Genomic DNA, 136,955 nt, shown 5'->3' on the forward strand with positions numbered 1-136,955 from the left:
AGCAGTCTGTCGGGCTTAGGAAGAAGCTGTGAGTACGCCTGGTGTAACTGTCAACAAGGGAGGATGGTGAGCCCGGCTCGTTTTGTGGCCCTGCCAGAGACAATCTTCTCCTGCCCAGATCTCTTGCCTATGAGTGCCGGCTCTCCGGAGAAGCCTCTGAGCAGCCGAGCCCTCTTAAGAGTAAGTATGGTGTAATTGTTGATGGGGGAGGATGGCGAAATGTGACTTCCTGTGGGGATGCCAAAGACAAGCTTGTTGTGCCAAGAACGCTCGCCTGTGAGTAATGACAGCGGAGAAAGGCATTTGAGCAGTGTGCCACTCCTAGCAGCAGGTTGGAATCGGCGCGCTGTAACTGTCAGCAGGCGAAGAAAGCAAGTCATGAACGTGTTGTGGAGCTGCCCTAAGCATGCAGTGCAAGCTTGCTGGGGCAACCCTTTTGCCTGTGAGCTCTGGCTGTTCGGACAGTCGTCTGAGCAGTCTGGCATTCTTAGGCAGAAGCTGTGAGTACGCCTGGTGTAATTGTCGATGGGAGGAGGATGGCGAGACGGGCTCATTTTGCTGTGCTCCCAGAGACAAGCTTGTCGTGCCCAGCGCTCTTGCCCGTGAGCTTTCTAAAGCGTAAGCCTGGTGTAATTGGTGACAGGTCTCACAGGCAAGAGTGGTGGACTCTCCCCCCCCCCCCCGTCCCAGGATTGCTCTGCATGCTTAGGGCAGCCCGACAACACATTCACGGCTCGCCTTCTCTGCCGGTCGACTCTTACGAGCTTTCTTAAGAGTAAGCATGGTAGTCGGCAGGGGGCACAGGCAGGAAAGCTAGCCAACCAAGCTTCCTTTTCATGCTTAGGGCAGCCCCGCAACACATTCACAGCTGCCTTCCTCGCCGGTCAACACTTACAGCAGGGGTATTCCTCCTGAATGCCTAGGCGTGCCACACCGCTCAAGCGCCACCGACAGTCAGGGCTCACAGGCGGGAGCTAGTCCCAGCCAAGCTTGCCCTGCATGCCTAAGGCAGTCCCACAACAGGATAACGGCTTGCATTCTTCTCCTGTTGACATTAAAAGCACGTCGGCTCCCACCTTCCTCCTAGCAATGCCACATTGCTCAAATGCCTGTCCAACGAGCAAGGGCTGCTGGGCATGCCAAACTTCCCTTTGGTAGCCCACAAAATATTCCCTTGCTCTCTTCCTAACTGCGCGCCTTTTGGCCCTTTACACCACAGCTACTCACAAGCCTTATTCCCGAGAATGCCGGCTGGCTCCGACACCCGTCGTGGCAGAAGTGGTTTCAGAGGGAGAGCTCTGGGCGCTACAGGCTTGCCTCGGGCAGCCTCACAAAAAAAAGTCCAGGTCTCGCTTTCCTTCCCTGTGGCCATTACAGCAGGACTCTTTCAAGCTCACTCCTGAGATAGGCACAGGTATCACATGCTTCTCCCACTTGTCAGCACTCACAGGGAAGAGTTCTTGAGTTCTTCTGCGTCCACGTCTCGCCTTCTTTGCCTCTCAACACTTACAGCAGGCCTACTCCCACCTTACTGCTCGGAGTGCCACACTGCTCCAATGCTTCTCTCCGCGTCAGTACGCACAAGGAAGAATTCTGGACACCAGCTGGAAAAGAGCTTCTGGCAGCTCCAGAAGACATACCATCGCACCAATCCTCCCCAGTCAACAATTACACAAGGCTTTCTCCTAAGAATGCCAGCCTGCTCAGACGCCTGTCCAAAGAGCAGAAATGGGTTCAGAGGCGAATGTGCTGGCACGACAGGCTTGCTTCGGGCAGCCTCAGAAAAAAAAACAGGTCTCGCTTTCCTTCCTGTGGACATTACAGCAGGACTCTTCCCACCTCACTCCTAGGCGTGTCACAAGTATCACCCGCCTCTCCCACTTGTCAGCACTCACAGGCAAGAGCTCTGGGCACACCAAACTGGCTTCCGGCAGTCTCGCAAAAAGCCCCCCTCTCGCCATCCTCCCCTTGATAAGAAGACCAGGCCAACTCAAAGCTTCCTCCTAAGAATGCCAGAAGACTCAGATACAGCCAGGGCTCACAGGCAAGAGCTCTTCCCAAGCAAGCTGGCCCTTCATCCCTAAGTCCACTGCAAAGCATGTTCACGAGCCGGGGGTGGCCTTCGTATGCTGGCGACACATACAGCGGGGTTTGCTTGCTCTGTGGCGAGGAGAGAAGAGGTAGGCAAAGTGCGAAACTGTTGTAGAGCCGCCTTAGATATGCAGATCAGGTCTGTGAGCTCTGGCTATTCGGAAAGGTGTCAGAGCAGTCTGGCACTCTCAGGAGAAAGTTGTGACTACGCCTGGTGTAATTGTCGACGGGGAGGATGGCGAGACGGGCTCATCTGATGGTGCTGTGCAAGACAAGCTTGTCATGCCCAGATCTCATGCCTGTGCATTCTGACAGGTGGAGAGGCGTTTAAGCAGTGTAGCACAAATAGGCTTAAGGTGGGAAAAGGCCTTGTGTTATCGTCGACAGGCGAATAAGGCGAGACTGGGAATTTTGGCGAAACTGCCCAAAGAAAGCTGTCCTTGCCCAGAGCGCTTGCCTGTGAGCCTTTGCTTTTCAGACAGGTGTCTGAGTATTTTAGCATTCTTCAGAATAAGGTGCGAGCAGAAGTGGTGTGTCGACCAGGTCGTTGTGGGGGGGGTGGTAGTCAAGGGCACGTTCCGCAGGGCTGCCTGAGGAAAGCTTGGCATGCCCAGAGCTCTTTCCTATGAAAGCTTGCTGGTCTCAGACCCCTGTCCCAGCAGCCAGGGCTCACAAGGCAAGAGCTCTTCCCAAGCAGCTTGACTTTCATCCCTAAGGCAGCCGCACAACACAACCAGGCGTGGCCGTCCTCTCCTGGCGACACTTACAGAGGGACTTGCTTGCTCTGTGCTGGGAGAAGAGGCAGGCAAACTGCGAAACTGTTGGAGAGCTGGCTTAGATGTGCAGCTCGGGTCTGTGCGCTCTGGCTGTTTGGACAGGCAGATGAGCAGTCTGGCATTCTAAGGAGGAAGCTATGAGGACACCTGGTGTAATTGTCGATGGGGAGGATGGCGAGGCGGGCTCGTCTTGTGGAGCGTCGCGATACAAGCTTGTCATTTCCAGAGCGCTCGCCTGTGAGCACTGACGAGGAGAGAAGCGTTTGAGCAGTGTGGCACTCCTAGCAGTAAGGCGGGAATAGGCTGCTGCATGTGTTGACGGGCAAAGAAGGGGAGCCGGGAATGTGTTGTTGGGCTGCCCTGAGCATGAGAAGCAAGCTTGGAGGGAGGGGCAGCTCTTTTGCCTGTGAGCGCAGTCGACAGTTACACCAGGCTGACTCCTAAGAAAGTAAGCTTGCTGGGACGCCTGTCCGGAGAGCCGGCACTCATGGGCAAGAGCTCTGGACACAACAAGCTTGTCTCGGGACGGCCCATGGGCAAGCCTGATTCTCCATCTTCCCTCGTCGACAATTGCACCAGGCGATCTCACAGCTGCCTCCTAAGAATGCCAGCCTGCTCAGCTGCCTGTCTGAACAGCCAGAGCTCACAGGCTTGAGTTGCATATCTAAGGCGGCTCTACAACAGTTTCGCTCTTTGCCTACCTCCACACAGCGTAAGCAAGCCCCGCTGTAAGTGTCGCCAGGAGAGGAAAGGCCCCCCCCCGTGAAGGGCTGTGCGGCTGCCTTAGGGCTAAAAGTCAAGCGTGCTTGGGAAGAGCTCTTGCCTGTGAACGCTGGCTGTTCGGGCAGGCGTCTGAGCATTTTGGCATTCATAGGAGGAAGCTTTGAGTTGGCCTGGTGTTACAATCGAGGGGAGGATGGCGAGAAAGGGGCGTTTCGCAAGGCTGCCGGAAGCACAATTGGCTTGCCCAGAGCTCTTGCCTCTGAACCCCTTCCAGATGGAAGCTTGTCCTGCCCAGAGGTCTTGCCTGTGAGCGCTGGCTGTTCGTACAGGCAGCAGAGCAGGCGGGCATTCTTTGGAGGAAGCTGTGAGTGGATGCGGTGTAAGTGTCCACGGGGAGGATGGCGAGATGGGCAGAGCCTCGAGAGACAAGCTTGTCGTGCCCAGAGCGCTTGACTGTGAGTACTGACAGGGGCGAGATACACGTTTGAGCAGAGTTGCACTCCCAGCAGTACGATGCAACTGCAGTGTCGACAGCGCCTGCGAGGCCTGGGTGTTCGGACAGTTGTCTGAGAAGTCTGGCATTCTTAGGAGGAGGCTTTGAATACGCCTGCTGTAAGTGTCGACGGAGAGCCGGGTCATCTCGCAGGGCTACCAGAGACAAGCTTGGCGTGCCCAGACCTCTTGCCCATGAGTGGCGGCTCTCTGGACAGGTGTCCGAGCAGGATGGCTTTCTTAGGAATCAGCCTGTTGTAGTTGTCGACTGCACTCACAGGCAAGAGAGCTGCCCCACCAAGCTTGCTCCTCATGCTTAGCCCAGCCCAACAACACGTTCCCGGCTCGCGTTCTTTGCCCATCGACACATACAGCAGGCCTATTCCCGCCTTACTGCTAGGAGTGCCACACTGCTCAAACACCTCTCTCCTCACCAGTACACACAGGCAAGCGCTCTAGGCACGAAAAGGTTGTCCCTTGAAGTCCCCATCTCGCCCGTCGACAATTGCAACAGTGCACGCACAGCTTCTGCCTAAGAATGCCAGGCTGCTCTGATGCCTCTTGGACCAGCAGGAGTTCACAGGCAAGTGCTCTGGGCACGGCCAGCTTGCTTCGAGCAGTCTCGCAAAAAGTTCCCCGTCTCGCCTTTCTCCTGTGTTGGCAATGTTCTCCTGTGTGGGCTATGCCCACCTTACTGCTAGGAGTGTCACATTGTTTAAACGTCTCTCCCTTGTCTTTTCCCACAGGCATGAGCTCTGGGCATGCCAAGCTTGTCTCGGGCAGCCCTACAAGACAAGTCCTTCTCGCCATCCTCCCCATCGATAATAAGACCAGGCATACTCAAAGCTTCCGCCTAAGAATGCCAGACGGCTCTCCGAACAACCAGAGCTCACGACGTTGCTCTGCGGCTCTCCAACAGGTTGGCAGTTTGCCTACCTCTTCTCGCCACACTTAGAACAAGCAAGCCCCGCTTTACGTGCTGCCAGGAGAGAACGGCCACTCGGGAACGTGCTGTGCGGTGGCCAGAGCCAAGGCTGTTCGGACAGGTGTCTGAGCAGTCTGGCATTTTTAGGAGGAAGCTCTGAGTATGCCTGGTGTAATTGCCGACGGGGAGGAAGGCGAGATGTGGACTTCTAGTGGGACTGCCAGAAAGAAGCTTGATGTGTCCAGAGCGCTTGCCTGTGACTGCCGCCTGTCCAGAGAGGCATCTGAGCAGGCTTGCTTTCTGAAGATTCAGCCTGCTGTAATTGTCGACTGCGCTCACAAGCAAGAGCACTGCCCCAGCAAGCTTGCTCCGCATGCTCAGGGCAGCCCAACAACACGTTCCCGGCTCCCTTCCTTTGCCTGTCGGCACGTACAGCAGGCCTATTCCACCTTACTGCTAGGAGTGCCACACTGCTCAAACGGCTCTCTCCTCGTCAGTACGCAAGGCAAGCGCACCGGACATGACAAGCTTGTCTCTCGAAGCTCACAAGAAACCTCATCTCGCCCTCCTCCCCTTCGACAATTGCAACAGACATACTCACAACTTCCTCCTTAGAATGCCAGACTGCTCTGACACCTTCCCGAATAGCCAGAGCTGACAGCCCTGAGCTGCATATCTAAGGCGGCTCTACAACAGATGTGCACTTTGCCTACCTCTTCTCGCCACACTTAGAGCAAACAAGCCCCGCTGTAAGTGGCTCCAGGAGAGGAAGGCCACTTGCGAACGTGCTGTGCAGTGGCCTTTGGGATGAAGGGCCAGCTTGCTTGGGAAGAGCTCTTGCCTGTGAGCCTTGGCTGTATCTGAGTCTTCTGGCATTCTTAGGAGGAAGCTTTGAGTTGGCCTGGTCTTCTTATCAAGGGAGAGGATGGCGAGAGGGGGGCTTTTTGCGAGACTGCCGGAAGCCAGTTTGGTGTGACTAGAACTCTTGCCTGTGAGTGCTGACAAGTGGGAGAGGCATGTGATACCTGTGCCTCTCCCAGGAGTGAGGTGGGAAGAGTCCAGCAGTAAGTGTCCACAGGAAGGAAAGCGAGCCATGGATTTTTTTGTGAGGCTGCCCGAGGCAAGCCTGTAGTGCCCAGAGCTCTCCCTCTGAATCCACTTCTGCCACGACGGGTGTCGGAGCCGGCCGGCATTCTCAGGAGTAAGGCTTGTGAGTAGCCGTGGTGTAAAGGGCCAAAAGGCGCGCAGTTAGGAAGAGAGCAAGGGAATATTTTGTGGGCTGCCAAAGGGAAGCTTGGCATGCCCAGAGCTATTACCGCTCTGCACTTGTCGTTCGCTCAGGCATCTGAGCACTCTGGCATTCTTAGCAGGAAGCTGTCAGTATGCATGGTGTGTTTGTTGACAGGGGAGGAAAGTGAGACGGATACGTCTTGTGGGGCTGCCCGAGGCAAGCTTGGCATGCCCAGCAGCCCTTGCTCGTTGGACAGGCATTTGAGCAGTGTGGCATTGCTAGGAGGAAGGTGGGAGCCGACGTGCTTTTAATGTCGACAGGAGAAGAAGGCAAGCCGTTATCCTGTTGTGGGACTGCCGTAGGCATGCAGGGCAAGCTTGGCTGGGACTAGCTCCTGCCTGTGAGCCCTGACTGTCAGTGGAGGCGTTGGAGCAGTGTGGCACTCCTAGGCGTTCGGGGGGAATAGCCCTGCTGTAAGTGTCAACTGGCGAGGAAGGCAGCTGTGAAAGTGCTGTGGGGCTGCCCTAAGCATGCAGAGCAATCCTGGGGCAGGGGGGGAGTCCATCACTCTTGCCTGTGAGACCTGTCGACAATTACATCAGGCTTATGTATGTGTCCACAGGGACAGAAAGCGAGACCTGTTTTTTTTTCTGAGGCTGCCCGAACCAAGCCTGTCGTGCCAGCACATTCGCCTCTGAACCCATTTCTGCTCTTTGGACAGGCGTCTGAGCAGGCTGGCATTCTTAGGAGAAAGCCTTGTGTAATTGTTGACTGGGGAGGATTGGTGCGATGGTATGTCTTCTGGAGCTGCCAGAAGCTCTTTTCCAGCTGGTGTCCAGAATTCTTCCTTGTGCGTACTGACGCGGAGAGAAGCATTGGAGCAGTGTGGCACTCCGAGCAGTAAGGTGGGAGTAGGCCTGCTGTAAGTGTTGAGAGGCAAAGAAGGCGAGACGTGGACGCAGAAGAACTCAAGAACTCTTCCCTGTGAGTGCTGACAAGTGGGAGAAGCATGTGATACCTGTGCCTATCTCAGGAGTGAGCTTGAAAGAGTCCTGCTGTAATGGCCACAGGGAAGGAAAGCGAGACCTGGACTTTTTTTGTGAGGCTGCCCGAGGCAAGCCTGTAGCGCCCAGAGCTCTCCCTCTGAAACCACTTCTGCCACGACGGGTGTCGGAGCCAGCCGGCATTCTCGGGAATAAGGCTTGTGAGTAGCTGTGGTGTAAAGGGCCAAAAGGCGCGTACTTAGGAAGAGAGCAAGGGAATATTTTGTGGGCTACCAAAGGGAAGTTTGGCATGCCCAGCAGCCCTTGCTCTTTGGACAGGCATTTGAGCAATGTGGCATTGCTAGGAGGAAGGTGGGAGCTGACGTGCTTTTAATGTCAACAGGAGAAGAAGGCAAGCCGTTATCCTGTTGTGGGACTGCCTTAGGCATGCAGGGCAAGCTTGGCTGGGACTAGCTCCCGCCTGTGAGCCCTGACTGTCGGTGGCGCTTGAGCGGTGTGGCACGCCTAGGCATTCAGGAGGAATAGCCCTGCTGTAAGTGTTGACCGGCGAGGAAGGCAGCTGTGAATGTGTTGCGGGGCTGCCCTAAGCATGAAAAGGAAGCTTGGTTGGCTAGCTTTCCTGCCTGTGCCCCCTGCCGACTACCATGCTTACTCTTAAGAAAGCTCGTAAGAGTCGACCGGCAGAGAAGGCGAGCCGTGAATGTGTTGTCGGGCTGCCCTAAGCATGCAGAGCAATCCTGGGGCGGGGGGGAGTCCATCACTCTTGCCTGTGAGACCTGTCGACAATTACACCAGGCTTACGCTTTAGAAAGCTCACGGGCAAGAGCGCTGGGCACGACAAGCTTGTCTCTGGGAGCACAGCAAAATGAGCCGGTCTCGCCATCCTCCCCCCCATCGACAATTACACCAGGCATACTCACACCTTCTGCCTAAGCCCGACAGACTGCTCCGACGGCTGTCCGAACAGCCAGCGCTCACAGGCTTGAGCTGCATAGCTAAGGCAGCTCTACAACAGGTTCGCAGCTTGCCCACCTCTTCCCTCCACACTTAGAGCGAGCAAGCCCCTCTGTTTTGCCAGGCGAGGATGGCCACTCAGGAACATACTGTGCGGTGGCCTCAGGGATGAAGGCTCTTGCCTGTGAGCCCTGGCTGCTCGGACGCGCCACTGACTATTCTGGCATTCATTGGAGGAAGCGCTGAATATGCCTGGTGTGATCGGCAACACAAGTGAACGGTGAGCTGCACATATCTTGTGCAGCTGCCAGAAGCTCTTTTCCAACTTGTGTCCAGAATTCTTGCCTGTGAGGACTGACAAAGGAGAGAGAGGCGTTTGCGCAATGTGGCACTCCTCGGAGTAAGGCGTGAGTACGCAGCCTTTAAGTGTGGCCAGGAGAGGAAGGCAACTGTGAAGGTGTACTGGGCCTGCTGTGGCTTAGCAGGTCTTGTGTGGTGGGGACGAGCTCTTGCTTTTGAGCCCTGCTTGCTCACAAAGGCATCTGAGCATTTTGGCATTCTTAGGACTAAGTTGGGAGTAGCCAGGGGGTAAAGGCCAAAAGGCCCTCACCTAGAAAGAGAGCAGGGAATATGCTGTGGGCTGCCCGAGGCAAGCTTGGCATGCCCAGAGCTCTTGCCTAGCGGCCCTTGCTGTTCGGACAGGCGTCTGAGCAGCTGGGCATTCTTAGGAGGAAGCTGTGAGTACACCTGCTGTAATTGTTGACGGGGGAGGAAGGCGAGATGGATACCTCTTGTGGGGCTGCCCAAGGCTAGTTTCGCATACCCGCGCTCTTGCCTAGCAGCCCTTGCTCGTCGGACAGGCATTTGAGCAACGTGGCATTGCTAGGAGGAAGGCAGGAGTAGCGGTGCTATTAATGTCAATGGGAAAGGAAGGCAAGCCGTTATCCTGTTGTGGGACTGCCTTAGGCATGCAGGGCAAGCTTGGCTGGGACTAGCTCCCGCCTGTGAGCCCTGACTGTCAGTGGAGGCGTTGGAGCAGTGTGGCACTCCTAGGCGTTCGGGGGGAATAGCCCTGCTGTAAGTGTCAACCGGCGAGGAAGGCAGCTGTGAAAGTGCTGTGGGGCTGCCCTACGCATGCAGGTCAAGCTTGCTTGGCAACAGCTCTTGCCTGTCAGCGTGGGCTGTTCAGACAGGCAGCTGAGCAGGCGGGCAGTCTTAGGAGGCAGCTGTGAGTGGACGTGGTGTAAGTGAGGCACGGGAGGCAATGTCATGGGGCTGCCCGGGCCTGACTCTGATTAACTCTAGATGGTGGCAGTCCAAGATTCCTTAATATTGAACTCCTTTGGAAGGAGTCCTGCTTTGCGAATTTCACTGGGTAGGAGCCCTTTCTCACCTGCCCGAGTTGTTGCAACTGGTCCCGATTGTGTCCATTTGGCTTGGATACAATGGACCACCAAAGAAACATTAGTTTCAGCTCCTCCTGATGCAACTAAGGAAGCTGATGAGCTTTCCTTCTTTGAGCTCCCACTGAGGTAGAAATCTGAGAGGACCACCGTTGATTACGTCCAAGAGGTAACAGAGATGATCGTAATGGCTTGGCTTTGCTAATGTAGCCACATCTCTGTTTGTGGCACTTACTTATTCACTAATGCCTCAGCATCGATGCTATTTAGAACTCCTAATCCTGGCCCTGTAACACCACTGACATCCTTTCTTTCTCGCCATTTGGCGCTTCAGGTCCGCTTGCGTAACCATTCCAGCCATGCGGTGTAAGCTATATTTAAAAATGGCAGACAGGATGGTTTAATCATAGACATGTTCTCTTGCCTGAGTAACGCTACAGGTTTTAGAGACCACAAAGGGTTCAACAGTAACTTTTGTGTTCCGGTTGATTTAACTGCGTGGGAGCTCTGCGGAGATGGTCGAGCTGTTCCTGCAGTGACTGCAGGGAAAGTTAAAATGGAGAGCATTGGGGAAGTGGTTAAAGCAGGAGAGAGTGTTGAAAGCCCCTTCCTGAGAGTGCAGGGTAGAACTAATGGAGTAGACTTACAAGTTACACTCCCATTACAAGAGCATTCGTTAGAACACATCACCGGGGCCTGCCGGGACCCGGGCAATGGAAGGCGGAAGTTCTCAGTGCAATCGTCTCTCCGGCACCAGGCGAGACTCACTACAATTTGTAGTTAGTGACACACTGGACTTCTCAGTTTGGGTAATGTCTTGGTCCCATTTCTATCCGTATGGGATGCTCCTCCAGGGCTTTTGCCTCACCTTCAACGTGGCAGGCCAGTACTGCAACATGCTGTCAACTCTGTGGATGCGCTATTTGATACAAGTAGGAACAATAGCATTCCTCATTTGCTTCCCAAACTGCTTCTCCTCGATTTTGGCTACAACACATTTTACTCGCAGCTTGGTTTTTTGCTAGGGCGGTTAAACAATACTCCAGTGCAAGCACAAAGGTCACAACAACAACTAACAGCACAAGCGTTACACGCCACACTTTGTAACATTTAATGTCCCGGACGGCTTAGCTCATGTGGTGCTTCCAAGAGCTTCCGGTCCACTCAGCCGCTTTACATCTGACTGATTGGAGCCAATTTTCTTTCCCTGGAAGTTTAACAGTGAAATAAGAACTCCACAGTACAGTGTAGGGGCCTCCCGCGATTTGGTTGCACTTCGGACTTTCAGGTGACTATCTGTACCAACCCCTTACGTCCAGGCTGGATAGCGTGTGCTTGCACGCCACCTGGTACTGAGTGGGCCCACTGAGCTTTTCCCCTGCCTTTTGTAAGTGTAATTCGCTCATCTCCACCCAAGCGGTTGCTTTTAGCCTGAGTTGCCCACTGTGGCTAAAGGTCTCCCCAAAAGAATTTCCACTGGCAATAGTCTTAGAGGCTGTCACGGAGGATTCTGAACCTCCCGTAGCGCTAAGTTTAGGGCTGCTGGTAAAAATGACCTCACTACCTCAGCAAGCAGCCAGTGGCCTGCCACTTGCCAATCAGGCACTGAGGCAGAAGTGAGCTCAGAAGCACAGGCAGGACTCATGGCGCTCTGAGTGCCTCATCAGGCACTTAGGTCAAAGGGACCTCACAAGCACAGCCAGCAGTGAAGGGCCTGCCATGGCGCATCAAGCACGGAGAAAGAAGGGAACACCCAAGCAGACCAGCAGCCATGGGCCTGCCACTGCCCTTTTTGGCATGCAGACACAAGTATCCTCACAAGCCCAGCCAGGAGGCATGGCCCTGCTACTGCCCTATCAAGCACAGAGGCAGAAGCAACCTCACAAGCAGAGCAAGGACTGATGGGCCTGACTGGCCTACCAGGCCGTGAGGCAGAAGTGACATGACTATCTCATCCAGCAGTGGTGGACCTGACAATATCATTTCAGGCAAAGGATAAAGTGATATCACAGAACACTGAAGGACCATAAGAGAAAAAAAGGCACTTGGAGGCATGAGCACTGGGAAAAAAGGGCACTAGGAAGCCATGCACTGCAAAAATATGCCCATGGAGGACACTATACTGGAAAAAAGGGCACTTTGGGAGTCTGCATCACAAAAATAGGCACTTGGAGGCTGCTAGACCGGAAAAAAGGCACTTAGATGCCCCTTCACTGCAAAAAAAGGCACTCAGACAGCAGTGCACCTCAAACAAAGGCACTCGGAGGCCCCTGCACTGCAAAAAAAAGGCACCCGGAGAAGAGTGAACCACAAGAAAAGGCACTCGGAGGCTGCTACACTGCAAAAAAAGGCACTTGGAGGCCTCTATGCTGCAAAAAGAGCACGCGGAGGACCATGCACCGCAAAAAAAGGCACTTGGTGGCCCCTACAGCACAAGAAAAGGCACTCGGGGTCTGCTACAATGCAAAAAAAGGCACTCGGAGGGCTCTTCACCGCAAAAAAAGGCACTTGGTGGCCTCTGAAACACAAGAAAAGGCACTCGGGGCCACCACACTGCAAAGAAAAAGGTACATGGAGGCTACTACCCCAAAATAACAGCACTCGGAGGCCCCTGAACCACAAGCAAAGGCACTCGGTGGCACCTACACTGAAAAAAAGGCACTCGGGGGCTGCTATAATGTGAAACATGGCACGTGGAGGGCCCTGCACTGGAAAAAGAGGCACTTGCAGGCCTGTACACTGCAAATAAAGGCACTCGGAGGCTCCTGCACCACAAAAGAAGGCACTTGGAGGCCCCTACATTACAAAGAAAGGCACTCGGAAGCACCTACATTGCAAAAAATGGCACGTGGAGGCTACTACACTGCAAAAATTGCACCCTGAGGCCCCTGCACCGCAAAAAAAGGCACTCGGTGGCCCCGAACGACAAGAAAAGGCACTCGGGGGCTGCTACAATGTGAAACAAGGCACTCGGAGGGCCATGCACCACCAGAAAACGCACTCGGAGGCTCCTGCAGCACAAAAGAAGGCACTCGGAGGCCCCTACATTGCAAAAAAAGGCACTTGGAGACTACTACACTGCAAAAAAAGGCACCCTGAGGCCCATGCACAGCAAAAAAAGGCACCCTGAGGCACATGCACAGCAAAAAAAGGCACTCGGTGGCCTCTACACCACAAAAAAAAGGCACTCGGCTGCCCCTACACTGGAAAAAAAAAGGTACTTGGAGGCCCGTACAACACAGAAAAAGGCACTCAGGGGCTGCTAGAATGCTAAAAAAGGCACTCGGTGGCCCCTGCACTGCAAAAAAGGCACTCAGAGGCCTCTACACCACAATAAAAGGCACTCGGCTGCCCCTACACTGGAAAAAAAAAAGGTACTTGGAGGCCCGTACAACACAGAAAAAGGCACTCAGGGGCTGCTAGAATGCAAAAAAAGGCACTCGGTGGCCCCTACACTGGAAAGAAAGGCATTCAGAGGCCAGTGCACCACAAAAACAGGCACTTGGAGGCCGCTACATCGCAGAGAAAGGCACTCGGAGGCACCTGCAACGGAAAAAAATGCACTCGGAGGCCCCTACACCACAAAATAAGGCACTCGGAGGCAGCTACAATACAAAGAAAGGTACTCGGAGGCCCCTACACTGGAAAAAAAGGTACTCGGAGGCCAGTGCACCACAAGAAAAGGCATTCGGTGGCCCCTGCACTGCCAAAAAAGTCAATCACAGCCCCCTGAACTGCAAAAAAAGGCACTCGGAGGCCGCTACACCACAAAAAAAAGGCACTTGGAGGACGACACCACAAAAAAAGGTACAGGGTGGCCCCGACAGCACAAACAAATGCACTTGGGGGCTGCTGCAATGTGAAACAAGGCACTCGGAGGGCCCGGCACCACCAAGAAAGGCACTCGGAAGCCCCTACATTGCAAAAAAAGGCACTTGGTGGCCCCTACACCACAAAAAAAGGCACTCAGGGGCTGCTACAATGCGAAAAGAAAGGCACTCGGAGGATGCTGCAACACGAAGAAAGGCACTCGGAGGGCCCTTCACCGCAAAAAAAGGCACTCGGAGGCCAGTGTACTGAAAAACAGGGCACTTGGAGGCCAGTGCACCAGAAAAAAAAAAAAGCACTCAGAGGCCTCCACACCACAGAAAAAGGCACTCAGAGGACCACACCACAAAAGAAAGGCACTTGGCTGCCCCTACACTGAAAAAAAAAGGCACTCGGAGGCCCCTACAGCACAATTTTTTTCCTATTTTTCCCCTATTTTTTTCAATAACTGCTGAAATATTTACTATTGCTTTTTCAAGTTCACTCACTCCCAGTTGTGGAAACAGCCACCTTACGAATGACTGCAACCTAGTAGGTCGATCTATTAAAGGATTATTGACCCTCTTTTGTCTCCTTATGAATGTTCTTAGCCAGGATTTTTGGTATTTATTACTCAATTCTTTTCTTAGAGTAACATTAGGGATTATTGCCCCTAAAGTACATGTCCCTGACCAATTAGGAGGAAGCACTTTTCGTGCCTTGTTTCCACACAACCAATACCATCCACTACCTTTTGGAACACGCCACCCATTTAGTTCCTTACTTGGCCACTTATAAACCTATTCAGCTATCCGAGAGCAATCTTTATAACCTCCTACCTTAATGGCTCCAGTACAGTTGATCGGTTGCTTTCCATGAAGTATAGTTTTCTCCCACCATTTATTACTATTCTTACATCTTTGGATACATTGATAATAATCTCCTGTCACACTCTGGACTTCCCATTCCTGTTTGGTTGTTTCATAGGCACTCCAATTAGTGGGAAGCCCTTGTTGGAATGTTCAGGGAAGTGGGTACACACCCAGCAATCCCTCTGGTTAACTATCTTCATAGATTTCGTAATTACTTCCAAATGGAGATTGTGACTCCAAAATCCTTCCTGATTCCCTTTAATTGTTTGGCTCAGGTAACCTAGAAAAACTAACCACCACATTTCTCCCCTGGTTGTTAAGGAGAACATCATTTTTACACAGATACCATAACAACAATATTAACCCTATTCCTAACAAACAGATTAAAGCATTTTTTTTCCCTGAATACAATCTAAATTTAAAACCGATTCGCTTCTAATACAACTCATATATCTTTATATATTTTTAACTTTAGAGGTTGAACTTGTTCAGCTTTCCACATCTCTCGAGGTACTGCTTTCACTCGGGTGTAACCTAAAAGTATAACTGGATGTACCTACGGAGAGAAGAACCTTTGCAATAGACAAGAGATGATCACTTAAAATTTGATCACCCTTAACGTGCATTTGAATTTCATTTCCAGTTAAATTTACAGTGTAAGGTTTACCATACAGAATCTCAAATGGACTAACTTTCTCCCTAACCCTTGGGGTTATTCTGGTTCTTAATAATGCCAGAGGTAAAACATCAGTCCATTTCATCTGAGTCTCCTGACACAATTTTCCTACCTGTCTCGTCTCTTAATTGTTTGATTCATTCTTTCAACTTTTCCACTGGATTTGTGGCCTCCAGGCGGTATGTAAGTCCCATTTAATTTGTAGTATTTTTGAGATTTGCTGTACTATTTCTGCTATAAAATGAGGTCCCCTATCTGAAGAAAACCCTTCTGGTACCCTAAATCTTGGTAGATTTCTTTTAATGACATTTTCACTACCTCCCTTGCTTTAGTAGTACGACACGGGAAAGCCTCAGGCCATCCTGAAAAGGTGTCAACAATTACCAACAAATATTTATATCCATTACATCTTGGTAATTCAGAAAAATCAATTTGCCAGTAATCCCCAGGCATGAAGCCCCTTTTTACTTCCCCTGGGGGGCTTCTTCTGAATCTTGGGATTATTTCTAAAACAGATTTCACATTTTTGTGTAATACCCTCTGCAATTATTAACATACTAACTCCCACAGCAAATCTTTTAACTGTTTCAACCAGTGCCTCAGCTCCCATGTGGGTACTATCATGTATTTGCTTCATCAGCTTCTTCATTATCAGCAAAGTTACCACACACTGTCCAGTAGATGTCACCCACCATCCTTCAGGAGTTTTTATGCATTTCAGTATTTCTGCTAATTTATTTTCTTTTTCAGTGTATACTGGGATTTCCATTTTTAACATTCTCTCTGGAACTAATGCTGCCACTGACACAGATAATGCTGCCCTTTTTGCAGCCTCATCGGCCTGTTATGGAAATTAAACTTGTCGGCCACCATAACAGAGTTCGACCCTAGGTTCCCCCAAGTAAAGTTCAGAGCCAAATCAAAACAAACTAAATTTTAATCACACGCGTGCCGTAATTACAGCTCGAGCTGGGTGCCTCTAAAGAGGGACCCTAACATAAACAAATCCTGGGTAATTATAGTCTTTTCGACTTCCACTTCCCACCCCTCACGCGATAGTTAGACCAATAGTAATTTTTTGGTCTGGGGGTCTCCTGCTCCTCATTGGGTCTCATCGTCTTTCTGAGGCAAGCTGGTTTTCTCCTTATTCTTGTTTTTTTGCAGTCTCTGATGATGGTTGTACTTCTGTTTTTGTTGGGTCTGGCGGTTGCCTCCCAAGGTCTTATCTTCCCAGTTGTTTTGGCGTCTTCCCTCTCGGAGTCGGTGACACAGGTGCGCCGACTGCGTGTGGCGCCCTTATCTTCCCAGCCTGAACGAGCTCTGAGGCACTATTTTTTATTAAACTAGGTAAAGATTCGTTACTTTTCCCACGCTCGGCCTAAGGCTTCAGCAAATCTAGCCACTCATGCTAAGCAAGTTTTATGTAAGTTGTGCTAAGCAGCCATTTCTAGACAGTTTCAATTCACTATTCTTTAACAGTTTCCCCCCTTTGTTTTTATGAAGCATCCCTGCTAATATTTTAAACAGAGTTCTCGAAGCCTTTCGAGGCGTACTATCACTTTCCCTAATCTTATGTATAATATGATCGTAAGCAATAGGCATAACACAGTTAAACTGAACACAGCTACTACCAGGTGCAATACATGATTATAAATCCCTGTTGCAGTTGGTGACCACCCTACAAGAGTTTCCCAGCCATGATGTTCTCCGTCCCTTTTTACCCTTTCCAAGATATGATGTATCTCTTTTGCATCATGGGGAACAGTGATTAGAGTTTTCTGTCCACTGTTCTGGATGCGCTCTAGCAGTCGATGCAAATCATCATGTTGTAGTAGTTTCCTTACCAGGGTGAGATTCATCCCAATGGGGGTAGGTAGTAAATTTTGAATTAATGTATAAGTAGAGTGTAACAATTGATAAGACGTGATAGGAGCTGAATAATTAAAATCACATCCCATGATTTTGGTAAAGCTACAAATACAAATATTTCAATGATTACTTATATCTACTACAATGCCATCTATAACTACAAGACTACAAAAGGTTCTCATACATACGCATCCTCTCCCAATATATACAAGTATAGTTTCAGGTGTTTCATCAGGGTGTATTTCAAAATGACAAACATTTTGCTCAGCGTCAAGACAAATGTCTTGGGCTTTGATAGTATTACTTTCACAAATTAAACCCTTGCTGTTCCTGTACAATACATGCGCTAACGTCCACAGTTTGCCATTTATTTCCATTTCGTTGGGCCCATACTCTATGTTCCAATGGATAGAGTATAGCTCCATTGTGATTTAATCCTAACGCAATGATTGGATATATTGTATATGTTGAAGCATTACGTATTGTTGAAACAAAGGCTGTGGCCTTAGTGTTGATAGGATCATAAGTAAAATTGACCAGATACCACCAGGATTGGAATTCCTTTTCAAATTCGGTCGCATTATCCCAAATTACCTTTCGAATTTCAGTGGGTAAAGTGCCCTCTTCCCCTTCCCTTATAATCGTTGCTACCATAGATTGCATCCACAGTTGAGCTTGGATGCAACTGAGGGCCAGGGAAATATTAATTTGGGTTTCCCCAAGTGCATCCACTATCAAGTGGTGATCTTTTTCATTCATTTTTTCCCATTGAGGTAATATCTCGGATGAAAGCCATTGGTTAGTTCCTAATGCTAATAAAGAAGCCCTCAATGGATGTTTTAATCTGCATAAGTCACTTGTTGTTGTGCTCAGTTTATTTACGAGTACTTCAGCATCTATACTGTTTAGGACTCCCAATCCTGTTCCTATGATACCGGTCACATCTCTCCTTGTTCGTTTTGGAGAGGTGAGGGTTCGCCTATGTAACCACGCCGTCCATCCCACATAGGACGTACCTAAGAATGGTGAACAGGTCGGTTTGATTGTAGAGATATAATTTTCATTAACAGCTCTACTCGATTGAGAGACCATGATGGATTAAATAACACTCGTTGTTGGCCTGTATTTCTAATCACATACGGTCCAATTTCAAAGATTTGTGGGGATAAGGTTTTCTTACTCTTCATGGTAACAGAGTTATTTATATTGGTGAAAATAATTGTAGTCAGGGTAGGTATTGCTGTACTGGGCTCAATAATGTCTATTTTAAATTTAAATGATAGTCCCACATTGTGGTGAGCCCACAGACAAACTATTAAAACAGGCTGTTCTAAGGTAAAATTGTACCAGCAATCCAGGTTTTCACTGGCACAAATTTTCCTTTCTTTTTCATTTGATTTGATTTTAGTGAGAGAGATTTGAGTCGCCTTCTCGTGGGTGGACCCGCTGATCACTCCACATCCTATCTTTATTTCCTTTCCTGTCCCTCCCAGGAGTTGGGGAAGTTGGTTAGTATTATCCCAGCTCCACTCATTTTCTGAGTATACTTCAGTTCCATGCATGACCAGGGTTGAGAGGTTTAAGTTTTTATCAGAATTTAATCCCATACTTCCGGTATACTTAACACGGGCCTGGGACCATGGCCACTCTAAGGTTCTTTGACCACAGCTTAGGGAAAGTGGCATTGCCAGGGTTTGAAACAGCAACATGAGCACGGCACTTCTGCCTGCCATCCTGCAGGGTGCAGTAAAGGCAAAGAGATTTGTGTTAGTGAGGCGAGTCCCAACAGATTACCCTGGGGAAGTCGTGTATCCCATCGAGCTTTACGTGGTTGTCTTCATTGTTCTGCTGCAAGCTCTGCTGTGTTTGCTTCTTGGACTGTCACTCGTTTCACGTGAGAGTGGTGAATCCAATTCTCTTTTCCTAGAATTTTAACAGCGTAGTAAGAACTTAACAATACAGTGTAGGGTCCTTCCCATTTTGGTTCTAGTTTTGTTTTTCGCGAGAATACCTTTATCAGCACTTTATCTCCAGGCTGTATATCATGTGCCTGAATGTCTGATGGCACCGGCTGAAACCACTGAGCCTGATTTTGCAAGGCCTTAAACTGTTCTTGTAAGGCTAGTACATATTGTGTCACTCATTCATCTCCGTCTAATAGGCTGGTCTTAGCAGGGATATAAGTCCCTGGTATCGCTAAATGTCTCCCAAAAAGAATTTCTGCTGGTGTTAGTCCTATGGGTTGCCGTGGAGAATTTCGAACATCCCATAGAGCTAAGTTTAATGCCTCTGGCCATTTTAGGCTAGCATGTGTGCATATTCTTGCTATTTTCTCTTTTAATGCTCTATTCATTCTTTCTACTTGTCCTGAAGATTGTGGGTGATAAGGAGCATGTAGGTTTCTTTTTATTCCTAACGATTTACATAACTGATTGATTATGCTTGCTGTAAAATGGGCACCCCTGTCTGAATCAATGGCTTCTGGGACCCCATACCTGGGTATGATTTCCTTCAGTAAGGCTTTTACCACTCCCCCTGTGTCAGCCTTTCTTGTTGGGAAAGCTTCTACCCAGCCTGATAACTGATCTACTATCACTAACAAGTGTTTGTATCCATAGACAGATGGCATATCTGCGTAATCTATTTGCAGCTTCTGGAAAGGGAAGAAAGCCCATGGTCGCCCCCCCCAAATCTGAGCTTGGCTTGTTATTTGAAAACTTCAGGCAGGTCGGGCAGCTATTCGTTATTCTTGCAGCAGCTGCATAAATTCCTGGAGCAGCCCATACTTTCTGTACCTGTTTAGCTATTGCCTCGGCTCCCCCATGAGCTTTATCGTGAAACCACCTAGCTATAGTAATTAAATATTTTTTTGGTAGAATTGGTTTTTCCCCAATTGTCCATATTCCATCATCATTTTGTTTTGCTTCCCACTGTTCCCATTGTTTTTTCTCTTCCACTGAGCAGTCTTTTTCATACATAGTTTTGGGGTCTATTAAGTTTGGCCACTCACTCTGGTCCATCCTTGGAACTGCCCCCATACATTCTCTCAGAGGTTGTCGAGCTGCAGCCCTCGCAGCAGCGTTGGCTAGAGCATTTCCTCTGCTAATTTCTGTAGTGTCTTTAGTATGGGCTGGGCAGTGTATTACCGCAATTTCTTTGGGCAGTTGAACTGCTTCCAGCAAATTACGTATTTCTTCTCCATTAGCTAATTTCTTTCCTGATGATGAAAAGAATCCTCGTTCTTTCCATAACATCCCTGTTGCATGACACACTCCAAATGCATATTTAGAGTCGGTATAGATATTTACCCGCAAGCTCTTACCTATATTTTGCTGCTTGGGGCAATGCTATTAATTCTGCTCCTTGAGCACTTACTGATGGAGACAAAGGATTGGCCTCAAGCACCTCAAAGACGTTAGTGACAGCATAGCTGGAGTGACGTCTTCCGTCCAAATAATAGGATGACCCATCTGTAAACAGAACTAAGTCCGGGTTCTCCAAAGGTTCTTCTTTAAGGTCCTCCCGGGGCTTGCTCGAGCTGGCGACCACCTGCTCACAGGAATGATGTGGCTCTCTGTCCTCCGGTTGAGGCAATAGCGTTGCTGGATTCAAAATATTGCATCTTTTGAAAGTCACATTATCTGCATGCAGTATTATCAGTTCATAGCGGTGAGCTCTCTGTGGGGATAGTGCTTGAGTCGCATATTGCTTCATTAACAGTTCTACTTCATGTGGCACATACACAGTCAATGAATGACCCAAAACCACAGGTCGTGTTTTTTTCAATAAGAGCTGCAGTAGCTGCTATTGCTCTGATGCATCCTGGAGTGCCTTTAGCTACCTCATCTAGTTGCGTGGAGTAACAGGCCACTGGTCTACGGTGAGGGCCTAGTTTTTGGGTGAGTACCCCACTTGCTACTCCCTGTCGCTCATGGACAAATAATTCAAATAGTTTGCTATAATCTGGTAACCCGAGAGCAGGGGCTGAAACCAACGCTTTTTTCACAGATGTAAAAGCTTTCTCCCTTTCCCTGGGGCCTTGGGCCCCAGGCCAAAGGCTCTATCTCCTCCTTTTTTGTTGCCTGTACCAGAGGCTTAGTAAGTTCTGCTAACCCAGGAATCCACGGTTGGCAGAATCCTACAGCTCCTAAAAATCCCCTAAGCTGCTTTTTTGTTACAGTACGAGGCATATCAAGAATTGTCTTTACTCATTCTGGATCAACTAACCTGTGTCCTTCTCTTAAGATAAAACCCAAATATTTTACCTCTCTTTGACACAGCTGGAGTTTAGACAGAGATGCTCGATGCCCTTTTTCTGCAAGAGCGTTACATAGAGAAACAGTATCTTTCAAACATGTCTCATAATCTTTACTTGCTAATAACAAATCATCTACATATTGTATTAATACAGAATGTCCTGGAAGTTCGATATCTGAGAGGTCATTTTTGAGTATACGCGAAAAAATAGTCGGAGACCCAGTAAATCCCTGTGGCAGCCTTGTCCAAGTTAATTGTTGTCTCTTCCAAGTGAAAGCAAAGAGATCTTGGCTATCTTCAGCTATTGGTATACTAAAAAAGGCTGCTGTTAGGTCAATCACAGTAAAATAAGTTGCCCAATGGGGAATCTGTAGTAAAATGGTTGATGGGTCGGGGACTACTGGATGTGGAGCAACTACATGTTCGTTTATAGCCCTTAAGTCTTGTACAAAGCGATACTCTGGATCACCATCAGCATCTTGCCTGTTCTTTTTAGCTGGCAGAATTGGGGTGTTATATGGGGATTCACAGACTCTAAGGATACCCATTTTCAGATAATGATCAATTTGTTTTTGGATACTCTTCTCTGCTTCCTTCGGGATAGGATATTGTTTAACTGCAGGAGGCAATCCCCCCTTTGTTTTTATCGAGACTGGACTGGCTGATTTCAGTAGTCCCACATCCATTCCTGAAGCGCTCCATAATTTTTTAGAAACTGATTCTAAACCTGTTGGAATTTGCAGATTAGTTGGCTCTGGTCCTGGTGTCTTAGCCAGAACACACGAACCCATAATTATTAGCTTTATCCCTTCCGGCTGTAAGCAGATCTGAGTATCCAAGGCTTGCAGGAGATCCCTCCCCAAAAGGCATATAGGTGCGTCTGTGACTGACTCTGACTCCATCTATCTCTCCTAGCTCTTTCACCTCCCCTCCCCCTGGGTCCTCTAAATCCATGTCTTAACACAGCTGCTAACACACTAACTTCCTCTCTTTTTTGCTGTCTCTTTTCTTTTGCCCTCTCCTCCTCTCGACTGTTATACACAAATGTGGCTAAACGTAATATTTCATCCATTCGCTTTCCTGGCCAGTCAGGGACATGTTTGGAAAACTACTTTCTAATGTCCGGGGCTGCTTGGTCTACAAATGTGGAAATCATTAGCGGCCTGTTAGCCTCGGCTTCTGGGTCTAGTCCTCCCCCATACATTCTGACTTGCTTAATTAGCCTAGCAAAGTAAGCTGAGGGGTGTTCCTCTGCCTGTTGCTGACACTCCCTTATTTGCAGTCTTTTGTCCTGCCAAAGGTATAGCTTCTTCTAAGTCCTCTCTGGCTAATTGCAACTGCCTGGAATCTGCATCTACATTATGATTCCATCCGGGGTCCACAGCTGGCCAGGCTGTTTGAGCAGTCCCGACACCCCCCTTTGCTGCCCAACGGCGGTTTGCATCCAAAATTGAGCACCTTTCATCTGGAGTGAACACAGATTCAAGGAGCGTTTGTACATCTCCCCAGGTAGGGTCATACGCCCGCACAATTCCCCTTAATTGGGCACTTTTCTCTCGCTCCCTGGGAACCACACTCACACCACCCGAGTCTTTAACTGCTAGGACTGCTGTCCCTTCGCAGCGGGCGGCTTCTCAGTCGACGGGTGCCCCAGTCGACGGGTGCCCCAATTGGTTCCCAGGCTACACGCACTCACACACAGTACTGTTTAAACTCACACCAGTCACAGTGACTCTAATTTTTGGTCTCAAAGTTTTGCAGTGCGCCTTATGCTGATCAGGCTGCGCACCCCTCCTCCGGCCGGACCGAACTGGGACTTAGACCCACTCTAACCCTGGGGATGGGACTCGCGCCCGTCCCCCTGGTATGCCTTACGGTGGCCAGCCCACGTACCCCCTTCAGTGCACTGTTACCAGACCAGATTTTAGAATTTAGGCGGGAGTTTAAGACTCACCTTCTCGGTGCCTCTCGGTGCCAAAGATCCCAGGTGAACTCACCCGATGGCGCCAGATGATTGTTTGGAGATGAGAGGCCCCAACAGTGGTCGCCTAGGGTCCCATCTGGGGTGCCAAACTGTTATGGAAAATAGGCTTGTCGGCCACCATAACAGGGCTCGACCCTAGGTTCCCGCAAGTAAAGTTCAGAGTCAAATCAAAACAAATTAGATAATTTTAATCACGCGCGTGCAGTAATTACAGCTCGAGCTGGGTGCCTCCGAAGAGGGACCCTAACATAAACAAATCTTGGGTAATTATAGTCTTTTCGACTTCCAGTTCCCACCCTTCACGCGATAGTTAGACCAATAGCAATTTTTTGGTCTGGGGTCTCCTGCTCCTCATTGGGTCTCATCATCTTTCTGAGGCAAGCTGTTTTTCTCCTTATTCTTGTTTGGCTGCTGGCTATACTTGTGATGTCACGGAAGTACCAGTGCGTCAGAGGCCAGTGACAGCTCCATGCCTGCTGGCTGCGTTATGAGGTCACGTTTGTGTCGGGGCCTCAAACGGCAGTTGGATGCCCACGCCTGCTGGCCGTGCTTCTGAGGTCACAGCAGTCCTGTTGCCTGATAGGCCAGTGGCAGGCCGATGCCTGCTGGGTCGGCTTGTGAGGTCAGAGAAGCCTCAGTGCCTCATAGGGCAGTGGCAGGCCCATAGCTGCTGGCTGGGCTTGTGAGATCACAGCAGCCTCCATGCCCTTTAGGGCAGTGGCAATCCACTGACTGTTTACTGTGCTTCTGACTTGACAGCAGCGTCAGCACGTGATCGGGCAGTGGGAGGCTAATGGCTGCTTGCTGTGCTTGTGAGGTCAAATCAGCCTCCGTGCTGTATAGGCCAGTGGCAGGCCCATAGCTGCTGACTGTACTTGTGAGGTCACAGCAGTCCTATGGACCGATAGGCCAGTGGCAGGCCGATAGCTGCTGGCTGTTTTTGTGAGGTGACAGCAGCCTCCGTTCCCTATAGGCCAGTGGCAGGACCCTGGCTGCTGGCTGTGCTTGTGAGGTCACATCAGCCTCTGTTCCCTATAGGCCAGTGACAGCCCCATAGCTGCTGGCTGTGCTTGTCAGATCACAACACTCCTAGAGCCTGATAGGCCAGCAGCAGGGCCCTGGCTGCTGACTGTGCTTGTGAGGTCACAGCAGCCTCAGTGTCTGATAGGCCCGTGGGAGGCCAATGGCTGCTTGGTGTGCTTTTGAGGTCACAGCAGCCTCCGTGCCTCATAGGCCAGTGGAAGGCCCGTAGCTGCTGGCTGTGCTTGTGAGGTCACAGCAGTCCTATTTACTGATAGGCCCGTGGCAGGCCTCTGTCTGCTGGCTGCCTTTTGAGGTCACATTTGTCTCTGTACCTTACAGGGCAGTGGGAGGCGCCTGGCTACTCTTTGTGCTTGTGAGGTCACATCAGCCTCCTCTTGCTGTAGGCCAGAGGGAGGCCAATGGCTGCTTGGTGTGCTGGTGAGGTCACAGCAGCCTCCTTTTACTATAGGCCAGTGGCAGGCCCATAGCTGCTGGCTGTGCTTGTCAGGTCACAGCAGTCGTATTGCCTGATAGGCCTGTGGCAGGCCGTTGGCTGCTGGCTGCGCTTGTGAGGTCACAGCAGCCTCAGTGCTTCACAGGCCAGTGGCAGGCCCCTTGCTGCTGGCTGTGCTTGTGAGGTTAAAGAAGCCTCAGTGCCTGATAGGCCAGTACGAGGCAAATGACTGCTGGGTGGGCTTGTGAGGTCAGAGAAGCCTCAGTGCCCTATAGGGCAGTGGCAGGCCCATAGCTGCTGGCTGTGCTTGTGAGGTCACAGCAGCCTCCATGCCTTGAGGGCCGTGGCAGGCCCCTGACTGTTTACTGTGCTTGTGAGTTGACAGCAGCGTCAGCGCCTCATCGGGCAGTGGTAGGCCAATGGCTGCTGCCTGTGCTTGTGAGGGCACAGCAGCCTCCTTTTCCTGTAGGCCAGAGGGAGGCCAATGGCTGCTTGGTGTGCTGGTGAGGTCAGAGGAGCCTGCATGCCTCTTCGGACAGTGGCAGGCCAATGGCTGCTGGGTGTGCTTGTGAGGTCACAGCAGTCCTATTGCCTGATAGGCTACTGGAAGGCCCTTGGCTGCTACCTGTACTTGTGAGGTCACAGCAGCCTCCGTGCCTCATAGGCCAGTGGCAGGCCCGTAGCTGCTGTTTGTTCTTGTAAGGCCACAGCAGTCCTGTTTCCTGATAGGCCCGTGGCAGGCTTCTGTCTGCTGGCTGGCTTTTGAGGTCACATTTGTCTCTGTACCTTATAGGGCAGTGGGAAGCCGCTGGCTCCTCGCTGTGCTTGTGAGGTCACATCAGCCTCCTTTTGCTGTAGGCCAGAGGGAGGCCAATGGCTGCTTGGTGTGCTGGTGAGGTCAGAGGAGCCTGCGTGCCTCTTCGGACAGTGGCAGGCCAATGGCTGCTGGCTGTGCTTGTGAGGTCACATCAACCTCTGTTCCCTATAGGCCAGTGGCAGGCCCATAGCTGCTGGCTGTGCTTGTGAGGTCACAACACTCCTACAGCGTGATAGGCCAGCAGCAGGCCCCTGGCTGCTGACTGTGCTTGTGAGGTCACAGCAGCCTCAGTGCCTCATAGGCCAGTGGCAGGCCCATAGCTGCTGCCTGTGCTTGTGAAGTCACAGCAGCCTCCTTTTCCTATAGGCCAGTGGCAGGCCCATAGCTGCTTCCTGTGCTTGTCAGGTCACAGCAGTTGTATTGCCTGATAGGCCTGTGGCAGGCCCTTGGCTGCTGACTGTGCTTGTGAGGTCACAGCAGCCTCAGTGCCCTATAGGCCCGTGGGAGGCCAATGGCTGCTTGGTGTGCTGGTGAGGTCAGAGGAGCCTACGTGCCTCTTCGGACAGTGGCAGGCCAATGGCTGCTGGCTGTGCTTGTCAGGTCACCGCACTCCTACAGCCTGACAGGCCAGCAGCAGGCCCCTGGCTGCTGACTGTGCTTGTGAGGTCACAGCAGCCTCAGTGCCTCATAGGCCAGTGGAGACCCGTAGCTGCTGGCTGTGCTTGTGAGGTCACAACACTCCTACAGCCTGATAGGCCAGCAGCAGGCCCCTGGCTGCTGGCTGTGCTTGTGAGGTCACAGCAGCCTCAGTGCTTCACAGGCCTGCGGCACGCCCTTGGCTGCTGGCTGTGCTTGTGAGGTCAGAGCAGCCTCAGTGCCTGACAGGCCCGTGGGCGGCCAATGGCTGTTTGGTGTGCTTGTGAGGTCACAGCAGCCTCCGTGCCTCACAGGCCAGTGGCAGGCCCATAGCTGCTGCCTGGGCTCGTGAGGTCACAGCAGCCTCAGTGCTTCACAGGCCAGTGGCAGGCCCCTTGCTGCTGGCTGTGCTTGTGAGGTTACTGAAGCCTCAGTGCCTGATAGGCCAGTTTGAGGCCAATGACTGCTGGGTGGGCTTGTGAGGTCAGAGGAGCCTCAGTGCCCTATAGGGCAGTGGCAGGCCCATAACTGCTGGCTGTGCTTGTGAGATTAGAGCAGCCTCCATGTCCTTGAGGGCAGTGGCAGGCCCCTGACTGTTTACTGTGCTTCTGAGTTGACAGCAGTGTCAGCGCCTCATCGGGCAGTGGGAGGCTAATGGCTGCTGTCTGTGCTTGTGAGGTCAGAGCAGCCTCAGTGCCTGATAGGCCCGTGGGAGGCCAATGGCTGCTTGGTGTGCTTTTGAGGTCACAGCAGCCTCCGTGCCTCATAGGCCCGTGGCAGGCCTCTGTCTGCTGTCTGCCTTTTGAGGTCACATTTGTCTCTGTACCTTATAGGGCAATGGCAGGCCTCTGGCTCCTCGCTGTGCTTGTGAGGTCACAACACTCCTACAGCCTGATAGGCCAGCAGCAGGCCCCTGGCTGCTGACTGTGCTTGTGACGTCACAGCAGCCTCAGTGCTTCACAGGCCAGTGGCAGGCCCCTTGCTGCTGGCTGTGCTTGTGAGGTTACTGAAGCCTCAGTGCCTGATAGGCCAGTTTGAGGCCAATGACTGCTGGGTGGGCTTGTGAGGTCAGAGGAGCCTCAGTGCCCTATAGGGCAGTGGCAGGCCCATAGCTGCTGGCTGGACTTCTGAGGTCACAGCAGCCTCCATGCCCTTGAGGGCAGTGGCAGGCCCCTGACTGTTTACTGTGCTTCTGAGTTGACAGCAGCGTCAGTGCCTCGTCGGGCAGTGGGAGGCCAATGGCTGCTGCCTGTGCTTGTGAGGTCACAGCAGCCTCAATGCGTGATAGGCCAGTGGAAGGCCCCTAGCTGCTGGCTGTGCTTGTCAGGTGACAACACTCCTAGAGCCTGATAGGCCAGCAGCAGGCCCCTGGCTGCTGGCTGTGCTTGTGAGGTCACAGCAGCCTCAGTGCCTGATATGCCTCTGGGAGGCTAATGGCTGCTTGGTGTGCTTGTGAGGTCACAGCAGCCTCCGTGCCTCATAGGCCAGTGGAAGGCCAATGGCTGCTGGCTGTGCTTGTCAGGTCACCGCACTCCTACAGCCTGACAGGCCAGCAGCAGGCCCCTGGCTGCTGACTGTGCTTGTGAGGTCACAGCAGCTTCAGTGCCTCATAGGCCAGTGGAGACCCGTAGCTGCTGGCTGTGCTTGTGAGGTCACAACACTCCTACAGCCTGATAGGCCAGCAGCAGGCCCCTGGCTGCTGGCTGTGCTTGTGAGGTCACAGCAGCCTCAGTGCTTCACAGGCCTGCGGCACGCCCTTGGCTGCTGGCTGTGCTTGTGAGGTCAGAGCAGCCTCAGTGCCTGACAGGCCCGTGGGCGGCCAATGGCTGTTTGGTGTGCTTGTGAGGTCACAGCAGCCTCCGTGCCTCACAGGCCAGTGGCAGGCCCATAGCTGCTGCCTGGGCTCGTGAGGTCACAGCAGCCTCAGTGCTTCACAGGCCAGTGGCAGGCCCCTTGCTGCTGGCTGTGCTTGTGAGGTTACTGAAGCCTCAGTGCCTGATAGGCCAGTTTGAGGCCAATGACTGCTGGGTGGGCTTGTGAGGTCAGAGGAGCCTCAGTGCCCTATAGGGCAGTGGCAGGCCCATAACTGCTGGCTGTGCTTGTGAGATTAGAGCAGCCTCCATGTCCTTGAGGGCAGTGGCAGGCCCCTGACTGTTTACTGTGCTTCTGAGTTGACAGCAGTGTCAGCGCCTCATCGGGCAGTGGGAGGCTAATGGCTGCTGTCTGTGCTTGTGAGGTCACAGCAGCCTCAGTGCCTGATAGGCCCGTGGGAGGCCAATGGCTGCTTGGTGTGCTTTTGAGGTCACAGCAGCCTCCGTGCCTCATAGGCCCGTGGCAGGCCTCTGTCTGCTGTCTGCCTTTTGAGGTCACATTTGTCTCTGTACCTTATAGGGCAATGGCAGGCCTCTGGCTCCTCGCTGTGCTTGTGAGGTCACAACACTCCTACAGCCTGATAGGCCAGCAGCAGGCCCCTGGCTGCTGACTGTGCTTGTGACGTCACAGCAGCCTCAGTGCTTCACAGGCCAGTGGCAGGCCCCTTGCTGCTGGCTGTGCTTGTGAGGTTACTGAAGCCTCAGTGCCTGATAGGCCAGTTTGAGGCCAATGACTGCTGGGTGGGCTTGTGAGGTCAGAGGAGCCTCAGTGCCCTATAGGGCAGTGGCAGGCCCATAGCTGCTGGCTGGACTTCTGAGGTCAGAGCAGCCTCCATGCCCTTGAGGGCAGTGGCAGGCCCCTGACTGTTTACTGTGCTTCTGAGTTGACAGCAGCGTCAGTGCCTCGTCGGGCAGTGGGAGGCCAATGGCTGCTGCCTGTGCTTGTGAGGTCACAGCAGCCTCAATGCGTGATAGGCCAGTGGAAGGCCCCTAGCTGCTGGCTGTGCTTGTCAGGTGACAACACTCCTAGAGCCTGATAGGCCAGCAGCAGGCCCCTGGCTGCTGGCTGTGCTTGTGAGGTCACAGCAGCCTCAGTGCCTGATATGCCTCTGGGAGGCTAATGGCTGCTTGGTGTGCTTGTGAGGTCACAGCAGCCTCCGTGCCTCATAGGCCAGTGGAAGGCCAATGGCTGCTGGCTGTGCTTGTCAGGTCACTGCACTCCTACAGCCTGACAGGCCAGCAGCAGGCCCCTGGCTGCTGACTGTGCTTGTGAGCTCACAGCAGCCTTAGTGCCTCATAGGCCAGTGGCAGGCCCACAGCTGCTGCCTGTGCTTGTGAAGTCACAGCAGCCTCCTTTTCCTATAGGCCAGTGGCAGGCCCATAGTTGCTGCCTGTGCTTGTCAGGTCACAGCAGTCGTATTGCCTGATAGGCCTGTGGCAGGCCCTTGGCTGCTGGCTGTGCTTGTGAGGTCACAGCAGCCGCAGTGCCTGATAGGCCCCTGGGAGGCCAGTGGCTGCTTGGTGTGCTTTTGAGGTCACAGCAGCCTCCGTGCCTCATAGGCCAGTGGAGGCCCGTAGCTGCTGTTTGTTCTTGCAAGGTCACAGCAGTCGTATTTCCTGATAGGCCCGTGGCAGGCCTCTGTCTGGTGGCTGCCTTTTGAGGTCACATTTGTCTCTGTACCTTACAGGGCAGTGGGAGGCGCCTGGCTACTCTTTGTGCTTGTGAGGTCACATCAGCCTCCTCTTGCTGTAGGCCAGAGGGAGGCCAATGGCTGCTTGGTGTGCTGGTGAGGTCACAGCAGCCTCCTTTTACTATAGGCCAGTGGCAGGCCCATAGCTGCTGGCTGTGCTTGTGAGGTCACAGCAGCCTCCATGCCTTGAGGGCCGTGGCAGGCCCCTGACTGTTTACTGTGCTTGTGAGTTGACAGCAGCGTCAGCGCCTCATCGGGCAGTGGTAGGCCAATGGCTGCTGCCTGTGCTTGTGAGGGCACAGCAGCCTCCTTTTCCTGTAGGCCAGAGGGAGGCCAATGGCTGCTTGGTGTGCTGGTGAGGTCAGAGGAGCCTGCATGCCTCTTCGGACAGTGGCAGGCCAATGGCTGCTGGGTGTGCTTGTGAGGTCACAGCAGTCCTATTGCCTGATAGGCTACTGGAAGGCCCTTGGCTGCTACCTGTACTTGTGAGGTCACAGCAGCCTCCGTGCCTCATAGGCCAGTGGCAGGCCCGTAGCTGCTGTTTGTTCTTGTAAGGCCACAGCAGTCCTGTTTCCTGATAGGCCCGTGGCAGGCTTCTGTCTGCTGGCTGGCTTTTGAGGTCACATTTGTCTCTGTACCTTATAGGGCAGTGGGAAGCCGCTGGCTCCTCGCTGTGCTTGTGAGGTCACATCAGCCTCCTTTTGCTGTAGGCCAGAGGGAGGCCAATGGCTGCTTGGTGTGCTGGTGAGGTCAGAGGAGCCTGCGTGCCTCTTCGGACAGTGGCAGGCCAATGGCTGCTGGCTGTGCTTGTGAGGTCACATCAACCTCTGTTCCCTATAGGCCAGTGGCAGGCCCATAGCTGCTGGCTGTGCTTGTGAGGTCACAACACTCCTACAGCGTGATAGGCCAGCAGCAGGCCCCTGGCTGCTGACTGTGCTTGTGAGGTCACAGCAGCCTCAGTGCCTCATAGGCCAGTGGCAGGCCCATAGCTGCTGCCTGTGCTTGTGAAGTCACAGCAGCCTCCTTTTCCTATAGGCCAGTGGCAGGCCCATAGCTGCTTCCTGTGCTTGTCAGGTCACAGCAGTTGTATTGCCTGATAGGCCTGTGGCAGGCCCTTGGCTGCTGACTGTGCTTGTGAGGTCACAGCAGCCTCAGTGCCCTATAGGCCCGTGGGAGGCCAATGGCTGCTTGGTGTGCTGGTGAGGTCAGAGGAGCCTACGTGCCTCTTCGGACAGTGGCAGGCCAATGGCTGCTGGCTGTGCTTGTCAGGTCACCGCACTCCTACAGCCTGACAGGCCAGCAGCAGGCCCCTGGCTGCTGACTGTGCTTGTGAGGTCACAGCAGCCTCAGTGCCTCATAGGCCAGTGGAGACCCGTAGCTGCTGGCTGTGCTTGTGAGGTCACAACACTCCTACAGCCTGATAGGCCAGCAGCAGGCCCCTGGCTGCTGGCTGTGCTTGTGAGGTCACAGCAGCCTCAGTGCCTGACAGGCCCGTGGGCGGCCAATGGCTGTTTGGTGTGCTTGTGAGGTCACAGCAGCCTCCGTGCCTCACAGGCCAGTGGCAGGCCCATAGCTGCTGCCTGGGCTCGTGAGGTCACAGCAGCCTCAGTGCTTCACAGGCCAGTGGCAGGCCCCTTGCTGCTGGCTGTGCTTGTGAGGTTACTGAAGCCTCAGTGCCTGATAGGCCAGTTTGAGGCCAATGACTGCTGGGTGGGCTTGTGAGGTCAGAGGAGCCTCAGTGCCCTATAGGGCAGTGGCAGGCCCATAACTGCTGGCTGTGCTTGTGAGATTAGAGCAGCCTCCATGTCCTTGAGGGCAGTGGCAGGCCCCTGACTGTTTACTGTGCTTCTGAGTTGACAGCAGTGTCAGCGCCTCATCGGGCAGTGGGAGGCTAATGGCTGCTGTCTGTGCTTGTGAGGTCACAGCAGCCTCAGTGCCTGATAGGCCCGTGGGAGGCCAATGGCTGCTTGGTGTGCTTTTGAGGTCACAGCAGCCTCCGTGCCTCATAGGCCCGTGGCAGGCCTCTGTCTGCTGTCTGCCTTTTGAGGTCACATTTGTCTCTGTACCTTATAGGGCAATGGCAGGCCTCTGGCTCCTCGCTGTGCTTGTGAGGTCACAACACTCCTACAGCCTGATAGGCCAGCAGCAGGCCCCTGGCTGCTGACTGTGCTTGTGACGTCACAGCAGCCTCAGTGCTTCACAGGCCAGTGGCAGGCCCCTTGCTGCTGGCTGTGCTTGTGAGGTTACTGAAGCCTCAGTGCCTGATAGGCCAGTTTGAGGCCAATGACTGCTGGGTGGGCTTGTGAGGTCAGAGGAGCCTCAGTGCCCTATAGGGCAGTGGCAGGCCCATAGCTGCTGGCTGGACTTCTGAGGTCACAGCAGCCTCCATGCCCTTGAGGGCAGTGGCAGGCCCCTGACTGTTTACTGTGCTTCTGAGTTGACAGCAGCGTCAGCGCCTCGTCGGGCAGTGGGAGGCCAATGGCTGCTGCCTGTGCTTGTGAGGTCACAGCAGCCTCAATGCGTGATAGGCCAGTGGAAGGCCCCTAGCTGCTGGCTGTGCTTGTCAGGTGACAACACTCCTAGAGCCTGATAGGCCAGCAGCAGGCCCCTGGCTGCTGGCTGTGCTTGTGAGGTCACAGCAGCCTCAGTGCCTGATATGCCTCTGGGAGGTTAATGGCTGCTTGGTGTGCTTGTGAGGTCACAGCAGCCTCCGTGCCTCATAGGCCAGTGGAAGGCCAATGGCTGCTGGCTGTGCTTGTCAGGTCACTGCACTCCTACAGCCTGACAGGCCAGCAGCAGGCCCCTGGCTGCTGACTGTGCTTGTGAGCTCACAGCAGCCTCAGTGCCTCATAGGCCAGTGGCAGGCCCATAGCTGCTGCCTGTGCTTGTGAAGTCACAGCAGCCTCCTTTTCCTACAATCCAGTGGCAGGCCCATAGCTGCTGCCTGTGCTTGTCAGCTCACAGCAGTCGTATTGCCTGATAGGCCTGTGGCAGGCCGTTGGCTGCTGGCTGTGCTTGTGAGGTCACAGCAGCCTGAGTGCCTCCTAGGCCAGTAGCAGGCCCCTGGCTGCTGGCTGTGCTTGTGAGGTCACAGCAGCCTCAGTGCCTCCTAGGCCAGTGGCAGGCTGATGGCTGCCGGCTGTGCTTGTGAGGTCACAGCAGCCTCAGTGCCTCATAGGTTAGTGTCTAGCGCCCCCTGCTGGCTGTGCTTGTGAGGTCACAGCAGCCTCAGTGCCTCCCAGGTAACTCTACAGCGCCCCCTGCTGGCTGTGCTTGTGAGGTCACAGCAGCCTCAGTGCCTGCTAGGCCAGTGGCAGGCTCCTGGCTGCTACCTGTGTTTGGGAGGTCACAGCAGCCTGAATGCCTCCTAGGCCAGTGGCAGACTCATGGCTGCTGGCTGTGCTTTGGAGGTCACAGCAGCCTCAGTGCCTCCTAGGGCCAGTGGCAGGCTCATGGTGGCTGGCTTTGGTTGTGAGGTCACAGCAGCCTCTGTGCTTCGGAGGCCAGTGACAGGCTCGTGGCTGCTGGCTTTGCTTGTGAGGTCACAGCAGCCTCAGTGCCTCCTAGGGCACTGTCAGACTCATGGGTGCTGGCTGTGCTTGTGAGGTCACTGCAGCCTCAGTGCCTCTGAGGCCAGCCTCAGTGCCTCCCAGGCCAGTGGCAGGCTCCTGGCTGCTGGCTGTGCTTGTGAGGTCACAGCAGCCTCAGTGCCTCCTAGGCCAGTGTTAGACTCATGGCTGCTGGCTGTGCTTGGGAGGTCACTGCAGCCTGAGTGCCTCTGAGGCCAGTGGAAGGCTGATGGCTGCTGTCTGCCCTTGGGAGGTCACAGCAGCCTCAATGCCTCCTGGGTAACTCTGCAGCGCCCCCGGCTGGCTGTGCTTGTGAGATCACAGCAGCCTGAATGCCTGCTAGGCCAGTGGCAGACTAATGGCTGTTGGCTGTGCTTGTGAGGTCACAGCAGCCTCAGTGCCTCTTTTGCCAGGGGCAGGCTCCTGATTGCTGGCTGTGCTTGTGAGGTCACAGCAAACTCAGTGCCTCCGAGGTCAGTGGCATGCTCCTGGCTGCTGGCTGTGCTTGTGAGGTCACAGCAGCCTCAGTGCCTCTTTTGCCAGTGGCAGGCTGCTGGCTGCTGGCTGTGCTTGTGAGGTCACAGCAGCCTCAGTGCCTCATAGGCCAGTGGCAGGCTCATGGCTGCTGGCTGTGCTTGTGAGGTCACAGCAGCCTCAGTGCCTCCTAGACCAGTGGCAGGCTCCTGGTTCCTGGCTGTGCTTGTGAGGTCACAGCAGCCTCAGTGCCTCCTACGTTAGTCTACAGCGCCCACTGCTGCCTCTGCTTGTGAGGTCACAGCTGCCTGAATGCCACCTAGGCCAGTGGCAGGCTCCTGGTTGCTGGCTGTGCTTGGGAGGTCACAGCAGCCTCAGTGCCTCATAGATTAGTGGCAAGCGCCCCTGCAGGTTATGCTTGTGAGATCACCTCAACATCACGGCCTCCTAGGCCAGGGCCAGGCTCCTGGCTGATGGCTGTGCTTGGGAGGTCACAGCAGCGTGCGTGCCTCCTAGGCCAGTGGCAGGCTCATGGCTGCTGGCTGTGGTTGTGAGCTCACAGCAGCCTCAGTGACTCCCACGTTAGTCTACAGCGCCCACTGCTGGCTGTGGTTGTGAGGTCACAGCAGCCTCAGTGCCTCCCACGTTAGTCTACAGCGCCCACTGCTGCCTGTGCTTGTGAGGTCTAAGTAGCGTCAGTGCATCCTAGGCCAGTGGCAGGCCCCTGGCTGATGGCTGTCCTTGTGAGGTCACAGCAGCCTAAGTACATCCTAGGCCACTGGCAAGCTCATGCCTGCTGGTTATGCTTGTGAGCTCACAGCAGCCTCAATGCCTCATAGGTTAGTGGCAAGCGCCCCTTCTGGCTTGGCTTGTGAGGTCATAGCAGCCTGAGTGCCTCCTAGGTCAGTTGCAGACTCCTGGCTGCTGACTGTGCTTGTGAGGTCACAGCAGCCTCAGTGCCTCCTAGACCAGTGGCAGGCTCGTGGTTGCTGGCTCTGCTTGTGAGGTCACAGCAGCCTCAGTGCCTCCTACGTTAGTCTACAGCGCCCACTGCTGCCTCTGCTTGTGAGGTCACAGCTGCTTGAATGCCACCTAGGCCAGTGGCAGGCTCCTGGTTGCTGGCTGTGCTTGGGAGTTCACAGCAGCCTCAGTGCCTCATAGATTAGTGGCAAGCGCCTCTGCAGGCTATGCTTGTGAGATCACATCAACATCACGGCCTCCTAGGCCAGGGGCAGGCTCCCGGCTGATGGCTGTGCTTGGGAGGTCACAGCAGCCTTGGTGCCTCCTAGGGCAGTGGCAGGCTCATGGCTGCTGGCTGTGGTTGTGAGCTCACAGCAGCCTCAGTGACTGCTACGTTAGTCTATAGCGCCCCCTGCTGGCTGTGGTTGTGAGGTCACAGCAGCCTCAGTGCCTCCTAAGCCAGGGGCAGCCTCATAGCTGCTGGCTGTGCTTGTGAGGTCACAGCAGCCTCAGTGCCTCTTAGCTTAGGGGCAATCACCCCACCTGGCTGTCCTTGTGAGGTCACAGGAGCTGGAGTGCCTTCTAGGGCCAGTGGCAGGCTCATGGTTGCTGGCTTTGGTTGTGAGGTCACAGCAGCGTCTGTGCCTCGGAAGCCAGTGACAGGCTCCTGGCTGCTGGCTGTGCGTGTGAGGTCACAGCAGCCTCAGTGCCTACGAGGTCAGTGGCATGCTCATGGCTGTTGGTTGTGCTTGGGAGGTCACAGCAGCCTCAGTGCCTCCTACGGCCAGTTGCAGGCTCCAGGCTGCTGGCTGTGCTTGGGAGGTCACAGCAGCCTCAGTGCCTCCTACGTTAGTCTACAGTACCCACTGCTGCCTCTGCTTGTGAGGTCACAGCTGCTTTAATGCCACCTAGGCCAGTGTCAGGTTCACGGCTGCTGGCTGTGCTTGTGACGTCACAGCAGCCTGAGTACCTCATTTGCCAGGGGCAGGCTCCTGGCTGCTGGCTGTGCTTGTGAGATCACAGCAAACTCAGTGACTCTGGGGTCAGTGGCATGCTCCTGGCTGCTGGCTGTGCTTGGGAGGTCACAGCAGCCTAACTGCCTCCAAGGTCAGTTGCATGCTCATGGCTGCTGGCTGTGCTTGGGAGGTCACAGCAGCCTCAGAGCCTCCTACGTTAGTCTACAGCGCTCTCTGCTGCCTCTGCTTGTGACGTCACAGCTGCTTGTATGCCACCTAGGCCAGTGGCAGGCTCCTGGTTGCTGGCTGTGCTTGGGAGTTCACAGCAGCCTCACTGCCTCATAGGTTAGTGACAAGCACCCCTGCTGGTTATGCTTGTGAGATCACAGCAACATCACGGCCTCCTAGGCCAGGGGCAGGCTCCTGGCTGATGCTTGTTCTTGTGAGGTCACAGCAGCCTCATTGCCACCTAGGCCTGTGGCAGGCGCCTGGCTGCTGGCTGTGCTTGTGAGATCATAGCAGCCTTGGTGTCTTCTAGGTGAGCGTCCAGCGCCCCCTCCTGGCTGTGCTTGTGAGGTCACAGCAACCTCGGTGCCTCCGAGGCCAGTGGCAGGCTCCTGGCTGCTGGCTGTGCTTGTGAGGTCACAGCAGCCTCAGTGCCTCCTAGGCCAGAGGCAGGCTCCTGGCTGCTGGCTGTGTTTGTGAGGTCACAGCAGCCTGAGTACCTCATAGCTTAGTGTCTAGCACCCCCTGCTGGATGTGCTTGTGAGATCACAGCAGCCTCTTGGACTTCAAGGTCAGATTCATGCACATGGCTGCTGGCTGTGCTTGTGAGCTCACAGCAGCCTCAGTGCCTCATTGCTTAGTATCTATCGCCCCCTGCTGGCTGTGCTTGTGAGGTCACAGCAGCCTCAGTGCCTCCTAGGCCAGTGGCAGGCTCCTGGCTGCTGGCTGTGCTTGTGAGGTCACAGCACCCTCAGTGCCTCCTGAGTAACTCTGCAGCGCCCCCGGCTGGCTGTGGTTGTGAGGTCACAGCAGCCTGAATGCCTCCTAGGCCAGTGGCAGGCTCATGGCAGCTGGCTGTGCTTGTGATGTCACAGCAGCCTCAGTGGCTCCTGGGACAGTGACAGGCTCATGGCTGCTGGCTGTGCTTGTGAGGTCACAGCAGCCTCAGTGACTCCTGGGACAGTGACAGGGATAGGCTGCTGGCTGTGCTTGTGACGTCACAGCTGCCTCAGTGCCTCCGAGGCCAGTGGCAGGCTCCTGGCTGCTGACTGTGCTTGTGAGGTCTCAGCGGCCTCAGTGCCTCTGAGGCCAGTGGCAGGCTCCTGGTTACTGGCTGTGGTTGTGAGGTCACAGCAGCCTCTGTGCCTCCTAGGCAGTGGCTCGTTCATTGCTGCTGGCTCTGCTTCTGAGTTCAGAGCAAGCGCAGTGCCAGTGGGGCCAGTGGCAGGCTCCTGGCTGCTGGCTGTGCTTGTGAGGTCATAGCCGCCTCCGTGGCTCCCAGGCCAGTGGCAGGCTCATCGCTGCTGGCTGTGCCTGGGAGTTCACAGCAGACTCAGTGCCGCATAGGTTAGTGGCAAGCGCCCCTACTGGCTATGTTTGTGAGATCACAGCAACATCACGGCCTCCTAGGCCAGTGGCAGGCTCCTGGATGCTGGCTGTGCTTTGGAGGTCACAGCAGCCTCAGTGCCTCCGAGGTCAGTTGCATGCCCATGGCTGCTGGCTGTGCTTGGGAAGTCACAGCAGCCTCAGTGCCTCATAGGGCAGTGGCAGGCTCCTGGCTGCTGGCTGTGCTTGTGAGGTCACAGCAGCCTGAGATCATCTGCGGCCAGTGGCAGGCTCATGGCTGCCGGTGGTGCTTGTAAAGTCACAGCAGCCTCAGTGCCTCCTGGGTAACTCTAAAGCGCCCCCTGCTGGCTGTGCTTGTGAGGTCACAGCAGCCTCAGTGCCTCCTAGGTAAATCTACAGCTCCCCCTGCTCGCTGTGCTTGGGAAGTCACAGCAGCCTCAATGCCTCATAGGTTAGTGGCAAGCGCCCCTTCTGGCTTGGCTTGTGAGGTCATAGCAGCCTGAGTGCCTCCTAGGTCAGTTGCAGACTCCTGGCTGCTGACTGTGCTTGTGAGGTCACAGCAGCCTCAGTGCCTCCTAGACCAGTGGCAGGCTCGTGGTTGCTGGCTCTGCTTGTGAGGTCACAGCAGCCTCAGTGCCTCCTACGTTAGTCTACAGCGCCCACTGCTGCCTCTGCTTGTGAGGTCACAGCTGCTTGAATGCCACCTAGGCCAGTGGCAGGCTCCTGGTTGCTGGCTGTGCTTGGGAGTTCACAGCAGCCTCAGTGCCTCATAGATTAGTGGCAAGCGCCTCTGCAGGCTATGCTTGTGAGATCACATCAACATCACGGCCTCCTAGGCCAGGGGCAGGCTCCCGGCTGATGGCTGTGCTTGGGAGGTCACAGCAGCCTTGGTGCCTCCTAGGGCAGTGGCAGGCTCATGGCTGCTGGCTGTGGTTGTGAGCTCACAGCAGCCTCAGTGACTGCTACGTTAGTCTATAGCGCCCCCTGCTGGCTGTGGTTGTGAGGTCACAGCAGCCTCAGTGCCTCCTAAGCCAGGGGCAGCCTCATAGCTGCTGGCTGTGCTTGTGAGGTCACAGCAGCCTCAGTGCCTCTTAGCTTAGGGGCAATCACCCCACCTGGCTGTCCTTGTGAGGTCACAGGAGCTGGAGTGCCTTCTAGGGCCAGTGGCAGGCTCATGGTTGCTGGCTTTGGTTGTGAGGTCACAGCAGCGTCTGTGCCTCGGAAGCCAGTGACAGGCTCCTGGCTGCTGGCTGTGCGTGTGAGGTCACAGCAGCCTCAGTGCCTACGAGGTCAGTGGCATGCTCATGGCTGTTGGTTGTGCTTGGGAGGTCACAGCAGCCTCAGTGCCTCCTACGGCCAGTTGCAGGCTCCAGGCTGCTGGCTGTGCTTGGGAGGTCACAGCAGCCTCAGTGCCTCCTACGTTAGTCTACAGTACCCACTGCTGCCTCTGCTTGTGAGGTCACAGCTGCTTTAATGCCACCTAGGCCAGTGTCAGGTTCACGGCTGCTGGCTGTGCTTGTGACGTCACAGCAGCCTGAGTACCTCATTTGCCAGGGGCAGGCTCCTGGCTGCTGGCTGTGCTTGTGAGATCACAGCAAACTCAGTGACTCTGGGGTCAGTGGCATGCTCCTGGCTGCTGGCTGTGCTTGGGAGGTCACAGCAGCCTAACTGCCTCCAAGGTCAGTTGCATGCTCATGGCTGCTGGCTGTGCTTGGGAGGTCACAGCAGCCTCAGAGCCTCCTACGTTAGTCTACAGCGCTCTCTGCTGCCTCTGCTTGTGACGTCACAGCTGCTTGTATGCCACCTAGGCCAGTGGCAGGCTCCTGGTTGCTGGCTGTGCTTGGGAGTTCACAGCAGCCTCACTGCCTCATAGGTTAGTGACAAGCACCCCTGCTGGTTATGCTTGTGAGATCACAGCAACATCACGGCCTCCTAGGCCAGGGGCAGGCTCCTGGCTGATGCTTGTTCTTGTGAGGTCACAGCAGCCTCATTGCCACCTAGGCCTGTGGCAGGCGCCTGGCTGCTGGCTGTGCTTGTGAGATCATAGCAGCCTTGGTGTCTTCTAGGTGAGCGTCCAGCGCCCCCTCCTGGCTGTGCTTGTGAGGTCACAGCAACCTCGGTGCCTCCGAGGCCAGTGGCAGGCTCCTGGCTGCTGGCTGTGCTTGTGAGGTCACAGCAGCCTCAGTGCCTCCTAGGCCAGAGGCAGGCTCCTGGCTGCTGGCTGTGTTTGTGAGGTCACAGCAGCCTGAGTACCTCATAGCTTAGTGTCTAGCACCCCCTGCTGGATGTGCTTGTGAGATCACAGCAGCCTCTTGGACTTCAAGGTCAGATTCATGCACATGGCTGCTGGCTGTGCTTGTGAGCTCACAGCAGCCTCAGTGCCTCATTGCTTAGTATCTATCGCCCCCTGCTGGCTGTGCTTGTGAGGTCACAGCAGCCTCAGTGCCTCCTAGGCCAGTGGCAGGCTCCTGGCTGCTGGCTGTGCTTGTGAGGTCACAGCACCCTCAGTGCCTCCTGAGTAACTCTGCAGCGCCCCCGGCTGGCTGTGGTTGTGAGGTCACAGCAGCCTGAATGCCTCCTAGGCCAGTGGCAGGCTCATGGCAGCTGGCTGTGCTTGTGATGTCACAGCAGCCTCAGTGGCTCCTGGGACAGTGACAGGCTCATGGCTGCTGGCTGTGCTTGTGAGGTCACAGCAGCCTCAGTGACTCCTGGGACAGTGACAGGGATAGGCTGCTGGCTGTGCTTGTGACGTCACAGCTGCCTCAGTGCCTCCGAGGCCAGTGGCAGGCTCCTGGCTGCTGACTGTGCTTGTGAGGTCTCAGCGGCCTCAGTGCCTCTGAGGCCAGTGGCAGGCTCCTGGTTACTGGCTGTGGTTGTGAGGTCACAGCAGCCTCTGTGCCTCCTAGGCAGTGGCTCGTTCATTGCTGCTGGCTCTGCTTCTGAGTTCAGAGCAAGCGCAGTGCCAGTGGGGCCAGTGGCAGGCTCCTGGCTGCTGGCTGTGCTTGTGAGGTCATAGCCGCCTCCGTGGCTCCCAGGCCAGTGGCAGGCTCATCGCTGCTGGCTGTGCCTGGGAGTTCACAGCAGACTCAGTGCCGCATAGGTTAGTGGCAAGCGCCCCTACTGGCTATGTTTGTGAGATCACAGCAACATCACGGCCTCCTAGGCCAGTGGCAGGCTCCTGGATGCTGGCTGTGCTTTGGAGGTCACAGCAGCCTCAGTGCCTCCGAGGTCAGTTGCATGCCCATGGCTGCTGGCTGTGCTTGGGAAGTCACAGCAGCCTCAGTGCCTCATAGGGCAGTGGCAGGCTCCTGGCTGCTGGCTGTGCTTGTGAGGTCACAGCAGCCTGAGATCATCTGCGGCCAGTGGCAGGCTCATGGCTGCCGGTGGTGCTTGTAAAGTCACAGCAGCCTCAGTGCCTCCTGGGTAACTCTAAAGCGCCCCCTGCTGGCTGTGCTTGTGAGGTCACAGCAGCCTCAGTGCCTCCTAGGTAAATCTACAGCTCCCCCTGCTCGCTGTGCTTGGGAAGTCACAGCAGCCTCAGTGCCTCCTAGGCCAGTGGCAGGCTCCTGGTTGCTGGCTGTGCTCGGCAGGTCACAGCAGCCTCAGTGCCTCTGAGGCCAGTGGCAGGCTCATGGCTGCTGGCTGTGCTTGTGAGGTCACAGCAGCCTCAGTGCCTCCTAGGTAACTCTACAGCACCCCCTGCTGGCTGTGCTTGTGAGGTCACAGGCGCCTCAGTGCCTCCTAGGTAAATCTACAGCTCCCTCTGCTCGCTGTGCTTGGGAGGTCACAGCAGCCTCAGTGCCTCTTAGGCCAGTGGCAGGCTACTGGCTTCTAGCTGTGCTTGGGAGGTCACAGCAACATCACTGCCTCCTAGGTCAGGGGCAGGCTCCTGGCTGCTACCTGTGCTTGTGAGATCACAGCAGCCTCAGTGCCTCCTAGGCCAGGGGCAGGCTCCTGACTGCTGGCTGTGCTTGTGAGGTCACAGCATCCTCAGTGCCTCATAGGCCAGTGGCAGGCTCCTGGCTGCTGGCTGTGCTTGTGAGGTCACAGCAGCGTCAGTAACTCCTGGGTCAGTGGCCGGCTCATGGCTGCTGGCTGTGCTTGTGAGGTCACAGCAGCCTCAGTGCCTCCTGGGTAACTCTGCAGCGCTCCCTGCTGGCTGTGCTTGTGAGGTCACAGCAGCCTCAGTGCCTCTGAGGCCAGTGGCTTGCTCATGGCTGCTGGCTGTGCTTGTGAGGTCACAGCAGTCTCAGTGCCTTCTGGGTAACTCTGCAATGCCCTCTGCTGGCTGTGCTTGTGAGGTCACAGTAGCCTCAGTGCCTCCTAGGCCAGTGGCAGGCTCATGGTTGCTGGCTGTGCTTGGGAGGTCACAGCAGCCTGAGTGCCTCATACGTTAGTGGAAATCGCCCCACCTGGCTGTCCTTGTGACGTCATAGCAGCCTCAGTGCATCGTAGGGCCAGTGGCAGGCTCATGGTTGCTGGCTTAGATTGTGAGGTCACAGCAGCCTCTGTGCTTCGGAGGCCAGTGACAGGCTCATGGCTGCTGGATGTGCTTGTGAGGTCACAGCAGCCTCAGTGCCTCCTAGGTAACTCTACAGCGCCCCCTGCTGGCTGTGCTTGTGAGGTCACAGCTGCTTGAATGCCACCTAGGCCAGTGGCAGGCTCCTGGTTGCTGGCTGTGCTTGGGTGGTCACAGCAGCCTCAGTGCCTCATACGTTAGTGGCAATCGCCCCACCTGGCTGTCCTTGTGAGGTCACAGGAGCCTCAGTGCCTCCCAGGCCAGTGGCAGGCTCATGGCTGCTGGCTGTACTTGTGAGGTCACAGCAGCCTCAGTGCCTCCTAGGCCAGTGGCAGGCTCCTGGTTGCTGGCTGTGCTTGTTAGGTCACAGCAAACTCAGTGCCTCCGAGGTCAGTGGCATTCTCACGGCTGCTGGCTGTGCTTGTCAGGTCACAGCAGCCTCAGTGCCTCTGAGGCCAGTGGCAGGCTTATGGCTGCTGGCTGTGCTTGTGAGGTCACAGCAGCCTCAGTGCCTCCTAGGCCAGGGGCAGGCGAATGGTTGCTGGCTGTGCTTGTGAGGTCACAGCAGCCTCAGTGCCTCTGAGGCCACTGGCAGGCTCCTGGCTGCTGGCTGTGCTTGTGAGGTCACAGCAGCCTCAGTGCCTCTGAGGCCAGTGGCAGACTCCTGGCTGCTGGCTGTGTTTGTGAGGTCACAGCAGCCTCAGTGCCTCTGACGCCAGTGGCCTGCTCATGGCGGCTGGCTGTGCTTGTGAGGTCACAGCAGCCTGAGTGCCTCCTAGGTAATTCTACAGCAGCCCGTGCTGGCTGTGCTTGTGAGGTCACAGCAGCCTCAGTGACTCCTACGTTAGTCTACAGCGCCCACTGCTGCCTGTGCTTGAGACGTCACAGCAGCCTAACTGCCTCCGAGGTGACTTGCATACTCATGGCTGCTGCCTGTCCTTTTGAGGTCACAGGAGCCTCAGTGCCTCCTAGGGCCAGTGGCAGGCTCATGGTTACTGGCTTTGGTTGTGAGGTCACAGCAGCCTCTGTGCTTCGGAGGCCAGTGACAGGCTCCTGGCTGGTGGCTGTGCTTGTGAGGTCACAGCAGCCTCAGTGCCTCCTAGGTAACTCTACAGCGCCCCCTGGTGGCTGTGCTTGTGAGGTCACAGCTGCTTGAATGCCACCTAGGCCAGTGGCAGGCTCATGGCTGCTGGCTGTGCTTGTGAGGTCACAGCAGCCTAAGTGCCTCCTAGGCCAGTGGCAGGCTCCTGGCTGCTGGCTGTGCTTGTGAGGTCACAGCAGCATCAGTGTCTCATAGGTTAATGGCAATCGCCCCTGCTGGCTATGCTTGTGAGATCACAGCAACATCACGGCCTCCGAGGCCAGTGGCAGGCTCCTGGCTGCCAGCTGTGCTTGTGAGGTCACAGCAGCCTCTGTGCCTCATAGGTTAGTGTCTAGCGGCCCTGCTGGCTGTGCGTGTGAGGTCACAGCAGCCTGAGTGCCTCCTAGGTAACTCTACAGCACCCCGTACTGGCTGTGCTTGTGAGGTTACAGCAGCCTCAGTGCCTCATATGTTAGTTGAAATCGCCCCACCTGGCTGTCCTTGTGAGGTCACAGGAGCCTCAGTGCATTCTAGGGCCAGTGGCAGGCTCATGGTTGCTGGCTTTGGTTGTGAGATCACAGCAGCCTCTGTGCTTCGGAGGCCAGTGGCCTGCTCCTGGCTGCTGGCTGTGCTTGTGAGGTCACAGCAGCCTGAGATCATCTGCGGCCTGTGGCAGGCTCATGGCTGCTGGCTGTGCTTGTGAGGTCACAGCAGCCTCAGTGCCTCCTAGGTAACTCTACAGCGCCCCCTGCTGGCTGTGCTTGTGAGGTCACAGCTGCTTAAATGCCACCTAGGCCAGTGGCAGGCTCCTGGTTGCTGGCTGTGCTTGGGAGGTCACAGCAGCCTCAGTGCCTCAAAGGTTAGTGGCAAGCACCCCTGCTGCCTATGCGTGTGAGATCACAGCAACATCACGGCCTCCTAGGCCAGTGGCAGGCTCCTGGCTGCTGGCTGTGCTTGGGAGGTCACAGCAGCCTCAGTGCCTCATAGGTTAGTGGCAAGCGCCCCTGCTGGCTATGCCTGTGAGATCACAGCAACATCACGGCCTCCTAGGCCAGTGGCAGGCTGCTGGCTGCTGGCTGTGCTTGGGAGGTCACAGCAGCCTCAGTGCCTCTGAGGTCACTGGCAGGCTCCTGGCTGCCAGCTGTGCTTGTGAGGTCACAGCAGCCTGAGTGCCTCATAGGTAAGTGTCTAGCGCCCCCTGCTGGCTGTGCTTGTGAGGTCACAGCAGCCTGAGTGCCTCCTAGGTTACTCTACAGCACCCCCTGCTGGCTGTGTTTGTGAGGTCACAGCAGCCTCAGTGACTCCGAGGTCAGTGGCCGGCGAAAGGCTGCTGGACGTGCTTTTGAGGTGTCAGCAAACTCAGTGCCTCCGAGGCCAGTAGAAGGCTCATGGCTCCTCGCTGTGCTTGTGAGATCGCAGCAGCCTCAGTGCCTCCAAGGTCAGTTGCATGCTCATGGCTGCTGGCTGTGCATTGGAGGTCACAGCAGCCTCAGTGACTCCTACGTTAGTCTACAGCGCCCACTGCTGCCTGTGCTTGAGACGTCACAACAGCCTGAATGCCTCCGAGGACAGTGGCATACTCATGGCTGCTGGCTGTGCTTGTGAGGTCACAGCAGCCTAAGTGCCTCCTAGGCCAGTGGCAGGCTCATGGTTGCTGGCTGTGCTTGTGAGGTCACAGCAGCCTCAGTGCCTGATACGTTAGTGGCAATCGCCCCACCTGGCTGTCCTTGTGAGGTCACAGGAGCCTCATTGCCTCCTAGGGCCAGTGGCAGGCTCATGGCTGCTGGCTGTGCTTGTGAGGTCACAGCAGCCTCTGTGCTTCGGAGGCCAGTGACAGGCTCCTGGCTGCTGGCTGTGCTTGTGAGGTCACAGCAGCCTCAGTGCCTCCCAGGTACCTCTACAGCTCCCCCTGCCCGTTGTCCTTGTGAGGTCACAGCAGCCTCAGTGCCTCCCAGACCAGTGGCAGGTTCCTGGCTGCTGGCTGTGCTTGGGAGGACACAGCAACATCACTGCCTCCTAGGTCAGGGGCAGGCTTCTGGCTGCTGGCTGTGCTTGTGAGGTCACAGCAGCCTCAGTGCCTCCCAGACCAGTGGCAGGCTCATGGCTGCTGGCTGTGCTTGTGAGGTCACAGCAGCCTCAGTGCCTCTTAGGCCAGTGGCAGGCTCCTGGATGCTGGCTGTGCTTTTGAGGTGTCACAGCAGCCTCAGTGCCTCCGAAGCCAGTAGAAGGCTCCTGGCTGCTGGCTGTGCTTGTGAGATCGCAGCAGCCTCAGTGCCTCCGAGGTCAGTTGCATGCTCATGGCTGCTTGCTGTGCTTGTGAGGTCACAGCAGCCTCAGTGCCTCTTAGGCCAGTGGCTCATTCATGGCTGCTGGCTGTGCTTGTGAGGTCACAGCAGCTCCAGGGCATCATAGGTTAGTGGCAAGCACACCTGCTGGCTGTCCTTGTGAGGCCACCGCAACCTCAGTGCCTTCTAGGCCAGTGGCAGGCTCATGGCTGCTGGCTGTGCTTGTGAGATCACAGCAGCCTCCATGCCTGCTAGGTCAGTGGCTCAATCATGGCTGGGGGCTGTGCTTGTGAGGTCACAGCAGGCTGAATGCCTCCTAGGGCATTGGCAGGCTGCTGGCTGTGCTTGTGAGGTCACAGCAGCCTAATAGTGTCCTCAGCTGGAGGAGAGATCATACCTGCTGGCTGTGCTTTGGAGGTCACAGCAGCCTCAGTGCCTCCTAGGCCAGTGGCAGGCTCCTGGCTGCTGGCTGTGCTTGTGAGGTCACAGCAGCCTCAGTGCCTCTGAGGTCACTGGCAGGCTCCTGGCTGCTGGATGTGCTTGTGAGATAACAGCAGCCTCAGTGCCTCCCAGGCCAGTGGCAGGTTCGCGGCTGCTGGCTGTACTTGTGAGGTCACAGCAGCCTCAGTGCCTCCTAGGCCAGTGGCAGGCTCCTGGTTGCTGGCTGTGCTCGGCAGGTCACAGCAGGCTGATTGCCTCCTAGGCCAGTGGCAGGCTCCTGGTTGCTGGCTGTGCTCGGCAGGTCACAGCAGCCTCAGTGCCTCTGAGGCCAGTGGCAGGCTCATGGCTGCTGGCTGTGCTTGTGAGGTCACAGCAGCCTCAGTGCCTCCTAGGTAACTCTACAGCGCCCCCTGCTGGCTGTGCTTGTGAGGTCACAGCTGCTTAAATGCCACCTAGGCCAGTGGCAGGCTCCTGGTTGCTGGCTGTGCTTGTGAGGTCACAGCAGCCTCAGTGCCTCATAGGTTAGTGGCAAGCGCCCCTGCTGGCTATGCGTGTGAGATCACAGCAACATCACGGCCTCCTAGGCCAGTGGCAGGCTCCTGGCTGCTGGCTGTGCTTGTGAGGTCACAGCAGCCTCAGTGCCTCTGAGGCCAGTGGCAGGCTCCTGGCTGCTGGCTGTGCATTGGAGGTCACAGCAGCCTCAGTGACTCCTACGTTAGTCTACAGTGCCCACTGCTGCCTGTGCTTGAGATGTCACAACAGCCTGAATGCCTCCGAGGTCAGTTGCATACTCATGGCTGCTGGCTGTGCATGTGAGGTCACAGCAGCCTCAGTCCCTCCTAGGCCAGTGGCAGGCTCATGGTTGCTGGCTGTGCTTGGAGGTCACAGCAGCCTGAATGCCTCCTAGGCCAGTGGCAGGCTCATGGCTGCTGGCTGTGCTTGTGAGGCCACAGCAGCCTCAGTGCCTCCGAGGTCAGTGGCCGGCGAATGGCTGCTGGCTGTGCTTGTGAGGTCACAGCAGCCTCAGTGCCTCTTAGGCCAGTGGCAGGCTCCTGGATGCTGGCTGTGCTTGTGAGGTCACAGCAGCCTGAATGCCTAGTAGGCCAGTGGCTCATTCATGGCTGCTGGCTGTGCTTGTGAGGTCACAGCAGCTCCAGGGCATCATAGGTTAGTGGCAAGCACACCTGCTGGCTGTCCTTGTGAGGCCACCGCAACCTCAGTGCCTTCTAGGCCAGTGGGAGGCTCATGGTTGCTGGCTGTGCTTGTGAGGTCACAGCAGCCTCAGTGCCTCATACGTTAGTGGCAATCGCCCCACCTGGCTGTCCTTGTGAGGTCACAGGAGCCTCATTGCCTCCTAGGGCCAGTGGCAGGCTCATGGCTGCTGGCTGTGCTTTGGAGGTCACAGCAGCCTCTGTGCTTCGGAGGCCAGTGACAGGCTCCTGGCTGCTGGCTGTGCTTGTGAGGTCACAGCAGCCTCAGTGCCTCCCAGGTACCACTACAGCTCCCCCTGCTCGTTGTCCTTGTGAGGTCACAGCAGCCTCAGTGCCTCCCAGACCAGTGGCAGGTTCCTGGCTGCTGGCTGTGCTTGGGAGGACACAGCAACATCACTGCCTCCTAGGTCAGGGGCAGGCTTCTGGCTGCTGGCTGTGCTTGTGAGGTCACAGCAGCCTCAGTGCCTCATAGGCCAGTGGCAGGCTCATGGCTGCTGGCTGTGCTTGTGAGGTCACAGCAGCCTGAATGCCTCCTAGGCCAGTGGCAGGCTCCTGGCTGCTGGCTGTGCTTGGGAGGTCACAGCAGCCTCAGTGCCTCTTAGGCCAGTGGCAGGCTCCTGGATGCTGGCTGTGCTTTTGAGGTGTCACAGCAGCCTCAGTGCCTCCGAGGCAAGTAGAAGGCTCCTGGCTGCTGGCTGTGCTTGTGAGATCGCAGCAGCCTCAGTGCCTCCGAGGTCAGTTGCATGCTCATGGCTGCTTGCTGTGCTTGTGAGGTCACAGCAGCCTCAGTGTCTCTTAGGCCAGTGGCAGGCTCCTGGATGCTGGCTGTGCTTGTGAGGTCACAGCAGCCTGAATGCCTAGTAGGCCAGTGGCTCATTCATGGCTGCTGGCTGTGCTTGTGAGGTCACAGCAGCTCCAGGGCATCATAGGTTAGTGGCAAGCACACCTGCTGGCTGTCCTTGTGAGGCCACCGCAACCTCAGTGCCTTCTAGGCCAGTGGCAGGCTCATGGCTGCTGGCTGTGCTTGTGAGATCACAGCAGCCTCCATGCCTGCTAGGTCAGTGGCTCAATCACAGCTGGGGGCTGTGCTTGTGAGGTCACAGCAGGCTGAATGCCTCCTAGGCCAGTGGCAGGCTCATGGCTGCTGGCTGTGCTTGTGAGATCACAGCAGCCTCCATGCCTGCTAGGTCAGTGGCTCAATCAGGGCTGCTGGCTGTGCTTGTGAGGTCACAGCAGCCTAAGGGTGTCCTCAGCTGGAGGATAGATCATACCTGCTGGCTGTGCTTTGGAGGTCACAGCAGCCTCAGTGCCTCTGAGGTCACTGGCAGGCTCCTGGCTGCTGGATGTGCTTGTGAGATAACAGCAGCCTCAGTGCCTCCCAGGCCAGTGGCAGGTTCGCGGCTGCTGTCTGTACTTGTGAGGTCACAGCAGCCTCTGTGCTTCGGAGGCCAGTGACAGGCTCCTGGCTGCTGGCTGTGCTTGTGAGGTCACAGCAGCCTCAGTGCCTCCCAGGTACCTCTACAGCTCCCCCTGCTCGTTGTCCTTGTGAGGTCACAGCAGCCTCAGTGCCTCCCAGACCAGTGGCAGGTTCCTGGCTGCTGGCTGTGCTTGGGAGGACACAGCAACATCACTGCCTCCTAGGTCAGGGGCAGGCTTCTGGCTGCTGGCTGTGCTTGTGAGGTCACAGCAGCCTCAGTGCCTCATAGGCCAGTGGCAGGCTCATGGCTGCTGGCTGTGCTTGTGAGGTCACAGCAGCCTCAGTGCCTCTTAGGCCAGTGGCAGGCTCCTGGATGCTGGCTGTGCTTTTGAGGTGTCACAGCAGCCTCAGTGCCTCCGAGGCCAGTAGAAGGCTCCTGGCTGCTGGCTGTGCTTGTGAGATCGCAGCAGCCTCAGTGCCTCCGAGGTCAGTTGCATGCTCATGGCTGCTTGCTGTGCTTGTGAGGTCACAGCAGCCTCAGTGCCTCTTAGGCCAGTGGCTCATTCATGGCTGCTGGCTGTGCTTGTGAGGTCACAGCAGCTCCAGGGCATCATAGGTTAGTGGCAAGCACACCTGCTGGCTGTCCTTGTGAGGCCACCGCAACCTCAGTGCCTTCTAGGCCAGTGGCAGGCTCATGGCTGCTGGCTGTGCTTGTGAGATCACAGCAGCCTCCATGCCTGCTAGGTCAGTGGCTCAATCATGGCTGGGGGCTGTGCTTGTGAGGTCACAGCAGGCTGAATGCCTCCTAGGCCAGTGGCAGGCTGCTGGCTGTGCTTGTGAGGTCACAGCAGCCTAATAGTGTCCTCAGCTGGAGGATAGATCATACCTGCTGGCTGTGCTTTGGAGGTCACAGCAGCCTCAGTGCCTCCTAGGCCAGTGGCAGGCTCCTGGCTGCTGGCTGTGCTTGTGAGGTCACAGCAGCCTCAGTGCCTCTGAGGTCACTGGCAGGCTCCTGGCTGCTGGATGTGCTTGTGAGATAACAGCAGCCTCAGTGCCTCCCAGGCCAGTGGCAGGTTCGCGGCTGCTGGCTGTACTTGTGAGGTCACAGCAGCCTCAGTGCCTCCTAGGCCAGTGGCAGGCTCCTGGTTGCTGGCTGTGCTCGGCAGGTCATAGCAGGCTGATTGCCTCCTAGGCCAGTGGCAGGCTCCTGGTTGCTGGCTGTGCTCGGCAGGTCACAGCAGCCTCAGTGCCTCTGAGGCCAGTGGCAGGCTCATGGCTGGTGGCTGTGCTTGTGAGGTCACAGCAGCCTCAGTGCCTCCTAGGTAACTCTACAGCGCCCCCTGCTGGCTGTGCTTGTGAGGTCACAGCTGCTTAAATGCCACCTAGGCCAGTGGCAGGCTCCTGGTTGCTGGCTGTGCTTGGGAGGTCACAGCAGCCTCAGTGCCTCATAGGTTAGTGGCAAGCGCCCCTGCAGGCTGTGCTTGTGAGATCACAGCAACATCACGGCCTCCTAGGCCAGTGGCAGGCTCCTGGCTGCTGGCTATGCTTGTGAGGTCACAGCAGCCTCAGTGCCTCTGAGGCCAGTGGCAGGCTCCTGGCTGCTGGCTGTGCATTGGAGGTCACAGCAGCCTCAGTGACTCCTACGTTAGTCTACAGTGCCCCCTGCTGCCTGTGCTTGAGATGTCACAACAGCCTGAATGCCTCCGAGGTCAGTTGCATACTCATGGCTGCTGGCTGTGCATGTGAGGTCACAGCAGCCTCAGTCCCTCCTAGGCCAGTGGCAGGCTCATGGTTGCTGGCTGTGCTTGGAGGTCACAGCAGCCTGAATGCCTCCTAGGCCAGTGGCAGGCTCATGGCTGCTGGCTGTGCTTGTGAGGCCACAGCAGCCTCAGTGCCTCCGAGGTCAGTGGCCGGCGAATGGCTGCTGGCTGTGCTTGTGAGATCGCAGCAGCCTCAGTGCCTCCGAGGTCAGTTGCATGCTCATGGCTGCTTGCTGTGCTTGTGAGGTCACAGCAGCCTGAATGCCTAGTAGGCCAGTGGCTCATTCATGGCTGCTGGCTCTTCTTGTGAGGTCACAGCAGCTCCAGGGCATCATAGGTTAGTGGCAAGCACACCTGCTGGCTGTCCTTGTGAGGCCACCGCAACCTCAGTGCCTTCTAGGCCAGTGGGAGGCTCATGGTTGCTGGCTGTGCTTGTGAGGTCACAGCAGCCTCAGTGCCTCATACGTTAGTGGCAATCGCCCCACCTGGCTGTCCTTGTGAGGTCACAGGAGCCTCATTGCCTCCTAGGGCCAGTGGCAGGCTCATGGCTGCTGGCTGTGCTTTGGAGGTCACAGCAGCCTCTGTGCTTCGGAGGCCAGTGACAGGCTCCTGGCTGCTGGCTGTGCTTGTGAGGTCACAGCAGCCTCAGTGCCTCCCAGGTACCACTACAGCTCCCCCTGCTCGTTGTCCTTGTGAGGTCACAGCAGCCTCAGTGCCTCCCAGACCAGTGGCAGGTTCCTGGCTGCTGGCTGTGCTTGGGAGGACACAGCAACATCACTGCCTCCTAGGTCAGGGGCAGGCTTCTGGCTGCTGGCTGTGCTTGTGAGGTCACAGCAGCCTCAGTGCCTCATAGGCCAGTGGCAGGCTCATGGCTGCTGGCTGTGCTTGTGAGGTCACAGCAGCCTGAATGCCTCCTAGGCCAGTGGCAGGCTCCTGGCTGCTGGCTGTGCTTGGGAGGTCACAGCAGCCTCAGTGCCTCTTAGGCCAGTGGCAGGCTCCTGGATGCTGGCTGTGCTTTTGAGGTGTCACAGCAGCCTCAGTGCCTCCGAGGCCAGTAGAAGGCTCCTGGCTGCTGGCTGTGCTTGTGAGATCGCAGCAGCCTCAGTGCCTCCGAGGTCAGTTGCATGCTCATGGCTGCTTGCTGTGCTTGTGAGGTCACAGCAGCCTCAGTGTCTCTTAGGCCAGTGGCAGGCTCCTGGATGCTGGCTGTGCTTGTGAGGTCACAGCAGCCTGAATGCCTAGTAGGCCAGTGGCTCATTCATGGCTGCTGGCTGTGCTTGTGAGGTCACAGCAGCTCCAGGGCATCATAGGTTAGTGGCAAGCACACCTGCTGGCTGTCCTTGTGAGGCCACCGCAACCTCAGTGCCTTCTAGGCCAGTGGCAGGCTCATGGCTGCTGGCTGTGCTTGTGAGATCACAGCAGCCTCCATGCCTGCTAGGTCAGTGGCTCAATCACGGCTGGGGGCTGTGCTTGTGAGGTCACAGCAGCCTCAGTGCCTGCTAGGCCAGTGGCAGGCTCATGGCTGCTGGCTGTGCTTGTGAGATCACAGCAGCCTCCATGCCTGCTAGGTCAGTGGCTCAATCATGGCTGCTGGCTGTGCTTGTGAGGTCACAGCAGCCTCAGTGCCTCCGAGGTCAGTGGCCGGCGAAAGGCTGCTGGATGTGCTTTTGAGGTGTCAGCAAACTCAGTGCCTCGGAGGCCAGTAGAAGGCTCCTGGCTGCTGGCTGTGCTTGTGAGATCGCAGCAGCCTCAGTGCCTCCGAGGTCAGTTGCATGCTCATGGCTGCTGGCTGTGCATTGGAGGTCACAGCAGCCTCAGTGACTCCTACGTTAGTCTACAGCGCCCACTGCTGCCTGTGCTTGAGACGTCACAGCAGCCTCAGTGCCTCCGAGGACAGTGGCATACTCATGGCTGCTGGCTGTGCTTGTGAGGTCACAGCAGCCTAAGTGCCTCCTAGGCCAGTGGCAGGCTCATGGTTGCTGGCTGTGCTTGTGAGGTCACAGCAGCCTCAGTGCCTGATACGTTAGTGGCAATCGCCCCACCTGGCTGTCCTTGTGAGGTCACAGGAGCCTCATTGCCTCCTAGGGCCAGTGGCAGGCTCATGGCTGCTGGCTGTGCTTGTGAGGTCACAGAACCTCTGTGCTTCGGAGGCCAGTGACAGGCTCCTGGCTGCTGGCTGTGCTTGTGAGGTCACAGCAGCCTCAGTGCCTCCCAGGTACCACTACAGCACCCCCTGCTCGTTGTCCTTGTGAGGTCACAGCAGCCTCAGTGCCTCCCAGACCAGTGGCAGGTTCCTGGCTGCTGGCTGTGCTTGGGAGGACACAGCAACATCACTGCCTCCTAGGTCAGGGGCAGGCTTCTGGCTGCTGGCTGTGCTTGTGAGGTCACAGCAGCCTCAGTGCCTCTGAGGCCAGTGGCAGGCTCATGGCTGCTGGCTGTGCTTGTGAGGTCACAGCAGGCTGAATGCCTCCTAGGCCAGTGGCAGGCTCCTGGCTGCTGGCTGTGCTTGGGAGGTCACAGCAGCCTCAGTGCCTCCGAGGCCAGTAGAAGGCTCCTGGATGCTGGCTGTGCTTTTGAGCTGTCACAGCAGCCTCAGTGCCTCCGAGGCCAGTAGAAGGCTCCTGGCTGCTGGCTGTGCTTGTGAGATCGCAGCAGCCTCAGTGCCTCCGAGGTCAGTTGCATGCTCATGGCTGCTTGCTGTGCTTGTGAGGTCACAGCAGCCTCAGCGCCTCTTAGGCCAGTGGCAGGCTCCTGGCTGCTGGCTGTGCTTGTGAGGTCACAGCAGCTCCAGGGCATCATAGGTTAGTGGCAAGCACACCTGCTGGCTGTACTTCTGAGGTCACAGCAGCCTCAGTGCCTCCTAGGCCAGTGGCAGGCTCCTGGTTGCTGGCTGTGCTCAGCAGGTCACAGCAGGCTGATTGCCTCCTAGGCCAGTGGCAGGCTCCTGGTTGCTGGCTGTGCTCGGCAGGTCACAGCAGCCTCAGTGCCTCTGAGGCCAGTGGCAGGCTCATGGCTGCTGGCTGTGCTTGTGAGGTCACAACAGCCTCAGTGCCTCCTAGGTAACTCTACAGCGCCCCCTGCTGGCTGTGTTTGTGAGGTCACAGCAGCCTCAGTGCCTGCTAGGCCAGTGGCAGGCTCCTGGCTGCTAGCTGTGTTTGGGAGGTCACAGCAGCCTGAATGCCTCCTAGGCCAGTGGCAGACTCATGGCTGCTGGCTGTGCTTGTGAGGTCACAGCAGCCTCAGTGCCTCCTAGGCCAGTGTCAGACTCATGGCTGCTGGCTGTGCTTGTGAGGTCACAGCAGCCTCAGTGCCTCTGAGGCCAGTGGCAGGTTCACGGCTGCTGGCTGTGCTTGTGAGGTCACAGCAGCCTCAGTGAATCCGAGGCCAGTGGCAGGCTCCTGGCTGCTGGCTGTGCTTGTGAGGTCACAGCAGCCTCAGTGCCTCCGAGGTCAGAGGCATGCTCATGGCTGCTGGTTGTGCTTGGGAGGTCACAGCAGCCTGAGTGCCTCCTATGGCCAGTGGCAGGCTCCTGGCTGCTGGCTGTGCTTGTGAGGTCACAGCAGCCTCAGTGCCTCCTACGTTAGTCTACAGTACCCACTGCTGCCTCTGCTTGTGAGGTCACAGCTGCTTTAATGCCACCTAGGCCAGTGACAGGTTCACGGCTGCTGGCTGTGCTTGTGAGGTCACAGCAGCCTGAGTGCCTCATTTGCCAGGGGCAGGCTGCTGGCTGCTGGCTGTGCTTGTGAGATCACAGCATACTCAGTGACTCCGGGGTCAGTGGCATGCTCATGGCTGCTGGCTGTGCTTGGGAGGTCACAGGAGCCTGAGATCATCTGCGGCCTGTGGCAGGCTCCTGGCTGCTGGCTGTGCTTGGGAGGTCACAGCAGCCTCAGTGCCTCCTAGGTAACTCTACAGCGCCCCCTGCTGGCTGTGCTTGTGAGGTCACAGCTGCTTAAATGCCACCTAGGCCAGTGGCAGGCTCCTGGTTGCTGGCTGTGCTTGGGAGGTCACAGCAGCCTCAGTGCCTCATAGGTTAGTGGCAAGCGCCCCTGCTGCCTATGCCTGTGAGATCACAGCAACATCACGGCCTCCTAGGCCAGTGGCAGGCTGCTGGCTGTGCTTGGGAGGTCACAGCAGCCTCAGTGCCTCCGAGGCCAGTGGCAGGCTCCTGGCAGGCAGCTGTGCTTGTGAGGTCACAGCAGCCTCAGTGCCTCATAGGTTAGTGTCTAGCGCCCCCTGCTGGCTGTGCTTGTGAGGTCACAGCAGCCTGAGTGCCTCCTAGGTTACTCTACAGCACCCCCTGCTGGCTGTGTTTGTGAGGTCACAGCAGCCTCAGTGACTCCTACGTTAGTCTACAGCGCCCACTGCTGCCTGTGCTTGAGATGTCACAACAACCTGAATGCCTCCGAGGTCAGTTGCATACTCATGGCTGCTGGCTGTGCATGTGAGGTCACAGCAGCCTCAGTCCCTCCTAGGCCAGTGGCAGGGTCCTGGCTGCTTCCAGTCCTTGCGAGGTGACAGCAGCCTCAGTGGCTCCGAGGCCAGTGGAAGCCTCATGGCTGCTGGCTGTGCTTGGGAGGTCACAGGAGCCTGAGATCATCTGCGTCCTGTGGCAGGCTCCTGGCTGCTGGCTGTGCTTGGGAGGTCACAGCAGCCTCAGTGCCTCCTAGGTAACTCTACAGCGCCCCCTGCTGGCTGTGCTTGTGAGGTCAGAGCAGACTCAGTGCCTCCTAGGCCAGTGGCAGGCTCCAGGCTGCTGGCTGTGCTTGGGAGGCCACAGCAGCCTCAGTGCCTCCGAGGTCAGTGGCCGGCGAAAGGCTGCTGGATGTGCTTTTGAGGTGTCAGCAAACTCAGTGCCTCGGAGGCCAGTAGAAGGCTCCTGGCTGCTGGCTGTGCTTGTGAGATCGCAGCAGCCTCAGTGCCTCCGAGGTCAGTTGCATGCTCATGGCTGCTGGCTGTACATTGGAGGTCACAGCAGCCTCAGTGACTCCTACGTTAGTCTACAGCGCCCACTGCTGCCTGTGCTTGAGACGTCACAGCAGCCTCAGTGCCTCCGAGGACAGTGGCATACTCATGGCTGCTGGCTGTGCTTGTGAGGTCACAGCAGCCTAAGTGCCTCCTAGGCCAGTGGCAGGCTCATGGTTGCTGGCTGTGCTTGTGAGGTCACAGCAGCCTCAGTGCCTGATACGTTAGTGGCAATCGCCCCACCTGGCTGTCCTTGTGAGGTCACAGGAGCCTCATTGCCTCCTAGGGCCAGTGGCAGGCTCCTGGCTGCTGGCTGTGCTTGTGAGGTCACAGAACCTCTGTGCTTCGGAGGCCAGTGACAGGCTCCTGGCTGCTGGCTGTGCTTGTGAGGTCACAGCAGCCTTAGTGCCTCCTAGGCCAGTGTCAGACTCATGGCTGCTGGCTGTGCTTGTGAGGTCACTGCAGCCTCAGTGCCTCTGAGGCCAGTGGCAGGTTCACGGCTGCTGGCTGTGCTTGTGAGGTCACAGCAGCCTCAGTGAATCCTAGGCCAGTGGCAGGCTCCTGGCTGCTGCCTGTGCTTGTGAGGTCACAGCAGCCTCAGTGCCTCCGAGGTCAGAGGCATGCTCATGGCTGCTGGTTGTGCTTGGGAGGTCACAGCAGCCTGAGTGCCTCCTATGGCCAGTGGCAGGCTCCTGGCTGCTGGCTGTGCTCGGCAGGTCACAGCAGCCTCAGTGCCTCCTACGTTAGTCTACAGTACCCAATGCTGCCTCTGCTTGTGAGGTCACAGCTGCTTTAATGCCACCTAGGCCAGTGACAGGTTCACGGCTGCTGGCTGTGCTTGTGAGGTCACAGCAGCCTGAGTGCCTCATTTGCCAGGGGCAGGCTGATGGCTGCCGGCTGTGCTTGTGAGATCACAGCAACATCACGGCCTCCTAGGCCAGTGGCAGGCTGCTGGCTGCTGGCTGTGCTTGGGAGGTCACAGCAGCCTGACTGCCTCCTAGGTAACTCTACAGCACTCCCTGCTGGCTGTGCTTGTGAGGTCACAGCAGCCTGACTGCCTCCCAGGCCAGTGGCAGGCTCCTGGCTGCTGGCTGTGCTTGTGAGGGCACAGCAGCCTGAATGCCTTCGTTGTCAGTTGCCTGCTCCTGGCTGCTGGCTGTGCTTGTGAGGTCACAGCAGCCTCCGTGCCTCCTAGGCCAGTGGCAGGCTGATGGCTGCCGGCTGTGCTTGTGAGGTCACAGCAGCCTCAGTGACTCATAGGTTAGTGTCTAGCGCCCCCTGCTGGCTGTGCTTGTGAGGTCACAGCAGCCTCAGTGCCTCCTAGGTAACTCTACAGCGGCCCCTGCTGGCTGTGCATTGGAGGTCACAGCAGCCTCAGTGCCTGCTAGGCCAGTGCCAGGCTCCTGGCTGCTACCTGTGTTTGGGAGGTCACAGCAGCCTGAATGCCTCCTAGGCCAGTGGCAGACTCATGGCTGCTGGCTGTGCTTTGGAGGTCACAGCAGCCTCAGTGCCTCCTAGGGCCAGTGGCAGGCTCCTGGCTGCTGGCTGTGCTTGTGACGTCACAGCAGCCTGAGATCATCTGCGGCCTGTGGCAGGCTCATGGCTGCCGGCTGTGCTTGTGAGGTCACAGCAGCCTCACTGCCTCCTAGGTAACTCTACAGCGCCTCCTGCTGGCTGTGCTTGTGAGGTCACAGCAGCCTCAGTGCCTCCCAGGCCAGTGGCAGGCTCGTGGCTGCTGGCTGTGCTTGTGAGGTCACAGCAGCCTCAGTGCCTCCTAGGGCACTGTCAGACTCATGGCTGCTGGCTGTGCTTGTGAGGTCACTGCAGCCTCAGTGCCTCTGAGGCCAGCCTCTGTGCCTCCCAGGCCAGTGGCAGGCTCCTGGCTGCTGGCTGTGCTTGTGAGGTCACAACAGCCTCAGTGCCTCCCAGACCAGTGGCAGGTTCCTGGCTGCTGGCTGTGCTTGTGAGGTCTCAGCAGCCTCAGTGCCTCTGAGGCCAGTGGCAGGCTCATGGCTGCTGGCTGTGCTTGTGAGGTCACAGCAGCCTCAGTGCCTCATAGGCCAGTGGCAGGCTCCTGGCTGCTGGCTGTGCTTGTGAGGTCAGAGCGGCCTGAATGCCTTCGAGGCCAGTGGCTCATTCATGGCTTCTGGCTGTGCTTGTGAGGTCACAGCAGCCTCAGTGCCTCATAGCATAGTGGTAAGCGCCCTTGCAGGCTATGCTTGTGAGATCACATCAACATCACGGCCTCCTAGGCCAGGGGCAGGCTCCTGGCTGATGGCTGTGCTTGGGAGGTCACAGCAGCCTCGGTGCCTCCTAGGGCAGTGGCAGGCTCCTGGCTGCTGGCTGTGCTTGTGAGGTCACAGCAGCCTCAGTGCCTCATAGCTTAGTGTTTAGCGCCCCCTGCTGGCTGTGCTTGTGAGGTCACAGCAGCCTGAGTGCCTCTGAGGCCAGTGGGAGGCTGATGGCTGCTGTCTGCCCTTGGGAGGTCACAGCAGCCTCAATGCCTCCTGGGTAACCCTGCAGCGCCCCTGGCTGGCTGTCCTTGTGAGGTCACAGCAGCCTGAATGCCTGCTAGGCCAGTGGCAGACTCATGGCTGTTGGCTGTGCTTGTGAGGTCACAGCAGCCTCAGTGCCTCTTTTGCCAGGGGCAGGCTCCTGGTTGCTGGCTGTGCTTGTGAGGTCACAGCAAACTGAGTGCCTCCGAGGTCAGTGGCATGCTCCTGGCTGCTGGCTGTGCTTGTGAGGTCACAGCAGCCTCAGTGCCTCCCAGGCCAGTGGCAGGCTCCTGGCTGCTGGCTGTGCTTGTGAGGTCACAGCAGCCTCAGTGCCTCATAGGTTAGTGTCTAGCGCCCCCTGCTGGCTGTGCTTGTGAGGTCACAGCAGCCTGAGTGCCTCCTAGGTTACTCTACAGCACCCCCTGCTGGCTGTGTTTGTGAGGTCACAGCAGCCTCAGTGACTCCGAGGTCAGTGGCCAGCGTATGGCTGCTGGATGTGCTTGTGAGGTGTCAGCAAACTCAATGCCTCCGAGGCCAGTAGAAGGCTCATGGCTCCTCACTGTGCTTGTGAGATCGCAGCAGCCTCAGTGCCTCCAAGGTCAGTTGCATGCTCATGGCTGCTGGCTGTGCATTGGAGGTCACAGCAGCCTCAGTGACTCCTACGTTAGTCTACAGCGCCCACTGCTGCCTGTGCTTGAGATGTCACAACAGCCTGAATGCCTCCGAGGTCAGTTGCATACTCATGGCTGCTGGCTGTGCTTGTGAGGTCACAGCAGCCTCAGTGCCTCCCAGGCCAGTGGCAGGCTCCTGGCTGCTGGCTGTGCTTGTGAGGTCACAGCAGCCTCAGTGCCTCATAGGTTAGTGTCTAGCGCCCCCTGCTGGCTGTGCTTGTGAGGTCACAGCAGCCTGAGTGCCTCCTAGGTTACTCTACAGCACCCCCTGCTGGCTGTGTTTGTGAGGTCACAGCAGCCTCAGTGACTCCGAGGTCAGTGGCCAGCGTATGGCTGCTGGATGTGCTTGTGAGGTGTCAGCAAACTGAATGCCTCCGAGGCCAGTAGAAGGCTCATGGCTCCTCACTGTGCTTGTGAGATCGCAGCAGCCTCAGTGCCTCCAAGGTCAGTTGCATGCTCATGGCTGCTGGCTGTGCATTGGAGGTCACAGCAGCCTCAGTGACTCCTACGTTAGTCTACAGCGCCCACTGCTGCCTGTGCTTGAGATGTCACAACAGCCTGAATGCCTCCGAGGTCAGTTGCATACTCATGGCTGCTGGCTGTGCATGTGAGGTCACAGCAGCCTCAGTCCCTCCTAGGCCAGTGGCAGGCTCATGGTTGCTGGCTGTGCTTGGAGGTCACAGCAGCCTGAACGCCTCCTAGGCCAGTGGCAGGCTCATGGCTGCTGGCTGTGCTTGTGAGGCCACAGCAGCCTCAGTGCCTCCGAGGTCAGTGGCCGGCGAATGGCTGCTGGCTGTGCTTGTGAGGCCACAGCAGCCTCTAGTGTCTCTTAGGCCAGTGGCAGGCTCCTGGATGCTGGCTGTGCTTGTGAGGTCACAGCAGCCTGAATGCCTAGTAGGCCAGTGGCTCATTCATGGCTGCTGGCTGTGCTTGTGAGGTCACAGCAGCCTCAGTGCCTCATAGGTTAGTGTCTAGCGCCCCCTGCTGGCTGTGCTTGTGAGGTCACAGCAGCCTGAGTGCCTCCTAGGTTACTCTACAGCACCCCCTGCTGGCTGTGTTTGTGAGGTCACAGCAGCCTCAGTGACTCCGAGGTCAGTGGCCAGCGTATGGCTGCTGGATGTGCTTGTGAGGTGTCAGCAAACTCAATGCCTCCGAGGCCAGTAGAAGGCTCATGGCTCCTCCCTGTCCTTGTGAGACCACCGCAACCTCAGTGCCTTCTAGGCCAGTGGCAGGCTCATGGCTGCTGGCTGTGCTTGTGAGGTCACAGCAGCCTCCGTGCCTCCTAGGTAATTCTACAGCAGCCCGTGCTGGCTGTGCTTGTGAGGTCTCAGCAGCCTCAGTGCCTCTGAGGCCAGTGGCAGGCTCCTGGCTGCTGGCTGTGCTTGGGAGGTCACAGCAGCCTGAATGCCTCCGAGGCCAGTGGCTCATTCATGGCTGCTGGCTGTGCTTGTGAGGTCACAGCAGCCTCAGTGCCTCCTAGGTAATTCTACAGCAGCCCGTGCTGGCTGTGCTTGTGAGGTCTCAGCAGCCTCAGTGCCTCTGAGGCCAGTGGCAGGCTCCTGGCTGCTGGCTGTGCTTGTGAGGTCACAGCTGCTTGAATGCCACGTAGGCCAGTGGCAGGCTCCTGGTTGCTGGCTGTGCTTGGGAGTTCACAGCAGCCTCAGTGCCTCATAGATTAGTGGCAAGCGCCCCTGCAGGTTATGCTTGTGAGATCACATCAACATCACGGCCTCCTAGGCCAGGGCCAGGCTCCTGGCTGATGGCTGTGCTTGGGAGGTCACAGCAGCGTGCGTGCCTCCTAGGCCAGTGGCAGGCTCATGGCTGCTGGCTGTGGTTGTGAGCTCACAGCAGCCTCAGTGACTCCCACGTTAGTCTACAGCGCCCCCTGCTGGCTGTGGTTGTGAGGTCACAGCAGCCTCAGTGCCTCCTAAGCCAGGGGCAGCCTCATAGCTGCTGGCTGTGCTTGTCAGGTCACAGCAGCCTCAATGCCTCTTAGCTTAGTGGCAATCACCCCACCTGGCTGTCCTTGTAAGGTCACAGCAGCCTCAGTGCCTCTGAGGTCAGTTGCATACTCATCATGGCTGCTGGCTGTGCTTGTGAGGTCACAGCAGCCTGAGATCATCTGCGGCCAGTGGCAGGCTCATGGCTGCTGGTGGTGTTTGTAAGGCCACAGCAGCCTCAGTGCCTCCGAGGTGAGAGGCATGCTCATGGCTGCTGGTTGTGCTTGGGAGGTCACAGCAGCCTCAGTGCCTCCTACGTTAGTCTACAGTACCCACTGCTTCCTCTGCTTGTGAGGTCACAGCTGCTTTAATGCCACCTAGGCCAGTGACAGGTTCACGGCTGCTGGCTGTGCTTGTGAGGTCACAGCAGCCTGAGTGCCTCATTTGCCAGGGGCAGGCTCCTGGCTGCTGGCTGTGCTTGTGAGATCACAGCATACTCAGTGACTCCGGGGTCAGTGGCATGCTCATGGCTGCTGGCTGTGCTTGGGAGGTCACAGCAGACTCTGTGACTCCTATGTTAGTCTACAGCGCCCAGTGCTGACTGTGCTTGTGAGGTCACAGCAGCCTAACTGCCTCCGAGGTCAGTTGCATGCTCATGGCTGCTGGCTGTGCTTGTGAGGTCACAGCAGCCTCAGTGCCTCCTACGTTAGTCTACAGCGCTCTCTGCTGCCTCTGCTTGTGATGTCACAGCTGCTTGTATGCCACCTAGGCCAGGGGCAGGCTCCTGGTTGCTGGCTGTGCTTGGGAGTTCACAGCAGCCTCAGTGCCTCATAGGTTAGTGGCAAGCACCCCTGCTGGTTATGCTTGTGAGATCACAGCAACATCAGGGCCTCCTAGGCCAGGGGCAGGCTCCTGGCTGATGCTTGTTCTTGTGAGGTCACAGCAGCCTAAGTGCCGCCTAGGCCAGTGACAGGCTCATGGCTGCTGGCTGTGTTTGGGATTTCACAGCAGCCTCAGTGCCTCCTAGGCCAGTGGCAGGCGCCTGGCTACTGGCTGTGCTTGTGAGATCATAGCAGCCTTGGTGCCTTCTAGGTGAGCGTCCAGCGCCCCCTACTGGCTGTGCTTGTGACGTCACAGCAACCTCGGTGCCTCCGAGGCCAGTGGCAGGCTCCTGGCTGCTGGCTGTGCTTGGGAGGTCACAGCAGCCTCACTGCCTCCTAGGCCAGTGGCAGGCTCCTGGATGCCTGCTGTGCTTGTGAGGTCACAGCAGCCTCAGTGACTCCGAGGTCAGTGGCCAGCGTATGGCTGCTGGATGTGCTTGTGAGGTGTCAGCAAACTCAATGCCTCCGAGGCCAGTAGAAGGCTCATGGCTCCTCACTGTGCTTGTGAGATCGCAGCAGCCTCAGTGCCTCCAAGGTCAGTTGCATGCTCATGGCTGCTGGCTGTGCATTGGAGGTCACAGCAGCCTCAGTGACTCCTACGTTAGTCTACAGCGCCCACTGCTGCCTGTGCTTGAGATGTCACAACAGCCTGAATGCCTCCGAGGTCAGTTGCATACTCATGGCTGCTGGCTGTGCATGTGAGGTCACAGCAGCCTCAGTCCCTCCTAGGCCAGTGGCAGGCTCATGGTTGCTGGCTGTGCTTGGAGGTCACAGCAGCCTGAACGCCTCCTAGGCCAGTGGCAGGCTCATGGCTGCTGGCTGTGCTTGTGAGGCCACAGCAGCCTCAGTTCCTCCGAGGTCAGTGGCCGGCGAATGGCTGCTGGCTGTGCTTGTGAGGTGTCAGCAGCCTCTAGTGTCTCTTAGGCCATTGGCAGGCTCCTGGATGCTGGCTGTGCTTGTGAGGTCACAGCAGCCTGAATGCCTAGTAGGCCAGTGGCTCATTCATGGCTGCTGGCTGTGCTTGTGAGGTCACAGCAGCCTCAGTGCCTCATAGGTTAGTGTCTAGCGCCCCCTGCTGGCTGTGCTTGTGAGGTCACAGCAGCCTGAGTGCCTCCTAGGTTACTCTACAGCACCCCCTGCTGGCTGTGTTTGTGAGGTCACAGCAGCCTCAGTGACTCCGAGGTCAGTGGCCAGCGTATGGCTGCTGGCTGTGCTTGTGAGGTGTCAGCAAACTCAATGCCTCCGATGTCAGTAGAAGGCTCATGGCTCCTCCCTGTCCTTGTGAGACCACCGCAACCTCAGTGCCTTCTAGGCCAGTGGCAGGCTCATGGCTGCTGGCTGTGCTTGTGAGGTCACAGCAGCCTCCGTGCCTCCTAGGTAATTCTACAGCAGCCCGTGCTGGCTGTGCTTGTGAGGTCTCAGCAGCCTCAGTGCCTCTGAGGCCAGTGGCAGGCTCCTGGCTGCTGGCTGTGCTTGGGAGGTCACAGCAGCCTGAATGCCTCCGAGGCCAGTGGCTCATTCATGGCTGCTGGCTGTGCTTGTGAGGTCACAGCAGCCTCAGTGCCTCCTAGGTAATTCTACAGCAGCCCGTGCTGGCTGTGCTTGTGAGGTCTCAGCAGCCTCAGTGCCTCTGAGGCCAGTGGCAGGCTCCTGGCTGCTGGCTGTGCTTGTGAGGTCACAGCTGCTTGAATGCCACGTAGGCCAGTAGCAGGCTCCTGGTTGCTGGCTGTGCTTGGGAGTTCACAGCAGCCTCAGTGCCTCATAGATTAGTGGCAAGCGCCCCTGCAGGTTATGCTTGTGAGATCACATCAACATCACGGCCTCCTAGGCCAGGGCCAGGCTCCTGGCTGATGGCTGTGCTTGGGAGGTCACAGCAGCGTGCGTGCCTCCTAGGCCAGTGGCAGGCTCATGGCTGCTGGCTGTGGTTGTGAGCTCACAGCAGCCTCAGTGACTCCCACGTTAGTCTACAGCGCCCCCTGCTGGCTGTGGTTGTGAGGTCACAGCAGCCTCAGTGCCTCCTAAGCCAGGGGCAGCCTCATAGCTGCTGGCTGTGCTTGTCAGGTCACAGCAGCCTCAATGCCTCTTAGCTTAGTGGCAATCACCCCACCTGGCTGTCCTTGTAAGGTCACAGCAGCCTCAGTGCCTCTGAGGTCAGTTGCATACTCATCATGGCTGCTGGCTGTGCTTGTGAGGTCACAGCAGCCTGAGATCATCTGCGGCCAGTGGCAGGCTCATGGCTGCTGGTGGTGTTTGTAAGGCCACAGCAGCCTCAGTGCCTCCGAGGTGAGAGGCATGCTCATGGCTGCTGGTTGTGCTTGGGAGGTCACAGCAGCCTCAGTGCCTCCTACGTTAGTCTACAGTACCCACTGCTTCCTCTGCTTGTGAGGTCACAGCTGCTTTAATGCCACCTAGGCCAGTGACAGGTTCACGGCTGCTGGCTGTGCTTGTGAGGTCACAGCAGCCTGAGTGCCTCATTTGCCAGGGGCAGGCTCCTGGCTGCTGGCTGTGCTTGTGAGATCACAGCATACTCAGTGACTCCGGGGTCAGTGGCATGCTCATGGCTGCTGGCTGTGCTTGGGAGGTCACAGCAGACTCTGTGACTCCTATGTTAGTCTACAGCGCCCAGTGCTGACTGTGCTTGTGAGGTCACAGCAGCCTAACTGCCTCCGAGGTCAGTTGCATGCTCATGGCTGCTGGCTGTGCTTGGGAGGTCACAGCAGCCTCAGTGCCTCCTACGTTAGTCTACAGCGCTCTCTGCTGCCTCTGCTTGTGACGTCACAGCTGCTTGTATGCCACCTAGGCCAGTGGCAGGCTCCTGGCTGCCGGCTGTGCTTGTGAGGTCACAGCACCCTCAATGCCTCACACCTTTATGGCAGGCGCCTGGCTGCTGGCTATGCTTGTGAGGTCACAGCGCCCTCAGTGCCTCCTAGGACAATGGCATGCTCCTGGCTGCTGGCTGTGCTTGTGAGGTCACAGCAACATCACGGCCTCCTAGGCCAGGGGCAGGCTGCTGGCTGATGGCTGTGCTTGGGAGGTCACAGCAGCCTGAGTGCCTCCAAGGCCAGTGGCAGGCTCCTGGCTGCTGGCTGTGCTTGTGAGGTCACAGGAGCCTGAGTGCCTCCTCGGCCAGTGGCAGGCTTATGGCTGCTGGCTGTTCTTGTGAGGTGACAGCAGCCTCAGTGCCTCTGAGGCCAGTGTCACGCTCCTGCCTTCTGGCTCTGCTTGTGAGGTCAGAGCAGCCTGAGTGCCTCCCAGGCCTCTGACAGGCTCCTGGCTGCTGGCTCTGCTCGTGACATAACAGCAGCCTCAGTGCCTCATAGTTTTGTCTACAGCGACCCCGCTGGCTGTGCTTGTGAGATCACAGCAGCCTTAGTGCGTCCTAGGCCAGTGGCAGGGTCATGCCTGCTGGCTGTGCTTGTGAGCTCACAGCAGGCTCCGTGCCTCCTAGTTTAGGGTCTAGCATGCTGTGGTGGCTGTGCTTGTGAGTTTACAGCAGCCTCAGTGCCTCCTAAGCCAGTGGCAAGCTCCTGGCTGCTGGCTGTGCTTGGGAGGTCACGGCAGGCTGAATGCCTCCTCGGCCAGTGGCAGGCTCCTAGCTGCTGGCTGTGCTTGTGAGGTCACAGCAGCCTCAGTGACTCCTCGGCCAGTAGCACACTAGTGGCTGCTGGCTGTGCTTGTGAGGTAACAGCAGCCTCAGTCCCTCCGAGGCCAATGTCAGGCTTCTGGCTGCGCTTGTGACTTCACAGCACCCTGAGTGCCTCCGAGGCCTGTGCCAGGCTCATGGCTTCTGGCTGTGCTTGGAAGGTGACAGCAGGCTGAGTGCCTCCTAGGCCAGTGGCAGACTCCTGGCTGCTGGCTGTGCTTGTAGGTAACAGCAGCCTCAGTGCCTCCTAGGCCAGTGGCAGGCTCCTGGCTGCTGGCTGTGGTTGGGAGGTCACAGCAGCCTCAGTGCCTCCGAGGCCAGTGGCAGGCTCATGGCTGCTGGCTGTGCTTGTGAGGTCACAGCAGCCTCAGTGCCTCCTAGGCCAGTGACAGGCTCCTGGCTGCTGCCTGTGCTTGTGAGGTATCAGCAGGTTGAGTGCCTCCGAGACCAGTGGCAGGCTCATGGCTGCTGGTTGTGCTTGGAAGGTCACAGCAGCCTGAGTGTCTCCTAGGCCAGTAGCAGGCTAATGGCTGCTGGCTGTGCTTGTGTGGTCACAGCAGCCTCAGTGCCTCATATGCTAATGTGCAGATTCCCCTGCTGGCTGTGCTTGTGAGGTCACATCAGTCTCAGTGCCTCCTAGGCCAGTGGCAGGCTCATGGCTGCTGGCTGTGCTTGGGAGGTCACAGCAGCCTCAGTGCCTCCGAAGCCAGTTGCAGGCTCATGGCTGCTCGCTGTGCTTGTGAGGTCACAGCAGCCTCAGTGCCTCCGAAGCCAGTTGCAGGCTCATGGCTGCTGTCTGTGCTTGTGAGGTCACAGCAGCCTCAGTGCCTCATAGGCCAGTGGCTGGCTCCTGGTTGCTGGCTGTGCTTGTGAGGTCACAGCAGACTCAGTGCCTCATAGGATAGTGGTAAGCGCCCTTGCAGGCTATGCTTGTGAGATCACATCAACATCACGGCCTCCTAGGCCAGGGGCAGGCTCCTGGCTGATGGCTGTGCTTGGGAGGTCACAGGAAACTTAGTCCCTCCTAGGGCAGTGGCAGGCTCCTGGCTGCTGGATGTGCTTGTGAGGTCACAGCAGCCTCAGTGCCTCCTAGCTTAGTGTTTAGCGCCCCCTGCTGGCTGTGCTTGTGAGGTCACAGCAGCCTGAGTGCCTCTGAGGCCAGTGGAAGGCTGATGGCTGCTGTCTGCCCTTGGCAGGTCACAGCAGCCTCAATGCCTCCTGGGTAACTCTGCAGCGCCCCCGGCTGGCTGTGCTTGGGAGGTCGCAGCAGCCTAAGTGCCTCCTAGGCCAGTGGCAGACTCATGGCTGTTGGCTGTGCTTGGGAGGTCACAGGAGCCTCAGTGCCTCCCAGGCCAGTGGCAGGTTCACGGCTGCTGGCTGTGCTTGTGAGGTCACAGCAGCCTCCGTGCCTCCTAGGCCAGGGCCAGGCTCCTGGTTGCCGGCTGTACTTGTGAGGTCACAGCAGCCTCAGTGCCTCCTAGGTAACTCTACAGCGCCCCCTGCTGGCTGTGTTTGTGAGGTCACAGCAGCCTCAGTGCCTGCTAGGCCAGTGGCAGGCTCCTGGCTGCTAGCTGTGTTTGGGAGGTCACAGCAGCCTCAGTGCCTCCTAGGCCAGTGGCAGACTCATGGCTGCTGGCTGTGCTTGTGAGGTCACTGCAGCCTCAGTGCCTCTGAGGCCAGTGGCAGGCTCATGGCTGCTGGCTGTGCTTGTGAGGTTTCAGCAACCTCAGTGCCTCCGAGGCCATTGGCAGGCTCCTGGTTCCTGGCTGTGCTTGTGAGGTCACAGCAGCCTCAGTGCCTCCGAAGCCAGTTGCAGGCTCATGGCTGCTGGCTGTGCTTGTGAGGTCACAGCAGCCTCAGTGCCTCATAGGCCAGTGGCTGGCTCCTGGTTGCTGGCTGTGCTTGTGAGGTCACAGCAGCCTGAGTGCCTCATTTGCCAGGGGCAGGCTCCTGGCTGCTGGCTGTGCTTGTGAGGTCACAGCAGACTCTGTGACTCCGGGGTCAGTGGCATGCTCATGGCTGCTGGCTGTGCTTGGGAGGTCACAGCAGCCTCAGTGCCTCCTACGTTAGTCTACAGCGCTCTCTGCTGCCTCTGCTTGTGACGTCACAGCTGCTTGTATGCCACCTAGGCCAGTGGCAGGCTCCTGGTTGCTGTGCTTGGGAGTTCACAGCAGCCTCAGTGCCTCATAGGTTAGTGGCAAGCACCCCTGCTGGTTATGCTTGTGAGATCACAGCAACATCACGGCCTCCTAGGCCAGGGGCAGGCTCCTGGCTGATGCTTGTTCTTGTGAGGTCACAGCAGCCTAAGTGCCGCCTAGGCCAGTGACAGGCTCATGGCTGCTGGCTGTGTTTGGGATTTCACAGCAGCCTCAGTGCCTCCTAGGCCAGTGGCAGGCGCCTGGCTATTGGCTGTGCTTGTGAGATCATAGCAGCCTTGGTGCCTTCTAGGTGAGCGTCCAGCGCCCCCTACTGGCTGTGCTTGTGACGTCACAGCAACCTCGGTGCCTCCGAGGCCAGTGGCAGGCTCCTGGCTGCTGGCTGTGCTTGGGAGGTCACAGCAGCCTCACTGCCTCCTAGGCCAGAGGCAGGCTCCTGGATGCCTGCTGTGCTTGTGAGGTCAGAGCAGCCTGAGTGCCTCCGAGGCCAGTAGCAGGCCGATGACTGCTGGCTGTGCTTGTGAGGTCACAGCACCATCATAGACTGACAGTTCAGTGGCAGGCTCATGCCTCCTGGCTGTGCTTGTGAGGTCACAGCACCCTCAATGCCTCACACCTTTATGGCAGGCGCCTGGCTGCTGGCTATGCTTGTGAGGTCACAGCGCCCTCAGTGCCTCCTAGGACAGTGGCATGCTCCTGGCTGCTGGCTGTGCTTGTGAGGTCACAGCAACATCACGGCCTCCTAGGCCAGTGGCAGGCTGCTGGCTGATGGCTGTGCTTGGGAGGTCACAGCAGCCTGAGTGCCTCCAAGGCCAGTGGCAGGCTCCTGGCTGCTGGCTGTGCTTGTGAGGTCACAGGAGCCAGAGTGCCTCCTCGGCCAGTGGCAGGCTTATGGCTGCTGGCTGTTCTTGTGAGGTGACAGCAGCCTCAGTGCCTCTGAGGCCAGTGTCACGCTCCTGCCTTCTGGCTCTGCTTGTGAGGTCAGAGCAGCCTGAGTGCCTCCCAGGCCTCTGACAGGCTCCTGGCTGCTGGCTCTGCTCGTGACATAACAGCAGCCTCAGTGCCTCATAGTTTTGTCTACAGCGACCCCGCTGGCTGTGCTTGTGAGATCACAGCAGCCTTAGTGCGTCCTAGGCCAGTGGCAGGGTCATGCCTGCTGGCTGTGCTTGTGAGCTCACAGCAGGCTCCGTGCCTCCTAGTTTAGAGTCTAGCACGCTGTGGTGGCTGTGCTTGTGAGTTAACAGCAGCCTCAGTGCCTCCTAAGCCAGTGGCAAGCTCCTGGCTGCTGGCTGTGCTTGGGAGGTCACGGCAGGCTGAATGCCTCCTCGGCCAGTGGCAGGCTCCTAGCTGCTGGCTGTGCTTGTGAGGTCACAGCAGCCTCAGTGACTCCTCGGCCAGTAGCACACTAGTGGCTGCTGGCTGTGCTTGTGAGGTCACAGCAGCCTCAGTCCCTCCGAGGCCAATGTCAGGCTTCTGGCTGCGCTTGTGACTTCACAGCACCCTGAGTGCCTCCGAGGCCTGTGCCAGGCTCATGGCTTCTGGCTGTGCTTGGAAGGTGACAGCAGGCTGAGTGCCTCCTAGGCCAGTGGCAGGCTCATGGCTGCTGGCTGTGCTTGTGAGGTCACAGCAGACGCAGTGCCTCCTAGGCCAGTGGCAGACTCCTGGCTGCTGGCTGTGCTTGTAGGTAACAGCAGCCTCAGTGCCTCCTAGGCCAGTGGCAGGCTCCTGGCTGCTGGCTGTGGTTGGGAGGTCACAGCAGCCTCAGTGCCTCCGAGGCCAGTGGCAGGCTCATGGCTGCTGGCTGTGCTTGTGAGGTCACAGCAGCCTCAGTGCCTCCTAGGCCAGTGACAGGCTCCTGGCTGCTGCCTGTGCTTGTGAGGTATCAGCAGGTTGAGTGCCTCCGAGACCAGTGGCAGGCTCATGGCTGCTGGTTGTGCTTGGAAGGTCACAGCAGCCTGAGTGTCTCCTAGGCCAGTAGCAGGCTAATGGCTGCTGGCTGTGCTTGTGTGGTCACAGCAGCCTCAGTGCCTCATATGCTAATGTGCAGATTCCCCTGCTGGCTGTGCTTGTGAGGTCACATCAGTCTCAGTGCCTCCTAGGCCAGTGGCAGGCTCATGGCTGCTGGCTGTGCTTGGGAGGTCACAGCAGCCTCAGTGCCTCCTAGGCCATTGGCAGGCTCCTGGTTCCTGGCTGTGCTTGTGTGGTCACAGCAGCCTCAGTGCCTCCGAAGCCAGTTGCAGGCTCATGGCTGCTGGCTGTGCTTGTGAGGTCACAGCAGCCTCAGTGCCTCATAGGCCAGTGGCTGGCTCCTGGTTGCTGGCTGTGCTTGGGAGGTCACAGCAGCCTCAGTGCCTCCGAGGCCAGTGGCACATTCATGGCTGCTGGCTGTGTTTGGGAGTTCACAGCAGACTCAGTGCCTCATAGGATAGTGGTAAGCGCCCTTGCAGGCTATGCTTGTGAGATCACATCAACATCACGGCCTCCTAGGCCAGGGGCAGGCTCCTGGCTGATGGCTGTGCTTTGGAGGTCACAGCAAACTCAGTCCCTCCTAGGGCAGTGGCAGGCTCCTGGCTGTTGGCTGTGCTTGGGAGGTCACAGCAGCCTCAGTGCCTCCCACGCCAGTGGCAGGCTCATGGCTGTTGGCTGTGCTTGTGAGGTCACAGCAGCCTCAGTGCCTTCTGGGTATCTCTGCAGCGCCCCCTGCTGGCTATGCTTGTGAGCTCACAGCAGCCTCAGTGCCTCATAGGTTAGTGGCAAGCGCCCGTTCTGGCTTGGCTTGTGAGGTCATAGCAGCCTGAGTGCCTCCTAGGTCAGTGGCAGACTGCTGGCTGCTGGCTGTGCTTGTGAGGTCACAGCAGCCTCAGTGCCTCCTAGACCAGTGGCAGGCTCCTGGTTGCTGGCTGTGCTCGGCAGGTCACAGCAGCCTCAGTGCCTCTGAGGCCAGTGGCAGGCTCATGGCTGCTGGCTGTGCTTGGAAGGTCACAGCAGCCTCAGTGCCTCCTATGTTAGTCTACAGCGCCCACTGCTGCCTCTGCTTGTGAGGTCACAGCTGCTTGAATGCCACGTAGGCCAGTGGCAGGCTCCTGGTTGCTGGCTGTGCTTGGGAGTTCACAGCAGCCTCAGTGCCTCATAGATTAGTGGCAAGCGCCCCTGCAGGTTATGCTTGTGAGATCACATCAACATCATGGCCTCCTAGGCCAGGGCCAGGCTCCTGGCTGATGGCTGTGCTTGGGAGGTCACAGCAGCGTGCGTGCCTCCTAGGCCAGTGGCAGGCTCATGGCTGCTGGCTGTGGTTGTGAGCTCACAGCAGCCTCAGTGACTCCCACGTTAGTCTACAGCGCCCCCTGCTGGCTGTGGTTGTGAGGTCACAGCAGCCTCAGTGCCTCCTAAGCCAGGGGCAGCCTCATAGCTGCTGGCTGTGCTTGTCAGGTCACAGCAGCCTCAATGCCTCTTAGCTTAGTGGCAATCACCCCACCTGGCTGTCCTTGTAAGGTCACAGCAACCTCAGTGCCTCTGAGGTCAGTTGCTTACTCATCATGGCTGCTGGCTGTGCTTGTGAGGTCACAGCAGCCTCAGTGCGTCCAAGGTCAGTGGCAGGCCCCTGGCTGCTGGCTGTGCTTGTGAGGTCACAGCAGCCTGAATGCCTCCTAGGCCAGTGGCAGGCTTATGGCTGCTGACTGTGCTTGTGAGGTCACAGCTGCGTCAGTGCCTCTGAGGCCAGTGGCAGGTTCACGGCTGCTGGCTGTGCTTGTGAGGTCACAGCAGCCTCAGTGAATCCTAGGCCAGTGGCAGGCTCCTGGCTGCTGGCTGTGCTTGTGAGGTCACAGCAGCCTCAGTGCCTCCGAGGTCAGAGGCATGCTCATGGCTGCTGGTTGTGCTTGGGAGGTCGCAGCAGCCTCAGTGCCTCCTATGGCCAGTGGCAGGCTCCTGGCTGCTGCCTCTGCTTGTGAGGTCACAGCTGCTTTAATGCCACCTAGGCCAGTGACAGGTTCACGGCTGCTGGCTGTGCTTGTGAGGTCACAGCAGCCTGAGTGCCTCATTTGCCAGGGGCAGGCTCCTGGCTGCTGGCTGTGCTTGTGAGATCACAGCATACTCAGTGACTCCGGGGTCAGTGGCATGCTCATGGCTGCTGGCTGTGCTTGGGAGGTCACAGGAGCCTGAGATCATCTGCGGCCTGTGGCAGGCTCCTGGCTGCTGGCTGTGCTTGGGAGGTCACAGCAGCCTCAGTGCCTCCTAGGTAACTCTACAGCGCCCCCTGCTGGCTGTGCTTGTGAGGTCACAGCTGCCTAAATGCCACCTAGGCCAGTGGCAGGCTCCTGGTTGCTGGCTGTGCTCGGGAGGTCACAGCAGCCTCAGTGCCTCATAGGTTAGTGGCAAGCGCCCCTGCTGGCTATGCGTGTGAGATCACAGCAACATCACGGCCTCCTAGGCCAGTGGCAGGCTCATGGCTGCTGGCTGTGTTTGGGAGGTCACAGCAGCCTCAGTGCCTCCTAGGCCAGTGGCAGGCTCCTGGCTGCCAGCTGTGCTTGTGAGGTCACAGCAGCCTGAGTGCCTCATAGGTAAGTGTCTAGTGCCCCCTGCTGGCTGTGCTTGTGAGGTCACAGCAGCCTGAGTGCCTCCTAGGTAACTCTACAACACTCCCTGCTGGCTGTGTTTGTGAGGTCATAGCAGCCTCTGTGCCTCTGAGGCCAGTGGCAGGCTCATGGCTGCTGGCTGTGCTTGTGAGGTCAGAGCAGCCTGACTGCCTCCTAGGCCAGTGGCAGGCTCCAGGCTGCTGGCTGTGCTTGGGAGGCCACAGCAGCCTCAGTGCCTCCTAGGCCACTGGCTGTCTCATGGCTGCTGGCTGTGCTTGTGAGGTCACATCAGCAACAGTGCCTCCTAGGCCAGTGGCAGGCTCATGGCTGCTGGCTGTGCTTGTGAGGTCACAGCAGCCTGAGTGCCTCCGAGGCCAGTGGCAGGCTCCTGGCTGCTGGCTGTGATTGTGAGGTCACAGCACCCTCAGGGCCTCCTAGGCCAATGACAGGGTCCTGGCTGCTTCCAGTCCTTGCGAGGTGACAGCAGCCTCAGTGGCTCCGAGGCCAGTGGAAGCCTCATGGCTGCTGGCTGTGCTTCTCAGGTCGCAGCAGGCTCAGTGCCTCATAGTTTAGTGTGCAGCACCCCCCGTTGGCTGTGCTTGTGAGGTCAGAGCATACTGAGTGCCTCCTAGGCCACTGGCAGGCTCATGGCTGCTGGCTGTGCTGGTGAGGTCACAGCAGGCTGAGTGCCTCCGAGGCCAGTGGCAGGCTCCTGGCTGCTGGCTGTGCTTGTGAGGTCACGGCAGCCTCAGTGCCTCCGAGGCCAGTGACAGGCTCCTGGCTGCTGGCTGTGCTTTGGAGGTCATAGCAGCCTGACTGCCTCCCAGGTACCTCTACAGCTCCCCCTGCTCGTTGTCCTTGTGAGGTCACAGCAGCCTCAGTGCCTCCCAGACCAGTGGCAGGTTCCTGGCTGCTAGCTGTGCTTGGGAGGTCACAGCAACATCACTGCCTCCTAGGTCAGGGGCAGGCTCCTGGCTGCTGGCTGTGCTTGTGAGGTCACAGCATCCTCAGTGCCTCATAGGCCAGTGGCAGGCTCATTGTTGCTGGCTGTGCTTTTGAGGTAACAGCAACCTGAATGCCTCCTAGGCCAGTGGCAGGCTCCTGGCTGCTGGCTGTGCTTGGGAGGCCACAGCAGCCTCAGTGCCTCCGAGGTCAGTGGCCGGCGAATGGCTGCTGGCTGTGCTTGTGAGGTGTCAGCAAACTCAGTGCCTCCGAGGCCAGTAGAAGGCTCCTGGCTGCTGGCTGTGCTTGTGAGATCGCAGCAGCCTCAGTGCCTCCGAGGTCAGTTGCATGCTCATGGCTGCTGGCTGTGCTTGTGAGGCCACCGCAACCTCAGTGCCTTCTAGGCCAGTGGCAGGCTCATGGCTGCTGGCTGTGCTTGTGAGATCACAGCAGCCTGAATGCCTGCTAGGTCAGTGGCAGGCTCATGGCTGGGGGCTGTGCTTGTGAGGTCACAGCAGGCTGAATGCCTCCTAGGCCAGTGGCAGGCTCCTGGCTGCTGGCTGTGCTTGTGAGGTCACAGCAGCCTAAGTGTCTCCTCAGCTGGAGGATAGATCATACCTGCTGGCTGTGCTTGTGAGGTCACAGCAGCCTCAGTGCCTCCTAGGCCAGTGGCAGGCTCCTGGCTGCTGGCTGTGCTTGTGAGGTCACAGCAGCCTCAGTGCCTCCGAGGCCACTGGCAGGCTACTGGCGGCTGGATGTGCTTGTGAGATAACAGCAGCCTCAGTGCCTCCCAGGCCAGTGGCAGGTTCGCGGCTGCTGGCTGTACTTGTGAGGTCACAGCAGCCTCAGTGCCTCCTAGGCCAGTGGCAGGCTCCTGGTTGCTGGCTGTGCTCGGCAGGTCACAGCAGCCTCAGTGCCTCCTAGGCCAGTGTGAGGCTCCTGGATGCTGGCTGTGCTTGTGAGGTCACAGCAGCCTCAGTGCCTCCTATGGCCAGTGGCAGGCTCCTGGCTGCTGGCTGTGCTTGTGAGGTCACAGCAGCCTCAGTGCCTCCTAGGTAACTCTACATCGCCCCCTGCTGGCTGTGCTTGTGAGGTCACAGCTGCTTGTATGCCACCTAGGCCAGTGGCAGGCTCCTGGCTGCTGGCTGTGCGTGGGAGGTCACAGCAGCCTCAGTGTCTCATAGGTTAGTGGCAAGCGCCCCCTGCTGCCTATGCGTGTGAGATCACAGCAACATCACGGCCTCCTAGGCCAGTGGCAGGTTGCTGGCTGCTGGCTGTGCTTGGGAGGTCACAGCAGCCTCAGTGCCTCCGAGGCCAGTGGCAGGCTCCTGGCTGCCAGCTGTGCTTGTGAGGTCACAGCAGCCTCAGTGCCTCATAGGTTAGTGTCTAGCGCCCCCTGCTGGCTGTGCTTGTGAGGTCACAGCAGCCTGAGTGCCTCCTAGGTTACTCTACAGCACCCCCTGCTGGCTGTGTTTGTGAGGTCACAGCAGCCTCAGTGACTCCGAGGTCAGTGGCCGGCGAATGGCTGCTGGATGTGCTTGTGAGGTGTCAGCAAACTCAATGCCTCGGAGGCCAGTAGAAGGCTCATGGCTCCTCGCTGTGCTTGTGAGATCACAGCAGCCTCAGTGCCTCCAAGGTCAGTTGCATGCTCATGGCTGCTGGCTGTGCATTGGAGGTCACAGCAGCCTCAGTGACTCCTACGTTAGTCTACAGCGCCCACTGCTGCCTGTGCTTGAGATGTCACAGCAGCCTCAGTGCCTCCGAGGACAGTGGCATACTCATGGCTGCTGGCTGTGCTTGTGAGGTCACAGCAGCCTCAGTGCCTCCTAGGCCAGTGGCAGGCTCATGGTTGCTGGCTGTGCTTGTGAGGTCACAGCAGCCTCAGTGCCTCATACGTTAGTGGCAATCGCCCCACCTGGCTGTCCTTGTGAGGTCACAGGAGCCTCATTGCCTCCTAGGGCCAGTGGCAGGCTCATGGCTGCTGGCTGTGCTTGTGAGGTCACAGCAGCCTCTGTGCTTCAGAGGCCAGTGACAGGCTCCTGGCTGCTGGCTGTGCTTGTGAGGTCACAGCAGCCTGACTGCCTCCCAGGTACCTCTACAGCGCCCCCTGCTCGTTGTCCTTGTGAGGTCACAGCAGCCTCAGTGCCTCCCAGACCAGTGGCAGGTTCCTGGCTGCTGGCTGTGCTTGGGAGGACACAGCAACATCACTGCCTCCTAGGTCAGGGGCAGGCTCCTGGCTGCTGCCTGTGCTTGTGAGGTCACAGCAGCCTCAGTGCCTCTGAGGCCAGTGGCAGGCTCATGGCTGCTGGCTGTGCTTGTGAGGTCACAGCAGGCTGAATGCCTCCTAGGCCAGTGGCAGGCTCCTGGCTGCTGGCTGTGCTTGGGAGGCCACAGCAGCCTCAGTGCCTCCGATGTCAGTGGCCGGCGAATGGCTGCTGGCTGTGCTTTTGAGGAGTCACAGCAGCCTCAGTGCCTCCTAGGTCAGGGGCAGGCTCATGGCTGCTGGCTGTGCTTGTGAGATCGCAGCAGCCTCAGTGCCTCCGAGGTCAGTTGCATGCTCATGGCTGCTTGCTGTGCTTGTGAGGTCACAGCAACATCACTGCCTCCTAGGTCAGGGGCAGGCTCCTGGATGCTGGCTGTGCTTGTGAGGTCACAGCAGCCTAAGTGCCTCCTAGGCCAGTGGCAGGCTCATGGTTGCTGGCTGTGCTTGTGAGGTCACAGCAGCCTCAGTGCCTCATACGTTAGTGGCAATCGCCCCACCTGGCTGTCCTTGTGAGGTCACAGGAGCCTCATTGCCTCCTCGGCCAGTGGCAGGCTCATGGCTGCTGGCTGTGCTTGTGAGGTCACAGCAGCCTCTGTGCTTCGGAGGCCAGTGACAGGCTCCTGGCTGCTGGCTGTGCTTGTGAGGTCACAGCAGCCTGACTGCCTCCCAGGTACCTCTACAGCTCCCCCTGCTCGTTGTCCTTGTGAGGTCACAGCAGCCTCAGTGCCTCCCAGACCAGTGGCAGGCTCCTGGCTGCTAGCTGTGCTTGGGAGGTCACAGCAACATCACTGCCTCCTAGGTCAGGGGCAGGCTCCTGGCTGCTGGCTGTGCTTGTGAGGTCACAGCATCCTCAGTGCCTCATAGGCCAGTGGCAGGCTCCTTGTTGCCAGCTGTGCTTTTGAGGTAACAGCAACCTGAATGCCTCCTAGGCCAGTGGCAGGCTCCTGGCTGCTGGCTGTGCTTGGGAGGCCACAGCAGCCTCAGTGCCTCCGAGGTCAGTGGCCGGCGAATGGCTGCTGGCTGTGCTTGTGAGGTGTCAGCAAACTCAGTGCCCCCGAGGCCAGTAGAAGGCTCCTGGCTGCTGGCTGTGCTTGTGAGATCGCAGCAGCCTCAGTGCCTCCGAGGTCAGTTGCATGCTCATGGCTGCTGGCTGTGCTTGTGAGGCCACCGCAACCTCAGTGCCTTCTAGGCCAGCGGCAGGCTCATGGCTGCTGGCTGTGCTTGTGAGATCACAGCAGCCTGAATGCCTGCTAGGTCAGTGGCAGGCTCATGGCTGGGGGCTGTGCTTGTGAGGTCACAGCAGGCTGAATGCCTCCTAGGCCAGTGGCAGGCTCCTGGCTGCTGGCTGTGCTTGTGAGGTCACAGCAGCGTAAGTGTCTCCTCAGCTGGAAGATAGATCATACCTGCTGGCTGTGCTTGTGAGGTCACAGCAGCCTCAGTGCCTCCGAGGACAGTGGCAGGCTCCTGGCTGCTGGCTGTGCTTGTGAGGTCACAGCAGCCTCAGTGCCTCCGAGGCCACTGGCAGGCTACTGGCTGCTGGATGTGCTTGTGAGATAACAGCAGCCTCAGTGCCTCCCAGGCCAGTGGTAGGTTCGCGGCTGCTGGCTGTACTTGTGAGGTCACAGCAGGCTGATTGCCTCCTAGGCCAGTGGCAGGCTCCTGGTTGCTGGCTGTGCTCGGCAGGTCACAGCAGCCTCAGTGCCTCCTAGGCCAGTGTGAGGCTCCTGGATGCTGGCTGTGCTTGTGAGCTCACAGCAGCCTCAGTGCCTCATTGCTTAGTATCTATCGCCCCCTGCTGGCTGTGCTTGTGAGGTCACAGCAGCCTCAGTGCCTCCTAGGCCAGTGGCAGGCTCCTGGCTGCTGGCTGTGCTTGTGAGGTCACAGCAGCCTCAGTGCCTCCTAGGTAACTCTACATCGCCCCCTGCTGGCTGTGCTTGTGAGGTCACAGCTGCTTAAATGCTCCCTAGGCCAGTGGCAGGCTCCTGGCTGCTGGCTGTGCGTGGGAGGTCACAGCAGCCTCAGTGCCTCATAGGTTAGTGGCAAGCGCCCCTGCTGCCTATGCGTGTGAGATCACAGCAACATCACGGCCTCCTAGGCCAGTGGCAGGTTGCTGGCTGCTGGCTGTGCTTGGGAGGTCACAGCAGCCTCAGTGCCTCCGAGGCCAGTGGCAGGCTCCTGGCTGCCAGCTGTGCTTGTGAGGTCACAGCAGCCTCAGTGCCTCCTAGGCCAGTGGCAGGCGCCTGGCTATTGGCTGTGCTTGTGAGATCATAGCAGCCTTGGTGCCTTCTAGGTGAGCGTCCAGCGCCCCCTACTGGCTGTGCTTGTGACGTCACAGCAACCTCGGTGCCTCCGAGGCCAGTGGCAGGCTCCTGGCTGCTGGCTGTGCTTGGGAGGTCACAGCAGCCTCACTGCCTCCTAGGCCAGAGGCAGGCTCCTGGATGCCTGCTGTGCTTGTGAGGTCAGAGCAGCCTGAGTGCCTCCGAGGCCAGTAGCAGGCCGATGACTGCTGGCTGTGCTTGTGAGGTCACAGCACCATCATAGACTGACAGTTCAGTGGCAGGCTCATGCCTCCTGGCTGTGCTTGTGAGGTCACAGCACCCTCAATGCCTCACACCTTTATGGCAGGCGCCTGGCTGCTGGCTATGCTTGTGAGGTCACAGCGCCCTCAGTGCCTCCTAGGACAGTGGCATGCTCCTGGCTGCTGGCTGTGCTTGTGAGGTCACAGCAACATCACGGCCTCCTAGGCCAGTGGCAGGCTGCTGGCTGATGGCTGTGCTTGGGAGGTCACAGCAGCCTGAGTGCCTCCAAGGCCAGTGGCAGGCTCCTGGCTGCTGGCTGTGCTTGTGAGGTCACAGGAGCCAGAGTGCCTCCTCGGCCAGTGGCAGGCTTATGGCTGCTGGCTGTTCTTGTGAGGTGACAGCAGCCTCAGTGCCTCTGAGGCCAGTGTCACGCTCCTGCCTTCTGGCTCTGCTTGTGAGGTCAGAGCAGCCTGAGTGCCTCCCAGGCCTCTGACAGGCTCCTGGCTGCTGGCTCTGCTCGTGACATAACAGCAGCCTCAGTGCCTCATAGTTTTGTCTACAGCGACCCCGCTGGCTGTGCTTGTGAGATCACAGCAGCCTTAGTGCGTCCTAGGCCAGTGGCAGGGTCATGCCTGCTGGCTGTGCTTGTGAGCTCACAGCAGGCTCCGTGCCTCCTAGTTTAGAGTCTAGCACGCTGTGGTGGCTGTGCTTGTGAGTTAACAGCAGCCTCAGTGCCTCCTAAGCCAGTGGCAAGCTCCTGGCTGCTGGCTGTGCTTGGGAGGTCACGGCAGGCTGAATGCCTCCTCGGCCAGTGGCAGGCTCCTAGCTGCTGGCTGTGCTTGTGAGGTCACAGCAGCCTCAGTGACTCCTCGGCCAGTAGCACACTAGTGGCTGCTGGCTGTGCTTGTGAGGTCACAGCAGCCTCAGTCCCTCCGAGGCCAATGTCAGGCTTCTGGCTGCGCTTGTGACTTCACAGCACCCTGAGTGCCTCCGAGGCCTGTGCCAGGCTCATGGCTTCTGGCTGTGCTTGGAAGGTGACAGCAGGCTGAGTGCCTCCTAGGCCAGTGGCAGGCTCATGGCTGCTGGCTGTGCTTGTGAGGTCACAGCAGACGCAGTGCCTCCTAGGCCAGTGGCAGACTCCTGGCTGCTGGCTGTGCTTGTAGGTAACAGCAGCCTCAGTGCCTCCTAGGCCAGTGGCAGGCTCCTGGCTGCTGGCTGTGGTTGGGAGGTCACAGCAGCCTCAGTGCCTCCGAGGCCAGTGGCAGGCTCATGGCTGCTGGCTGTGCTTGTGAGGTCACAGCAGCCTCAGTGCCTCCTAGGCCAGTGACAGGCTCCTGGCTGCTGCCTGTGCTTGTGAGGTATCAGCAGGTTGAGTGCCTCCGAGACCAGTGGCAGGCTCATGGCTGCTGGTTGTGCTTGGAAGGTCACAGCAGCCTGAGTGTCTCCTAGGCCAGTAGCAGGCTAATGGCTGCTGGCTGTGCTTGTGTGGTCACAGCAGCCTCAGTGCCTCATATGCTAATGTGCAGATTCCCCTGCTGGCTGTGCTTGTGAGGTCACATCAGTCTCAGTGCCTCCTAGGCCAGTGGCAGGCTCATGGCTGCTGGCTGTGCTTGGGAGGTCACAGCAGCCTCAGTGCCTCCTAGGCCATTGGCAGGCTCCTGGTTCCTGGCTGTGCTTGTGTGGTCACAGCAGCCTCAGTGCCTCCGAAGCCAGTTGCAGGCTCATGGCTGCTGGCTGTGCTTGTGAGGTCACAGCAGCCTCAGTGCCTCATAGGCCAGTGGCTGGCTCCTGGTTGCTGGCTGTGCTTGGGAGGTCACAGCAGCCTGAATGCCTCCGAGGCCAGTGGCACATTCATGGCTGCTGGCTGTGTTTGGGAGTTCACAGCAGACTCAGTGCCTCATAGGATAGTGGTAAGCGCCCTTGCAGGCTATGCTTGTGAGATCACATCAACATCACGGCCTCCTAGGCCAGGGGCAGGCTCCTGGCTGATGGCTGTGCTTTGGAGGTCACAGCAAACTCAGTCCCTCCTAGGGCAGTGGCAGGCTCCTGGCTGTTGGCTGTGCTTGGGAGGTCACAGCAGCCTCAGTGCCTCCCACGCCAGTGGCAGGCTCATGGCTGTTGGCTGTGCTTGTGAGGTCACAGCAGCCTCAGTGCCTTCTGGGTATCTCTGCAGCGCCCCCTGCTGGCTATGCTTGTGAGCTCACAGCAGCCTCAGTGCCTCATAGGTTAGTGGCAAGCGCCCGTTCTGGCTTGGCTTGTGAGGTCATAGCAGCCTGAGTGCCTCCTAGGTCAGTGGCAGACTGCTGGCTGCTGGCTGTGCTTGTGAGGTCACAGCAGCCTCAGTGCCTCCTAGACCAGTGGCAGGCTCCTGGTTGCTGGCTGTGCTCGGCAGGTCACAGCAGCCTCAGTGCCTCTGAGGCCAGTGGCAGGCTCATGGCTGCTGGCTGTGCTTGGAAGGTCACAGCAGCCTCAGTGCCTCCTATGTTAGTCTACAGCGCCCACTGCTGCCTCTGCTTGTGAGGTCACAGCTGCTTGAATGCCACGTAGGCCAGTGGCAGGCTCCTGGTTGCTGGCTGTGCTTGGGAGTTCACAGCAGCCTCAGTGCCTCATAGATTAGTGGCAAGCGCCCCTGCAGGTTATGCTTGTGAGATCACATCAACATCATGGCCTCCTAGGCCAGGGCCAGGCTCCTGGCTGATGGCTGTGCTTGGGAGGTCACAGCAGCGTGCGTGCCTCCTAGGCCAGTGGCAGGCTCATGGCTGCTGGCTGTGGTTGTGAGCTCACAGCAGCCTCAGTGACTCCCACGTTAGTCTACAGCGCCCCCTGCTGGCTGTGGTTGTGAGGTCACAGCAGCCTCAGTGCCTCCTAAGCCAGGGGCAGCCTCATAGCTGCTGGCTGTGCTTGTCAGGTCACAGCAGCCTCAATGCCTCTTAGCTTAGTGGCAATCACCCCACCTGGCTGTCCTTGTAAGGTCACAGCAACCTCAGTGCCTCTGAGGTCAGTTGCTTACTCATCATGGCTGCTGGCTGTGCTTGTGAGGTCACAGCAGCCTCAGTGCGTCCAAGGTCAGTGGCAGGCCCCTGGCTGCTGGCTGTGCTTGTGAGGTCACAGCAGCCTCAATGCCTCCTAGGCCAGTGGCAGGCTTATGGCTGCTGACTGTGCTTGTGAGGTCACAGCTGCGTCAGTGCCTCTGAGGCCAGTGGCAGGTTCACGGCTGCTGGCTGTGCTTGTGAGGTCACAGCAGCCTCAGTGAATCCTAGGCCAGTGGCAGGCTCCTGGCTGCTGGCTGTGCTTGTGAGGTCACAGCAGCCTCAGTGCCTCCGAGGTCAGAGGCATGCTCATGGCTGCTGGTTGTGCTTGGGAGGTCGCAGCAGCCTCAGTGCCTCCTATGGCCAGTGGCAGGCTCCTGGCTGCTGCCTCTGCTTGTGAGGTCACAGCTGCTTTAATGCCACCTAGGCCAGTGACAGGTTCACGGCTGCTGGCTGTGCTTGTGAGGTCACAGCAGCCTGAGTGCCTCATTTGCCAGGGGCAGGCTCCTGGCTGCTGGCTGTGCTTGTGAGATCACAGCATACTCAGTGACTCCGGGGTCAGTGGCATGCTCATGGCTGCTGGCTGTGCTTGGGAGGTCACAGGAGCCTGAGATCATCTGCGTCCTGTGGCAGGCTCCTGGCTGCTGGCTGTGCTTGGGAGGTCACAGCAGCCTCAGTGCCTCCTAGGTAACTCTACAGCGCCCCCTGCTGGCTGTGCTTGTGAGGTCACAGCTGCCTAAATGCCACCTAGGCCAGTGGCAGGCTCCTGGTTGCTGGCTGTGCTCGGGAGGTCACAGCAGCCTCAGTGCCTCATAGGTTAGTGGCAAGCGCCCCTGCTGGCTATGCGTGTGAGATCACAGCAACATCACGGCCTCCTAGGCCAGTGGCAGGCTCATGGCTGCTGGCTGTGTTTGGGAGGTCACAGCAGCCTCAGTGCCTCCTAGGCCAGTGGCAGGCTCCTGGCTGCCAGCTGTGCTTGTGAGGTCACAGCAGCCTGAGTGCCTCATAGGTAAGTGTCTAGTGCCCCCTGCTGGCTGTGCTTGTGAGGTCACAGCAGCCTGAGTGCCTCCTAGGTAACTCTACAACACTCCCTGCTGGCTGTGTTTGTGAGGTCATAGCAGCCTCTGTGCCTCTGAGGCCAGTGGCAGGCTCATGGCTGCTGGCTGTGCTTGTGAGGTCAGAGCAGCCTGACTGCCTCCTAGGCCAGTGGCAGGCTCCAGGCTGCTGGCTGTGCTTGGGAGGCCACAGCAGCCTCAGTGCCTCCTAGGCCACTGGCTGTCTCATGGCTGCTGGCTGTGCTTGTGAGGTCACATCAGCAACAGTGCCTCCTAGGCCAGTGGCAGGCTCATGGCTGCTGGCTGTGCTTGTGAGGTCACAGCAGCCTGAGTGCCTCCGAGGCCAGTGGCAGGCTCCTGGCTGCTGGCTGTGATTGTGAGGTCACAGCACCCTCAGGGCCTCCTAGGCCAATGACAGGGTCCTGGCTGCTTCCAGTCCTTGCGAGGTGACAGCAGCCTCAGTGGCTCCGAGGCCAGTGGAAGCCTCATGGCTGCTGGCTGTGCTTCTCAGGTCGCAGCAGGCTCAGTGCCTCATAGTTTAGTGTGCAGCACCCCCCGTTGGCTGTGCTTGTGAGGTCAGAGCATACTGAGTGCCTCCTAGGCCACTGGCAGGCTCATGGCTGCTGGCTGTGCTGGTGAGGTCACAGCAGGCTGAGTGCCTCCGAGGCCAGTGGCAGGCTCCTGGCTGCTGGCTGTGCTTGTGAGGTCACGGCAGCCTCAGTGCCTCCGAGGCCAGTGACAGGCTCCTGGCTGCTGGCTGTGCTTTGGAGGTCATAGCAGCCTGACTGCCTCCCAGGTACCTCTACAGCTCCCCCTGCTCGTTGTCCTTGTGAGGTCACAGCAGCCTCAGTGCCTCCCAGACCAGTGGCAGGTTCCTGGCTGCTAGCTGTGCTTGGGAGGTCACAGCAACATCACTGCCTCCTAGGTCAGGGGCAGGCTCCTGGCTGCTGGCTGTGCTTGTGAGGTCACAGCATCCTCAGTGCCTCATAGGCCAGTGGCAGGCTCATTGTTGCTGGCTGTGCTTTTGAGGTAACAGCAACCTGAATGCCTCCTAGGCCAGTGGCAGGCTCCTGGCTGCTGGCTGTGCTTGGGAGGCCACAGCAGCCTCAGTGCCTCCGAGGTCAGTGGCCGGCGAATGGCTGCTGGCTGTGCTTGTGAGGTGTCAGCAAACTCAGTGCCTCCGAGGCCAGTAGAAGGCTCCTGGCTGCTGGCTGTGCTTGTGAGATCGCAGCAGCCTCAGTGCCTCCGAGGTCAGTTGCATGCTCATGGCTGCTGGCTGTGCTTGTGAGGCCACCGCAACCTCAGTGCCTTCTAGGCCAGTGGCAGGCTCCTGGTTGCTGGCTGTGCTCGGCAGGTCACAGCAGCCTCAGTGCCTCCTAGGCCAGTGTGAGGCTCCTGGATGCTGGCTGTGCTTGTGAGCTCACAGCAGCCTCAGTGCCTCATTGCTTAGTATCTATCGCCCCCTGCTGGCTGTGCTTGTGAGGTCACAGCAGCCTCAGTGCCTCCTAGGCCAGTGGCAGGCTCCTGGCTGCTGGCTGTGCTTGTGAGGTCACAGCAGCCTCAGTGCCTCCTAGGTAACTCTACATCGCCCCCTGCTGGCTGTGCTTGTGAGGTCACAGCTGCTTAAATGCTCCCTAGGCCAGTGGCAGGCTCCTGGCTGCTGGCTGTGCGTGGGAGGTCACAGCAGCCTCAGTGCCTCATAGGTTAGTGGCAAGCGCCCCTGCTGCCTATGCGTGTGAGATCACAGCAACATCACGGCCTCCTAGGCCAGTGGCAGGTTGCTGGCTGCTGGCTGTGCTTGGGAGGTCACAGCAGCCTCAGTGCCTCCGAGGCCAGTGGCAGGCTCCTGGCTGCCAGCTGTGCTTGTGAGGTCACAGCAGCCTCAGTGCCTCCTAGGCCAGTGGCAGGCGCCTAGCTATTGGCTGTGCTTGTGAGATCATAGCAGCCTTGGTGCCTTCTAGGTGAGCGTCCAGCGCCCCCTACTGGCTGTGCTTGTGACGTCACAGCAACCTCGGTGCCTCCGAGGCCAGTGGCAGGCTCCTGGCTGCTGGCTGTGCTTGGGAGGTCACAGCAGCCTCACTGCCTCCTAGGCCAGAGGCAGGCTCCTGGATGCCTGCTGTGCTTGTGAGGTCAGAGCAGCCTGAGTGCCTCCGAGGCCAGTAGCAGGCCGATGACTGCTGGCTGTGCTTGTGAGGTCACAGCACCATCATAGACTGACAGTTCAGTGGCAGGCTCATGCCTCCTGGCTGTGCTTGTGAGGTCACAGCACCCTCAATGCCTCACACCTTTATGGCAGGCGCCTGGCTGCTGGCTATGCTTGTGAGGTCACAGCGCCCTCAGTGCCTCCTAGGACAGTGGCATGCTCCTGGCTGCTGGCTGTGCTTGTGAGGTCACAGCAACATCACGGCCTCCTAGGCCAGTGGCAGGCTGCTGGCTGATGGCTGTGCTTGGGAGGTCACAGCAGCCTGAGTGCCTCCAAGGCCAGTGGCAGGCTCCTGGCTGCTGGCTGTGCTTGTGAGGTCACAGGAGCCAGAGTGCCTCCTCGGCCAGTGGCAGGCTTATGGCTGCTGGCTGTTCTTGTGAGGTGACAGCAGCCTCAGTGCCTCTGAGGCCAGTGTCACGCTCCTGCCTTCTGGCTCTGCTTGTGAGGTCAGAGCAGCCTGAGTGCCTCCCAGGCCTCTGACAGGCTCCTGGCTGCTGGCTCTGCTCGTGACATAACAGCAGCCTCAGTGCCTCATAGTTATGTCTACAGCGACCCCGCTGGCTGTGCTTGTGAGATCACAGCAGCCTTAGTGCGTCCTAGGCCAGTGGCAGGGTCATGCCTGCTGGCTGTGCTTGTGAGCTCACAGCAGGCTCCGTGCCTCCTAGTTTAGAGTCTAGCACGCTGTGGTGGCTGTGCTTGTGAGTTAACAGCAGCCTCAGTGCCTCCTAAGCCAGTGGCAAGCTCCTGGCTGCTGGCTGTGCTTGGGAGGTCACGGCAGGCTGAATGCCTCCTCGGCCAGTGGCAGGCTCCTAGCTGCTGGCTGTGCTTGTGAGGTCACAGCAGCCTCAGTGACTCCTCGGCCAGTAGCACACTAGTGGCTGCTGGCTGTGCTTGTGAGGTCACAGCAGCCTCAGTCCCTCCGAGGCCAATGTCAGGCTTCTGGCTGCGCTTGTGACTTCACAGCACCCTGAGTGCCTCCGAGGCCTGTGCCAGGCTCATGGCTTCTGGCTGTGCTTGGAAGGTGACAGCAGGCTGAGTGCCTCCTAGGCCAGTGGCAGGCTCATGGCTGCTGGCTGTGCTTGTGAGGTCACAGCAGACGCAGTGCCTCCTAGGCCAGTGGCAGACTCCTGGCTGCTGGCTGTGCTTGTAGGTAACAGCAGCCTCAGTGCCTCCTAGGCCAGTGGCAGGCTCCTGGCTGCTGGCTGTGGTTGGGAGGTCACAGCAGCCTCAGTGCCTCCGAGGCCAGTGGCAGGCTCATGGCTGCTGGCTGTGCTTGTGAGGTCACAGCAGCCTCAGTGCCTCCTAGGCCAGTGACAGGCTCCTGGCTGCTGCCTGTGCTTGTGAGGTATCAGCAGGTTGAGTGCCTCCGAGACCAGTGGCAGGCTCATGGCTGCTGGTTGTGCTTGGAAGGTCACAGCAGCCTGAGTGTCTCCTAGGCCAGTAGCAGGCTAATGGCTGCTGGCTGTGCTTGTGTGGTCACAGCAGCCTCAGTGCCTCATATGCTAATGTGCAGATTCCCCTGCTGGCTGTGCTTGTGAGGTCACATCAGTCTCAGTGCCTCCTAGGCCAGTGGCAGGCTCATGGCTGCTGGCTGTGCTTGGGAGGTCACAGCAGCCTCAGTGCCTCCTAGGCCATTGGCAGGCTCCTGGTTCCTGGCTGTGCTTGTGTGGTCACAGCAGCCTCAGTGCCTCCGAAGCCAGTTGCAGGCTCATGGCTGCTGGCTGTGCTTGTGAGGTCACAGCAGCCTCAGTGCCTCATAGGCCAGTGGCTGGCTCCTGGTTGCTGGCTGTGCTTGGGAGGTCACAGCAGCCTGAATGCCTCCGAGGCCAGTGGCACATTCATGGCTGCTGGCTGTGTTTGGGAGTTCACAGCAGACTCAGTGCCTCATAGGATAGTGGTAAGCGCCCTTGCAGGCTATGCTTGTGAGATCACATCAACATCACGGCCTCCTAGGCCAGGGGCAGGCTCCTGGCTGATGGCTGTGCTTTGGAGGTCACAGCAAACTCAGTCCCTCCTAGGGCAGTGGCAGGCTCCTGGCTGTTGGCTGTGCTTGGGAGGTCACAGCAGCCTCAGTGCCTCCCACGCCAGTGGCAGGCTCATGGCTGTTGGCTGTGCTTGTGAGGTCACAGCAGCCTCAGTGCCTTCTGGGTATCTCTGCAGCGCCCCCTGCTGGCTATGCTTGTGAGCTCACAGCAGCCTCAGTGCCTCATAGGTTAGTGGCAAGCGCCCGTTCTGGCTTGGCTTGTGAGGTCATAGCAGCCTGAGTGCCTCCTAGGTCAGTGGCAGACTGCTGGCTGCTGGCTGTGCTTGTGAGGTCACAGCAGCCTCAGTGCCTCCTAGACCAGTGGCAGGCTCCTGGTTGCTGGCTGTGCTCGGCAGGTCACAGCAGCCTCAGTGCCTCTGAGGCCAGTGGCAGGCTCATGGCTGCTGGCTGTGCTTGGAAGGTCACAGCAGCCTCAGTGCCTCCTATGTTAGTCTACAGCGCCCACTGCTGCCTCTGCTTGTGAGGTCACAGCTGCTTGAATGCCACGTAGGCCAGTGGCAGGCTCCTGGTTGCTGGCTGTGCTTGGGAGTTCACAGCAGCCTCAGTGCCTCATAGATTAGTGGCAAGCGCCCCTGCAGGTTATGCTTGTGAGATCACATCAACATCATGGCCTCCTAGGCCAGGGCCAGGCTCCTGGCTGATGGCTGTGCTTGGGAGGTCACAGCAGCGTGCGTGCCTCCTAGGCCAGTGGCAGGCTCATGGCTGCTGGCTGTGGTTGTGAGCTCACAGCAGCCTCAGTGACTCCCACGTTAGTCTACAGCGCCCCCTGCTGGCTGTGGTTGTGAGGTCACAGCAGCCTCAGTGCCTCCTAAGCCAGGGGCAGCCTCATAGCTGCTGGCTGTGCTTGTCAGGTCACAGCAGCCTCAATGCCTCTTAGCTTAGTGGCAATCACCCCACCTGGCTGTCCTTGTAAGGTCACAGCAACCTCAGTGCCTCTGAGGTCAGTTGCTTACTCATCATGGCTGCTGGCTGTGCTTGTGAGGTCACAGCAGCCTCAGTGCGTCCAAGGTCAGTGGCAGGCCCCTGGCTGCTGGCTGTGCTTGTGAGGTCACAGCAGCCTGAATGCCTCCTAGGCCAGTGGCAGGCTTATGGCTGCTGACTGTGCTTGTGAGGTCACAGCTGCGTCAGTGCCTCTGAGGCCAGTGGCAGGTTCACGGCTGCTGGCTGTGCTTGTGAGGTCACAGCAGCCTCAGTGAATCCTAGGCCAGTGGCAGGCTCCTGGCTGCTGGCTGTGCTTGTGAGGTCACAGCAGCCTCAGTGCCTCCGAGGTCAGAGGCATGCTCATGGCTGCTGGTTGTGCTTGGGAGGTCGCAGCAGCCTCAGTGCCTCCTATGGCCAGTGGCAGGCTCCTGGCTGCTGCCTCTGCTTGTGAGGTCACAGCTGCTTTAATGCCACCTAGGCCAGTGACAGGTTCACGGCTGCTGGCTGTGCTTGTGAGGTCACAGCAGCCTGAGTGCCTCATTTGCCAGTGGCTGGCTCCTGGCTGCTGGCTGTGCTTGTGAGATCACAGCATACTCAGTGACTCCGGGGTCAGTGGCATGCTCATGGCTGCTGGCTGTGCTTGGGAGGTCACAGGAGCCTGAGATCATCTGCGTCCTGTGGCAGGCTCCTGGCTGCTGGCTGTGCTTGGGAGGTCACAGCAGCCTCAGTGCCTCCTAGGTAACTCTACAGCGCCCCCTGCTGGCTGTGCTTGTGAGGTCACAGCTGCCTAAATGCCACCTAGGCCAGTGGCAGGCTCCTGGTTGCTGGCTGTGCTCGGGAGGTCACAGCAGCCTCAGTGCCTCATAGGTTAGTGGCAAGCGCCCCTGCTGGCTATGCGTGTGAGATCACAGCAACATCACGGCCTCCTAGGCCAGTGGCAGGCTCATGGCTGCTGGCTGTGTTTGGGAGGTCACAGCAGCCTCAGTGCCTCCGAGGCCAGTGGCAGGCTCCTGGCTGCCAGCTGTGCTTGTGAGGTCACAGCAGCCTGAGTGCCTCATAGGTAAGTGTCTAGTGCCCCCTGCTGGCTGTGCTTGTGAGGTCACAGCAGCCTGAGTGCCTCCTAGGTAACTCTACAACACTCCCTGCTGGCTGTGTTTGTGAGGTCATAGCAGCCTCTGTGCCTCTGAGGCCAGTGGCAGGCTCATGGCTGCTGGCTGTGCTTGTGAGGTCAGAGCAGCCTGACTGCCTCCTAGGCCAGTGGCAGGCTCCAGGCTGCTGGCTGTGCTTGGGAGGCCACAGCAGCCTCAGTGCCTCCTAGGCCACTGGCTGTCTCATGGCTGCTGGCTGTGCTTGTGAGGTCACATCAGCAACAGTGCCTCCTAGGCCAGTGGCAGGCTCATGGCTGCTGGCTGTGCTTGTGAGGTCACAGCAGCCTGAGTGCCTCCGAGGCCAGTGGCAGGCTCCTGGCTGCTGGCTGTGATTGTGAGGTCACAGCACCCTCAGGGCCTCCTAGGCCAATGACAGGGTCCTGGCTGCTTCCAGTCCTTGCGAGGTGACAGCAGCCTCAGTGGCTCCGAGGCCAGTGGAAGCCTCATGGCTGCTGGCTGTGCTTCTCAGGTCGCAGCAGGCTCAGTGCCTCATAGTTTAGTGTGCAGCACCCCCCGTTGGCTGTGCTTGTGAGGTCAGAGCATACTGAGTGCCTCCTAGGCCACTGGCAGGCTCATGGCTGCTGGCTGTGCTGGTGAGGTCACAGCAGGCTGAGTGCCTCCGAGGCCAGTGGCAGGCTCCTGGCTGCTGGCTGTGCTTGTGAGGTCACGGCAGCCTCAGTGCCTCCGAGGCCAGTGACAGGCTCCTGGCTGCTGGCTGTGCTTTGGAGGTCATAGCAGCCTGACTGCCTCCCAGGTACCTCTACAGCTCCCCCTGCTCGTTGTCCTTGTGAGGTCACAGCAGCCTCAGTGCCTCCCAGACCAGTGGCAGGTTCCTGGCTGCTAGCTGTGCTTGGGAGGTCACAGCAACATCACTGCCTCCTAGGTCAGGGGCAGGCTCCTGGCTGCTGGCTGTGCTTGTGAGGTCACAGCATCCTCAGTGCCTCATAGGCCAGTGGCAGGCTCATTGTTGCTGGCTGTGCTTTTGAGGTAACAGCAACCTGAATGCCTCCTAGGCCAGTGGCAGGCTCCTGGCTGCTGGCTGTGCTTGGGAGGCCACAGCAGCCTCAGTGCCTCCGAGGTCAGTGGCCGGCGAATGGCTGCTGGCTGTGCTTGTGAGGTGTCAGCAAACTCAGTGCCTCCGAGGCCAGTAGAAGGCTCCTGGCTGCTGGCTGTGCTTGTGAGATCGCAGCAGCCTCAGTGCCTCCGAGGTCAGTTGCATGCTCATGGCTGCTGGCTGTGCTTGTGAGGCCACCGCAACCTCAGTGCCTTCTAGGCCAGTGGCAGGCTCATGGCTGCTGGCTGTGCTTGTGAGATCACAGCAGCCTGAATGCCTGCTAGGTCAGTGGCAGGCTCATGGCTGGGGGCTGTGCTTGTGAGGTCACAGCAGGCTGAATGCCTCCTAGGCCAGTGGCAGGCTCCTGGCTGCTGGCTGTGCTTGTGAGGTCACAGCAGCCTAAGTGTCTCCTCAGCTGGAGGATAGATCATACCTGCTGGCTGTGCTTGTGAGGTCACAGCAGCCTCAGTGCCTCCTAGGCCAGTGGCAGGCTCCTGGCTGCTGGCTGTGCTTGTGAGGTCACAGCAGCCTCAGTGCCTCCGAGGCCACTGGCAGGCTACTGGCGGCTGGATGTGCTTGTGAGATAACAGCAGCCTCAGTGCCTCCCAGGCCAGTGGCAGGTTCGCGGCTGCTGGCTGTACTTGTGAGGTCACAGCAGCCTCAGTGCCTCCTAGGCCAGTGGCAGGCTCCTGGTTGCTGGCTGTGCTCGGCAGGTCACAGCAGCCTCAGTGCCTCCTAGGCCAGTGTGAGGCTCCTGGATGCTGGCTGTGCTTGTGAGGTCACAGCAGCCTCAGTGCCTCCTATGGCCAGTGGCAGGCTCCTGGCTGCTGGCTGTGCTTGTGAGGTCACAGCAGCCTCAGTGCCTCCTAGGTAACTCTACATCGCCCCCTGCTGGCTGTGCTTGTGAGGTCACAGCTGCTTGTATGCCACCTAGGCCAGTGGCAGGCTCCTGGCTGCTGGCTGTGCGTGGGAGGTCACAGCAGCCTCAGTGTCTCATAGGTTAGTGGCAAGCGCCCCCTGCTGCCTATGCGTGTGAGATCACAGCAACATCACGGCCTCCTAGGCCAGTGGCAGGTTGCTGGCTGCTGGCTGTGCTTGGGAGGTCACAGCAGCCTCAGTGCCTCCGAGGCCAGTGGCAGGCTCCTGGCTGCCAGCTGTGCTTGTGAGGTCACAGCAGCCTCAGTGCCTCATAGGTTAGTGTCTAGCGCCCCCTGCTGGCTGTGCTTGTGAGGTCACAGCAGCCTGAGTGCCTCCTAGGTTACTCTACAGCACCCCCTGCTGGCTGTGTTTGTGAGGTCACAGCAGCCTCAGTGACTCCGAGGTCAGTGGCCGGCGAATGGCTGCTGGATGTGCTTGTGAGGTGTCAGCAAACTCAATGCCTCGGAGGCCAGTAGAAGGCTCATGGCTCCTCGCTGTGCTTGTGAGATCACAGCAGCCTCAGTGCCTCCAAGGTCAGTTGCATGCTCATGGCTGCTGGCTGTGCATTGGAGGTCACAGCAGCCTCAGTGACTCCTACGTTAGTCTACAGCGCCCACTGCTGCCTGTGCTTGAGATGTCACAGCAGCCTCAGTGCCTCCGAGGACAGTGGCATACTCATGGCTGCTGGCTGTGCTTGTGAGGTCACAGCAGCCTCAGTGCCTCCTAGGCCAGTGGCAGGCTCATGGTTGCTGGCTGTGCTTGTGAGGTCACAGCAGCCTCAGTGCCTGATACGTTAGTGGCAATCGCCCCACCTGGCTGTCCTTGTGAGGTCACAGGAGCCTCATTGCCTCCTAGGGCCAGTGGCAGGCTCATGGCTGCTGGCTGTGCTTGTGAGGTCACAGCAGCCTCTGTGCTTCAGAGGCCAGTGACAGGCTCCTGGCTGCTGGCTGTGCTTGTGAGGTCACAGCAGCCTGACTGCCTCCCAGGTACCTCTACAGCGCCCCCTGCTCGTTGTCCTTGTGAGGTCACAGCAGCCTCAGTGCCTCCCAGACCAGTGGCAGGTTCCTGGCTGCTGGCTGTGCTTGGGAGGACACAGCAACATCACTGCCTCCTAGGTCAGGGGCAGGCTCCTGGCTGCTGCCTGTGCTTGTGAGGTCACAGCAGCCTCAGTGCCTCTGAGGCCAGTGGCAGGCTCATGGCTGCTGGCTGTGCTTGTGAGGTCACAGCAGGCTGAATGCCTCCTAGGCCAGTGGCAGGCTCCTGGCTGCTGGCTGTGCTTGGGAGGCCACAGCAGCCTCAGTGCCTCCGATGTCAGTGGCCGGCGAATGGCTGCTGGCTGTGCTTTTGAGGAGTCACAGCAGCCTCAGTGCCTCCTAGGTCAGGGGCAGGCTCATGGCTGCTGGCTGTGCTTGTGAGATCGCAGCAGCCTCAGTGCCTCCGAGGTCAGTTGCATGCTCATGGCTGCTTGCTGTGCTTGTGAGGTCACAGCAACATCACTGCCTCCTAGGTCAGGGGCAGGCTCCTGGATGCTGGCTGTGCTTGTGAGGTCACAGCAGCCTAAGTGCCTCCTAGGCCAGTGGCAGGCTCATGGTTGCTGGCTGTGCTTGTGAGGTCACAGCAGCCTCAGTGCCTCATACGTTAGTGGCATTCGCCCCACCTGGCTGTCCTTGTGAGGTCACAGGAGCCTCATTGCCTCCTCGGCCAGTGGCAGGCTCATGGCTGCTGGCTGTGCTTGTGAGGTCACAGCAGCCTCTGTGCTTCGGAGGCCAGTGACAGGCTCCTGGCTGCTGGCTGTGCTTGTGAGGTCACAGCAGCCTGACTGCCTCCCAGGTACCTCTACAGCTCCCCCTGCTCGTTGTCCTTGTGAGGTCACAGCAGCCTCAGTGCCTCCCAGACCAGTGGCAGGCTCCTGGCTGCTAGCTGTGCTTGGGAGGTCACAGCAACATCACTGCCTCCTAGGTCAGGGGCAGGCTCCTGGCTGCTGGCTGTGCTTGTGAGGTCACAGCATCCTCAGTGCCTCATAGGCCAGTGGCAGGCTCCTTGTTGCCAGCTGTGCTTTTGAGGTAACAGCAACCTGAATGCCTCCTAGGCCAGTGGCAGGCTCCTGGCTGCTGGCTGTGCTTGGGAGGCCACAGCAGCCTCAGTGCCTCCGAGGTCAGTGGCCGGCGAATGGCTGCTGGCTGTGCTTGTGAGGTGTCAGCAAACTCAGTGCCCCCGAGGCCAGTAGAAGGCTCCTGGCTGCTGGCTGTGCTTGTGAGATCGCAGCAGCCTCAGTGCCTCCGAGGTCAGTTGCATGCTCATGGCTGCTGGCTGTGCTTGTGAGGCCACCGCAACCTCAGTGCCTTCTAGGCCAGCGGCAGGCTCATGGCTGCTGGCTGTGCTTGTGAGATCACAGCAGCCTGAATGCCTGCTAGGTCAGTGGCAGGCTCATGGCTGGGGGCTGTGCTTGTGAGGTCACAGCAGGCTGAATGCCTCCTAGGCCAGTGGCAGGCTCCTGGCTGCTGGCTGTGCTTGTGAGGTCACAGCAGCGTAAGTGTCTCCTCAGCTGGAAGATAGATCATACCTGCTGGCTGTGCTTGTGAGGTCACAGCAGCCTCAGTGCCTCCGAGGACAGTGGCAGGCTCCTGGCTGCTGGCTGTGCTTGTGAGGTCACAGCAGCCTCAGTGCCTCCGAGGCCACTGGCAGGCTACTGGCTGCTGGATGTGCTTGTGAGATAACAGCAGCCTCAGTGCCTCCCAGGCCAGTGGTAGGTTCGCGGCTGCTGGCTGTACTTGTGAGGTCACAGCAGGCTGATTGCCTCCTAGGCCAGTGGCAGGCTCCTGGTTGCTGGCTGTGCTCGGCAGGTCACAGCAGCCTCAATGCCTCCTAGGCCAGTGTGAGGCTCCTGGATGCTGGCTGTGCTTGTGAGCTCACAGCAGCCTCAGTGCCTCATTGCTTAGTATCTATCGCCCCCTGCTGGCTGTGCTTGTGAGGTCACAGCAGCCTCAGTGCCTCCTAGGCCAGTGGCAGGCTCCTGGCTGCTGGCTGTGCTTGTGAGGTCACAGCAGCCTCAGTGCCTCCTAGGTAACTCTACATCGCCCCCTGCTGGCTGTGCTTGTGAGGTCACAGCTGCTTAAATGCTCCCTAGGCCAGTGGCAGGCTCCTGGCTGCTGGCTGTGCGTGGGAGGTCACAGCAGCCTCAGTGCCTCATAGGTTAGTGGCAAGCGCCCCTGCTGCCTATGCGTGTGAGATCACAGCAACATCACGGCCTCCTAGGCCAGTGGCAGGTTGCTGGCTGCTGGCTGTGCTTGGGAGGTCACAGCAGCCTCAGTGCCTCCGAGGCCAGTGGCAGGCTCCTGGCTGCCAGCTGTGCTTGTGAGGTCACAGCAGCCTCAGTGCCTCATAGGTTAGTGTCTAGCGCCCCCTGCTGGCTGTGCTTGTGAGGTCACAGCAGCCTGAGTGCCTCCTAGGTTACTCTACAGCACCCCCTGCTGGCTGTGTTTGTGAGGTCACAGCAGCCTCAGTGACTCCGAGGTCAGTGGCCGGCGAATGGCTGCTGGATGTGCTTGTGAGGTGTCAGCAAACTCAATGCCTCGGAGGCCAGTAGAAGGCTCATGGCTCCTCGCTGTGCTTGTGAGATCACAGCAGCCTCAGTGCCTCCGAGGTCAGTTGCATGCTCATGGCTGCTGGCTGTGCATTGGAGGTCACAGCAGCCTCAGTGACTCCTACGTTAGTCTACAGCGCCCACTGCTGCCTGTGCTTGAGATGTCACAGCAGCCTCAGTGCCTCCGAGGACAGTGGCATACTCATGGCTGCTGGCTGTGCTTGTGAGGTCACAGCAGGCTCAGTGCCTCCTAGGCCAGTGGCAGGCTCATGGTTGCTGGCTGTGCTTGTGAGGTCACAGCAGCCTCAGTGCCTCATACGTTAGTGGCAATCGCCCCACCTGGCTGTCCTTGTGAGGTCACAGGAGCCTCATTGCCTCCTAGGGCCAGTGGCAGGCTCATGGCTGCTGGCTGTGCTTGTGAGGTCACAGCAGCCTCTGTGCTTCGGAGGCCAGTGACAGGCTCCTGGCTGCTGGCTGTGCTTGTGAGGTCACAGCAGCCTGAGTGCCTCCCAGGTACCTCTACAGCGCCCCCTGCTCGTTGTCCTTGTGAGGTCACAGCAGCCTCAGTGCCTCCCAGACCAGTGGCAGGTTCCTGGCTGCTGGCTGTGCTTGGGAGGACACAGCAACATCACTGCCTCCTAGGTCAGGGGCAGGCTTCTGGCTGCTGGCTGTGCTTGTGAGGTCACAGCAGCCTCAGTGCCTCCTAGGTCAGGGGCAGGCTCCTGGCTGCTGCCTGTGCTTGTGAGGTCACAGCAGCCTCAGTGCCTCTGAGGCCAGTGGCAGGCTCATGGCTGCTGGCTGTGCTTGTGAGGTCACAGCAGGCTGAATGCCTCCTAGGCCAGTGGCAGGCTCCTGGCTGCTGGCTGTGCTTGGGAGGCCACAGCAGCCACAGTGCCTCCGATGTCAGTGGCCGGCGAATGGCTGCTGGCTGTGCTTTTGAGGAGTCACAGCAGCCTCAGTGCCTCCTAGGTCAGGGGCAGGCTCATGGCTGCTGGCTGTGCTTGTGAGATCGCAGCAGCCTCAGTGCCTCCGAGGTCAGTTGCATGCTCATGGCTGCTTGCTGTGCTTGTGAGGTCACAGCAACATCACTGCCTCCTAGGTCAGGGGCAGGCTCCTGGATGCTGGCTGTGCTTGTGAGGTCACAGCAGCCTGAATGCCTAGTAGGCCAGCGGTTCATTCATGGCTGCTGGCTGTGCTTGTGAGGTCACAGCAGCTCCAGGGCATCATAGGTTAGTGGCAAGCACACCTGCTGGCTGTGCTTGTGAGGCCACCGCAACCTCAGTGCCTTCTAGGCCAGTGGCAGGCTCATGGCTGCTGGCTGTGCTTGTGAGATCACAGCAGCCTGAATGCCTGCTAGGTCAGTGGCTCAATCATGGCTGGGGGCTGTGCTTGTGAGGTCACAGCAGGCTGAATGCCTCCTAGGCCAGTGGCAGGCTCCTGGCTGCTGGCTGTGCTTGTGAGGTCACAGCAGCCTCAGTACCTCCGAGGCCACTGGCAGGCTACTGGCTGCTGGATGTGCTTGTGAGATAACAGCAGCCTCAGTGCCTCCCAGGCCAGTGGTAGGTTCGCGGCTGCTGGCTGTGCTTGTGAGGTCACAGCAGGCTGAATGCCTCCTAGGCCAGTGGCAGGCTCCTGGTTGCTGGCTGTGCTCGGCAGGTCACAGCAGCCTCAGTGCCTCCTAGGCCAGTGTGAGGCTCCTGGATGCTGGCTGTGCTTGTGAGGTCACAGCAGCCTCAGTGCCTCCTATGGCCAGTGGCAGGCTCCTGGCTGCTGGCTGTGCTTGTGAGGTCACAGCAGCCTCAGTGCCTCCTAGGTAACTCTACATCGCCCCCTGCTGGCTGTGCTTGTGAGGTCACAGCTGCTTAAATGCTCCCTAGGCCAGTGGCAGGCTCCTGGCTGCTGGCTGTGCGTGGGAGGTCACAGCAGCCTCAGTGCCTCATAGGTTAGTGGCAAGCGCCCCTGCTGCCTATGCGTGTGAGATCACAGCAACATCACGGCCTCCTAGGCCAGTGGCAGGTTGCTGGCTGCTGGCTGTGCTTGGGAGGTCACAGCAGCCTCAGTGCCTCCGAGGCCAGTGGCAGGCTCCTGGCTGCCAGCTGTGCTTGTGAGGTCACAGCAGCCTCAGTGCCTCATAGGTTAGTGTCTAGCGCCCCCTGCTGGCTGTGCTTGTGAGGTCACAGCAGCCTGAGTGCCTCCTAGGTTACTCTACAGCACCCCCTGCTGGCTGTGTTTGTGAGGTCACAGCAGCCTCAGTGACTCCGAGGTCAGTGGCCGGCGTATGGCTGCTGGCTGTGCTTGTGAGGTGTCAGCAAACTCAATGCCTCCGATGTCAGTAGAAGGCTCATGGCTCCTCGCTGTGCTTGTGAGATCGCAGCAGCCTCAGTGCCTCCGAGGTCAGTTGCATGCTCATGGCTGCTGGCTGTGCATTGGAGGTCACAGCAGCCTCAGTGACTCCTACGTTAGTCTACAGCGCCCACTGCTGCCTGTGCTTGAGATGTCACAGCAGCCTCAGTGCCTCTGAGGACAGTGGCATGCTCCTGGCTGCTGGCTGTGCTTGTGAGGTCACAGCAACATCACGGCCTCCTAGGCCAGTGGCTGGCTGCTGGCTGCTGGCTGTGCTTGGGAGGTCACAGCAGCCTGAGTGCCTCCAAGGCCAGTGGCTCATTCATGGCTGCTGGCTGTGCTTGGGAGTTCACAGCAGACTCAGTGCCTCATAGGATAGTGGTAAGCGCCCTTGCAGGCTATGCTTGTGAGATCACATCAACATCACGGCCTCCTAGGCCAGGGGCAGGCTCCTGGCTGATGGCTGTGCTTTGGAGGTCACAGCAAACTCAGTCCCTCCTAGGGCAGTGGCAGGCTCCTGGCTGCTGGATGTGCTTGTGAGGTCACAGCAGCCTGAGTGCCTCTGAGGCCAGTGGAAGGCTGATGGCTGCTGTCTGCCCTTGGGAGGTCACAGCAGCCTCAATGCCTCCTGGGTAACTCTGCAGCGCCCCCGGCTGGCTGTGCTTGAGAGGTCGCAGCAGCCTAAGTGCCTCCTAGGCCAGTGGCAGACTCATGGCTGTTGGCTGTGCTTGGGAGGTCACAGGAGCCTCAGTGCCTCCCAGGCCAGTGGCAGGTTCACGGCTGCTGGCTGTGCTTGTGAGGTCACAGCAGCCTCCGTGCCTTCTGGGTATCTCTGCAGCGCCCCCTGCTGGCTATGCTTGTGAGCTCACAGCAGCCTCAGTGCCTCATAGGTTAGTGGCAAACGCCCGTTCTGGCTTGGCTTGTGAGGTCATAGCAGCCTGAGTGCCTCCTAGGTCAGTGGCAGACTGCTGGCTGCTGGCTGTGCTTGTGAGGTCACAGCAGCCTCAGTGCCTCCTAGACCAGTGGCAGGCTCCTGGTTGCTGGCTGTGCTTGTGAGGTCACAGCAGCCTCAGTGCCTCTGAGGCCAGTGGCAGGCTCATGGCTGCTGGCTGTGCTTGGAAGGTCACAGCAGCCTCATTGCCTCCTACGTTAGTCTACAGCACCCACTGCTGCCTCTGCTTGTGAGCAGAGCTTGAATGCCACCTAGGCCAGTGGCAGGCTCCTGGTTGCTGGCTGTGCTTGGGAGTTCACAGCAGCCTCAGTGCCTCATAGATTAGTGGCAAGAGCCCCTGCAGGTTATGCTTTTGAGATCACATCAACATCATGGCCTCCTAGGCCAGGGCCAGGCTCCTGGCTGATGGCTGTGCTTGGGAGGTCACAGCAGCGTGCGTGCCTCCGAGGCCAGTGGCAGGCTCATGGCTGCTGGCTGTGGTTGTGAGCTCACAGCAGCCTCAGTGACTCCCACGTTAGTCTACAGCGCCCCCTGCTGGCTGTGGTTGTGAGGTCACAGCAGCCTCAGTGCCTCCTAAGCCAGGGGCAGCCTCATAGCTGCTGGCTGTGCTTGTCAGGTCACAGCAGCCTCAATGCCTCTTAGCTTAGTGGCAATCACCCCACCTGGCTGTCCTTGTGAGGTCACAGCAGCCTCAGTGCCTCTGAGGTCAGTTGCATACTCATGGCTGCTGGCTGTGCTTGTGAGGTCACAGCAGCCTGAGATCATCTGCGGCCAGTGGCAGTCTCATGGCTGCTGGTGGTGCTTGTAAGGTCACAGCAGCCTCAGTGCCTCCTACGTTAGTCTACAGCGCTCTCTGCTGCCTCTGCTTGTGACGTCACAGCTGCTTGTATGCCACCTAGGCCAGTGGCAGGCTCCTGGTTGCTGGCTGTGCTTGGGAGTTCACAGCAGCCTCAGTGCCTCATAGGTTAGTGGCAAGCACCCCTGCTGGTTATGCTTGTGAGATCACAGCAACATCACGGCCTCCTAGGCCAGGGGCAGGCTCCTGGCTGATGCTTGTTCTTGTGAGGTCACAGCAGCCTAAGTGCCGCCTAGGCCAGTGACAGGCTCATGGCTGCTGGCTGTGTTTGGGATTTCACAGCAGCCTCAGTGCCTCCTAGGCCAGTGGCAGGCGCCTGGCTACTGGCTGTGCTTGTGAGATCATAGCAGCCTTGGTGCCTTCTAGGTGAGCGTCCAGCGCCCCCTACTGGCTGTGCTTGTGACGTCACAGCAACCTCGGTGCCTCCGAGGCCAGTGGCAGGCTCCTGGCTGCTGGCTGTGCTTGGGAGGTCACAGCAGCCTCACTGCCTCCTAGGCCAGAGGCAGGCTCCTGGATGCCTGCTGTGCTTGTGAGGTCAGAGCAGCCTGAGTGCCTCCGAGGCCAGTGGCAGGCCGATGACTGCTGGCTGTGCTTGTGAGGTAACAGCACCATCATAGACTGACAGTTCAGTGGCAGGCTCATGCCTCCTGGCTGTGCTTGTGAGGTCACAGCAGCCTGAGTGCCTGCAAGGCCAGTGGCAGGCTCCTGGCTGCTGGCTGTGCTTGTGAGGTCACAGCACCCTCAATGCCTCACACCTTTATGGCAGGCGCCTGGCTGCTGGCTGTGCTTGTGAGGTCACAGCGCCCTCAGTGCCTCCTAGGACAGTGGCCTGCTCCTGGCTGCTGGCTGTGCTTGTGAGGTCACAGCAACATCACGGCCTCCTAGGCCAGTGGCTGGCTGCTGGCTGCTGGCTGTGCTTGGGAGGTCACAGCAGCCTGAGTGCCTCCAAGGCCAGTGGCTCATTCATGGCTGCTGGCTGTGCTTGGGAGGTCACAGCAGCCTCAGTGCCTCCCAGGCCAGTGGCAGGTTCACGGCTGCTGGCTGTGCTTGTGAGGTCACAGCAGCCTCCGTGCCTTCTGGGTATCTCTGCAGCGCCCCCTGCTGGCTATGCTTGTGAGCTCACAGCAGCCTCAGTGCCTCATAGGTTAGTGGCAAGCGCCCGTTCTGGCTTGGCTTGTGAGGTCATAGCAGCCTTAGTGCGTCCTAGGCCAGTGGCAGGGTCATGCCTGCTGGCTGTGCTTGTGAGCTCACAGCAGGCTCCGTGCCTCCTAGTTTAGAGTCTAGCACGCTGTGGTGGCTGTGCTTGTGAGTTTACAGCAGCCTCAGTGCCTCCTAAGCCAGTGGCAAGCTCCTGGCTGCTGGCTGTGCTTGGGAGGTCACGGCAGGCTGAATGCCTCCTCGGCCAGTGGCAGGCTCCTAGCTGCTGGCTGTGCTTGTGAGGTCACAGCAGCCTCAGTGACTCCTTGGCCAGTAGCACACTAGTGGCTGCTGGCTGTGCTTGTGAGGTCACAGCAGCCTGAGTGCCTCCTAGGTCAGTGGCAGACTGCTGGCTGCTGGCTGTGCTTGTGAGGTCACAGCATACTCAGTGACTCCTAGACCAGTGGCAGGCTCCTGGTTGCTGGCTGTGCTCGCCAGGTCACAGCAGCCTCAGTGCCTCTGAGGCCAGTGGCAGGCTCATGGCTGCTGGCTGTGCTTGTGAGGTCACAGCAGCCTCATTGCCTCCTACGTTAGTCTACAGCGCCCACTGCTGCCTCTGCTTGTGACGTCACAGCTGCTTGTATGCCACCTAGGCCAGTGGCAGGCTCCTGGTTGCTGGCTGTGCTTGGGAGTTCACAGCAGCCTCAGTGCCTCATAGGTTAGTGGCAAGCACCCCTGCTGGTTATGCTTGTGAGATCACAGCAACATCACGGCCTCCTAGGCCAGGGGCAGGCTCCTGGCTGATGCTTGTTCTTGTGAGGTCACAGCAGCCTAAGTGCCGCCTAGGCCAGTGACAGGCTCATGGCTGCTGGCTGTGTTTGGGATTTCACAGCAGCCTCAGTGCCTCCTAGGCCAGTGGCAGGCGCCTGGCTACTGGCTGTGCTTGTGAGATCATAGCAGCCTTGGTGCCTTCTAGGTGAGCGTCCAGCGCCCCCTACTGGCTGTGCTTGTGACGTCACAGCAACCTCGGTGCCTCCGAGGCCAGTGGCAGGCTCCTGGCTGCTGGCTGTGCTTGGGAGGTCACAGCAGCCTCACTGCCTCCTAGGCCAGAGGCAGGCTCCTGGATGCCTGCTGTGCTTGTGAGGTCAGAGCAGCCTGAGTGCCTCCGAGGCCAGTAGCAGGCCGATGACTGCTGGCTGTGCTTGTAAGGTCACAGCACCATCATAGACTGACAGTTCAGTGGCAGGCTCATGCCTCCTGGCTGTGCTTGTGAGGTCACAGCAGCCTGAGTGCCTGCAAGGCCAGTGGCAGGTTCCTGGCTGCTGGCTGTGCTTGTGAGGTCACAGCACCCTCAATGCCTCACACCTTTATGGCAGGCGCCTGGCTGCTGGCTATGCTTGTGAGGTCACAGCGCCCTCAGTGCCTCCTAGGACAGTGGCCTGCTCATGGCTGCTGGCTGTGCTTGTGAGGTCACAGCAACATCACGGCCTCCTAGGCCAGTGGCAGGCTGCTGGCTGCTGGCTGTGCTTGGGAGGTCACAGCAGCCTGAGTGCCTCCAAGGCCAGTGGCAGGCTCCTGGCTGCTGGCTGTGCTTGTGAGGTCACAGGAGCCTGAGTGCCTCCTCAGCCAGTGGCAGGCTTATGGCTGCTGGCTGTTCTTGTGAGGTGACAGCAGCCTCAGTGCCTCTGAGGCCAGTGTCACGCTCCTGCCTTCTGGCTCTGCTTGTGAGGTCAGAGCAGCCTGAGTGCCTCCCAGGCCTCTGACAGGTTCCTGGCTGCTGGCTCTGCTCGTGACATAACAGCAGCCTCAGTGCCTCATAGTTTTGTCTACAGCGACCCCGCTGGCTGTGCTTGTGAGATCACAGCAGCCTTAGTGCGTCCTAGGCCAGTGGCAGGGTCATGCCTGCTGGCTGTGCTTGTGAGCTCACAGCAGGCTCCGTGCCTCCTAGTTTAGAGTCTAGCACGCTGTGGTGGCTGTGCTTGTGAGTTTACAGCAGCCTCAGTGCCTCCTAAGCCAGTGGCAAGCTCCTGGCTGCTGGCTGTGCTTGGGAGGTCACGGCAGGCTGAATGCCTCCGAGACCAGTGGCAGGCTCCTAGCTGCTGGCTGTGCTTGTGAGGTCACAGCAGCCTCAGTGACTCCTCGGCCAGTAGCACACTAGTGGCTGCTGGCTGTGCTTGTGAGGTCACAGCAGCCTCAGTCCCTCCGAGGCCAATGTCAGGCTTCTGGCTGCGCTTGTGACTTCACAGCACCCTGAGTGCCTCCGAGGCCTGTGCCAGGCTCATGGCTTCTGGCTGTGCTTGGAAGGTGACAGCAGGCTGAGTGCCTCCTAGGCCAGTGGCAGGCTCATGGCTGCTGGCTGTGCTTGTCAGGTCACAGCAGCCTCAGTGCCTCCTAGGCCAGTGGCAGGCTCCTGGCTGCTGGCTGTGGTTGGGAGGTCACAGCAGCCTCAGTGCCTCCGAGGCCAGTGGCAGGCTCATGGCTGCTGGCTGTGCTTGTGAGGTCACAGCAGCCTCAGTGCCTACTAGGCCAGTGACAGGCTCCTGGCTGCTGCCTGTGCTTGTGAGGTATCAGCAGGTTGAGTGCCTCCGAGACCAGTGGCAGGCTCATGGCTGCTGGTTGTGCTTGGAAGGTCACAGCAGCCTGAGTGTCTCCTAGGCCAGTAGCAGGCTAATGGCTGCTGGCTGTGCTTGTGTGGTCACAGCAGCCTCAGTGCCTCATATGCTAATGTGCAGATTCCCCTGCTGGCTGTGCTTGTGAGGTCACATCAGTCTCAGTGCCTCCTAGGCCAGTGGCAGGCTCATGGCTGCTGGCTGTGCTTGGGAGGTCACAGCAGCCTCAGTGCCTCCTAGGCCATTGGCAGGCTCCTGGTTCCTGGCTGTGCTTGTGAGGTCACAGCAGCCTCAGTGCCTCCGAAGCCAGTTGCAGGCTCATGGCTGCTGGCTGTGCTTGTGAGGTCACAGCAGCCTCAGTGCCTCATAGGCCAGTGGCTGGCTCCTGGTTGCTGGCTGTGCTTGGGAGGTCACAGCAGCCTGAATGCCTCCGAGGCCAGTGGCTCATTCATGGCTGCTGGCTGTGCTTGGGAGTTCACAGCAGACTCAGTGCCTCATAGGATAGTGGTAAGCGCCCTTGCAGGCTATGCTTGTGAGATCACATCAACATCACGGCCTCCTAGGCCAGGGGCAGGCTCCTGGCTGATGGCTGTGCTTTGGAGGTCACAGCAAACTCAGTCCCTCCTAGGGCAGTGGCAGGCTCCTGGCTGTTGGCTGTGCTTGGGAGGTCACAGCAGCCTCAGTGCCTCCGAGGCCAGTGGCAGGCTCATGGCTGCTGGCTGTGCTCGGCAGGTCACAGCAGCCTCAGTGCCTCTGAGGCCAGTGGCAGGCTCATGGCTGCTGGCTGTGCTTGTGAGGTCACAGCAGCCTCAGTGCCTCCTATGTTAGTCTACAGCGCCCACTGCTGCCTCTGCTTGTGAGGTCACAGCTGCTTGAATGCCACGTAGGCCAGTGGCAGGCTCCTGGTTGCTGGCTGTGCTTGGGAATTCACAGCAGCCTCAGTGCCTCATAGATTGGTGGCAAGCGCCCCTGCAGGTTATGCTTGTGAGATCACATCAACATCACGGCCTCCTAGGCCAGGGCCAGGCTCCTGGCTGATGGCTGTGCTTGGGAGGTCACAGCAGCGTGCGTGCCTCCGAGGCCAGTGGCAGGCTCATGGCTGCTGGCTGTGGTTGTGAGCTCACAGCAGCCTCAGTGACTCCCACGTTAGTCTACAGCGCCCCCTGCTGGCTGTGGTTGTGAGGTCACAGCAGCCTCAGTGCCTCCTAAACCAGGGGCAGCCTCATAGCTGCTGGCTGTGCTTGTCAGGTCACAGCAGCCTCAATGCCTCTTAGCTTAGTGGCAATCACCCCACCTGGCTGTCCTTGTGAGGTCACAGCAGCCTCAGTGCCTCTGAGGTCAGTTGCATACTCATCATGGCTGCTGGCTGTGCTTGTGAGGTCACAGCAGCCTGAGATCATCTGCGGCCAGTGGCAGGCTCATGGCTGCTGGTGGTGCTTGTGAGGTCACAGCAGCCTGAGTGCCTGCAAGGCCAGTGGCAGGCTCCTGGCTGCTGGCTGTGCTTGTGAGGTCACAGCAGCCTGAATGCCTCACACCTTTATGGCAGGCGCCTGGCTGCTGGCTGTGCTTGTGAGGTCACAGCGCCCTCAGTGCCTCCTAGGACAGTGGCATGCTCCTGGCTGCTGGCTGTGCTTGTGAGGTCACAGCAACATCACGGCCTCCTAGGCCAGTGGCTGGCTGCTGGCTGCTGGCTGTGCTTGGGAGGTCACAGCAGCCTGAGTGCCTCCAAGGCCAGTGGCTCATTCATGGCTGCTGGCTGTGCTTGGGAGTTCACAGCAGACTCAGTGCCTCATAGGATAGTGGTAAGTGCCCTTGCAGGCTCTGCTTGTGAGATCACATCAACATCACGGCCTCCTAGGCCAGGGGCAGGCTCCTGGCTGATGGCTGTGCTTTGGAGGTCACAGCAAACTCAGTCCCTCCTAGGGCAGTGGCAGGCTCCTGGCTGCTGGATGTGCTTGTGAGGTCACAGCAGCCTGAGTGCCTCTGAGGCCAGTGGAAGGCTGATGGCTGCTGTCTGCCCTTGGGAGGTCACAGCAGCCTCAATGCCTCCTGGGTAACTCTGCAGCGCCCCCGGCTGGCTGTGCTTGGGAGGTCGCAGCAGCCTAAGTGCCTCCTAGGCCAGTGGCAGACTCATGGCTGTTGGCTGTGCTTGGGAGGTCACAGCAGCCTCAGTGCCTCCCAGGCCAGTGGCAGGTTCACGGCTGCTGGCTGTGCTTGTGAGGTCACAGCAGCCTCCGTGCCTTCTGGGTATCTCTGCAGCGCCCCCTGCTGGCTATGCTTGTGAGCTCACAGCAGCCTCAGTGCCTCATAGGTTAGTGGCAAGCGCCCGTTCTGGCTTGGCTTGTGAGGTCATAGCAGCCTTAGTGCGTCCTAGGCCAGTGGCAGGGTCATGCCTGCTGGCTGTGCTTGTGAGCTCACAGCAGGCTCCGTGCCTCCTAGTTTAGAGTCTAGCACGCTGTGGTGGCTGTGCTTGTGAGTTTACAGCAGCCTCAGTGCCTCCTAAGCCAGTGGCAAGCTCCTGGCTGCTGGCTGTGCTTGGGAGGTCACGGCAGGCTGAATGCCTCCTCGGCCAGTGGCAGGCTCCTAGCTGCTGGCTGTGCTTGTGAGGTCACAGCAGCCTCAGTGACTCCTTGGCCAGTAGCACACTAGTGGCTGCTGGCTGTGCTTGTGAGGTCACAGCAGCCTCAGTGCCTCCTAGGTCAGTGGCAGACTGCTGGCTGCTGGCTGTGCTTGTGAGGTCACAGCATACTCAGTGACTCCTAGACCAGTGGCAGGCTCCTGGTTGCTGGCTGTGCTCGCCAGGTCACAGCAGCCTCAGTGCCTCTGAGGCCAGTGGCAGGCTCATGGCTGCTGGCTGTGCTTGTGAGGTCACAGCAGCCTCATTGCCTCCTACGTTAGTCTACAGCGCCCACTGCTGCCTCTGCTTGTGACGTCACAGCTGCTTGTATGCCACCTAGGCCAGTGGCAGGCTCCTGGTTGCTGGCTGTGCTTGGGAGTTCACAGCAGCCTCAGTGCCTCATAGGTTAGTGGCAAGCACCCCTGCTGGTTATGCTTGTGAGATCACAGCAACATCACGGCCTCCTAGGCCAGGGGCAGGCTCCTGGCTGATGCTTGTTCTTGTGAGGTCACAGCAGCCTAAGTGCCGCCTAGGCCAGTGACAGGCTCATGGCTGCTGGCTGTGTTTGGGATTTCACAGCAGCCTCAGTGCCTCCTAGGCCAGTGGCAGGCGCCTGGCTACTGGCTGTGCTTGTGAGATCATAGCAGCCTTGGTGCCTTCTAGGTGAGCGTCCAGCGCCCCCTACTGGCTGTGCTTGTGACGTCACAGCAACCTCGGTGCCTCCGAGGCCAGTGGCAGGCTCCTGGCTGCTGGCTGTGCTTGGGAGGTCACAGCAGCCTCACTGCCTCCTAGGCCAGAGGCAGGCTCCTGGATGCCTGCTGTGCTTGTGAGGTCAGAGCAGCCTGAGTGCCTCCGAGGCCAGTAGCAGGCCGATGACTGCTGGCTGTGCTTGTAAGGTCACAGCACCATCATAGACTGACAGTTCAGTGGCAGGCTCATGCCTCCTGGCTGTGCTTGTGAGGTCACAGCAGCCTGAGTGCCTGCAAGGCCAGTGGCAGGTTCCTGGCTGCTGGCTGTGCTTGTGAGGTCACAGCACCCTCAATGCCTCACACCTTTATGGCAGGCGCCTGGCTGCTGGCTATGCTTGTGAGGTCACAGCGCCCTCAGTGCCTCCTAGGACAGTGGCCTGCTCATGGCTGCTGGCTGTGCTTGTGAGGTCACAGCAACATCACGGCCTCCTAGGCCAGTGGCAGGCTGCTGGCTGATGGCTGTGCTTGGGAGGTCACAGCAGCCTGAGTGCCTCCAAGGCCAGTGGCAGGCTCCTGGCTGCTGGCTGTGCTTGTGAGGTCACAGGAGCCTGAGTGCCTCCTCAGCCAGTGGCAGGCTTATGGCTGCTGGCTGTTCTTGTGAGGTGACAGCAGCCTCAGTGCCTCTGAGGCCAGTGTCACGCTCCTGCCTTCTGGCTCTGCTTGTGAGGTCAGAGCAGCCTGAGTGCCTCCCAGGCCTCTGACAGGTTCCTGGCTGCTGGCTCTGCTCGTGACATAACAGCAGCCTCAGTGCCTCATAGTTTTGTCTACAGCGACCCCGCTGGCTGTGCTTGTGAGATCACAGCAGCCTTAGTGCGTCCTAGGCCAGTGGCAGGGTCATGCCTGCTGGCTGTGCTTGTGAGCTCACAGCAGGCTCCGTGCCTCCTAGTTTAGAGTCTAGCACGCTGTGGTGGCTGTGCTTGTGAGTTTACAGCAGCCTCAGTGCCTCCTAAGCCAGTGGCAAGCTCCTGGCTGCTGGCTGTGCTTGGGAGGTCACGGCAGGCTGAATGCCTCCTCGGCCAGTGGCAGGCTCCTAGCTGCTGGCTGTGCTTGTGAGGTCACAGCAGCCTCAGTGACTCCTCGGCCAGTAGCACACTAGTGGCTGCTGGCTGTGCTTGTGAGGTCACAGCAGCCTCAGTCCCTCCGAGGCCAATGTCAGGCTTCTGGCTGCGCTTGTGACTTCACAGCACCCTGAGTGCCTCCGAGGCCTGTGCCAGGCTCATGGCTTCTGGCTGTGCTTGGAAGGTGACAGCAGGCTGAGTGCCTCCTAGGCCAGTGGCAGGCTCATGGCTGCTGGCTGTGCTTGTCAGGTCACAGCAGCCTCAGTGCCTCCTAGGCCAGTGGCAGGCTCCTGGCTGCTGGCTGTGCTTGTGAGGTCACAGCAGCCTCAGTGCCTACTAGGCCAGTGACAGGCTCCTGGCTGCTGCCTGTGCTTGTGAGGTATCAGCAGGTTGAGTGCCTCCGAGACCAGTGGCAGGCTCATGGCTGCTGGTTGTGCTTGGAAGGTCACAGCAGCCTGAGTGTCTCCTAGGCCAGTAGCAGGCTAATGGCTGCTGGCTGTGCTTGTGTGGTCACAGCAGCCTCAGTGCCTCATATGCTAATGTGCAGATTCCCCTGCTGGCTGTGCTTGTGAGGTCACATCAGTCTCAGTGCCTCCTAGGCCAGTGGCAGGCTCATGGCTGCTGGCTGTGCTTGGGAGGTCACAGCAGCCTCAGTGCCTCCTAGGCCATTGGCAGGCTCCTGGTTCCTGGCTGTGCTTGTGAGGTCACAGCAGCCTCAGTGCCTCCGAAGCCAGTTGCAGGCTCATGGCTGCTGGCTGTGCTTGTGAGGTCACAGCAGCCTCAGTGCCTCATAGGCCAGTGGCTGGCTCCTGGTTGCTGGCTGTGCTTGGGAGGTCACAGCAGCCTGAATGCCTCCGAGGCCAGTGGCTCATTCATGGCTGCTGGCTGTGCTTGGGAGTTCACAGCAGACTCAGTGCCTCATAGGATAGTGGTAAGCGCCCTTGCAGGCTATGCTTGTGAGATCACATCAACATCACGGCCTCCTAGGCCAGGGGCAGGCTCCTGGCTGATGGCTGTGCTTTGGAGGTCACAGCAAACTCAGTCCCTCCTAGGGCAGTGGCAGGCTCCTGGCTGTTGGCTGTGCTTGGGAGGTCACAGCAGCCTCAGTGCCTCCGAGGCCAGTGGCAGGCTCATGGCTGCTGGCTGTGCTCGGCAGGTCACAGCAGCCTCAGTGCCTCTGAGGCCAGTGGCAGGCTCATGGCTGCTGGCTGTGCTTGTGAGGTCACAGCAGCCTCAGTGCCTCCTATGTTAGTCTACAGCGCCCACTGCTGCCTCTGCTTGTGAGGTCACAGCTGCTTGAATGCCACGTAGGCCAGTGGCAGGCTCCTGGTTGCTGGCTGTGCTTGGGAATTCACAGCAGCCTCAGTGCCTCATAGATTGGTGGCAAGCGCCCCTGCAGGTTATGCTTGTGAGATCACATCAACATCACGGCCTCCTAGGCCAGGGCCAGGCTCCTGGCTGATGGCTGTGCTTGGGAGGTCACAGCAGCGTGCGTGCCTCCGAGGCCAGTGGCAGGCTCATGGCTGCTGGCTGTGGTTGTGAGCTCACAGCAGCCTCAGTGACTCCCACGTTAGTCTACAGCTCCCCCTGCTGGCTGTGGTTGTGAGGTCACAGCAGCCTCAGTGCCTCCTAAACCAGGGGCAGCCTCATAGCTGCTGGCTGTGCTTGTCAGGTCACAGCAGCCTCAATGCCTCTTAGCTTAGTGGCAATCACCCCACCTGGCTGTCCTTGTAAGGTCACAGCAGCCTCAGTGCCTCTGAGGTCAGTTGCATACTCATCATGGCTGCTGGCTGTGCTTGTGAGGTCACAGCAGCCTGAGATCATCTGCGGCCAGTGGCAGGCTCATGGCTGCTGGTGGTGCTTGTAAGGTCACAGCAGCCTCAGTGCCTCCAAGTTCAGTGGCAGGCCCCTGGCTGCTGGCTGTGCTTGTGAGGTCACAGCAGCCTGAATGCCTCCTAGGTCAGTGGCAGGCTTATGGCTGCTGACTGTGCTTGTGAGGTCACAGCTGCGTCAGTGCCTCTGAGGCCAGTGGCAGGTTCACGGCTGCTGGCTGTGCTTGGGAGGTCACAGCAGCCTCAGTGAATCCTAGGCCAGTGGCAGGCTCCTGGCTGCTGGCTGTGCTTGTGAGTTCACAGCAGCCTCAGTGCCTCCGAGGTCAGAGGCATGCTCATGGCTGCTGGCTGTGCTTGTGAGGTCACAGCAGCCTCAGTGCCTCCTACGTTAGTCTACAGTACCCACTGCTGCCTCTGCTTGTGAGGTCACAGCTGCTTTAATGCCACCTAGGCCAGTGACAGGTTCACGGCTGCTGGCTGTGCTTGTGAGGTCACAGCAGCCTGAGTGCCTCATTTGCCAGGGGCAGGCTCCTGGCTGCTGGCTGTGCTTGTGAGATCACAGCATACTCAGTGACTCCGGGGTCAGTGGCATGCTCATGGCTGCTGGCTGTGCTTGGGAGGTCACAGGAGCCTGAGATCATCTGCGTCCTGTGGCAGGCTCCTGGCTGCTGGCTGTGCTTGGGAGGTCACAGCAGCCTCAGTGCCTCCTAGGTAACTCTACAGCGCCCCCTGCTGGCTGTGCTTGTGAGGTCACAGCTGCTTAAATGCCACCTAGGCCAGTGACAGGCTCCTGGTTGCTGGCTGTGCTTGGGAGGTCACAGCAGCCTCAGTGCCTCATAGGTTAGTGGCAAGCGCCCCTGCTGGCTATGCGTGTGAGATCACAGCAACATCACGGCCTCCTAGGCCAGTGGCAGGCTGCTGGCTGCTGGCTGTGCTTGGGAGGTCACAGCAGCCTCAGTGCCTCCGAGGACAGTGGCATACTCATGGCTGCTGGCTGTGCTTGTGAGGTCACAGCAGCCTCAGTGCCTCCGAGGCCACTGGCAGGCTACTGGCTGCTGGATGTGCTTGTGAGGTCACAGCAGCCTCAGTGCCTCCGAGGCCACTGGCAGGCTACTGGCTGCTGGCTGTCCTTGTGAGGTCACAGCAGCCTCAGTCCCTCCTAGGCCAGTGGCAGGCTCATGGCTGCTGGCTGTGCTTGTGAGGTCACAGCAACATCACTGCCTCCTAGGTCAGGGGCAGGCTCCTGGATGCTGGCTGTGCTTGTGAGGTCACAGCAGCCTGAATGCCTAGTAGGCCAGCGGTTCATTCATGGCTGCTGGCTGTGCTTGTGAGGTCACAGCAGCTCCAGGGCATCATAGGTTAGTGACAAGCACACCTGCTGGCTGTGCTTGTGAGGCCACCGCAACCTCAGTGCCTCCTAGGCCAGTGGCAGGCTCATGGCTGCTGGCTGTGCTTGTGAGATCACAGCAGCCTGAATGCCTGCTAGGTCAGTGGCTCAATCATGGCTGGGGGCTGTACTTGTGAGGTCACAGCAGGCTGAATGCCTAGTAGGCCAGTGGCAGGCTCCTGGCTGCTGGCTGTGCTTGTGAGGTCACAGCAGCCTCAGTACCTCCGAGGCCACTGGCAGGCTACTGGCTGCTGGTGGTGCTTGTGAGGTCACAGCAGCCTGAGTGCCTGCAAGGCCAGTGGCAGGCTCCTGGCTGCTGGCTGTGCTTGTGAGGTCACAGCAGCCTGAATGCCTCACACCTTTATGGCAGGCGCCTGGCTGCTGGCTGTGCTTGTGAGGTCACAGCGCCCTCAGTGCCTCCTAGGACAGTGGCATGCTCCTGGCTGCTGGCTGTGCTTGTGAGGTCACAGCAACATCACGGCCTCCTAGGCCAGTGGCTGGCTGCTGGCTGCTGGCTGTGCTTGGGAGGTCACAGCAGCCTGAGTGCCTCCAAGGCCAGTGGCTCATTCATGGCTGCTGGCTGTGCTTGGGAGTTCACAGCAGACTCAGTGCCTCATAGGATAGTGGTAAGTGCCCTTGCAGGCTCTGCTTGTGAGATCACATCAACATCACGGCCTCCTAGGCCAGGGGCAGGCTCCTGGCTGATGGCTGTGCTTTGGAGGTCACAGCAAACTCAGTCCCTCCTAGGGCAGTGGCAGGCTCCTGGCTGCTGGATGTGCTTGTGAGGTCACAGCAGCCTGAGTGCCTCTGAGGCCAGTGGAAGGCTGATGGCTGCTGTCTGCCCTTGGGAGGTCACAGCAGCCTCAATGCCTCCTGGGTAACTCTGCAGCGCCCCCGGCTGGCTGTGCTTGGGAGGTCGCAGCAGCCTAAGTGCCTCCTAGGCCAGTGGCAGACTCATGGCTGTTGGCTGTGCTTGGGAGGTCACAGCAGCCTCAGTGCCTCCCAGGCCAGTGGCAGGTTCACGGCTGCTGGCTGTGCTTGTGAGGTCACAGCAGCCTCCGTGCCTTCTGGGTATCTCTGCAGCGCCCCCTGCTGGCTATGCTTGTGAGCTCACAGCAGCCTCAGTGCCTCATAGGTTAGTGGCAAGCGCCCGTTCTGGCTTGGCTTGTGAGGTCATAGCAGCCTTAGTGCGTCCTAGGCCAGTGGCAGGGTCATGCCTGCTGGCTGTGCTTGTGAGCTCACAGCAGGCTCCGTGCCTCCTAGTTTAGAGTCTAGCACGCTGTGGTGGCTGTGCTTGTGAGTTTACAGCAGCCTCAGTGCCTCCTAAGCCAGTGGCAAGCTCCTGGCTGCTGGCTGTGCTTGGGAGGTCACGGCAGGCTGAATGCCTCCTCGGCCAGTGGCAGGCTCCTAGCTGCTGGCTGTGCTTGTGAGGTCACAGCAGCCTCAGTGACTCCTTGGCCAGTAGCACACTAGTGGCTGCTGGCTGTGCTTGTGAGGTCACAGCAGCCTGAGTGCCTCCTAGGTCAGTGGCAGACTGCTGGCTGCTGGCTGTGCTTGTGAGGTCACAGCATACTCAGTGACTCCTAGACCAGTGGCAGGCTCCTGGTTGCTGGCTGTGCTCGCCAGGTCACAGCAGCCTCAGTGCCTCTGAGGCCAGTGGCAGGCTCATGGCTGCTGGCTGTGCTTGTGAGGTCACAGCAGCCTCATTGCCTCCTACGTTAGTCTACAGCGCCCACTGCTGCCTCTGCTTGTGACGTCACAGCTGCTTGTATGCCACCTAGGCCAGTGGCAGGCTCCTGGTTGCTGGCTGTGCTTGGGAGTTCACAGCAGCCTCAGTGCCTCATAGGTTAGTGGCAAGCACCCCTGCTGGTTATGCTTGTGAGATCACAGCAACATCACGGCCTCCTAGGCCAGGGGCAGGCTCCTGGCTGATGCTTGTTCTTGTGAGGTCACAGCAGCCTAAGTGCCGCCTAGGCCAGTGACAGGCTCATGGCTGCTGGCTGTGTTTGGGATTTCACAGCAGCCTCAGTGCCTCCTAGGCCAGTGGCAGGCGCCTGGCTACTGGCTGTGCGTGTGAGATCATAGCAGCCTTGGTGCCTTCTAGGTGAGCGTCCAGCGCCCCCTACTGGCTGTGCTTGTGACGTCACAGCAACCTCGGTGCCTCCGAGGCCAGTGGCAGGCTCCTGGCTGCTGGCTGTGCTTGGGAGGTCACAGCAGCCTCACTGCCTCCTAGGCCAGAGGCAGGCTCCTGGATGCCTGCTGTGCTTGTGAGGTCAGAGCAGCCTGAGTGCCTCCGAGGCCAGTAGCAGGCCGATGACTGCTGGCTGTGCTTGTAAGGTCACAGCACCATCATAGACTGACAGTTCAGTGGCAGGCTCATGCCTCCTGGCTGTGCTTGTGAGGTCACAGCAGCCTGAGTGCCTGCAAGGCCAGTGGCAGGTTCCTGGCTGCTGGCTGTGCTTGTGAGGTCACAGCACCCTCAATGCCTCACACCTTTATGGCAGGCGCCTGGCTGCTGGCTATGCTTGTGAGGTCACAGCGCCCTCAGTGCCTCCTAGGACAGTGGCCTGCTCATGGCTGCTGGCTGTGCTTGTGAGGTCACAGCAACATCACGGCCTCCTAGGCCAGTGGCAGGCTGCTGGCTGCTGGCTGTGCTTGGGAGGTCACAGCAGCCTGAGTGCCTCCAAGGCCAGTGGCAGGCTCCTGGCTGCTGGCTGTGCTTGTGAGGTCACAGGAGCCTGAGTGCCTCCTCAGCCAGTGGCAGGCTTATGGCTGCTGGCTGTTCTTGTGAGGTGACAGCAGCCTCAGTGCCTCTGAGGCCAGTGTCACGCTCCTGCCTTCTGGCTCTGCTTGTGAGGTCAGAGCAGCCTGAGTGCCTCCCAGGTCTCTGACAGGTTCCTGGCTGCTGGCTCTGCTCGTGACATAACAGCAGCCTCAGTGCCTCATAGTTTTGTCTACAGCGACCCCGCTGGCTGTGCTTGTGAGATCACAGCAGCCTTAGTGCGTCCTAGGCCAGTGGCAGGGTCATGCCTGCTGGCTGTGCTTGTGAGCTCACAGCAGGCTCCGTGCCTCCTAGTTTAGAGTCTAGCACGCTGTGGTGGCTGTGCTTGTGAGTTTACAGCAGCCTCAGTGCCTCCTAAGCCAGTGGCAAGCTCCTGGCTGCTGGCTGTGCTTGGGAGGTCACGGCAGGCTGAATGCCTCCTCGGCCAGTGGCAGGCTCCTAGCTGCTGGCTGTGCTTGTGAGGTCACAGCAGCCTCAGTGACTCCTCGGCCAGTAGCACACTAGTGGCTGCTGGCTGTGCTTGTGAGGTCACAGCAGCCTCAGTCCCTCCGAGGCCAATGTCAGGCTTCTGGCTGCGCTTGTGACTTCACAGCACCCTGAGTGCCTCCGAGGCCTGTGCCAGGCTCATGGCTTCTGGCTGTGCTTGGAAGGTGACAGCAGGCTGAGTGCCTCCTAGGCCAGTGGCAGGCTCATGGCTGCTGGCTGTGCTTGTCAGGTCACAGCAGCCTCAGTGCCTCCTAGGCCAGTGGCAGGCTCCTGGCTGCTGGCTGTGGTTGGGAGGTCACAGCAGCCTCAGTGCCTCCGAGGCCAGTGGCAGGCTCATGGCTGCTGGCTGTGCTTGTGAGGTCACAGCAGCCTCAGTGCCTACTAGGCCAGTGACAGGCTCCTGGCTGCTGCCTGTGCTTGTGAGGTATCAGCAGGTTGAGTGCCTCCGAGACCAGTGGCAGGCTCATGGCTGCTGGTTGTGCTTGGAAGGTCACAGCAGCCTGAGTGTCTCCTAGGCCAGTAGCAGGCTAATGGCTGCTGGCTGTGCTTGTGTGGTCACAGCAGCCTCAGTGCCTCATATGCTAATGTGCAGATTCCCCTGCTGGCTGTGCTTGTGAGGTCACATCAGTCTCAGTGCCTCCTAGGCCAGTGGCAGGCTCATGGCTGCTGGCTGTGCTTGGGAGGTCACAGCAGCCTCAGTGCCTCCTAGGCCATTGGCAGGCTCCTGGTTCCTGGCTGTGCTTGTGAGGTCACAGCAGCCTCAGTGCCTCCGAAGCCAGTTGCAGGCTCATGGCTGCTGGCTGTGCTTGTGAGGTCACAGCAGCCTCAGTGCCTCATAGGCCAGTGGCTGGCTCCTGGTTGCTGGCTGTGCTTGGGAGGTCACAGCAGCCTGAATGCCTCCGAGGCCAGTGGCTCATTCATGGCTGCTGGCTGTGCTTGGGAGTTCACAGCAGACTCAGTGCCTCATAGGATAGTGGTAAGCGCCCTTGCAGGCTATGCTTGTGAGATCACATCAACATCACGGCCTCCTAGGCCAGGGGCAGGCTCCTGGCTGATGGCTGTGCTTTGGAGGTCACAGCAAACTCAGTCCCTCCTAGGGCAGTGGCAGGCTCCTGGCTGTTGGCTGTGCTTGGGAGGTCACAGCAGCCTCAGTGCCTCCGAGGCCAGTGGCAGGCTCATGGCTGCTGGCTGTGCTCGGCAGGTCACAGCAGCCTCAGTGCCTCTGAGGCCAGTGGCAGGCTCATGGCTGCTGGCTGTGCTTGTGAGGTCACAGCAGCCTCAGTGCCTCCTATGTTAGTCTACAGCGCCCACTGCTGCCTCTGCTTGTGAGGTCACAGCTGCTTGAATGCCACGTAGGCCAGTGGCAGGCTCCTGGTTGCTGGCTGTGCTTGGGAATTCACAGCAGCCTCAGTGCCTCATAGATTGGTGGCAAGCGCCCCTGCAGGTTATGCTTGTGAGATCACATCAACATCACGGCCTCCTAGGCCAGGGCCAGGCTCCTGGCTGATGGCTGTGCTTGGGAGGTCACAGCAGCGTGCGTGCCTCCGAGGCCAGTGGCAGGCTCATGGCTGCTGGCTGTGGTTGTGAGCTCACAGCAGCCTCAGTGACTCCCACGTTAGTCTACAGCGCCCCCTGCTGGCTGTGGTTGTGAGGTCACAGCAGCCTCAGTGCCTCCTAAACCAGGGGCAGCCTCATAGCTGCTGGCTGTGCTTGTCAGGTCACAGCAGCCTCAATGCCTCTTAGCTTAGTGGCAATCACCCCACCTGGCTGTCCTTGTAAGGTCACAGCAGCCTCAGTGCCTCTGAGGTCAGTTGCATACTCATCATGGCTGCTGGCTGTGCTTGTGAGGTCACAGCAGCCTGAGATCATCTGCGGCCAGTGGCAGGCTCATGGCTGCTGGTGGTGCTTGTAAGGTCACAGCAGCCTCAGTGCCTCCAAGTTCAGTGGCAGGCCCCTGGCTGCTGGCTGTGCTTGTGAGGTCACAGCAGCCTGAATGCCTCCTAGGTCAGTGGCAGGCTTATGGCTGCTGACTGTGCTTGTGAGGTCACAGCTGCGTCAGTGCCTCTGAGGCCAGTGGCAGGTTCACGGCTGCTGGCTGTGCTTGGGAGGTCACAGCAGCCTCAGTGAATCCTAGGCCAGTGGCAGGCTCCTGGCTGCTGGCTGTGCTTGTGAGTTCACAGCAGCCTCAGTGCCTCCGAGGTCAGAGGCATGCTCATGGCTGCTGGCTGTGCTTGTGAGGTCACAGCAGCCTCAGTGCCTCCTACGTTAGTCTACAGTACCCACTGCTGCCTCTGCTTGTGAGGTCACAGCTGCTTTAATGCCACCTAGGCCAGTGACAGGTTCACGGCTGCTGGCTGTGCTTGTGAGGTCACAGCAGCCTGAGTGCCTCATTTGCCAGGGGCAGGCTCCTGGCTGCTGGCTGTGCTTGTGAGATCACAGCATACTCAGTGACTCCGGGGTCAGTGGCATGCTCATGGCTGCTGGCTGTGCTTGGGAGGTCACAGGAGCCTGAGATCATCTGCGTCCTGTGGCAGGCTCCTGGCTGCTGGCTGTGCTTGGGAGGTCACAGCAGCCTCAGTGCCTCCTAGGTAACTCTACAGCGCCCCCTGCTGGCTGTGCTTGTGAGGTCACAGCTGCTTAAATGCCACCTAGGCCAGTGGCAGGCTCCTGGTTGCTGGCTGTGCTTGGGAGGTCACAGCAGCCTCAGTGCCTCATAGGTTAGTGGCAAGCGCCCCTGCTGGCTATGCGTGTGAGATCACAGCAACATCACGGCCTCCTAGGCCAGTGGCAGGCTGCTGGCTGCTGGCTGTGCTTGGGAGGTCACAGCAGCCTCAGTGCCTCCGAGGACAGTGGCATACTCATGGCTGCTGGCTGTGCTTGTGAGGTCACAGCAGCCTCAGTGCCTCCGAGGCCACTGGCAGGCTACTGGCTGCTGGATGTGCTTGTGAGGTCACAGCAGCCTCAGTGCCTCCGAGGCCAATGGCAGGCTACTGGCTGCTGGCTGTCCTTGTGAGGTCACAGCAGCCTCAGTCCCTCCTAGGCCAGTGGCAGGCTCATGGCTGCTGGCTGTGCTTGTGAGGTCACAGCAACATCACTGCCTCCTAGGTCAGGGGCAGGCTCCTGGATGCTGGCTGTGCTTGTGAGGTCACAGCAGCCTGAATGCCTAGTAGGCCAGCGGTTCATTCATGGCTGCTGGCTGTGCTTGTGAGGTCACAGCAGCTCCAGGGCATCATAGGTTAGTGGCAAGCACACCTGCTGGCTGTGCTTGTGAGGCCACCGCAACCTCAGTGCCTCCTAGGCCAGTGGCAGGCTCATGGCTGCTGGCTGTGCTTGTGAGATCACAGCAGCCTGAATGCCTGCTAGGTCAGTGGCTCAATCATGGCTGGGGGCTGTGCTTGTGAGGTCACAGCAGGCTGAATGCCTCCTAGGCCAGTGGCAGGCTCCTGGCTGCTGGCTGTGCTTGTGAGGTCACAGCAGCCTCAGTACCTCCGAGGCCACTGGCAGGCTACTGGCTGCTGGATGTGCTTGTGAGATAACAGCAGCCTCAGTGCCTCCCAGGCCAGTGGTAGGTTCGCGGCTGCTGGCTGTACTTGTGAGGTCACAGCAGCCTCAGTGCCTCCTAGGCCAGTGGCAGGCTCCTGGATGCTGGCTGTGCTCGGCAGGTCACAGCAGCCTCAGTGCCTCCTAGGCCAGTGTGAGGCTCCTGGATGCTGGCTGTGCTTGTGAGGTCACAGCAGCCTCAGTGCCTCTGAGGCCAGTGGCAGGCTCCTGGCTGCTGGCTGTGCTTGTGAGGTCACAGCAGCCTCAGTGCCTCCTAGGTAACTCTACAGCGCCCCCTGCTGGCTGTGCTTGTGAGGTCACAGCTGCTTAAATGCTCCCTAGGCCAGTGGCAGGCTCCTGGCTGCTGGCTGTGCGTGGGAGGTCACAGCAGCCTCAGTGCCTCATAGGTTAGTGGCAAGCGCCCCTGCTGCCTATGCGTGTGAGATCACAGCAACATCACGGCCTCCTAGGCCAGTGGCAGGTTGCTAGCTGCTGGCTGTGCTTGGGAGGTCACAGCAGCCTCAGTGCCTCCGAGGCCAGTGGCAGGCTCCTGGCTGCCAGCTGTGCTTGTGAGGTCACAGCAGCCTCAGTGCCTCATAGGTTAGTGTCTAGCGCCCCCTGCTGGCTGTGCTTGTGAGGTCACAGCAGCCTGAGTGCCTCCTAGGTTACTCTACAGCACCCCCTGCTGGCTGTGTTTGTGAGGTCACAGCAGCCTCAGTGACTCCGAGGTCAGTGGCCGGCGAATGGCTGCTGGATGTGCTTGTGAGGTGTCAGCAAACTCAATGCCTCCGAGGCCAGTAGAAGGCTCATGGCTCCTCGCTGTGCTTGTGAGATCACAGCAGCCTCAGTGCCTCCGAGGTCAGTTGCATGCTCATGGCTGCTGGCTGTGCATTGGAGGTCACAGCAGCCTCAGTGACTCCTACGTTAGTCTACAGCGCCCACTGCTGCCTGTGCTTGAGACGTCACAGCAGCCTCAGTGCCTCCGAGGACAGTGGCATACTCATGGCTGCTGGCTGTGCTTGTGAGGTTACAGCAGCCTAAGTGCCTCCTAGGCCAGTGGCAGGCTCATGGTTGCTGGCTGTGCTTGTGAGGTCACAGCAGCCTCAGTGCCTCATACGTTAGTGGCAATCGCCCCACCTGGCTGTCCTTGTGAGGTCACAGCAGCCTCATTGCCTCCTCGGCCAGTGGCAGGCTCATGGCTGCTGGCTGTGCTTGTGAGGTCACAGCAGCCTCTGTGCTTCGGAGGCCAGTGACAGGCTCCTGGCTGCTGGCTGTGCTTGTGAGGTCACAGCAGCCTGACTGCCTCCCAGGTACCTCTACAGCTCCCCCTGCTCGTTGTCCTTGTGAGGTCACAGCAGCCTCAGTGCCTCCCAGACCAGTGGCAGGTTCCTGGCTGCTAGCTGTGCTTGGGAGGTCACAGCAACATCACTGCCTCCTAGGTCAGGGGCAGGCTCCTGGCTGCTGGCTGTGCTCGGCAGATCACTGCAGCCTCAGTGCCTCTGAGGCCAGTGGCAGGCTCATTGTTGCCAGCTGTGCTTTTGAGGTAACAGCAACCTGAATGCCTCCTAGGCCAGTGGCAGGCTCCTGGCTGCTGGCTGTGCTTGGGAGGCCACAGCAGCCTCAGTGCCTCCGAGGTCAGTGGCCGGCGAATGGCTGCTGGCTGTGCTTGTGAGGTGTCAGCAAACTCAGTGCCTCCGAGGCCAGTAGAAGGCTCCTGGCTGCTGGCTGTGCTTGTGAGATCGCAGCAGCCTCAGTGCCTCCGAGGTCAGTTGCATGCTCATGGCTGCTGGCTGTGCTTGTGAGGCCACCGCAACCTCAGTGCCTTCTAGGCCAGTAGCAGGCTCATGGCTGCTGGCTGTGCTTGTGAGATCACAGCAGCCTGAATGCCTGCTAGGTCAGTGGCAGGCTCATGGCTGGGGGCTGTGCTTGTGAGGTCACAGCAGGCTGAATGCCTCCTAGGCCAGTGGCAGGCTCCTGGCTGCTGGCTGTGCTTGTGAGGTCACAGCAGCCTAAGTGTCTCCTCAGCTGGAGGATAGATCATACCTGCTGGCTGTGCTTGTGAGGTCACAGCAGCCTCAGTGCCTCCTAGGCCAGTGGCAGGCTCCTGGCTGCTGGCTGTGCTTGTGAGGTCACAGCAGCCTCAGTGCCTCCGAGGCCACTGGCAGGCTACTGGCTGCTGGATGTGCTTGTGAGATAACAGCAGCCTGAGTGCCTCCCAGGCCAGTGGTAGGTTCGTGGCTGCTGGCTGTACTTGTGAGGTCACAGCAGGCTGATTGCCTCCTAGGCCAGTGGCAGGCTCCTGGTTGCTGGCTGTGCTCGGCAGGTCACAGCAGCCTCAGTGCCTCCTAGGCCAGTGTGAGGCTCCTGGATGCTGGCTGTGCTTGTGAGGTCACAGCAGCCTCAGTGCCTCCTATGGCCAGTGGCAGGCTCCTGGCTGCTGGCTGTGCTTGTGAGGTCACAGCAGCCTCAGTGCCTCCTAGGTAACTCTACAGCGCCCCCTGCTGGCTGTGCTTGTGAGGTCACAGCTGCTTAAATGCTCCCTAGGCCAGTGGCAGGCTCCTGGCTGCTGGCTGTGCGTGGGAGGTCACAGCAGCCTCAGTGCCTCATAGGTTAGTGGCAAGCGCCCCTGCTGCCTATGCGTGTGAGATCACAGCAACATCACGGCCTCCTAGGCCAGTGGCAGGTTGCTGGCTGCTGGCTGTGCTTGGGAGGTCACAGCAGCCTCAGTGCCTCCGAGGCCAGTGGCAGGCTCCTGGCTGCCAGCTGTGCTTGTGAGGTCACAGCAGCCTCAGTGCCTCATAGGTTAGTGTCTAGCGCCCCCTGCTGGCTGTGCTTGTGAGGTCACAGCAGCCTGAGTGCCTCCTAGGTTACTCTACAGCACCCCCTGCTGGCTGTGTTTGTGAGGTCACAGCAGCCTCAGTGACTCCGAGGTCAGTGGCCGGCGAATGGCTGCTGGATGTGCTTGTGAGGTGTCAGCAAACTCAATGCCTCCAAGGCCAGTAGAACGCTCATGGCTCCTCACTGTGCTTGTGAGATCACAGCAGCCTCAGTGCCTCCGAGGTCAGTTGCATGCTCATGGCTGCTGGCTGTGCATTGGAGGTCACAGCAGCCTCAGTGACTCCTACGTTAGTCTACAGCGCCCACTGCTGCCTGTGCTTGAGACATCACAGCAGCCTCAGTGCCTCCGAGGACAGTGGCATACTCATGGCTGCTGGCTGTGCTTGTGAGGTCACAGCAGCCTAAGTGCCTCCTAGGCCAGTGGCAGGCTCATGGTTGCTGGCTGTGCTTGTGAGGTCACAGCAGCCTCAGTGCCTCATACGTTAGTGGCAATCGACCCACCTGGCTGTCCTTGTGAGGTCACAGCAGCCTCATTGCCTCCTCGGCCAGTGGCAGGCTCATGGCTGCTGGCTGTGCTTGTGAGGTCACAGCAGCCTCAGTGCCTCCTATGGCCAGTGGCAGGCTCCTGGCTGCTGGCTGTGCTTGTGAGGTCACAGCAGCCTCAGTGCCTCCTAGGTAACTCTACAGCGCCCCCTGCTGGCTGTGCTTGTGAGGTCACAGCTGCTTAAATGCTCCCTAGGCCAGTGGCAGGCTCCTGGCTGCTGGCTGTGCGTGGGAGGTCACAGCAGCCTCAGTGCCTCATAGGTTAGTGGCAAGCGCCCCTGCTGCCTATGCGTGTGAGATCACAGCAACATCACGGCCTCCTAGGCCAGTGGCAGGTTGCTGGCTGCTGGCTGTGCTTGGGAGGTCACAGCAGCCTCAGTGCCTCCGAGGCCAGTGGCAGGCTCCTGGCTGCCAGCTGTGCTTGTGAGGTCACAGCAGCCTCAGTGCCTCATAGGTTAGTGTCTAGCGCCCCCTGCTGGCTGTGCTTGTGAGGTCACAGCAGCCTGAGTGCCTCCTAGGTTACTCTACAGCACCCCCTGCTGGCTGTGCTTGTGAGGTCACAGCAGGCTGAATGCCTCCTAGGCCAGTGGCAGGCTCCTGGCTGCTGGCTGTGCTTGTGAGGTCACAGCAGCCTCAGTACCTCCGAGGCCACTGGCAGGCTACTGGCTGCTGGATGTGCTTGTGAGATAACAGCAGCCTCAGTGCCTCCCAGGCCAGTGGTAGGTTCGCGGCTGCTGGCTGTACTTGTGAGGTCACAGCAGCCTCAGTGCCTCCTAGGCCAGTGGCAGGCTCCTGGATGCTGGCTGTGCTCGGCAGGTCACAGCAGCCTCAGTGCCTCCTAGGCCAGTGTGAGGCTCCTGGATGCTGGCTGTGCTTGTGAGGTCACAGCAGCCTCAGTGCCTCTGAGGCCAGTGGCAGGCTCATGGCTGCTGGCTGTGCTTGTGAGGTCACAGCAGCCTCAGTGCCTCCTAGGTAACTCTACAGCGCCCCCTGCTGGCTGTGCTTGTGAGGTCACAGCTGCTTAAATGCCACCTAGGCCAGTGGCAGGCTCCTGGTTGCTGGCTGTGCTTGGGAGGTCACAGCAGCCTCAGTGCCTCATAGGTTAGTGGCAAGCGCCCCTGCTGGCTATGCCTGTGAGATCACAGCAACATCACGGCCTCCTAGGCCAGTGGCAAGCTCCTGGCTGCTGGCTGTGCTTGTGAGGTCACAGCAGCCTCAGTGCCTCCGAGGACAGTGGCATACTCATGGCTGCTGGCTGTGCTTGTGAGGTCACAGCAGCCTAAGTGCCTCCTAGGCCAGTGGCAGGCTCATGGTTGCTGGCTGTGCTTGTGAGGTCACAGCAGCCTCAGTGCCTCATACGTTAGTGGCAATCGCCCCACCTGGCTGTCCTTGTGAGGTCACAGGAGCCTCATTGCCTCCTCGGCCAGTGGCAGGCTCATGGCTGCTGGCTGTGCTTGTGAGGTCACAGCAGCCTCTGTGCTTTGGAGGCCAGTGACAGGCTCCTGGCTGCTGGCTGTGCTTGTGAGGTCACAGCAGCCTGACTGCCTCCCAGGTACCTCTACAGCTCCCCCTGCTCGTTGTCCTTGTGAGGTCACAGCTGCTTAAAAGCCACCTAGGCCAGTGGCAGGTTCCTGGCTGCTAGCTGTGCTTGGGAGGTCACAGCAACATCACTGCCTCCTAGGTCAGGGGCAGGCTCCTGGCTGCTGGCTGTGCTCGGCAGGTCACAGCAGCCTCAGTGCCTCTGAGGCCAGTGGCAGGCTCATTGTTGCCAGCTGTGCTTTTGAGGTAACAGCAACCTGAATGCCTCCTAGGCCAGTGGCAGGCTCCTGGCTGCTGGCTGTGCTTGGGAGGCCACAGCAGCCTCAGTGCCTCCGAGGTCAGTGGCCGGCGAATGGCTGCTGGCTGTGCTTGTGAGGTGTCAGCAAACTCAGTGCCTCCGAGGTCAGTTGCATGCTCATGGCTGCTGGCTGTGCTTGTGAGGCCACCGCAACCTCAGTGCCTTCTAGGCCAGTGGCAGGCTCATGGCTGCTGGCTGTGCTTGTGAGACAACAGCAGCCTGAATGCCTGCTAGGTCAGTGGCTCAATCATGGCTGGGGGCTGTGCTTGTGAGGTCACAGCAGGCTGAATGCCTCCTAGGCCAGTGGCAGGCTCCTGGCTGCTGGCTGTGCTTGTGAGGTCACAGCAGCCTAAGTGTCTCCTCAGCTGGAGGATAGATCATACCTGCTGGCTGTGCTTGTGAGGTCACAGCAGCCTCAGTGCCTCCTAGGCCAGTGGCAGGCTCCTGGCTGCTGGCTGTGCTTGTGAGGTCACAGCAGCCTCAGTGCCTCCGAGGCCACTGGCAGGCTACTGGCTGCTGGATGTGCTTGTGAGATAACAGCAGCCTCAGTGCCTCTGAGGCCAGTGGTAGGTTCGCGGCTGCTGGCTGTACTTGTGAGGTCACAGCAGGCTGATTGCCTCCTAGGCCAGTGGCAGGCTCCTGGTTGCTGGCTGTGCTCAGCAGGTCACAGCAGCCTCAGTGCCTCCTAGGCCAGTGTGAGGCTCCTGGATGCTGGCTGTGCTTGTGAGGTCACAGCAGCCTCAGTGCCTCCTATGGCCAGTGGCAGGCTCCTGGCTGCTGGCTGTGCTTGTGAGGTCACAGCAGCCTCAGTGCCTCCTAGGTAACTCTACATCGCCCCCTGCTGGCTGTGCTTGTGAGGTCACAGCTGCTTAAATGCTCCCTAGGCCAGTGGCAGGCTCCTGGCTGCTGGCTGTGCGTGGGAGGTCACAGCAGCCTCAGTGCCTCATAGGTTAGTGGCAAGCGCCCCTGCTGCCTATGCGTGTGAGATCACAGCAACATCACGGCCTCCTAGGCCAGTGGCAGGTTGCTGGCTGCTGGCTGTGCTTGGGAGGTCACAGCAGCCTCAGTGCCTCCGAGGCCAGTGGCAGGCTCCTGGCTGCCAGCTGTGCTTGTGAGGTCACAGCAGCCTCAGTGCCTCATAGGTTAGTGTCTAGCGCCCCCTGCTGGCTGTGCTTGTGAGGTCACAGCAGCCTGAGTGCCTCCTAGGTTACTCTACAGCACCCCCTGCTGGCTGTGTTTGTGAGGTCACAGCAGCCTCAGTGACTCCGAGGTCAGTGGCCGGCGAATGGCTGCTGGATGTGCTTGTGAGGTGTCAGCAAACTCAATGCCTCGGAGGCCAGTAGAAGGCTCGTGGCTCCTCGCTGTGCTTGTGAGATCACAGCAGCCTCAGTGCCTCCGAGGTCAGTTGCATGCTCATGGCTGCTGGCTGTGCATTGGAGGTCACAGCAGCCTCAGTGACTCCTACGTTAGTCTACAGCGCCCACTGCTGCCTGTGCTTGAGATGTCACAGCAACATCACTGCCTCCGAGGACAGTGGCATACTCATGGCTGCTGGCTGTGCTTGTGAGGTCACAGCAGCCTCAGTGCCTCCTAGGCCAGTGGCAGGCTCATGGTTGCTGGCTGTGCTTGTGAGGTCACAGCAGCCTCAGTGCCTGATACGTTAGTGGCAATCGCCCCACCTGGCTGTCCTTGTGAGGTCACAGGAGCCTCATTGCCTCCTAGGGCCAGTGGCACGCTCATGGCTGCTGGCTGTGCTTGTGAGGTCACAGCAGCCTCTGTGCTTCGGAGGCCAGTGACAGGCTCCTGGCTGCTGGCTGTGCTTGTGAGGTCACAGCAGCCTGACTGCCTCCCAGGTACCTCTACAGCGCCCTCTGCTCGTTGTCCTTGTGAGGTCACAGCAGCCTCAGTGCCTCCCAGACCAGTGGCAGGTTCCTGGCTGCTGGCTGTGCTTGGGAGGACACAGCAACATCACTGCCTCCTAGGTCAGGGGCAGGCTCCTGGCTGCTGCCTGTGCTTGTGAGGTCACAGCAGCCTCAGTGCCTCTGAGGCCAGTGGCAGGCTCATGGCTGCTGGCGGTGCTTGTGAGGTCACAGCAGGCTGAATGCCTCCTAGGCCAGTGGCAGGCTCCTGGCTGCTGGCTGTGTTTGGGAGGCCACAGCAGCCACAGTGCCTCCGATGTCAGTGGCCGGCGAATGGCTGCTGGCTGTGCTTTTGAGGAGTCACAGCAGCCTCAGTGCCTCCTAGGTCAGGGGCAGGCTCATGGCTGCTGGCTGTGCTTGTGAGATCGCAGCAGCCTCAGTGCCTCCGAGGTCAGTTGCATGCTCATGGCTGCTTGCTGTGCTTGTGAGGTCACAGCAACATCACTGCCTCCTAGGTCAGGGGCAGGCTCCTGGATGCTGGCTGTGCTTGTGAGGTCACAGCAGCCTGAATGCCTAGTAGGCCAGCGGTTCATTCATGGCTGCTGGCTGTGCTTGTGAGGTCACAGCAGCTCCAGGGCATCATAGGTTAGTGGCAAGCACACCTGCTGGCTGTGCTTGTGAGGCCACCGCAACCTCAGTGCCTTCTAGGCCAGTGGCAGGCTCATGGCTGCTGGCTGTGCTTGTGAGATCACAGCAGCCTGAATGCCTGCTAGGTCAGTGGCTCAATCATGGCTGGGGGCTGTGCTTGTGAGGTCACAGCAGGCTGAATGCCTCCTAGGCCAGTGGCAGGCTCCTGGCTGCTGGCTGTGCTTGTGAGGTCACAGCAGCCTCAGTACCTCCGAGGCCACTGGCAGGCTACTGGCTGCTGGATGTGCTTGTGAGATAACAGCAGCCTCAGTGCCTCCCAGGCCAGTGGTAGGTTCGCGGCTGCTGGCTGTACTTGTGAGGTCACAGCAGCCTCAGTGCCTCCTAGGCCAGTGGCAGGCTCCTGGCTGCTGGCTGTGCTCGGCAGGTCACAGCAGCCTCAGTGCCTCCTAGGCCAGTGTGAGGCTCCTGGATGCTGGCTGTGCTTGTGAGGTCACAGCAGCCTCAGTGCCTCCTATGGCCAGTGGCAGGCTCATGGCTGCTGGCTGTGCTTGTGAGGTCACAGCAGCCTCAGTGCCTCCTAGGTAACTCTACAGCGCCCCCTGCTGGCTGTGCTTGTGAGGTCACAGCTGCTTAAATGCCACCTAGGCCAGTGGCAAGCTCCTGGCTGCTGGCTGTGCTTGGGAGGTCACAGCAGCCTCAGTGCCTCCGAGGCTAGTGGCAGGCTCCTGGCTGCCAGCTGTGCTTGTGAGGTCACAGCAGCCTCAGTGCCTCATAGGTTAGTGTCTAGCGCCCCCTGCTGGCTGTGCTTGTGAGGTCACAGCAGCCTGAGTGCCTCCTAGGTTACTCTACAGCACCCCCTGCTGGCTGTGTTTGTGAGGTCACAGCAGCCTCAGTGACTCCGAGGTCAGTGGCCGGCGTATGGCTGCTGGCTGTGGTTGGGAGGTGTCAGCAAACTCAATGCCTCCGAGGCCAGTAGAAGGCTCATGGCTCCTCGCTGTGCTTGTGAGATCGCAGCAGCCTCAGTGCCTCCGAGGTCAGTTGCATGCTCATGGCTGCTGGCTGTGCATTGGAGGTCACAGCAGCCTCAGTGACTCCTACGTTAGTCTACAGCGCCCACTGCTGCCTGTGCTTGAGATGTCACAGTAGCCTCAGTGCCTCTGAGGCCAGTGGCAGGCTCATGGATGCTGGCTGTGCTTGTGAGGTCACAGCAGCCTCAGTGCCTCATAGGCCAGTGGCTGGCTCCTGGTTCCTGGCTGTGCTTGTGAGGTCACAGCAGCCTGAATGCCTCCGAGGCCAGTGGCTCATTCATGGCTGCTGGCTGTGCTTGGGAGTTCACAGCAGACTCAGTGCCTCATAGGATAGTGGTAAGCGCCCTTGCAGGCTATGCTTGTGAGATCACATCAACATCACGGCCTCCTAGGGCAGTGGCAGGCTCCTGGCTGCTGGATGTGCTTGTGAGGTCACAGCAGCCTGAGTGCCTCTGAGGCCAGTGGAAGGCTGATGGCTGCTGTCTGCCCTTGGGAGGTCACAGCAGCCTCAATGCCTCCTGGGTAACTCTGCAGCGCCCCCGGCTGGCTGTGCTTGTGAGGTCGCAGCAGCCTAAGTGCCTCCTAGGCCAGTGGCAGACTCATGGCTGTTGGCTGTGCTTGGGAGGTCACAGCAGCCTCAGTGCCTCCCACGCCAGTGGCAGGTTCACGGCTGCTGGCTGTGCTTGTGAGGTCACAGCAGCCTCCGTGCCTTCTGGGTATCTCTGCAGCGCCCCCTGCTGGCTATGCTTGTGAGCTCACAGCAGCCTCAGTGCCTCATAGGTTAGTGGCAAGCGCCCGTTCTGGCTTGGCTTGTGAGGTCATAGCAGCCTTAGTGCGTCCTAGGCCAGTGGCAGGGTCATGCCTGCTGGCTGTGCTTGTGAGCTCACAGCAGGCTCCGTGCCTCCTAGTTTAGAGTCTAGCACGCTGTGGTGGCTGTGCTTGTGAGTTTACAGCAGCCTCAGTGCCTCCTAAGCCAGTGGCAAGCTCCTGGCTGCTGGCTGTGCTTGGGAGGTCACGGCAGGCTGAATGCCTCCTCGGCCAGTGGCAGGCTCCTAGCTGCTGGCTGTGCTTGTGAGGTCACAGCAGCCTCAGTGACTCCTTGGCCAGTAGCACACTAGTGGCTGCTGGCTGTGCTTGTGAGGTCACAGCAGCCTCAGTCCCTCCGAGGCCAATGTCAGGCTTCTGGCTGCGCTTGTGACTTCACAGCACCCTGAGTGCCTCCGAGGCCTGTGCCAGGCTCATGGCTTCTGGCTGTGCTTGGAAGGTGACAGCAGCCTCAGTGCCTCCTAGGCCAGTGGCAGGCTCATGGCTGCTGGCTGTGCTTGTGAGGTCACAGCAGACGCAGTGCCTCCTAGGCCAGTGGCAGACTCCTGGCTGCTGGCTGTGCTTGTAGGTAACAGCAGCCTCAGTGCCTCCTAGGCCAGTGGCAGGCTCCTGGCTGCTGGCTGTGGTTGGGAGGTCACAGCAGCCTCAGTGCCTCCGAGGCCAGTGGCAGGCTCATGGCTGCTGGCTGTGCTTGTGAGGTCACAGCAGCCTCAGTGCCTCCTAGGCCAGTGACAGGCTCCTGGCTGCTGCCTGTGCTTGTGAGGTATCAGCAGGTTGAGTGCCTCCGAGACCAGTGGCAGGCTCATGGCTGCTGGTTGTGCTTGGAAGGTCACAGCAGCCTGAGTGTCTCCTAGGCCAGTAGCAGGCTAATGGCTGCTGGCTGTGCTTGTGTGGTCACAGCAGCCTCAGTGCCTCATATGCTAATGTGCAGATTCCCCTGCTGGCTGTGCTTGTGAGGTCACAGCAGCCTCAGTGCCTCCTAGGCCATTGGCAGGCTCCTGGTTCCTGGCTGTGCTTGTGAGGTCACAGCAGCCTCAGTGCCTCCGAAGCCAGTTGCAGGCTCATGGCTGCTGGCTGTGCTTGTGAGGTCACAGCAGCCTCAGTGCCTCATAGGCCAGTGGCTGGCTCCTGGTTGCTGGCTGTGCTTGTGAGGTCACAGCAGCCTGAATGCCTCCGAGGCCAGTGGCTCATTCATGGCTGCTGGCTGTGCTTGGGAGTTCACAGCAGACTCAGTGCCTCATAGGATAGTGGTAAGCGCCCTTGCAGGCTATGCTTGTGAGATCACATCAACATCACGGCCTCCTAGGCCAGGGGCAGGCTCCTGGCTGATGGCTGTGCTTTGGAGGTCACAGGAAACTTAGTCCCTCCTAGGGCAGTGGCAGGCTCCTGGCTGCTGGATGTGCTTGTGAGGTCACAGCAGCCTCAGTGCCTCCTAGCTTAGTGTTTAGCGCCCCCTGCTGGCTGTGCTTGTGAGGTCACAGCAGCCTGAGTGCCTCTGAGGCCAGTGGAAGGCTGATGGCTGCTGTCTGCCCTTGGCAGGTCACAGCAGCCTCAATGCCTCCTGGGTAACTCTGCAGCGCCCCCGGCTGTCTGTGCTTGGGAGGTCGCAGCAGCCTAAGTGCCTCCTAGGCCAGTGGCAGACTCATGGCTGTTGGCTGTGCTTGGGAGGTCACAGCAGCCTCCGTGCCTCCTAGGCCAGGGCCAGGCTCCTGGTTGCCGGCTGTGCTTGTGAGGTCACAGCAGCCTCAGTGCCTCCTAGGTAACTCTACAGCGCCCCCTGCTGGCTGTGTTTGTGAGGTCACAGCAGCCTCAGTGCCTCCTAGGCCAGTGTCAGACTCATGGCTGCTGGCTGTGCTTGTGAGGTCACTGCAGCCTCAGTGCCTCTGAGGCCAGTGGCAGGCTCATGGCTGCTGGCTGTGCTTGTGAGGTTTCAGCAACCTCAGTGCCTCCTAGGCCATTGGCAGGCTCCTGGTTCCTGGCTGTGCTTGTGAGGTCACAGCAGCCTCAGTGCCTCCGAAGCCAGTTGCAGGCTCATGGCTGCTCGCTGTGCTTGTGAGGTCACAGCAGCCTCAGTGCCTCATAGGCCAGTGGCTGGCTCCTGGTTGCTGCCTGTGCTTGTGAGGTCACAGCAGCCTGAATGCCTCCGAGGCCAGTGGCTCATTCATGGCTGCTGGCTGTGCTTGGGAGTTCACAGCAGACTCAGTGCCTCATAGGATAGTGGTAAGCGCCCTTGCAGGCTATGCTTGTGAGATCACATCAACATCACGGCCTCCTAGGCCAGGGGCAGGCTCCTGGCTGATGGCTGTGCTTTGGAGGTCACAGCAAACTCAGTCCCTCCTAGGGCAGTGGCAGGCTCCGGGCTGCTGGATGTGCTTGTGAGGTCACAGCAGCCTCAGTGCCTCATAGCTTAGTGTTTAGCGCCCCCTGCTGGCTGTGCTTGTGAGGTCACAGCAGCCTGAGTGCCTCTGAGGCCAGTGGAAGGCTGATGGCTGCTGTCTGCCCTTGGGAGGTCACAGCAGCCTCAATGCCTCCTGGGTAACTCTGCAGCGCCCCCGGCTGGCTGTGCTTGGGAGGTCACAGCAGCCTCAGTGCCTCCCAGGCCAGTGGCAGGTTCATGGCTGCTGGCTGTGCTTGTGAGGTCACAGCAGCCTCCGTGCCTTCTGGGTATCTCTGCAGCGCCCCCTGCTGGCTATGCTTGTGAGCTCACAGCAGCCTCAGTGCCTCATAGGTTAGTGGCAAACGCCCGTTCTGGCTTGGCTTGTGAGGTCATAGCAGCCTGAGTGCCTCCTAGGTCAGTGGCAGACTGCTGGCTGCTGGCTGTGCTTGTGAGGTCACAGCAGCCTCAGTGCCTCCTAGACCAGTGGCAGACTCATGGCGGTTGGCTGTGCTTGTGAGGTCACAGCAGCCTCAGTGCCTCCCAGGCCAGTGGCAGGTTCACGGCTGCTGGCTGTGCTTGTGAGGTCACAGCAGCCTCCGTGCCTCCTAGGTCAGGGCCAGGCTCCTGGTTGCCGGCTGTGCTTGTGAGGTCACAGCAGCCTCAGTGCCTGCTAGAACAGTGGCAGGCTCCTGGCTGCTAGCTGTGTTTGGGAGGTCACAGCAGCCTCAGTGCCTGCTAGACCAGTGGCAGGCTCCTGGTTGCTGGCTGTGCTTGGGAGTTCACAGCAGCCTCAGTGCCTCATAGATTAGTGGCAAGCGCCCCTGCAGGTTATGCTTTTGAGATCACATCAACATCACGGCCTCCTAGGCCAGGGGCAGGCTCCTGGCTGATGGCTGTGCTTGGGAGGTCACAGCAGCGTGCGTGCCTCCTAGGCCAGTGGCAGGCTCATGGCTGCTGGCTGTGGTTGTGAGCTCACAGCAGCCTCAGTGACTCCCACGTTAGTCTACAGCGCCCCCTGCTGGCTGTGGTTGTGAGGTCACAGCAGCCTCAGTGCCTCCTAAGCCAGGGGCAGCCTCATAGCTGCTGGCTGTGCTTGTCAGGTCACAGCAGCCTCAATGCCTCTTAGCTTAGTGGCAATCACCCCACCTGGCTGTCCTTGTGAGGTCACAGCAGCCTCAGTGCCTCTGAGGTCAGTTGCATACTCATGGCTGCTGGCTGTGCTTGTGAGGTCACAGCAGCCTGAGATCATCTGCGGCCAGTGGCAGTCTCATGGCTGCTGGTGGTGCTTGTAAGGTCACAGCAGCCTCAGTGCCTCATAGGTAAGTGTCTAGCGCCCCCTGCTGGCTGTGCTTGTGAGGTCACAGCAGCCTGAATGCCTCCTAGGCCAGTGGCAGGCTTATGGCTGCTGACTGTGCTTGTGAGGTCACAGCTGCGTCAGTGCCTCTGAGGCCAGTGGCAGGTTCACGGCTGCTGGCTGTGCTTGTGAGGTCACAGCAGCCTGAGTGCCTCATTTGCCAGGGGCAGGCTCCTGGCTGCTGGCTGTGCTTGTGAGGTCACAGCAGCCTGACTGCCTCCCAGGTACCTCTACAGCGCCCCCTGCTCGTTGTCCTTGTGAGGTCACAGCAGCCTCAGTGCCTCCTAGGCCAGTGGCAGCTTCCTGGCTGCTGGCTGTGCTTGGGAGGACACAGCAACATCACTGCCTCCTAGGTCAGGGGCAGGCTCCTGGCTGCTGCCTGTGCTTGTGAGGTCACAGCAGCCTCAGTGCCTCTGAGGCCAGTGGCAGGCTCATGGCTGCTGGCGGTGCTTGTGAGGTCACAGCAGGCTGAATGCCTCCTAGGCCAGTGGCAGGCTCCTGGCTGCTGGCTGTGCTTGGGAGGCCACAGCAGCCTCAGTGCCTCCGATGTCAGTGGCCGGCGAATGGCTGCTGGCTGTGCTTGCGAGGAGTCACAGCAGCCTCAGTGCCTCCTAGGTCAGGGGCAGGCTCATGGCTGCTGGCTGTGCTTGTGAGGTCACAGCAGCCTCAGTGCCTCCGAGGTCAGTTGCATGCTCATGGCTGCTTGCTGTGCTTGTGAGGTCACAGCAACATCACTGCCTCCTAGGTCAGGGGCAGGCTCCTGGATGCTGGCTGTGCTTGTGAGGTCACAGCAGCCTGAATGCCTAGTAGGCCAGCGGTTCATTCATGGCTGCTGGCTGTGCTTGTGAGGTCACAGCAGCTCCAGGGCATCAAAGGTTAGTGTCAAGCACACCTGCTGGCTGTGCTTGTGAGGCCACCGCAACCTCAGTGCCTTCTAGGCCAGTGGCAGGCGCATGGCTGCTGGCTGTGCTTGTGAGATCACAGCAGCCTGAATGCCTGCTAGGTCAGTGGCTCAATCATGGCTGGGGGCTGTGCTTGTGAGGTCACAGCAGGCTGAATGCCTCCTAGGCCAGTGGCAGGCTCCTGGCTGCTGGCTGTGCTTGTGAGGTCACAGCAGCCTCAGTACCTCCGAGGCCACTGGCAGGCTACTGGCTGCTGGATGTGCTTGTGAGATCACAGCAGTCTCAGTGCCTCCCAGGCCAGTGGTAGGTTCGCGGCTGCTGGCTGTACTTGTGAGGTCACAGCAGCCTCAGTGCCTCCTAGGCCAGTGGCAGGCTCCTGGATGCTGGCTGTGCTCGGCAGGTCACAGCAGCCTCAGTGCCTCCTAGGCCAGTGTGAGGCTCCTGGATGCTGGCTGTGCTTGTGAGGTCACAGCAGCCTCAGTGCCTCTGAGGCCAGTGGCAGGCTCATGGCTGCTGGCTGTGCTTGTGAGGTCACAGCAGCCTCAGTGCCTCCTAGGTAACTCTACAGCGTCCCCTGCTGGCTGTGCTTGTGAGGTCACAGCTGCTTAAATGCCACCTAGGCCAGTGGCAGGCTCCTGGTTGCTGGCTGTGCTTGGGAGGTCACAGCAGCCTCAGTGCCTCCGAGGCCAATGGCAGTCTCCTGGCTGCCAGCTGTGCTTGTGAGGTCACAGCAGCCTCAGTGCCTCATAGGTTAGTGTCTAGCGCCCCCTGCTGGCTGTGCTTGTGAGGTCACAGCAGCCTGAGTGCCTCCTAGGTTACTCTACAGCACCCCCTGCTGGCTGTGTTTGTGATGTCACAGCAGCCTCAGTGACTCCGAGGTCAGTGGCCGGCGTATGGCTGCTGGCTGTGCTTGTGAGGTGTCAGCAAACTCAATGCCTCCGAGGCCAGTAGAAGGCTCATGGCTCCTCGCTGTGCTTGTGAGATCGCAGCAGCCTCAGTGCCTCCGAGGTCAGTTGCATGCTCATGGCTGCTGGCTGTGCATTGGAGGTCACAGCAGCCTCAGTGACTCCTACGTTAGTCTACAGCGCCCACTGCTGCCTGTGCTTGAGATGTCACAGCAGCCTCAGTGCCTCTGAGGCCAGTGGCAGGCTCATGGATGCTGGCTGTGCTTGTGAGGTCACAGCAGCCTCAGTGCCTCATAGGCCATTGGCAGGCTCCTGGTTCCTGGCTGTGCTTGTGAGGTCACAGCAGCCTCAGTGCCTCCGAAGCCAGTTGCAGGCTCATGGCTGCTCGCTGTGCTTGTGAGGTCACAGCAGCCTCAGTGCCTCATAGGCCAGTGGCTGGCTCCTGGTTGCTGGCTGTGCTTGTGAGGTCACAGCAGCCTGAATGCCTCTGAGGCCAGTGGCTCATTCATGGCTGCTGGCTGTGCTTGGGAGTTCACAGCAGACTCAGTGCCTCATAGGATAGTGGTAAGCGCCCTTGCAGGCTATGCTTGTGAGATCACATCAACATCACGGCCTCCTAGGCCAGGGGCAGGCTCCTGGCTGATGGCTGTGCTTTGGAGGTCACAGGAAACTTAGTCCCTCCTAGGGCAGTGGCAGGCTCCTGGCTGCTGGATGTGCTTGTGAGGTCACAGCAGCCTCAGTGCCTCCTAGCTTAGTGTTTAGCGCCCCCTGCTGGCTGTGCTTGTGAGGTCACAGCAGCCTGAGTGCCTCTGAGGCCAGTGGAAGGCTGATGGCTGCTGTCTGCCCTTGGCAGGTCACAGCAGCCTCAATGCCTCCTGGGTAACTCTGCAGCGCCCCCGGCTGTCTGTGCTTGTGAGGTCGCAGCAGCCTAAGTGCCTCCTAGGCCAGTGGCAGACTCATGGCTGTTGGCTGTGCTTGGGAGGTCACAGCAGCCTCAGTGCCTCCCAGGCCAGTGGCAGGCTCATGGCTGTTGGCTGTGCTTGTGAGGTCACAGCAGCCTCAGTGCCTTCTGGGTATCTCTGCAGCGCCCCCTGCTGGCGATGGTTGTGAGCTCACAGCAGCCTCAGTGCCTCATAGGTTAGTGGCAAGCGCCCGTTCTGGCTTGGCTTGTGAGGTCATAGCAGCCTGAGTGCCTCCTAGGTCAGTGGCAGACTGCTGGCTGCTGGCTGTGCTGGTGAGGTCACAGCAGCCTCAGTGCCTCCTAGACCAGTGGCAGGCTCCTGGTTGCTGGCTGTGCTCGGCAGGTCACAGCAGCCTCAGTGCCTCTGAGGCCAGTGGCAGGCTCATGGCTGCTGGCTGTGCTTGGAAGGTCACAGCAGCCTCATTGCCTCCTACGTTAGTCTACAGCGCCCACTGCTGCCTCTGCTTGTGACGTCACAGCTGCTTGTATGCCACCTAGGCCAGTGGCAGGCTCCTGGTTGCTGGCTGTGCTTGGGAGTTCACAGCAGCCTCAGTGCCTCATAGATTAGTGGCAAGCGCCCCTGCAGTTTATGCTTTTGAGATCACATCAACATCACGGCCTCCTAGGCCAGGGCCAGGCTCCTGGCTGATGGCTGTGCTTGGGAGGTCACAGCAGCGTGCGTGCCTCCTAGGCCAGTGGCAGGCTCATGGCTGCTGGCTGTGGTTGTGAGCTCACAGCAGCCTCAGTGACTCCCACGTTAGTCTACAGCGCCCCCTGCTGGCTGTGGTTGTGAGGTCACAGCAGCCTCAGTGCCTCCTAAGCCAGGGGCAGCCTCATAGCTGCTGGCTGTGCTTGTCAGGTCACAGCAGCCTCAATGCCTCTTAGCTTAGTGGCAATCACCCCACCTGGCTGTCCTTGTGAGGTCACAGCAGCCTCTAGTGCTTCCTAGGCCAGTGGCAGACTCCTGGCTGCTGGCTGTGCTTGTGAGGTCAGAGCAGCCTGAGTGCCTCCTAGGCCAGTGGCAGGCTTATGGCTGCTGGCTGTGCTTGCGAGGTCACAGCAGCCTGACTGACTACTCGGCCAGTGGCAGGCTCATGGCTGCTGGCTGTGCTTGTGAGGTCACAGCAGCCTGAGTGCCTCCTAGGGCAGTGGCATGCTCCTGGTTGCTGGCTGTGCTTGTGAGGTCACAGCAGCCTCAGAGCCTCATAGGTTAGTGGCAGGCTAATGGCTGCTGGCTGTGCTTGGGAGGTCACAGCAGCCTCAGTGCCTCATAGATTAGTATCAGGGTCATGCCTGCTGGCTGTACTTGTCAGGTCACAGCCTCCTGACTGCCTCTGAGGCCAGTGGCAAGCTCCTGGCTGCTGGCTGTGCTTGTCAGGTCACAGCAGGCTCAGTGCCTCGTAGGCCAGTGCCAGGCTTCTGGCTGCTGGCTGTGCTTGTGACGTCAGAGCAGCCTCCGTGCCTCTTAGGCCAGTGCCAGGCTCCTGGCTGCTGGCTATGCTTGTGAGGTCACAGCAGCCTGAGTGCCTCCTAGGCCAGTGTGAGGCTCCTGGCTGCTGGCTGTGCTTATGGCCTCACAGCAACCTGAGAACCCCAAATGTTCGTCTACAGCGCCCCCCTACTGGCTGTGCTTGTGAGGGCACAGCAGCCTCCGTGCTTCCGACGACAGTGGCAGGTTCATTGCTCGCCGCTGTGCTTGTGACATAACAGCAGCCTCAGTGCCTTTTACGTTAGTCTACAGTGCCCTCTGCTGGCTGTGCTTGTGAGGCCACAGCAGCCTGAGTGCCTCTGAGGCCAGAGACAGGCTCATGGCTGATGGCTGTGCTTATGAGCTCACAGCAGCCTCAGTGCCTCCTAGGCCAGTGGCAGGCTCATGGCTGTTGGCTGTGCTTGTGAGGTCACAGCAAACTCCGTGCCTCTGAGGCCAATGGCAGGCTCCTGCCTACTGGCTGTGCTTGTGAGGTCACAGCAGACTGACTACATCTGTGGCCAGTGGCAGACTCATGACTGCTGGCTGTACTTGTGAAGTCAGAGCAGCCTCAGTGCCTCACAAATTAGTCTACAGTGCCCCCTGATGACTGTGCTTGTGAGGTCATAAGAGCCTGAGTGCCTCCAAGGCCTGTGGCAGGATCAGGGCTGCTGGCTGTGCTTGTGAGGTCACAGCAGCCTCAGTGCCATCTAGGTTAGTGTTTAGCGCCACCTGCAGGCTGTGCTTGTGAAGTCATAGCAGCCTCAGTGCCTCTGCGGCCAGTGGCATGTTCACGGCTGCAGGCTGTGCTTGTGAGGTCAAAGCAGACTCAGTGCCTCAGAGGTTAGTGGCAGTCTCCTGGCTACTGCCTGTGCTTGTGAGGTCACAGCAGCCTCAGTGTCTCCTATTGCAGTGGCATGCTCCTGGCTGCTGGCTGTGCTTGTGAGGTCACAGCAGGCTGAATGCCTCCTAGGCCAGTGGCAGGGTCCTGGCTGCTGGCTGTGCTTGGGAGGCCACAGCAGCCTCAGTGCCTCCGATGTCAGTGGCCGGCGAATGGCTGCTGGCTGTGCTTTTGAGGAGTCACAGCAGCCTCAGTGCCTCCTAGGTCAGGGGCAGGCTCATGGCTGCTGGCTGTACTTGTGAGGCCACAGCAGCCTCAGTGCCTCCGAGGTCAGTTGCATGCTCATGGCTGCTTGCTGTGCTTGTGAGGTCACAGCAACATCACTGCCTCCTAGGTCAGGGGCAGGCTCCTGGATGCTGGCTGTGCTTGTGAGGTCACAGCAGCCTGAATGCCTAGTAGGCCAGCGGTTCATTCATGGCTGCTGGCTGTGCTTGTGAGGTCACAGCAGCTCCAGGGCATCATAGGTTAGTGGCAAGCACACCTGCTGGCTGTGCTTGTGAGGCCACCGCAACCTCAGTGCCTTCTAGGCCAGTGGCAGGCTCATGGCTGCTGGCTGTGCTTGTGAGATCACAGCAGCCTGAATGCCTGCTAGGTCAGTGGCTCAATCATGGCTGGGGGTTGTGCTTGTGAGGTCACAGCAGGCTGAATGCCTCCTAGGCCAGTGGCAGGCTCCTGGCTGCTGGCTGTGCTTGTGAGGTCACAGCAGCCTCAGTACCTCCGAGGCCACTGGCAGGCTACTGGCTGCTGGATGTGCTTGTGAGATAACAGCAGCCTCAGTGCCTCCCAGGCCAGTGGTAGGTTCGCGGCTGCTGGCTGTACTTGTGAGGTCACAGCAGCCTCAGTGCCTCCTAGGCCAGTGGCAGGCTCCTGGATGCTGGCTGTGCTCGGCAGGTCACAGCAGCCTCAGTGCCTCCTAGGCCAGTGTGAGGCTCCTGGATGCTGGCTGTGCTTGTGAGGTCACAGCAGCCTCAGTGCCTCTGAGGCCAGTGGCAGGCTCATGGCTGCTGGCTGTGCTTGTGAGGTCACAGCAGCCTCAGTGCCTCCTAGGTAACTCTACAGCGCCCCCTGCTGGCTGTGCTTGTGAGGTCACAGCTGCTTAAATGCCACCTAGGCCAGTGGCAGGCTCCTGGTTGCTGGCTGTGGTTGTGAGGTCACAGCAGCCTCAGTGCCTCATAGGTTAGTGGCAAGCGCCCCTGCTGTCTATGCCTGTGAGATCACAGCAACATCACGGCCTCCTAGGCCAGTGGCAAGCTCCTGGCTGCTGGCTGTGCTTGGGAGGTCACAGCAGCCTCAGTGCCTCCGAGGCCAGTGGCAGGCTCCTGGCTGCCAGCTGTGCTTGTGAGGTCACAGCAGCCTCAGTGCCTCATAGGTTAGTGTCTAGCGCCCCCTGCTGGCTGTGCTTGTGAGGTCACAGCAGCCTGAGTGCCTCCTAGGTTACTCTACAGCACCCCCTGCTGGCTGTGTTTGTGATGTCACAGCAGCCTCAGTGACTCCGAGGTCAGTGGCCGGCGTATGGCTGCTGGCTGTGCTTGTGAGGTGTCAGCAAACTCAATGCCTCCGAGGCCAGTAGAAGGCTCATGGCTCCTCGCTGTGCTTGTGAGATCGCAGCAGCCTCAGTGCCTCCGAGGTCAGTTGCATGCTCATGGCTGCTGGCTGTGCATTGGAGGTCACAGCAGCCTCAGTGACTCCTACGTTAGTCTACAGCGCCCACTGCTGCCTGTGCTTGAGATGTCACAGCAGCCTCAGTGCCTCTGAGGCCAGTGGCAGGCTCATGGCTGCTGGCTGTGCTTGTGAGGTCACAGCAGCCTGAATGCCTCCTAGGCCATTGGCAGGCTCCTGGTTCCTGGCTGTGCTTGTGAGGTCACAGCAGCCTCAGTGCCTCCGAAGCCAGTTGCAGGCTCATGGCTCCTCGCTGTGCTTGTGAGATCGCAGCAGCCTCAGTGCCTCCGAGGTCAGTTGCATGCTCATGGCTGCTGGCTGTGCATTGGAGGTCACAGCAGCCTCAGTGACTCCTACGTTAGTCTACAGCGCCCACTGCTGCCTGTGCTTGAGATGTCACAGCAGCCTCAGTGCCTCTGAGGCCAGTGGCAGGCTCATGGCTGCTGGCTGTGCTTGTGAGGTCACAGCAGCCTCAGTGCCTCATAGGCCAGTGGCTGGCTCCTGGTTCCTGGCTGTGCTTGTGAGGTCACAGCAGCCTGAATGCCTCCGAGGCCAGTGGCTCATTCATGGCTGCTGGCTGTGCTTGGGAGTTCACAGCAGACTCAGTGCCTCATAGGATAGTGGTAAGCGCCCTTGCAGGCTATGCTTGTGAGATCACATCAACATCACGGCCTCCTAGGCCAGGGGCAGGCTCCTGGCTGATGGCTGTGCTTTGGAGGTCACAGCAAACTCAGTCCCTCCTAGGGCAGTGGCAGCCTCCTGGCTGCTGGATGTGCTTGTGAGGTCACAGCAGCCTCAGTGCCTCTGAGGCCAGTGGAAGGCTGATGGCTGCTGTCTGCCCTTGGCAGGTCACAGCAGCCTCAATGCCTCCTGGGTAACTCTGCAGCGCCCCCGGCTGTCTGTGCTTGGGAGGTCGCAGCAGCCTCAGTGCCTCCTAGGCCAGTGGCAGACTCATGGCTGTTGGCTGTGCTTGGGAGGTCACAGCAGCCTCAGTGCCTCCCAGGCCAGTGGCAGGTTCACGGCTGCTGGCTGTGCTTGTGAGGTCACAGCAGCCTCCGTGCCTTCTGGGTATCTCTGCAGCGCCCCCTGCTGGCTATGCTTGTGAGCTCACAGCAGCCTCAGTGCCTCATAGGTTAGTGGCAAACGCCCGTTCTGGCTTGGCTTGTGAGGTCATAGCAGCCTGAGTGCCTCCTAGGTCAGTGGCAGACTGCTGGCTGCTGGCTGTGCTTGTGAGGTCACAGCAGCCTCAGTGCCTCCTAGACCAGTGGCAGGCTCCTGGTTGCTGGCTGTGCTCGGCAGGTCACAGCAGCCTCAGTGCCTCTGAGGCCAGTGGCAGGCTCATGGCTGCTGGCTGTGCTTGGAAGGTCACAGCAGCCTCATTGCCTCCTACGTTAGTCTACAGCGCCCACTGCTGCCTCTGCTTGTGACGTCACAGCTGCTTGTATGCCACCTAGGCCAGTGGCAGGCTCCTGGTTGCTGGCTGTGCTTGGGAGTTCACAGCAGCCTCAGTGCCTCATAGGTTAGTGGCAAGCACCCCTGCTGGTTATGCTTGTGAGATCACAGCAACATCACGGCCTCCTAGGCCAGGGGCAGGCTCCTGGCTGATGCTTGTTCTTGTGAGGTCACAGCAGCCTAAGTGCCGCCTAGGCCAGTGACAGGCTCATGGCTGCTGGCTGTGTTTGGGATTTCACAGCAGC

This window comes from Dromaius novaehollandiae, chromosome 11 (genome assembly GCF_036370855.1).
Source record: "Dromaius novaehollandiae isolate bDroNov1 chromosome 11, bDroNov1.hap1, whole genome shotgun sequence".
NCBI lineage: Eukaryota > Metazoa > Chordata > Aves > Casuariiformes > Dromaiidae > Dromaius > Dromaius novaehollandiae.